Raw genomic sequence first — 144,179 nt, 5'->3', positions numbered from 1 at the left:
CTGAAATTGTAAGTAACAAATAGTTTTGTGATAATATAATTTGTAATGGGTAACAAGCAATGAAAGTAAATAAAGTGCAGCAAGATGTCCCAATCCTTTTTGTAGCAAAGGACAAGCCTGGACAATTTCTTATAATGAGAAAAGCACTCCCGACGACGCATGGGAATTATCGTCAAGCCAGTTTTCATCACGCTCTTATGATTCGTGTTCGATACTTTGATAATTTGATATGTGGGTGAACCGGTGCTTGGGTACTGCCCTTACTTGGACAAGTATCCCACTTATGATTAACCCCTATTGCAAGCATCCGCAACTACAAAAGAAGTATTCCATTAAACGTAACCACAACATTAGACATATGGATCCAAATCAGCCCCTTACGAAGCAACGCATAAACTAGGGTTTAAGCTTCTGTCACTCTAGCAACCCATCATCTACTTATTACTTCCCAATGCCTTCCTCTAGTCCCAAATAATGGTGAAGTGTCATGTAGTCGATGTTCACATAACACCACTAGAGGAGAGACAACATACATCTCATCAAAATATCGAATGAATACCAAATTCACATGACTACTAATAGCAAGACTTCACCCATGTCCTCAGGAACAAACGTAACTACTCACAAAGCACATTCATGTTCATGATCAGAGGAGTATTAATATGCATTAAGAATCTGAACATATGATCTTCCACCAAGTAAACCAATTAGCATCAACTACAAGGAGTAATCAACACTACTAGCAACCCACAGGTACCAATTTGTGGTTTGGATACAAGATTGGATACAAGAGATGAACTAGGGTTTTGAGAGGAGATCGTGCTGGTGAAGATGTTGATGGAGATTGACCCCCTCCCGATGAGAGGATGGTTGGTGATGACGATGGTGATGATTTCCCCATCCCGGAGGGAAGTTTCACAGGCAGAATAGCTCCGCCGGAGCCCTAGATTGGTTCCGCTAAGGTTCCTCCTCATGGCGGCGGAGTTTCGTCCCGTAAGCTAGATTATGATTTTTTTTCCAGGGTAAAAGCCTTCATATAGTAGAAGATGGGCACCGGAGGGCCACCAGGGGGCCCAGGAGATAGGGGGCATGCCCAGTATGGGTGGGCACGCCCCCCACCCTCCTGGCCAGGGTGTGGGCCCCCTTTGGTGTTTTCTTTGCTCAATAATTCTTATTAATTCCAAAAATAACTTCCGTGGAGTTTCAGGATTTTGGGAGCTGTGCAGAATAGGTTTCCAATATTTTCACCATTTCCAGCGAGAATTCCAGCTGTCGTCATTTCCCCTCTTCATGGTAAACCTTGTAAAATAAGAGAAAATAGCCATTAGTATTGAGACATAATGTGTAATAACAGCCCATAATGCAATAAATATTGATATAAAAGCATGATGCAAAATGGACGTATCAACTCCCCCAAGCTTAGACCTCGCTTGTCCTCAAGCGGAAGCCGAAATCGAAAAATATGTCCACATGTTTAGAGATAGAGGTGTTCATAAAAATAAAATACGGACATGAGGGCATCATGATCATTCTTATAACAGCAACATATATAGATTTTGTCATATGATTTCTTATGCTCAAGTAACAATCAATTCACAATGTCAAGTATGGTTCAAAAACTTCATTGAGAACTAACAAACTATAATTTCAGTCATTGAAGCAACTGCAATTTATCATAACATCAGAAATAGTCAAGAATAGAGCTTTTCAGCAAGTCCACATACTCAACTATCATATAGTTTTCTAGAATTGCTAACACTCACGCAATACTTATGGTTATGGAGTTTCAATCAGACACAGAGAAATATAGGGGCTTATTGTTTCGCCTCCCAAAGTATTCACCTTTGGGTGATGTCAACCATAATAGTTCATGCTAACTTACATCCAATTAGATATATGTATGAGGATCTTACAAACATGAGGTGCTTGACAAAGGATAAAATGAAAAAGGGAAAGGTGAGGATCACCTTGACTCTTGCAAAAAGTAAAGACATAAAGTAAAAGATAGGCCCTTCATAGAGGGAAGCAGAGGTTGTCATGTGCTTTTAGGGTTGGATGCACAAAATCTTAATGCAAAAGAACGTCACTTTATATTGCCACTTGTGATATGAACCTTTATTATGCAGTAAGTCGCTTTTATTACTTCCATATCACACGATCATATAAAGCTTATTTTCTTCGCACTAATAAGTCATACATATTTAGAGAGCAAGTTTTATTGCTTGCAACATGACAACTTACTTGAAGGATCTTACTAAATCCATAGGTAGGTATGGTGGACTCTCATGTCAAAACTGGGTTTAAGGATATTTGGAAGCACAAGTAGTATCTCTACTTGGTGCAAGGAATTTCTGGCTAGCATGAGGGGGAAAGGCAAGCTCAACATGTTGGGAAGATAAATGACAATATACTTTAACTGAGATGTGAGAGAACATAAACCATTACGTTGTCTTCCTTGTCCAACATCAACTCTTTTAGCATGTCATACTTAATGAGTGCTCACAATCATAAAAGATGTCCAAGATAGTGTATTTATATGTGAAAACCTCTCTTTCCATATTACCTCCTATTAATTGCAACGATGACCAAAACTATGTTTGTCAACTCTCAACAACTTTTATGCCTCATACTTTTTATATGTGAAGTCATTACTATCCATAAGATCAATATGAACTCTTTTATTCTTTTTATTCTTTCTACTTACTCAAGATCATAGCAAGATAGCAAAGCCCTTGACTCAACACTAATCTTTATTATACAGCTCACGGACTCGATTACATAAAGAGATCACAAAGCAAAACTCAAAACTACTTCATACCAAAGCTTTATTCTACTAGATCAAGATATTACTAAAAGGATCGAACTAAGTAAAGGGGTAAAGATAGGAGTGTGATGGTGATACGATACCGGGGCACCTTCCCCAAGCTTAGTAGTTGCCAAGGGGAGTGCCCATACCCATGTGATTATGTCCTCAGAGGTGGTGAAGTAGGATTTGTTGATGATGTAGGCTTGTTGTCCGTATTCCAAGGCACAGGCTCACCATCATAGAAGGATGATCAAGTCTCTGGAATCTTCAAATCTGCAGCCAAACTCATCCTCTTGAACCTATATTCATACTCACAGTTTTGGTTTTGCAAGTCATAGATCTGGGCTTGGAGGTGCTCAATTTTCTCTTGAAGCTTAAAGATGGTCTCCCCAATGATCTTGGCATCCAGCTTGTGGTTGTTGGTGAACTCCGTGATCATCATCTGGTTGGAGTTGAGTCCACGCTCCACCATCCCTTGGCACTTGAAAACTTGTTGCTCCATGGCTTCGAGCTTTGTCTCCATGCTTCCGGTATCCCTTGGTCCCTCCACATCGCGGATGTGCAACACCCCCTCACGCATCTCAATGGTTTGCGGGTGTTGCAGCACCTCCGCAAGATAGGGGTTGATAACCCTCTCGAAAAACTTGTCCTTGGGAGCGCTTGGAGACATCATGGTGCTCTAGATCTGTCAGAAAAATAGCTCAAAACGAAAACAGAGGATATTTGCATGATACGGTGGTCAAAACCTTCGGGAGGTTATATAATGAATTTTTACCGACCAAAATACGTAACATGCAAGAAAACAGAGTCCGGGAGGCACACAAGGTGCCCACGAGACAGGGGGCGCCCAGGAAGGGTGGGCGCGCCCTCCACCCTCGTGGAGGCCTCGTGTCCTCCCCGGATTACTACTTGCTTTCAAAAATTCTTAAATATTCCAAAACAGAGAAAATTGCCATTAGAACTGCTTTGGAGTCGGTTTACTTACCGTACCACATACCTATTACTTTTCGGAGTATGAAACGTTCTGGAAAGTGTCCCTTATGTATTCCTCCAGAGTTACGGTGTCAATAATATTATTTTCAACATTGATAGGATTACCTGAGATATAATTTTTGATTCTTTGACCCTTCACCACCCTCGGACTTGTGCCTTCAAAGTTGTTGATTTTTATGGCACCGGAACGATAGACCTCGTCGATAACGTAAGGACCTTCCCATTTAGAGAGAAGTTTTCTTGCAAAAAATCTTAAACGAGAGTTGAATAGCAATACATAATCACCTACGTTAAACTAACACTTTTGTATTCTTTTGTCATGCCATCTTTTAACTTTTTTTTAACAGCTTGGCATTCTCATAGGCCTGGGTTCTCCATTCATCAAGTGAGCTAATATCAAATAACTTCTTCTCACCGGCAAGTTTGAAGTCATAGTTGAGCTCTTTAATATCCCAATATGCTTTATGTTCAAGTTCAAGAGGTAAGTGACATGCTTTTCCATAAACCATCTTATACGGAGACATACCCATAGGATTTTTATATGCAGTTCTATAGGCCCATAATGCATCATCAAGTTTCCTGGACCAATTCTTTCTAGATCTATTCACAGTCTTTTGCAAAATCAATTTGAGTTCTCTATTGCTCAACTCTACTTGACCGCTAGACTACAGGTGATAAGGAGATGCAATTCTATGATTAACATCATACTTAGCGAGCATCTTACGGAAAGCACCATGAATAAAATGTGAACCACCATCAGTCACTTGATATCTAGGGACTCCAAACCTCGGAAAAATAACTTCTTTAAGCATCTCAATTGAGGTGTTATGATCAGCACTACTAGTTGGAATAGCTTCTACCAACTTAGTAACGTAATCAACAACAACTAAAATATGTGTGTATCCACTAGAGGCAGGAAAAGGTCCCATATAATCAAAGCCCCAAACATCAAATGGTTCAATAACAAGAGAATAATTCATAGGCATTTCTTGACGTCTACTAATATTACCTATTCTTTGACATTCATCACAAGACAAGACAAACTTACAAGCATCTTTGAAGAGAGTAGTCCAATAAAAACCGGATTGCAATACCTTATGTGCAGTTCTATCTCTAGCGTGGTGTCCTCCATATGGTTTAGAGTGACACTTGCATAGGATCTATTCATGTTCATGCTCAGGTACACAACGTCTATTAACACCATCTACTCCTTTATAAAGGTGTGGGTCTTCCCAGAAGTAATGTCTTAAATCATAAAAGAACTTTTTCTTTTGTTGGTATGTGAAACTAGGTGGTATAAATTTAGCAACAATGTAATTAGCATAATCAACATACCATGGAGCAGTACGAAAAGCATTAACGACCGCTAATTGTTTATCAGGAAAGCTATCATCAATAGGTAGTGGGTCATCAAGAACATTCTCTAACCTACACAAGTTGTCTGCAAAGGGGTTCTCAGCTCCCTTTCTATCAATAATATGCAAATCAAATTCTTGGAGCAAGAGAACCCATCTAATAAGTCTAGGCTTAGCATATTTCTTTTCCATAAGATATTTAATAGCAACATGATCAGTGTGAATAGTAACTTTGGAATCAACAATGTAAGGTCTGAACTTATCACAAGCAAATACAACTGCTAAGAACTCTTTTCAGTACTAGCATAATTTCTCTGGGCAGTATCAAGAGTTTTACTAGCATACTAGATAACATTCCATTTCTTATCAACACTTTGCCCTAGAACAGCACCTACAACATAATCACTAGCATCACACATAATTCCAAAGGGTAAATTCCAATCAGGTGGCTGAACAATAGGTGAAGTGATCAAAGCTTTCTTAAGTATTTCAAATGCTTCTACACAATCATCATCAAAGACAAAAGGAATATCTTTTTGCAATAAATTAGTCAGGGGCCTAGAGATTTTACAAAAGTCCTTAATGAACCTCCTATAAAAACCAGCGTGACCAAGGAAACTTCTTATACCTTTTATGTCCTTGGGACATGGCATATTTTCAATAGCATCAACTTTAGCTTTATCAACGTCAATATCTCTCTCGGAATTCTTATGCCCCAAGACAATGCCTTCATTAACCATAAAGTGGCACTTTTCCCAATTCAAGACGAGACTAGTGTCTTCACATCTCTGCAAAACTCGATCAAGGTTGCTCAAGAAATCATCAAAAGAGGATCCATAAACGGAGAAATCATCCATGAATACCTCACAAATCTTTTCACAAGAGTCAGAGAATATAGCCATCATGCGTCTTTGAAAGGTAGCGGGTGCATTGCAAAAACCAAAAGGCATACGTCTATAAGCAAAAGTACCAAAAGGGCAAGTAAAAGTAGTTTTTGACTGATCCTCCGCTGACACAGGTATTTGAGAGAAACCAGAATAACCATCTAGAAAGCAAAAATGTGTGTGTTTGGATAGTATTTCTAGCAGATCAATAAAAGGTAAAGGGTAATGATCTTTCTTAGTAGCTTTATTGATATTACGGAAATCAATTACAATCCTATAACCTGTAATAATTCTTTGCGGGATCAATTCATCTTTATCATTAGGAACGAAAGTAATACCTCCCTTTTTAGGAACACAATTGACAGGACTTACCCATTCACTATCAGCAATGGGATAAATTATACCTGCCTCAAGGAGCTTTAGTATCTCCTTTCTTACCACTTCTTTCATCTTAGGATTTAACCGTCGTTGAGGATCTCTAACTGGTTTGGCATCTTTCTCCACTTTTATTTTGTGTTGACATAGAGTGGGACTAATGCCCTTAAGATCATCCAAAGTATATCCAATAGCAGCACGGTGCTTCTTCAGAGTTTTCAATAATCTTTCTTCTTCTTGCTATGAAAGGTTAGCACTAATAATAATAGGATATATTTTCTTTTCATCAAGATAAACATACTTAAGATTATCAGGTAATGGTTTGAGCTCAAACACGGGATCACCCTTGGGTGGAGGGGGATCCCCTAGGATTTCAACAGTCAAGTTGTGTTTCAGAATAGGATCCTATTGAAGGAACACTTCATCTATTTCCCTTCTTTCATTCATAAACATATCATTTTCATGGTCTTGCAAATATTGTTCTAACGGATCAATAGGAGGCACGACAATAGAAGAAAGACCAATAATCTCATCCTTACTAGGTGATTCTTTATCACGGGGTTGTCTATGGAACTTAGCAAAATTAAACTCATGAGACATATCCCCTAAGCCAATTGTAACAACATCCTTTTTGCAATCAATCCTAGCATTAACAGTATTCAAGAAGGGTCTACCAAAAATAATGGGACAAAAGTCATCTTGTGGGGAACCAAGAACAAGGAAATCAGCAGGGTATTTAACCTTCCCACACAAGACTTCAACATCTCTAACAATCCCTACTGGCTTAATGGTGTCCCTATTGGCAAGCTTAATAGTAACATCAATATCTTCTATTTCAGCAGGTGCAATATCACACATAATTTCTTTTTATAAGTCAAAGGGTATTGCACTAGCACTAGCACCCATATCACATAAGCCATGATAACAATGATCTCCTATTTTAATAGAAATAACAGGCATGCCTACAACAGGTCTATGTATCTTAGAATCTGGTCTAGCAATATTAGCAACCTGTTCACAGAAGTAAATAACATGCCCATCTAAATTATGATCTAAGAGATCTTTAACCATAGCAATACTAGGTTCAACTTTGATTCGCTCAGGAGGTGTATAAGTTCTATTATTAATCTTATGAACAACAGTTGAAGTTTTAGCATGATCCTTCATCCTAATAGGAAAAGGTGGGTTCTCAACATAACTAGTAGGGACAATAGGATCATTATAAGTGATAGGCTTTTCTTCAATTGTAATAGGTGCAACTACTTTTACTTCAACAGGAGGATTATATTTGAACCACTTCTCCTTAGGGAGATCAACATGAGTAGCAAAGGATTCACAAAAAGCAACTACTATCTCAGAGTCAAGTCCATACTTAGCACTAAATCCACGAAAAGCATCGGTGTCCATTAAAGATTTAACACAATCAAACTTTGGTGTTATACCTGACTCCTTACCATCGTCGGAACCCCAATCTTCAGATTTATGTTTAATTCTTTCCAATAAATCCCACTTGAATTCAGTAGTCTTCAGCATATAAGAACTAGCACAGGAAGTATCGAGCATGGTGCGATCATTGAGAGAAAGCCGAGCATAAATTTTTTGAATAATCATTTCTCTTGAGAGATCATGACTCGGGCATGAATATAACATTTACTTAAGCCTCCCCCAAGCTTGAGCGATGCTTTCTCCTTTGCGAGGCCAGAAATTATATATGTAATTACGATCACGATGAACAAGATGCATAGGATATAACTTCTGGTGAAATTCCAACTTCAATCGTTTATAATTCCAAGATCCCGTATCATCACATAGCCTATACCATGTCAATGCATCTCCCTTCAAAGATAAAGGGAAGACCTTCCTTTTGACGACATCATCAGGAATACCTGCAAGCTTAAATAATCCACAAACTTCATCCAGGAAGATAAGGTGTAAATCGGGATGCAATGTTCCATCTCCTGCAAAGGGATTAGCTAGGAGTTTCTCTATCATACCCGAAGGAATCTCAAAGTAAATATTTTCAGTAGGTTCAGTAGGTTGAGGAGCAACTCTTTGCTCTACTGGTCGGGGTGAAGATACCCCGAACAAGCCCCTCAAAGGATTAGTTTCCATAGTAACAAGTGACAGAAACTTTCAGCACACTATATAAATGTTTCCTTACCAAGTTCCACTCATCAAAGGTGCTACACTCCCTGGAAACGACGCCAGAAAAGAGTCTTGATGACCCACAAGTATAGGGGATCTATTGTAGTCCTTTCGATAAGTAAGAGTGTCGAACCCAACGAGGAGCATAAGGAAATGATAAGCAGTTTTCAGTAAGGTATTCTCTGCAAGCACTGAAATTGTAGGTAACAGATAGTTTTGTGATAAGATAATTTGTAACGGGTAACTAGCAATGAAAGTAAATAAAGTGCAGCAAGGTGGCCCAATCCATTTTGTAGCAAAGGACAAGCCTGGACAATTTCTTATAATGAGAAAATCGCTCCCGAGGACACATGGGAATTATCGTCAAGCCAGTTTTCATCACGCTCATATGATTCGTGTTCGGTACTTTGATAATTTGATATGTGGGTGAACCGGTGCTTGGTACTGCCCTTACTTCGACAAGTATCCCACTTATGATTAACCCCTATTGCAAGCATCCGCAACTACAAAAGAAGTATTAAGGTAAACCTAACCACAACATTAGACATATGGATCCAAATCAGCCCCTTACGAAACAACGCATAAACTAGGGTTTAAGCTTCTGTCACTCTAGCAACCCATCATCTACTTATTACTTCCCAACGCCTTCCTCTAGGCCCAAATAATGGTGAAATGTCATGTAGTCGACGTTCACATAACACCACTAGAGGAGAGAGAACATACATCTCATCAAAATATCGAACGAATATCAAATTCACATGACTACTAATAGCAAGACTTCACCCATGTCCTCAGGAACAAAATTAACTACTCACAAAGCATATTCATGTTCATGATCAGAGGAGTATTAATATGCATTAAGGATCTGAACATATGATTTTCCACCAAGTAAACCAATTAGCATCAACTACAAGGAGTAATCCACACTACTAGTAACCCACAGGTACCAATTTATGGTTTGGATACAAGATTGGATACAAGAGATGAAGTATGGTTTTGAGAGGAGATGGTGCTGGTGAAGATGTTGATGGAGATTGACCCCCTCCCGATGATAGGATCGTTGGTGATGACGATGGTCATGATTTCCCCCTCCCAGAGGGAAGTTTCCCTGGTAGAACAGCTCTGCCGGAGCCCTAGATTGGTTCCGCCAAGGTTCCGCCTCGTGGCGGCGGAGTTTCGTCCCGTAAGCTTGCCTCTGATTTTTTCCAAGGTAAAAGCCCTCATATAGCAGAAGATGGGCACCGGAGGGACAATAGGGGGCCTAGGAGACAAGGGTGTGCCCAGTAGGGGTGGGTGCGCCCCCACCCTCCTGGCCTGGGTGTGGGCCCCTTCTAGTAGTTTCTTCCTCAATAATTCTTACTAATTCCAAAAATAATTTCCATGGAGTTTCAGGATTTTTGGAGCTGTGCAGAATAGGTTTCCAATATTTGCTCCTTTTCCAGCGAGGATTCCAGCTGCTGGCATCCCCCCTCTTCATGGTAAACCTTGTAAAACAAGAGAGAATAGCCATAAGTATTTAGATATAATGTGTAATAATAGCCCATAATTCAATAAATATTGATATAAAAGCATGATGCAAAATGGACGTATCATTCTTTATGCCACATATTATGATCCAATGATGTGTTGCCATCCTATGATGTTTTGAGTAGATATCCTTTGTCTTTGGGTTGATTGATGATCTAGATTTGTATGATTTGTATGTTTTATTTTGGTGTTCTACTATTGTGCCCTCCGCGTCGTGCAAGCGCGAGGGATTCCCATTGTAGGGTGTTGCAATACATTCATGATTCGCTTATAGTGGGTTGCTTGAGTGACAGGAGCATAAACCCAAGTAAGGGGGTTGTTGCGTATGGGATAAAGGGGACTTGATATGTTAATGCTATGGTTGGGTTTTACCTTAATGATCTCTAGTAGTTGCGGATGCTTGCTAGAGTTCCACTCGTAAGTGCATATGATCCAAGAAGAGAAAGTAGGTTAGCTTATGCCTCTCCCTCATATGAAATTGCAATAGTGATTACTGGTATTGTTAACAATTTCCTAGGATAATTCCGCACACCGACCCATCATTATTCCACACTCGCTATTTATAATATTTAGTAATATATTCTAACTTTATGATAATAGCACCTACTTTTGTATTTTAGCTCTCTGATGTCATGCAAAGTTATCCTCTTCATACCCGCAACATAGTTTTATTTCTTGTTTCTAGTTGCAAGCAAACGTTCAGTGGAAGATAGGACATGAGAGAATATTGATCTTACCTTTAGCTCCTTGTGGGTTCGACACTCCATACTTATCACTTCCACCTTTGGGAATTGCTACGATGATTCCCTGCACTTGGGGATTATCAGACACCTTGCTAGATCAAGAGGGCGAGGAATGTCATCAAGCTAAATGTGTGTAGAACTCGGAGGTGCCATACGTTCGGTACTTGATCGGTCGGATCTAGAAGAAGTTCGACTACATCAACCGCATTGTCAAATGCTTCCTCTTTCGGTCTACGAGGGTATGTAGACACACTCTCCCCCTCTCGTTCCAATGCATCTCCTAGATAGATCTTGGGTGAGCGTAGGATTTTTTTAGAAATTGCATGCTACGTTCCCCAACATGGATATATATACCACGGGTTGAAATTTTAGAAATTTTTCAAACACTCGACCGTACCTCCTAGCTCTGCCACCCCTGGTCTCCGGATCATCGTCGTCGTCACCAGTGACCCCCTGCTGCTGGTCTTCGCCTCCATCAATGGGATTCTCACCGCCGTTGCCGCCGTAGCAAATCCTTCGCCAAGTTAGGGTATGGATTTGACCCTTTGTGCTCTCTATTATTCCGATTCTTGCACAAAGATCAGTTCCATTGTTCCTCCCACGTATGAGACCGATCTATCCACAAAAAGAATTCATGAGAATCGATTTGATGCAAAAACTTAGGGTTAGGTTTCCGCCGAACTCATCTCGGACCGATGATCTAAGGATCTCGGTCACACTGATTGGCCCTTGCCATTGCACAAGTACAACTCAATCTGACCGAAGTGTACTAATCGATGCGACCGAAATCACTTTCTTTGTGAAACCGTAGCATCTCGGAGTCACCGAACTGCATTCTGGTCTGACCGAAACTGTGTGTTTAGACTTTGTTAGTGCTTCGGTGTCAGCGAGTTTGTCTAATCGGTAGCTCCAAAATGCTTTCTGCAGAAAACTAAAATTAAGTTTTTGTCTCAATATTTTTTGCAAAACAAGATGTACTTTGTGATGCTCATCCACTCTATCTATAACCAACAATTCAGAGGGTCAGTGTCAGCAATGTCTGAGGGTAGTGATAGACAGAATAGGTTAGAAGAGCAAGCAAGTCTCAGTGCAGGCACTAGTCCTGAAAGTAGCTATGATGAGGGTAGTAGAAGCACTCCAAGCAACTTACTAAGGCTGCTACCAAAACAAAGAAGAAAAGAACATCTGACAGTGAGGATTAGGACCTCATTGCTAATGAGGCTACTTCCAATAAGAAGGTGATGAAGAAAGAGTGTGTTGCTGCTGCCACAAAGCCTGATGCTTAGAAGGTGTAAGCTCCTGCTAAGAGAGTCCCAATGTCAAAGGCCAGAGCCTCAACTCAAACTGCTGCAGCTGCACCAAGTGGTGCTTGAGAGAAGAAGGAGAGAAAAATAGGAAGATAGTGCAAGCTAGTTGATCCAATGGCTGAATTTGAAAAGCACACATTACATGAAGAAGAAGAGGAGGAGGAAGAGCCAGTTGCACCTCATGCAAAGACTAAAAAGCTTATGGGGGACGCCATAAGGACTGGGGCTGCTCCATCAAAGCCCAAGTCAGGCACCAAGCCTTCAACTCAAGCTCAAGCTCAGCACCAAAGATATCAACAAGAAACATCCCTGCCGCTGAGAAGAATAAGGCCCCAGTGCCTGAAACTCTAGAAGATGATGAGCCACTAGTGCTCAGAAAGCTGAAGCCCAAGATTTGAGATCATAGTGATGATCATCATGTGGCAGAAAATATGAAAGAAAGGAAGGATGCGGGTATGAGACTTTGGAGACAGACTGATCCCTATGCTACTAGGAGGAGAACTGCTGTGGACTATCGCTTTCACACAAAGGAACAACATGATTTCTATGAGACAGTCTTGTTGGACAAGAAGCGCATAGTTTGTGACATGAGATGGGTTGACTGGAACTACATTGATGAAAATGAGGTATTTTCCACACTACTAGAAAAACCCCTACTAATGGCGCACCTAATATGGGAATTAATGGCGCATCCGTGGTGCGCCATTAACAGCACGCCATTAGTAATTTTTACTAATGGCGCACCACCTGGTGCACCATTAGTATCTGGTATACTAACGGCGCACCGCGGGTGCGCCATTAGTATAGGCCAGCGTGCGCCATTAGTATGCCTCCCAGGGGCCATGTATACCCAGGTGCTTTGGCATACTAATGGCGCACCACCACTGGATGCGCCATTAGTAACCGCGGCATACTAATGGCGCACTACCCAGTGATGCGCCATTAGTATGCACTGTCATACTAATGGCGCACTGTCCTGTGATGCGCCATTAGTATGAATATTAGGTTTTTTTTATCTTTTTATTTTCTGTTTTTTGCACAGGTTACAAAATGTATAGTTTGACAAAATATAGACAGCACACATCAACAACAGATTCATCGAATACAATAGAAGATTAGTCTTTGAATACAATTCATCATATTAGTCTCCGAATACAATTCATCATATTAGTCTCCGAATTAAAAAGACCGAACAAAGATAGAACATTATATTACAAGTCTCGAGACCGCGAGTAGCGAGTTTGTCTTCACATTACAAGTCGATATCGATCATCTAAACTACCATCACATAGAAGAGAGCTGCGGTCATCACGATGAGCATCATCACGATGAAACTCGTCTTCATCCGGTTCCTCCAACGCTCCCTCCCCTCTCCCGCTAGATAGCGGGCGTATCTAGATTCGGCCTCGGCCCTAGTGGTGTACCCTTTGTAACTGTTACCGCTGAATCGGTGAACCTGTCTCCGACACTCCTCCCAGTCATCGTAGACTCCGGGAACCTTACCCTTGTACACGACATACGTCGGCATCGCTATGCACTAGCCAAACGAAACGTTAGTACCAATTCACAGACAATACATAAGCAATATATAATTATGCAACAGAACGATCGGAAGAGAAAAGGAAGACATTAATAGCATCGATTACATCTAAGTTGAACGACTCTCGAAACCAAAGAGACATACTACAAGTTCATTAAAGTTTAATTACAACATGAGCCAATCGATGTTTCAGAACTAGACAACTCGACTCAAGGGACCGGAGCGTGGATGAAGCCGCCGTCTATCGTGGGAGTCATGAAAGAACGGGCGTTGTCATCCTGCATTTGTAGCATTGTGTCGATGTCACTGTTGGACGGTTGATTTCTGAGGTAGAACTGCCCCGAGGTACGAAGGACATCTTGATGGATGATTTCCGCAAACTCCGACTGGATGCGAAAGAATTCTTGTCGGAGGTCCGCGTCCTGGATTGCCGACACGCTCGCGGCCCAATCTTTGAGTTTACTCGGTAGCAGAAGTTGATGATGGTCCCGTACGATCGCCCGCATGTGATGGATGGCGTAGTAGGCACCCTTCTGACCGCCAGGCGGCTGCTTGACGCAGCAGAACGTCGTATTGTGGGAGAACACGTGCTTGCCGTACTTACGAATAGGCCTGGTGAAGGTGCCTCCAGATTGGGCGTAGCCGGGGAGAACATCATCAAGAACCTTCTTGACATTTGTGTAGTCTACGTTCGACTGACGGTCCGGGTCGAAATACGTGGCCATGGAATATTTGGGGCTTAGGAGGATGAGCGTGCAACGTGTGTCACTGCAGAAAACACGGAATGTTAAAAGAAAAACGATCGAAAAGTAAGAATTCATATGTTACGGGCCGGTTGAGGGGAGGACTTACTCGGGAAAGTAAGGCACGAGGAAGTTATCCTTATCTTGGTTTGCCAGAATGACGCCTTCGAGGTAAGAACTCGCGACTTGCCGGTCCCCAGCGCTGCCCAAGATCTTGGCACGCATGTAGAAGGGGTCGACTATCACGATGTCCGGGGTCTTGTCGCGAATGATCCGCATCTCCATACTCAGCGAAAATAGCCGAACGAAGGTGTAGTGCAGCGGATGAAGGTTCAACATAGCGTGGATGTCATCAAAACGCAGGACGATCGTACGCCCGATGGAGTTATCCACAAAGCCCTTGCCCTCTGGCACCTTGGCCGCGAAAACCGGGTATGCCACATCCTTCTCCCTGAGACGCCGCTTCTCCAAAGCAAGAACACTGTCATGCAGACTCCGCATAGCACCGGTTGCAGCATTGAGCATATTTGTCGGTAGCATCGCCCTACCCGCCACATGCACCCTCCTCGAGATATCCTGCGGTGAAGGTGGCCCGTCCTGAGCACGGATCGTACTCGGTGCCGGCTGGCTCGCACCCTTCTTAGTCTTTCTTTTGCGTGCCTTCTTCTTCTCCTGTAATGGGACCGAGTTCTGCTCACAGACCGCCTTCTTGAGTGTGTTGGGGCTGATAATATTTCGCACCTCGCCTATCTGAGGCTCGGTGAAGTCGGCAGCTGGAGGCGTCTCCTGAGAGCTGAACGCCAGACGGCGCCTGTTGCAACTTGGCTTCTCCGCGGTACGAGCTAGATCGCACACGTCTTTTGTTGGGTTTGGTTCTTGAGAAGGAGGCCCCATGAAGTCGCCATCGTACCCATGCTCGGCAAAGTACTGATCGACGTTGCCAAATGTATCATCGTCGTCGTCGTCGTCGTTCTGATCCTGTGCCATATGCATGTTTGGATCCAGTGGCATAGGGATGTCCGGCACCGTTACGGCGGTCTTGCCATGGGGCCGACTTGGCGCCGGCACGACTGGCGGTGTTGTCTTTGGGGTGGTGTCCCCCGCCCCCAAACGAATCTGGCTCTTCGGCCAAAGCAGGGGCCAGCTCAGGCAGGCGCTGAGGGTCATCACGTCTTCATCGTCGGCCCCGATGGGTCGAATCGGAGGTAACAAGTCGTCGCAGCCTGGCAGCACCCGAACCAGTTGAACCCTAAACAAGTTGGGTGGCATCTGGGTACCGTGGAACAAGGGGTTGCCCGGTTGAACGATTTTGCCCTTGGCGACATCGACCAACTCGTTGTTCACGAAGTGGAGGAGAGTGCACGGAACGTCGGCGGCGCCCTGCGAAAACATGTAGGGCGTCAGGGATGCCCAGTCAAAGGCAAGGAGATGAAGTCCTCGGCCGAGAGAGGCTTAATTAGTTACCGTGATGATGGCGTCGAGCTCGGCTAATGTCGAGGCACCGCCAACGGCGGGCGTGCAGTTGACGGAGCGGCCGCTTGCTGAAGAGGTGCCGGCCGGCGTACACCCGGGTGCATTAAGCTCCCGTGCCGGCGTCGGAGACACCAATGCCGCCTCCGCCGGAGGCACCAATGGCCCCGCCATCGCATTATGCGAGTTGCTGGCCGTGAAGCTAGGAATCGGGGGCGGCCCCTGTTGGCCGCCCGCAATCCACGCACTCAACCCCGAGATCAAGGTAGGCACAAGGGCGGTGATCGTCGCTCCGAGTCGTTGTTCCACTTGCTCTTGGACAATCTCCGGAATCCGCGCCACCTGTGCCTTGAGTTCTTGAACCTCTCGCGCCTGGCTTTCCGAGCTGGTCTTTTTCTCCTTCCGCACACCAGCGGTATAGTATGACCCCCATTTTGTCGACAAGCCTTTGCCGGCCACACGACCAGCTGACGTCGGCTTACTGAGCTTATCCTTGTTCTTCATTACATTCAACCCCCTATTTAGAGTGGTGTCCCAAGGGTTGCTCTTAGTCGACCCCGCGCTACTGCTTTCAGTCGCCTGCGGAAGGAATGTGAACCATTTAGAAATTTGGCTTCATTAATTAGAATGCAACCATATGGAGCTAATTACGCGGGGGTGTATTCCTTACCAGAACAAGCTCAAGCTGCCTGGTCTTCGGATCCGTGGTAAGCTCCTTTGTTTTCGGGTCCTTCTTGTACCGGGCCCTAACAAAGTTCCTGGTCTGCTTGTCACCGTATTTATCGAAGAGGGGCGGTAGGCCTTGCTCGGCACGGTCCGCCTCCTCCTTGTCCCATATAGGCTCCGCCACTCTGTAACCGCCGGGACCGAGTGTGTGTTCCCCTATGTTCAGCTCCCGCATTTGTTTCCCCCACTCACTTGATTGGGAGCTTGCGGTGCTCGAGCAATTGATCTTGAAGTCGTTGTAGTCATCTTCGGTGATCGAAGGATTTTTCTCCTTGATCTTCTGATAACTCTCACCTTTCTCGATCATTCTCTTCACATTGCTTTTCCAAGTAGACAGGGCCTTGCTCATCTTCGTGAGGGCAGCATTGTTCACTTTATTCCCTTTGAGGCTTGTGTTTTCAAATTCAGCGGGGAACTTGTATCGTTCGTGCAGCTTCGTGAAGAGGAGGTGGCGCAAATTCCCTCGGTCAGGATGCCTCAGGTTCTCGGTGTTGATCGAGACGGTGCTCCGGACAATGCACCCGAGCTGAAGCGAGTACCCCTTGACTATTCGTTCGGGCGCCGTTGGATTCCCGTTGGAGTCCACTTCAGTAACTTCCTCCTTGAGGGTGCGGAGCACGATCGGGCGCCGGTCCTTCCGTTGCCTCTTCGGTTGGCTGCCATCTGTGCGTGCGCCGCCATCATCAGTGGTGGCATCCTCGGCGGCACCATCAGTGGTGGCATCAGTGTGGTCATCCTCGGCGGCACCATCTGTGGTATTAGGATCGGTGGGGAAGGCGGCGTCCTCATAGAAGTGAGGTTGTTCCTCCATCTCCTGGGACAGCTCCCAGAATGCCTTGCCGCCCGAACCCCCGGCCTCATCGTTGTGGGCCATGTTTCTCTCTAAATAGAAACAAAGTTTGGTCAAAAAGTTGGTTATTGTCAAGGAACAAGATCTCTAAGTTGACCAAATAACCTAATTCTCGAGGAATGTCGCCAAAAAGTTGGTTATTGTCAAGGAACAATTGAGAGATGTTTGTGATATTGCCTAGGTGTTTTGGGATAGAACCTGTTAGTGTGTTGTTGCTAAGGTCCAAGTCCACGTTCTCAGGGTAACCTAGTTCTTGAGGGGTGTGTCTAGAAAGTTGGTTGCTGCAAAGATACAAGGTTGTGAGTTTGGTCAAATTGCCTATGATGTTTGTGATATTGCCTTGGATCTTGAAGGCACTGTTGCATGATAATCCAACCACTAAAGAATAAGAATACTATTTTTGTTCATAGGCAACACTTTTTGTTCTTGTTTTTGTGGTCGAATTGATGTTGAGCTAAAGGGTCAGGACAACTGGAAAAGGGGGTCGACGGGTCGAGAGGACACACCGCATGCTCGTATTCAGCCGCCCGGTACGTTATTTCTTGACTCAACACCACGTGAAATGACGAGGCATTTGCTATGAGTATACTACTAAAGTTTAGCTCGATATGACCCCAAGACACATTATCGAGACAAGAAAGAGCATAATACATTTGTCAAACCATTCCGCGGTTATTGGTTGCGAGCTGAATAAGATGTATACAACCAAGGATATCCATCAGTCCGCTACCCGCACAGACATGTCTATCCGATCCATTTTCATGTAACAATTTTTTGTGTCGCTTCCCTTTGTTGCAATTGTGACCGGGCAAACTGTTACTTGTCGATCAATGCCACACGAGAAACATTATCAAGACCAAAAGCAGCACGATATATACTATTCTCAATTATTGTTTGCCCGCCGAATACAAGGTCCTATACTACAACCAAAGTCCAAAGACAACCAGAAGGCGTTTTTAATGGTAAATAGCATCATTAACAGTTTTATTATAACATTACTAGTTGCAACAAGTGACGGTTAAATAAATAGAAAAAGTATGAGTATTCTCAAACCAGTTGCTTGCCGGCGCAAGTATGCTCTACGCGTTTGCAACAGAGCAGAGTAATCAACGTTGTAGACTAGGCTCAAAGACATCTTGGCCATTAATTAATTAATCACATATGTAAGCAAGCAAGCAATCAACATTGTACTCCTTCGTAGGAGTAATTCTTATTCTACTGTACACTAACAGCAGGAGCAGTACAAGTATGAAGCAACAAAATAGTATTATATGGACAAAAAATACTAAACTAATCCAACCACTAAAGCAAATTAATTTTTATTTCGGTTGAGAATCGGGCACCTTCTAGGTCAAGAAAATTGGGCATGACCTTTGCTAATTTTCTTGACCTTGGAGTGCCCCATTTCTCAACCGAAACGGAAATTAATCAACGTTTCAGGAGAAAGGGGTCATTTTAGAAGATCACAAGTAGCAGCAGCATCACTTGACAAAATCACAACTAGCAGCAGCTCGCAGATAGCAGCAGCAGCATCACTTGACAAGTAGTACAGCAGCAGCAGCAGCATGCATGCACTGGTCCATGGCACAAAGTCCATGACCCAGAACAGAGCACTTTACTAAAAATGAAGAAGAAAAAAGGCATGCATGCACTGGTTGTAGCAAATCATCATTTCTGAATCAAAACAACAATTAGGACAGGGAAATTATGACACACTTCTGAAGAAAAAATGATTTGTGTAATCTGGTTGGTACTCTTACAGTTGCATAAATGATTTTTGCATGCCTACACATCATGGTGCATGGTCTAGCACTGCAAACTCAGTCCTCAGGATTACTGCCTTTGTAAACATGATGTTTTGCTCTTGCCCTAGCTTTGTTATGTCTAGTGGAATGGAGATGAAAATGATGAAATGTGACAGGTACTTATGATGAGGCTTTTACATGGGTACTCATGGTGCAGCTTTGTTTAGTTGTGCCGAGAAGCTGGTCTAGGCCTCTGTGAATATTACATATACTTTGTTCTGATTCACTCCATTCTGTTCAAACAAGTAGAGATCATGGCTAGTGTCTTGTGAAATAACTATTGAGCTTCATTGTTTATTTCTGTTTCTTTAAGATCTATGCATAGCATCTTGTCAGTTCCCTTTTGGTGGTTTCTGTTAATTTTGCCTTGCTTTTGGTTTGATTTGGGAGTTTGGGACCATGAAGATAAATACATCCGATCCCTTGGTTGACAGATGTTGCCTGGTCTTCCACCATGGCAGCTCTGTCAAGATTATCTCCCCAGGAATATGATATGTACCTTACTCATCTGAGTTGTCCCTTAGCCTACAATGAAGCAGATTTTTGACCTAGGTCTGGCATGTCTGGGCCCAGTGCACGCAGGAACGAAATTTTGTACTAATCAAAATATAGCTCCATAATTTTGTTAAGATGGATTGATTTTTTTTCTTTTATTTGTATTGTTCTGTGTGTGAAGATGACCGAGTCGCATTTTCAAATTTCACATGAAGCAATATAAGGTAAAATACAAGAAAATAGGCAATTTGCGTAGGCATAATTTGTGGAATATTATGATGTGAGGACTGAACCAAATAGTTCCTTTGAAATGAAATATGAAAACATATGTGATCTCTACTTACAAAGTACCAAACAGAATGGCAGAAATACTGCACTTTCTTTTGCAAGGCAGGGAGTTCCTTTCATTTTTAGACAGATACATCATATATGTTTGATATTTGCTGGAACATGATATATCATATATCTATGATATTTGCTGGAATTTTGTATGCACACACTATACTAAATAACACTTATGAAGTAGCCTAAAGCCCTAAACAGCATTCCATCAAGCCCTAAGCTAACTCTTGTCTGCAGAAGTAATAAGTTGTTTGCTTGGTATTTCACGTAATTTACTTCTTCAGAGAGAATCAAACAGTAGCATTTTACTTAAGCCTTAGGCTAGTTCAGCTATAAATTGGTAGAAACCGATCAAATCTAACAGCAGAATATTCTAACTCCCCTTAACTTCTCTAATGCAGAACAGTAGCTTACCTTGGAGGAGCGGGCCGGGGTGGAGGAGGCGGTCGGAGAGGATAAGGATGCTCCGGCGACGGGTGGTGGTGGTGGTGCTCCGGCGACGGTGGTGTGGACGGGGCGGCGTCCGGGCGGCGGGGTCGCGTCGAGGCGGCGGGGCAGCGTCGAGGTGGCGGGGCAGCGGCGTCGGGGCGGGGTCGAGGCGGCGTCGGGGCGGCGTCGGGGTGGCGGGGCGGCGTCGAGGCGGCATCGGGGCGGCGGGGCAGCGTCGAGGCGGCGTGGCCGCGGCGTCGGGAGAGGAGAGGGGAAGGGGATCTAGGGCGAGGGAGAGGGCGAGGGAGAGGGAAGGCGAGGAGAGGGCGAGGGAGGGAGAGGGCGAGGGCGGGGGCGAGGGGGAGGGTCAGGGCAGCGGCGGCGGCGGCGGTGGATCGAGAGGGAGAGGGAACTGGCGAGGGGGAGAGGGAAAGGGGGGATCGGGCGAAGGGGGAGAGGGAAGGGGGATCGGGCGAAAGGGGCACCAATACTAATGGCGCACCTCACCGTGGTGCGCCATTAGTTTTTTTTTATTTCAACTCGAGCCAACAGGTTATGTACCACCAGAACTGATCCACATCAAGTCCCCTCTATTAGCTCGACTGGTCAGCAGCCAGTTCTCACACCAGGAGGTCCTGGGTTCGACTCCCAGGCTCCACAATTTTTTTTAGCATTTAAAAAGCTGTTTCATACTTATTTGTGTTTAAATATGTTCAAACTTGTTTAAATAATAACAGTAATATTTTTTTATAAGACAGTAGCATTTAAAAAGCTGTTTGATACTTATTTTTTTATAAGACGGTGCGCGGGGTGCGGGGGGTCGGCGGCGGCGGTTGAGTAGGGGAATCGAGGGTGCGGGGGGTCGGCGGCGGCGGCCGGTGGACTGGGGGGGTGCTCGGCGGCGAGGGGGACCGGATCTGGCGAGGTGGGATAGCAATCGAGATGGAGGGGGCCGGGATCGAGATCGAGTGTCCATGAAATTTAAAAATATTCATGATAGTTCAAAAAGTACCCATGAAATACAATCGAGAAATGAAGGCTACGATTTAAATACAATCGATCTTAGCTAGCTATCTGTTCACAATCTTCTTGCCCTTCTTTTTCGCATATGGAGTTCTTCTGTGGAACGGACGTCCTTTAGGTAGGGTGGTCCTGCTTCTTCTTGTGGTGTATGCTGCTACTTCATCATCGTCGTCATGTTCGATCCTCGGGTCGCCGTACTTGTCGAAGTCTTGCTCATTGGCTACTCCATCCATTCCGATGATCTTCCTTTTGCCTCTCCTCACGACAACACGACTGGGCTTTGGCGGGTCGGTAATGAAGAAGCATTGGTCCACTTGGGAAGCCAGTACCCATGGCTCATTTTTCGCGGTGACGTTTGCGCCCGCGGTCTTGGATTTGGCTTCGGGTATAACCATGGTGGTGAAATACCGGTCTTCTTTTATGACGTTCTTGGCCCATCTAACACGGAACATCGGGACCTTCTCTCCAGCGTAGCTCAGCTCCCAGATCTCCTCGATCCTTCCGTAGTATCTGTCCTTGTCGTTACCGGTGTAGGATTCCATCGTTACCCCGGAGTTCTGATAACCATCGCTCTTCATGTCCTTGGCCTCGGTGTAGAATGTGTAGCCGTTGATATCGTACGCCTCATAGGTCATCAGGTTGTGCTCGGCGCCCTGTGACAAGGCGAATATGAGTTGTTCTTCCGCGGAAGAATCCTCATGTAAAGGGTACGACAGAAGCTTCTGCTTGAACCAACGCGTGAAACATGAGTTGTGCTCTTTGAGTATATCTCCGTCCGTCCTCTGTTGGCCTCGGTCATCGTACGTCTTCTTAATAAAGGTTTTGTGCTCTACCACCCAAGGATCGACCACGTCTATGTGTTGTAGCGCGACTAGGTTTGCTCTTTCAAAGTCGGTGAGTCGACCCTCGAAGTCGACATGCATTTCGCGGCGACCCTCACGGTGACCCCATCCAGCGAGCCTGCCGAGGTGCCTGTTGACAGGCAGACCAACGGGGTTCTCGATGCCTAGATAATTCGTGCAGTAGGAGATGCACTCTTCGGTCAGAAAGCCCCTGGCTATGCTTCCTTCTGGACGTGACATGTTGCGAACGTATCGTTTGATGACACCATTCATCCTTTCGAACGGCATCATGTTGTGCAGGAACGTCGGCCCGAGTTGGATGATATCCTCCACTATATGGACCAGCAGATGCACCATAACGTCGAAGAATGCGGGCGGGAAGTACATCTCAAGCTCACATAGTATCACCACGATCTCTTCCTGTAGCCTTCTGAGTTGCCTCACGCCAATCGACTTCCGAGAGATGACGTCGAAGAAGTTGCATAGGCCAAATAGCGTTTCACGGACGTGCGCGTCCATGATCCCACGGATTGCAACTGGAAGTATCTGCGTCATCAGCACGTGACAGTCGTGAGACTTCATCCCGTTGAACTTCTGCTTCGCTGGGTCTAGGTATCTGCTTATCTTCCCCGCGTAACCGTAAGGAAGTTTTACTCCTAGGAGGCAGGTGAAAAACTGCTCGATCTCCTCCTGACTTAGAGTGAAGCACGCGGGAGGGTAGTCATTTCCGGTCTTCTTGGCCTTTTTGCCTTTGCGACGACTTTCTGTGTCCTGCTTCGCCTCATCATCATCATCATCATCATCATCATCATCATCATCATCATCATCATCATCATCATATATAGCGTGAAGCTCCTGCCTGATGCCCATTGATTTCAAGTCTGCCCTTGCTTTCGGCCCATCTTTGGTCCTCTCTGGCATGTTGAGCAGGGTACCAAGCAGACTCTCGCACACGTTCTTCGTGATATGCATGACATCAAGGCTGTGAGGCACACGGTGGATCTTCCAGTACGGCAAGTCCCAGAAAACAGACCTCGTTTTCCATACCTTCAGCAGCGGCTCTGGCGCCTTTCGCTTCTTTCCCGGCTCTGGCGCCTTTTGCTTCTTTCCCGGCAGTGGGCAGTCTTTCCAATTTTTCAACAGCTTGTCTATTTCCTCGCCGCTCCTCGTACACGGGCGTTTTCGGGGTTCGGTTTCACCATCGAACAGATCCTTGCGTTTCCTCCACGGGTCATCGTCGCGAAGCCACCTTCGATGTCCCATGAACACGGTTTTCGAAGACCCGGGATCTCTATCTAGCTGGCGATACGTTGTGTCATCCATGCACCTTACGCATCCAGAAAATCCGTGGACTACCTGCCCCGCAAGATATCCGTAACCGAGATAGTCGTGCACCGTCGTGAGCAGTGCGGCTCTCATAGGGAAATATTCTTTCTCTGCGGCGTCCCACGTATTGGCTGGCGTTTTCCACAGCGTGTCAAGCTCCTCTTTCAGCAGCCCCAGATACAGATTGATGTCGTTCCCTGGTTGTTTCGGCCCTTCAATTAGCATACTCATGTGAATGTACTTCCTCTTCATGCACAACCAGGGGGGAAGGTTGTACATCCACACAAACACAGGCCAGGTGCTATGTGTGCTTCTCTGGCTGCCAAACGGATTGACTCCATCGGTGCTCGCGCCCAGCACGATGTTCCTTGGATCGTTCCCAAATTCTGGGTATTCGAAGTTCAATGCTTGCCACTGGCTCGCATCCTTAGGGTGACTCAGCATCTTGTCTTTTTTATCTATCTCCGGATCATTTGCGTCATCTTCTCGCTTCTTCTCCTCCCTATCCGCGTGCCAACGCAGGAGCTTTGCTACCTTAGGATCCGCGAAATACCGCTGCAGACGAGGAGTGATCGGAAAGTACCACACCACTTTTCGAGGAGCTTTCTTCCTCTTCTTGTATCGAGTGACACCGCACACCGGACATATTGTAGACTCCGCGTGCTCGTCCCGATAAATGATGCAATTGTTCATGCACACATGGTATTTCACGTGCGGTAAATCCAGAGGACACACGATTTTCTTTGCCTCCTCCAAACTGGTCGGGCACTTGTTCCCCTTGGGAAGACGTTCGTGCCAGAATGACATGTTCTCGTCGAAGCATGCGTCGGTCATTTTGTGTTTTACCTTCATCTCCAGAGCCATGAGCGTTACTTTCAGGCGGGTATCCTCGGGCCTGCATCCTTCATACAACGGAGTAACCGCGTCTAACTCAAGTTGATCCATCTTGGCTTTCTCTCGGGCGGCAGCTCTTGCGTTATCCGTCTGCTTGAGAAGCAGCTCTTGAATATGAGGGTCCTGCACCCAGCCCATCGATGGTCCAACGTCGTCTGCTCCGCCGGCATCATCATCATGTCCTGCATCTTCTACATGATGACTGTGTACAGCATCACCGTCGTGATCATCTCCTGGGGATTCTTCGTCTTCTCGCCCCCCCGAGCCGCGGTGGTTGTCTTGCTGCCCTTCCTCATTTCTTGCCCGGCCCCCATGAACGACTTCGTAGTCATCTTCATCACCTTGCCACCGATAGCCATCCATGAAACCACGCAAGAGCAGGTGGTCCCGCACCTGCCCGGAATCCGGGTCCGCAATAAGGCTATTCAGCTTGCATCTTCGACACGGACATCTTATCTCCGTCTCGTTCTTTTGAAGCATCTCGGCCTTCGCGGACCTCAAAAACCTATTCACGATGCCTTCGGTCATCGTGCGGACCATGGTCGCCTGCGGGGTAGAGCAAAACGATATTTTAGAACCAAGAAAAAATTTGGCATGACTTTCCCTAAAAATAGGACCAAAAAGAATGCTTAATGCCAAAATTCTCGCCGAAACGGAAATGAATCAACATTCCGGCAAAATATTGGCAACTATCGCATTTCAAATACCGGTACACCTCCAAACACAAACACATATGCAACACCACAAACATATGCAACACCACGAACATACATAGATCTAGCTAGGCCATAAAAAGTGCATGTGCACATTGTTTGTAGGGAGAACAACATAAATATAGCTTCCCCCCTTACTTACCTAGCAAAACAAGGTAACTTAACCACTTAATTTGAATGAATCTATGGTGGAAATGAGGTGAAAAAGAGGAGGCACCCGAGACAAGGAGGAGGCGGTGGAGAGAATGAAGTGGGGAGAAAGTGAGTGTGGGAGGAGAGGCTGTCCAAAATATCTTGTTGCTGCCCACTTACTAATGGCGCACCAGCAACAAATGCGCCATTAGTAATCCAGGTTACTAATGGCGCACCCCCTGGCGGTGCGCCATTAGAACTTTTGCAAAAAAAGGAATAAAAGCAATAATAAAAAAATAACATTAGTGGCGCACCTCCTGGATGGTGCGCCATTACTAGTTACAACTAGTAATGGCGCACCACCAGGGGATGCGCCATTAGTATGTTTGGACAGGCGCACTAGTTCAAAAAAAATTGGTACTAATGGCGCACCGTGGTCAGGGTGCGCCATTAGTAGTTTCAACACTAATGGCGCATCAGAGGGTGGTGCGCCATTAGTATATACTAATGGCGCACCACTTGTCTGGTGCGCCATTAGTGTCATTTCCATCTATAGCCCTTTTTCTAGTAGTGCCAAGTGTACATGAGAGCTTCAGAATGAATGAAGTTGACAAGTTTGTTGGTCAGCAGTTGACTAAGTAGAACGATGAGATGATCATGCAATTCTACTCCATTGCTCACTTCTATCCTGATGGAAAGATTGTTTGGATGACTAAAGGTACAAGGTATCAATCAACAATATCAGAATGGGCCAAGCTGCTCAATGCCCCAAAGGAAGAGGAAAATGATACTGATGTATATCCTAAGCCTAGAATGGATCACAACTCCATGGCTCACATGTACAAGGAATTTCCTGATGATGCCCTGGAGACACACAAGTTTGGATCCATCGACTATCTGTTGTCTGGTTTGACCACTATCAACACTATATTGAGGCACACTCTTTTGCCCAAGTCAGGAGATCATAGGATGATCCATGGTCACTCAATCAACTTGCTTCACATGTTTGATGTACCTCAGAAGTTCAAGGTGATGAGTTTGATAGTTGAGACCGTGAAGCGAACAACTGCTGATCAGAAAAGATCTTGTGGATATGCTGTCGGTGTCAAAACTGGCGGATATCGGGTACGGGGGCCCAAGCTGTGCGTCAAGAGATCGATGGTAATAGGGAGTCAGGGGACACAATGTTTACCCAGGTTGGGGACCTCTTAATGGAGGTAAAACCCTACTCTTGCTTGATTATATTCAATGAGTATGAAGATTACAAGAGTTGATCTACCTCGAGATTGTAATGGCTAACCCTAGATGTCTAGCCTATGAGGATTCTGATGATGATGATAGTTTCCCTCTACAGACTAACCCCTCCAGTTTATATACACACTGGAGGGAGGTCTAGGGTTTGTACAAGATCGGTTTATCAGATAGGGAAACCTTCGAACTCTATTCTTGCCTTCCACGCATTGAGAAGCCTCCGAACATGGTAGATGATCTTTAGCTTGATCTTGCATGGCACATGCAACCCGACCCATACTCCTAGGCCGGACACATGAGGACCCCCGAATCCAGGACTCCCTCAGTAGCCCCCGAACTTGCATTCAATGATGATGTAGTATGCAGGCGTAAGTCTTCGGCTTTGCAAGGCGGGTTCTCCATTGTATTCCGAATTGAAGATAGTCCGACATCGGCCCCTGGGACCCTAGAAGCTTCAGGGGAGGACCTAAAGACAGATAAGGAGACATCAAGACAATAGGGAATGCCCAGGGGGTAGATGTGCCTTGACATCTTGTGGGCCCCTCGTGGCTCCGTCTGACCTAATTTTAGCACTATAAAGTCCCAAATATACCAAAAACCCTAGAGCGTGATCCAAAACAATTATTGTGCCACCGCAAGCCTATGTTCTTCGCGATCCCATCGGAGACATCCGTCAGAATTCCGCCATAGGGGGAATCGATCACAGAGGGCTTCTACATCAACCTGCTTCAGCTCTGATGATGTGTGAGTAGTTCCCACAGGACCTATGGGTCCATAGCAGTAGCTAGATTTCTCTCTCTCTCTCTCTCTCTCTCTCTCTCTCTGATATTCAATACAATGTTCTCTTCGAAGATTGAATCGATGTAATTTTTTTGCGGTGCTTTTGTTGGGATCCGATGAATGGTTGGTTTATGATCACATTGTTCATTGAAATTAATTAAGTTATTTTTTAACTTTATTATGTGTGATTGTTATGATAGGAGGGGTAGCGAGGTACGCATTGTATTGTTGTTTTTAAGAATAAAACGATGGGGTTTGATCATATTGATTAGTTTATTCTGTCTACATTATGTCATCATGCTTCATGCATTATTCTATTTTTCATGAACTTAATACCTAGAGAGGCAAGCATAAAAGCACTCTGAAAGTGGAGTAACAGTAGTAGATACAGAACCGTTTCGGTCTACTTATAATGGACGTAATTCCTATGTACTAATCATGCCATGAATAACACCATAATTATGCGCTATTCTATCAATTGTCCAACAGTAATTTGTTTACTCGCCGTTGGTGTTCATTATATGCCAAATAGCATCTTGCACGATTGTGTTTATTCACCTATGTTCGGATGACTTAATGATGAGAAATACACAAATATGTGCATCACTTATAGGTGCAAATTAAGTTGTAATGCTTCATGTTGGTATATTTGTTGTCATAATTATTTGAATTTTCATCTCACGAGATTTTATCACTACTCATGTATCAAGACATTCGTATTGCAATAATGGAGAGATACTAAAATGGATGACTTATACATATATCATGTAGACACCTTGTCTCCTTGGTTAGTCTATTTTCAGGTTATCGAAAGCCGAGGACGACTTTGTTTTCAAGAAAGGGAGGATGATGTTGGCATGGCCTATATAGATATGATCAAAAATATTTTTCGCATATACAATAACCAGGATACTTATTAATAATTATATGAATTGTTACATTCTTGATTTGAATGGAAATATGACACGATCTTTTATTTTGTGTAGAATTAATAGAGAGTTGTACAAGTCACGTGTGAAGATGCGAGATGGAGACATTGAAAATATGTGCATGCAAGATGAGGAGGACATACCTTCTGCAATTACACTCGGAGTGACTCCTACATCAGTTATTTCATCTGGACATGTAGCTTAAGCACATGCATGACAAATAAATGGTCTGGTACTATGGTTTCTTCATATGCATGATATGGACAAAAGTATGATATTACCGTAGCATCCCAATTTTCAATTTGGATGTTATACATAGATCATTCATATGCATTTCATATTTTATTCCATTTTGGTGTTTATTTGGTTGAGATCCTAGAAACCTTAAGCAACTCAAGGACCCAAGGAGAGAGTTGGAGGTTTCATAAATTTTCATTTTTGAATTTATTTCACATTTGAAAAGTGGATCAATTTGATTTCAACAAATTCTTTCCAACTATTTCAAATAACAAATATAAAAGAGAGAAGATAAAATGGCTTCTTCAAAATAGAGGGGAATATTGGAAAAGAAATTTAGAAGTCAAATTATTTTTTATTTGCAATCTATTTGTTATTTTATTCAGTTGAAATTAGAGAAAAACATGCATTTTTAAAAATTGCATTTAGTTCGGAAAAATGTACACTTTGTCCCAAATATTAGGTAGGGATGGTGAAAATTGTTTCTGGAGTTTTTAGAATTTTTATTTTTTTTGTTAGGATTTTTGTCGCAGCACTGTTTTAAAAAAAATCGGGCACCGACTAGGCCGGCCGAGCTGAGCCAGGCCGAAGCCCACTCATCGGCGTAACCCCGCCGGACTCCGGTGGAGTCCGGATCGCAGCCGCGCCCCGGTCGCCACCTTCCCCAAGTCAGGCGCCCCCCCCCCCCAATTTATAAGTTGCTGCCACCATCCCCTCTCCTCCCCAATTCACCTAGACGCCGCTGCCCTCTGCCCCGCGCCGCCGCCGAGCCCGCACGTCGCTGCCCCGCACTGCTGCTCACCGTCGCCGCTGCTGCTGCAGCCGCACGCCGCTGCTGCCATTGTCTCGCCTCACCGGAGTTGCCAAGCCCCGCCGGAGCCATGCCCGCCTAGCCATTGACCGCCCTAGACCGATCCACTATAAAACCTGCCGGTTCGCCGGTTTATTTTTATTAGTTCTATTTAGTTAGATCGACTAGTTTATTTATTTTTCGATCGGTTAAATAGCGGACGTTCACTAGATTAGTTCTGTTAACGAATGAGTTCGTTCGTTAGTCTATGTTAGCGGACGTTCGTCTGATAGATTTTTCTTTTTCTGTTTATTTTCGCTCAGGGGCCTATCCACGAATAATTTTATCACGATTTAGCCCCTGATTTTCAAACTACCGTGACTTTTAGCTCGCTTATCCAAATTAGATGAAACCAACACCTAATTCTTTGTAATGATCCCCTCTTTCCAGTAAACCAAGTTGAACATGATTTTGAAAATTTAAAATTTGAGTTAGTTCAGTTTAGTATTCGATCTTGTTTCGTTTGTATCTTGAGTTTCATAGCTCCGTTTGAGTTGATTCTTTTTGAAAATCGTAGCTAATCACATATACCTACTGTTAAGATCTAATCCACATGAAAATAATGTGTTAGAATTTGTTTTCTGTTTAAATTAGTTATTTGCTTGTTTTTGAGTTTTATTTGGATCTTTTCTCGGTTTCTCTTTGCATCGTTTGATTGATAGCTATTGTTTGTCTACGGTAGATTTTCCGGAGTGCAAAGCTTGTTACTACGAATCTCTAGAGTTTTCCAATCGTCAGCAAGGCAAGTTACACTTTGATCATAGTCTTCTATACCTAGTTTTTACTATGCATTAGTTTTGCCCCTCAAATATTTGCATGAGTAGGATTGGGAACATGTGGTTTACTTGTAGTACTTGAGGTAGGAACCCATTACCTTTGATCACCCCAGGAATATATGTTATGCTCTTTTATTGCTTAGTCATGCTCGTAGACGGGGATTGGATCGTGATACACATGGAAGTTGTGAGAGATATTAGTTGTTGGATAACATTAAGGTGGAAACTTTCATACACATCTGGGTGGATTGGTTGGGGCACCTAGAGAAACCACTGCTAGCCCGTTTGGGAAATACCAAAGTACCTGTGTGATTTTTCTTTGGTTCGCCACCCAGGCTCAAAGGGATCATATGATATTTCATGCCTAGAAACTTTTTTGTGCAGCCACAAGCCATTATGGGCTCTGGCATAGTTGAGTAAGTTGTGTGAGTTCTTGAAGAGGTGGACTAGCAGATGTAGGGGAAATTAGGTGTACCGGTCTACCCGGAGTAGAGAGTTAATGCTTTAGAAAGACTATGTCTCGATCTTCCGATCATGGATGCGGTCGAGTCTTGTGGGGAAAAGTGCGCAACCTCTGTAGAGTGTATAAACTAATCATGGTTAGCCGTGTCCCCAGTTATGGACATCTTGAGTATCTAGAAGTGGATATTATTGTTGATCTCATCATTCTTTAATTAATGGATTGGGTTTAATGATGATACTTGATTAATGTTGGGATTTGAGTTGGAGGAACCTTCTCAAATATTGGTAATAACTTTGTAGTAAATAAAATTTATTCCTTTGTTGTAGAAAAAAATTAGCCTTATGCAAAACATTAAACTTCGAGCCTCCACTAGCCAAATATGCATGTAGATATAGTTCTTGCATTCATTGCTTTACAGTGTAACTATGCCAGCATATTCAATGTGTCGACCTACACGGCTGCAACGTCTCATGTTGCAGACTTTTTCGATGAGAAATAAGGTGTGATAGGTCATTGTCGTGCACTCAGCTATGCCGTTGGAGTTGATGGACTCATTTATCTTCGAAGCTTTCGCGGTTATTTAGTTTAGATGGCCTTCAACCATTTTATTTGTGTAACAGAAACTCTTTATGAGGATCTAAATGTAATAAGTGTGTGATTGAACTCTGTTATAATTACTCGAGTACTATGTGTGTCAGCATACCGATCCAGGGATGACACTTAAGCACAAAGACTTTGGTCCATTGGGATCATGGTCGCTACAAGATGGTATCAGAGCACATGCTGACTGTAGGACGCAACCACTAGGAAAAGCCATAGGATTTCTCTTCTTTGCTCATTGCTAATTCTCCTCTATTTCTACTCTATAGATGGCGGACCCCAGGAACAAGTTCACTCAGCCGGATGATGACACCCCTTTTGGACGACACTTGAAGGAAGTCACGAAGTACCTATACATCGGACTACCAAGTTTCAGCGGAACTTTCTCTGTAACTTTACTGGAAGAGGAGCACTGGAGGATCAAAGTTCATGTACTTGGGAGGACATTTGCGCCAACAACGGAGCCCATCGATTTTACTTTGGATGCACCAAGTTGGAACTTGGGAAAGAGCATGGCAGACCACATCACTTTCGGACGCATTTGTGAGGTGTACCACAAGGAGCTTGAAGACACCGTCTATCAGATATGTGGACGCCGAGACGAGGAATGGGAGATGATTCATACCAGGAAGGATGGATCAATTGCAACATACATTCAGGAGATGGATCAGCACATTCGTTGATATGAGAACCAGATGTGCTCTATCATGAAGAAGACCATGAAGCTGATGAAGAGGAATACTGAGCTAGAAGAGGAACTCAAGTATACACGAGATGTATATGAAGAAGAAATTGTTGTACTACTAGAGAAGCATGAAGACCTGAAGAGGAAGCTAGGAATACCTGTGGAGAACCAGAGGCAAGAGCCTAAGGTGGAGATCCGTTTGAAAGATTACATCATCTTGGACGACATCGACACGGAAAGTGATGTAGATGATGACAGTGATGATGGCTACATAGACGAAGCTGGAGCAGATATTATGGAGTCTTCCACCGATCAAAATTTCTAGATGACCACCATGTTACTAGTAGTATTCTTCCAACTAGTTAGCATCGATCAATTTGTAATCGAAGTTTAGATCATTTGTGTGAACCTTGTTTGATATTGAATGAAGTGAATTGATTGTATTTGCCTCATATGCATATGGGTAGTGAAATCTCTCTTAGACCTTATTCTATTCTGTTTTCTCACCCCCTCTAACCCTGTCGGCGTTCTGGGAACGAGGGTATCCAGACTTGCCTGCCTGCGGCCTGCGGCATGGCTCAGGGAGTGGCCCAGTACGGCCCATCTTCATCAACACATGCTCAAGACCCTCGCGAGGGGCCGAGCCTCGCAGGGCGGAAGACAGGAAGCTTCCTCGGGCACAGCCTCGTCAGGCTGGCTTGCGAGGAGGCAGAGAGATCAAGGCAGGGTACCTCACGAGGTGCTCATAACACAAGCAATGACGACTGGAGCCAGGCGGGCGCCGGCCTGCGCAGAGTCCTTGTTTCCTCTTTGGTGCAAAGGGAGCAAGTGTAGGAAAGAGTATCAAGTAAAGGTAACCATTTCGGTGCAACAAGACCAAGACCAGCAGAATGGCAGGATGGAGGTCATCGTTGAGCCCAAGCCGGCGTCACCGTCAGAGTCTTTGGCAGGCGAAGACCGACTTTAGCCAGGATAAGTGTACTAGAAGTTCCCCTTTAAAATGACCAATTGTTGGCGCCCTTCCCGCTTAATATTTGGGAAGAGGACCAAGGCCTCGCTCTATAAATAGGACTAGCCACCACAGAGTAGCGGGGGCATCATCGAAAGGGAGAGAGCATCATCATAGAGATCGAAAGGGATCCGGATTCAATCCTTCCCAAGAGGCATCATCTCCACAAGAACTCTTCCCCTCGCGAGGCAGTTCTTCCCTTGTATTATTCATCATCAGCCCCTGAGGCAATCCACCACACCACAAACTAGAGTAGGGTATTACACCACAATGGTGGCCTGAACTAGTATAAACCTCGTGTCCCTTGTGTTGTTCTTCATGTAGTTTAGATCCTTGCGAGGCGACGAGACGTACGTAGGTAGGAGGTGTGATCTCCGCGCGCACCCTAGAGTTCGAACCTTGAGGGTCTGCCAGAATCCGAAATCCGACATTTGGCGCGCCAGGTAGGGGTGCACCGGAATCCGCCTTTCGCCACCCTGTGTTTCGCCGTCCCTCGCATCCATGTCAAATGCTCGTCGGGCCTGCACCGAGCACCGGGTTGCTATCGCCACTCACGTTGCCCAGACGGCCCCCGTCAGCGAATGCCGCCTGTCGGGGGGGATGCTGATTCCACCAACACCTATGGGGACAGGGCCCCTTTCGGTTCGGTGGGGGGTGGAGAGCGCACAAAGAGCGGATCGAGGCAGTACACGCGGGCGATTTTACCCAGCTTTGGGCCACACGGATGCGTAAAACCCTACTGCTGCTTGTTTGTGTGTATTGGATTCTTGCTCAGGAGCGATGGACGCTGCCAGACTGAGCGTGGGAGTGTTCCTGGTGTTGAATGAGCCGAACTGGCCAAACCTCCTCTACGTTGCGCCTGGGCCTCCTTTTATACTTTCAAGGGGTCACCGACAGGTGGCAACGTAGACTAGAAGGGTCAAAATGGAAAAGGATGCGGTAGGTGCAGCTACCGCTACTGTGGATACAGTGCGCCCTACCTAACTCTGACGGCAGGGGACAAGGGCATTAAATGCCTGTCTGAGTCTCCTAAACAGTGCAAAAGGTGGCCGTTAGGAGCGCCACCATTTGCCACGATGGGCTTCTCTTCATCTCCACTTGCCACCACGTACCCCTAGCTGCACGGCCTCCTGCCACGTGTGCTTGGGAGAGTCCTAGAGCGACACGTTAGCAGGTGTGCTGGAGCGCGGGCACGAAGTGGGGGTTTCCCGCGGCAAGCTCCTTGCCGCGGCCGTCATCTTGTCGCGTCCGGAAGCTTGTCGCTCGCCGGATCTTGCCGGGACGCAGGGCGCGTCGCGGCAAGCTTTCTTGGTATGCCTTGAGTGGCCTTCCCGGCAGGCTCCTCATTCCGGGGTCTTGTCTCTTCCCGGCAAGATCCTCTTGCCGGGGCCTTGGTTGGCCTTCCCGTCAAGCTCCTCTTGCCGGGGCCTTGGTTGGCCTTCCCGGCAAGCTCCTCTTGCCGGGGCCTTGGTTTGAGTACTTTGCTGCAACTGCCCGTGCACGAGTTCGGGGTAATAGGGTACCCCTACTCTAGTACACCGACAGGAGCCCCCGGGCCTGGGCCACACACGGTGCCGAGCGCTGTTGGGCCAGGCCCAAAACAGTGCACGGGCACGCGCGGCCTAGGTCACGCCGAATCTAACTCCGCTCCCACCGCGCCCCCCCGTAACGGCACGCGTCAATCGCGGCGTCGTGGGATAGATCGTGGGTGGTTGTTTACTTGGAAGGTCGAAACATCCGCCCCGTCCCTCTTTATAAGCAGGTGAAACAGGGGCATTTCCCCTATCTTCATCATTTGCTGCTGCAATCTCAGAAACCTCCGCCGCCCTCCTCCGCTTCTAAAGTCGAAAGAGAGCAGCGCTCCGCTCCCGTCGCTGCCGCCACCACCAGCGTCGTCGATCGTTGACGCGCCGGGAAGCAGCAGTGAAGAGCCTGAGGAGGAGCGGCTGCTGCGGAGGCTGCTGGCGCTCTATCGCGCCCGCCAAGTCAAGTTGGAGTCCTGGGAAGCGCTTTCCGCGAGGGCGAGCGTGGACATAGAGAAGCATGCGGAGGAACTCCGGGGTCTTCGCCAAGAAACTCTCCGGGCCTTGGCGGAGGAGCGGGAGCAGCTTGCTGAGGAGTGGAAGGCCTTCCTCCTCGAGAAGGCCGAAGCTGAAGAGCAGCAGCGGCTCACCGGCGAGAAGCTGTACGCGCGAGAAGGCGAGCTGACTCAGCGGAAAGTGAACCTCGACAACCATGAAGAGGAGCTTGCCGCACGCGAACGGGCACTTGGCGGGACGCTCCAAGAGGCAAAGGATACGGCGGCGGCTGCCGAGGCCGCCAAGAAAGAATTGGAGGCAAAGGTGGCGCAGCTAGAAACTGATCTGAAGGTTGGTGGCAAAGAGCTTGCTGCCCTCAAGCTAGAGCGCGAGAAGGACGCCCTTGCCCACGGTGAGCTGCAGGGCCGACTCGCCGAGAGGGGCAAAGAATTGAGCGCCGCCAAGGATTCCAATGCCGATCTGACGCTGAAGCTGGCCACCTTGATGGAGACGTTGGACAGCGCCAGGAAACGGGAGGCAGACTTGAAGAAGGACATCGAGGCCAACGAGGCGCTGCTAGCGAGGGCCGCCAAAACCCAGAATCTTCTCAGAGATACTGTGGATCTCTGGACGGAGGGCCTCGTGAATATTGCTGCAGTTATCGAAGAGGAGCTGGTGCAATTGGGGGTGGAAGGCTTCGGGTACTCCTCCGACGAGAACCTCCAACCCAGCGCCAAGCTCACTCTGTTCTTCAAAGGCATGGCGGTGGCGCTCCAGCAACTCCGGGAATGGATCCCAAAGCAGTTGGCCGACGAGTCACGCTCGATTTGTGCCGAAGTTCTGGAGAAGGTGCTGGTGAAGGTGGCCTACCGCAATCCGGGCCTCAACCTGGCCAACGTCCTCAAGAAGCTGCCGGTGGACGCTGATCTTGACGCACTTAAGGCCCTCATCGCACCCATTGTGGACAGGGTGAACGAGGTCAAAAGGGTTGACGGCGGTCGCGTAGATTAGGCCGTCCGTTTTCTTCTTTTCTTGTCGCTGCCAGTCATGTCATGGGAACACTTTATTAGAGGCGCGACAAGTTATTTTAGTAATATAACTCTATCTTAGGCAAAAAATTGTTGTGTTACTTCCTTTACTCGACTCTTGGCTTTGTATGGTCCTACCCTACGCTTTCTAGGGAAACTTGCCGGTGCAGGCACCCTTGCCGCGAGCGCCGAGTGCGAAACTTCAGTAGCCTGTTGGCGGGGTCGCTACCGACAAGCAACCTTGTCGCAACTAGTTGCAGCTCACTTAAGTTGTTGAGCGGACTCGAAACAAAGTAAGGGCGCTAGCGGCTCACTTAAGTTGCTGAGCGGACTCGAAGCAAAGTAAGGGCGCTAGCAGCTCACTTAAGTTGTTGAGCGGACTCGAAACAAAGTAAGGGCGCAGCTAGCTGCGAATTGGTTCCTCCGCGCACAGGTTTTCCATACAAAGCACGGTCGTTCAAGGAAAATAACTCAAAAACTTAAAAAACTGATTGCTCAAGCTTTAGCAACTTAGCTTTTCTGTCGTCTGCTTCCCGGCAAGGAGAAACTTTTTTGAACGGCCTGGTCCACACCATTATCTTCTCCTTCCCCCCCCGGTAAACCTTGTGGGCGAGGGAACCTTCCTTCTTTTGAGAAAGAGACAGAGAAATAAAGTAATGATATGGAGCCTTGGGCTCGTTATCGCTTACCGGGGTCTGGTGCTGCACAAAGTGTCAGATAATATATGCGAAAAAGGATTATAGCATAAGGAAACTGACAAGATGTGCGGGGCACATGAACTTTACTAGTGCACGGGGTCTGCGCCCGGCTCTGTACAAAGGATTACATGCAACAGCGGCAAGACTTGTACAGAAAGGTGGTTGCCGGACAGGGTCCGACAACCGCGCCTTACGGGTAAAACTTACGAAGATGCTCGATGTTCCAGGAGTTGCTCACCGGAATGCCATCTTCGGTCTCAAGGCGGACAGCGCCGGGCCTAGTGACTCGTTTCACCCGATAAGGGCCTTCCCACTTCGGCGTCAACTTGTTGGAATTCTTGGCCGACTGAACGCGCCGAAGAACAAGGTCGCCTTCCTCGAGACTCCTGGCATTGACTCTGCGGCTATGGTAGCGGCGCAGAGCTTGCTGGTAGCGAGCGGCTCGCACAGCAGCCTGGAGACGGTCTTCCTCAAGGAGCAGCGCGTCATCTTGCCGCAGCTGCTCTTGCTCGAGCTCATCATAAGCGAGCACTCGAGGTGACCCGTATACGAGTTCCGTGGGGAGAACTGCCTCCGCTCCATAGACTAGAGCGAAGGGTGTCTGGCCAGTGGCTCGATTTGGCGTCGTCCTGATCGACCAAAGAACCACCGGCAGCTCCTCGATCCAGTTTCTTCCGCACTTGTGCAGCCTGTCGAAAGTTCTGGTCTTGAGGCCTCGCAGCACTTCAGCGTTTGCCCTCTCCGCTTGACCGTTGCTTCTCGGATGAGCAACAGAAGCGAAGCAGACCTTGGCGCCAAGATCTTGGACGTACTGCATGAAGGTGCGGCTCGTAAATTGCGTGCCGTTGTCGGTGATGATCCTGTTCGGGATCCCGAAACGGCAAACAATCGACCTGAAGAACTTGACTGCTGACTGTGCTGTCACCTTCCTCACTGGTTCCACTTCCGGCCACTTTGTGAACTTGTCGATTGCAACGTACAAGAACTCAAAGCCCCCGACAGCTCGGGGGAAGGGGCCGAGGATGTCGAGCCCCCAGACCGAAAATGGCCAGGATAAAGGGATCGTCTGGAGAGCTTGAGCTGGCTGGTGTATCTGTTTGGAATGGAACTGGCACGCTTCACACTTGGTTACTTGTGCAGTTGCATCCTGGAGGGCTGTCGGCCAGAAGAAGCCTTGTCGGAATGCTTTGCCGACAAGTGCTCTTGCGCCAATGTGGTGACCACATATGCCTCCATGTATCTCTGCCAACAGCTGTTGTCCATCTTCCCGGCGAATGCACTTCAATTTCACACCGTTGAGTCTTATTCTGTACAGTGTGCTGTCGACAAACTTGTACATACTTGACTGCCGGGCTACTTTTTCAGCTTCTTCTTGCTCTTCGGGAAGCTCTCCTGTCTGAAGGAAACGGACAATCTGCTGCGCCCATGCTGGAGCTTGCGGCTCGACAACAAGGACTAAAGGCATATCTGTTGCTGCGGGAACATCCGCTTCTACGGCAAGAACCTGCGGCTCTGTCGGAGCGTGATATTCCCCGGCAAGCTTGCCGGAGCAGAACTTGTCGGGAGCGTTTGCTTCGACGGAACAAACCATAAGGTTTGCCGGAGCAGACTGCCCCTCAGCATCCTTGGTGTTGATCTTGGGGACTTTCTTGGCGGCGGCTTCGGGGAGCTCTGCCGGAAAGTAGTCACCAGAAACCAACTTCCTCTTCTTATTCTGTCCAGTTGATGGTGTCACGGATGGTTGAGTCAGCTTGAGCACAAAGATCCCTGGTTCCACAGGCAACTTTAGTGCAGCGCATTTTGACAGGCCATCAGCAATGTCATTCTGAGCTCTTGGGATATGCTCCATTTGTAGGCCGTCAAAGCGCTCTTCTAGCTTCCTCACTTCATCAACATATGCTTCCATCAACGGACTCTGGTAGTTCTTGTTCACTTGGCGGATGACAAGCTGTGAGTCACCCCTGATAATGAGCTTCTTGATCCCAAGGTCGGCTGCGATTCTGAGACCGGCAAGCAATCCTTCATACTCTGCAGTATTGTTGGTTGCTTGCTCTTTGGGAAAGTGCATCTGGACTACGTACTTGAGGTGCTCTCCGGTGGGTGCGATAAGCAGCACGCCAGCACCGGCGCCTTGCAGCGAGAAGGCACCATCAAAGTACATCAGCCACTCTTTGCTTGTCTCCTTGACGGGGATGCTCGTCTCTGGAATTTCTTCATCTGGGGTTGGCGTCCACTCTGCTATGAACTCTGCCAATGCCCTGCTTTGGATAGTTGCAGTGCTCTCAAACTTGAGGCCAAAGCTTGACAGTTCCAATGCCCACTCGACAATCCTGCCTGTTGCTTCTGGATTCTGCAGTATCCTCTTCAGCGGAAAGCGAGTGACGACTGTGATCTCGTGTGCCTGGAAGTAATGGCGCAGCTTTCTCGAGGCCATGAGAAGGCCGAAAAGCAATTTTTGCACACCAGAGTACCTCGACCTAGCCCCCTGGAGAAGGGAGCTGACAAAGTAAACTGGGCGCTGCACCATCTTCTTCTGCACGTCCTTGCACATCTGCGCAGATCCATCTTTGTCGGGACCAGAGCTTGCCGGACCAGAGCTTGCCGGACCAGAGCTTGTCGGAGAAGCCCCCTGCTTGTCGCTGGATTCACTTGCCGCGGTTGCTGGCTCATCGTCCGCCTCCCTCTCCGCTACTAACGCAGCACTAACCACTTGATTGGTTGCCGCTAGGTACAGCAGCAACTTCTCTTGTGGCTTAGGTGCGACAAGTATTGGAGTGGAGGACAGGTACCTCTTCAAGTCCTGCAGCGCAGCCTCCGCTTCCGGAGTCCATTTCATTGGACCTGCCTTTTTCAATATTTTGAAAAACGGCAGGGCGCGCTCAGCAGACTTAGAGATAAACCTGCTGAGAGCAGCCACGCAACCGGCAAGCCTTCGCACATCCTTGACGCGCTTCGGTGCTTCAATCTGCTCGATGGCCTTAATCTTGTCGGGGTTGGCTTCAATTCCCCGCTGAGACACAAAGAACCCGAGAAGCTTGCCGGAAGGGACTCCAAACACGCACTTCTCGGGGTTGAGCTTGAGGTTGATCTTGCGCAGATTTGCAAAAGTTTCTTCTAAATCTTGGATCAGGGTAGCCTTGTCCTTGCTCTTGACCACTATATCATCCATGTAGGCTTCCACATTTCTGTGTATCTGTGGCTCAAAAGCGACATGGACTACTCTTGCAAATGTTGAACCAGCATTCTTCAACCCAAAGGGCATCCGTACAAAACAGTATGTGCCACAAGGGGTGATAAATGCGGTTTTCTCCTCATCCTCTTCTGCCATGAAGATTTGATGGTATCCTGAATACGCATCAAGAAATGAAAGCAAATCACATCCAGCTGTGGAGTCAACAATCTGGTCAATGCGCGGCAAGGGAAATGGATCTTTGGGACAAGCTTTATTGACATCAGTGAAGTCTATACAAAGCCTCCATTTCCCGTTCGCCTTGCGCACGACTACAGGATTGGCCAACCACGTGGGATGGAGCACTCCTCTGACAAGGCCTGCTGCTTCCAATTTCCTGATCTCTTCTGCAATGAACTCTTGGCGCTCCACTGCCTGCTTCCTGACTCTCTGCTTGACGGGCCGCGCATGAGGACAGACGGCAAGGTGGTGCTCGATTACTTTCCTGGGAACACCGGGGATATCTGACGGTTGCCATGCAAACACGTCGACATTCGCCCGCAGGAAAGCAATGAGCGCGCTTTCCTATTTGGGGTCAAGCGTGGCACTGATGGTGAAGGTACCACCAGTGCCGTCCTCCTTGGCGGACACCTTCTTGGTCTCGGGTGGAGCTGCCATCGTCTTCTTGCACTTGCCGGTGGAGCTCGATGGTGCGTCCTCGACGGTAGCGCAGCACTCCGAAGAGGTGCGCTTGCCGGAGTGGGCATCAGAGCTCTTGCCGGACTTGGCCTTCTTCTTCCCCCCGGGAGCTTCAGCGGCAAGTGTGTGGTGATCAGCTGCGGCTGCTGCTTCCCGGTAGATCTTGTCGGCGCAGATAAGGGCATCCTTCTTGTCGCCGGGGACAGAGATGACACTTATCGGGCCTGGCATTTTGAGCACGTTGTATGCATAGTGAGAGGCTGCCATAAACTTGGCGAGCGCTGGACGGCCAAGGATCCCATTGTAGGGCAATGGAAAATCGGCAACGTCAAATGTGACCCTCTCAGTTCTGAAATTCAGCTCGCTGCCAAATGTGACCGGCAGCGTGATCTTCCCTTTCGGCTTGCTCCTTCCCGGGTTGATTCCTTGGAATGTGCCGGTCTCTTCGAGCTCGCTGTCAGGGATCTGGAGTTTGTGAAGGACCGCGGAGGAGATGAGATTCAAGCCGGCCCCGCCGTCAACTAGCATCTTTGTGACCTTGAGGTTGCGGATAGTTGGTGAAACCAACATCGGCAAGCACCCGACCGCAGTTACGCGATCAGGGTGATCCCCAATGTCGAAGATGATAGGCGTGCTGGACCATTTCAGGGGCTTGCGTGACTCTATGGATGGCTCCGCTGCATTCACTTCCCGCATCCACTGCTTGAGCTGGCGGTGCGAAGTATGCAGAGAGGCGCCACCGTCAACGCACAGGACCTCTGTGGCTTTCTGAAATTCCTGCTCATCGGCCTCATCATCATCCACGTCTTCGTCATCGTCGTCATCTTCATCCTTGTCGCGGCCGCGGGGAGGTCTGTCTCCTTGCCGCTGCTTGGCCTTGCCGCGGCGTCCTCCCCGGCCGGGGCGTTTCTTGCCGGATCCACCAGTTCCTTCCTGGGCCTTCTCTTTGTCGCGTCGCTCGTATTCAGCTTTCTGCTGCTCAGCAAGCTGTTCGACCTTCTTGCAGTTCTGGAGATCGTGACCCTTGGTGCGGTGAATCTTGCAATACTGCCTGCCGGAGCTGTCCTGCTTGTCGGCGGCCGCCACAGGATGGGCCTCCTTGTCGGAGCCACCAGCCTTAGCTTCCTTGGCGCCACCTCCGTTGCCGGTCTGCTCGACAGCTAGCACTTCCTTACCCTTATTCCTTCTGTTGTTCCGCCGCCGGCCTTTCCTTGCCGGGGCGGCATCCTCACTGTCAGATCCTCCTGCTCCTGTACTCTCTCCGGGGAGCCTCCTCCCCTCTTCAGCGCGTGCACACTTGTCAGCCAGGGCGTAAAGCTCGCTGACGTCTCTGATCTTACACATCGCCATCTCCTCCCTCATCCTTCGGTTTCGCACGTTCTGATGGAACGCGCTGATGATCGCGGCGGGGTGGACGTCTGGGATGTTGTGCTGTACACGGCTGAATCTCTGAATGTACTTGCGCAATGGCTCTCCTTCCTTCTGGGCGAGCAGATGAAGATCGCTCTCTTGGCCATGTGGCTTGTGGCCGCCTGTAAAGGCGCCGACAAACTGATGGCACAAATCAGCCCAGGAGGATATGGAGTTGTCCGGCAAGTGCATGAGCCAGGATCTGACATTGGGCTTGAGCACCAGCGGGAAGTAGTTGGCAAGGATCTTGTCATCTCGCCCCCCGGCAGCCTGCACCGCAATGGTGTAGATGCTGAGGAACTCCGACGGATGCGTCTTGCCGTCGTACTTCTCCGGCACGTCTGGCTTGAAATTCTTTGTGCTGGGCCACTGGACTTGCCGCAGCTCACGGGTGAACGCAGGACAACCTACCGCGTACGGCAGATCGCCTGGTTCCCCTGGCGCATGCATGTCAACAGAGAGCCCAGCGCGCTTGTCGGATTGACGTCGCGCTTCTCTTCGGCGCTCGATGCGGGTTCGAGCGTCTTCTTGTTGTCGTTCATGGAGAACTTGGCGCTGGTCGCGACGAGCTCGTGGGTCCGACGACGCGGTGGAGCCGCTGTTGGGGTGGACCCGGCGAGTCGGCGATTTTGGCTTTCGTAGTGGAAAGTGCATGGAAGTCGCACCTTCCTCAGTCTTGTTGCCATCGGCTCGCGTCCGGCTGTCCTGCCGCGGCAGCGAGGTGCTTGGTCGCCGCGCAGTGTCGCCGTTGGCAAAGCCGATGAGGCTCTGGATAGTGGCCCTCCACTCGTCGGTCTTGTCCGCCATCGGAGGATAGTCCAGGAGCAGCTGGGCCCGCGCCAAGGCTTCTGCTGGGGTGGTGGGCGGCGGAGATGAATGGTGCGAGGAGAGGGGCGTGCTCGAACTCCTAACCAAGTTAGAAGGAGCAACATCCCGTCCCGGCGACCGCACCTCGCTGGGGCCATCATGCTGGCGTGCATGCTGGTCTTGAACGCCACGCGAACCACCAGCTTGATCTTGGGTCAGCGGACGTATGGCACTATGAACGCTATGACGCTGCTGGTCCCGCGCCTCCTGAGAGGGGCGCGGTGCTCGCATGGACGCCGAGGTCTGTGTCGCCTTGTCCTTGGACTTGGCAGCGCTGTGGGCACCCTCATCGACGCCCATTCCTCCGCCGGTGTCCACTCCACCACCCATTTGCTCCGGAGGCGGTGGAAGCGACGCAGACGGAACAACTGCCTCCGAATCCTTCTTCTTCGGTGGCATGTCGATGAAGACGATGAAGATTTAGCTTGCGTGCACGCCGGATCGGGTTCGCACAATCTCGACGCCCCCTACCTGGCGCGCCAGAGATGTCGGGGGGGATGCTGATTCCACCAACACCTATGGGGACAGGGCCCCTTTCGGTTCGGTGGGGGGCGGAGAGCGCACAAAGAGCGGATCGAGGCAGTACACGCGGGCGATTTTACCCAGCTTCGGGCCGCACGGATGCGTAAAACCCTACTACTGCTTGTTTGTGTGTATTGGATTCTTGCTCAGGAGCGATGGACGCTGCCAGACTGAGCGTGGGAGTGTTCCTGGTGTTGAATGAGCCGAACTGGCCGAACCTCCTCTATGTTGCGCCTGGGCCTCCTTTTATACTTTCAAGGGGTCACCGACAGGTGGCAACGTAGACTAGAAGGGTGAAAATGGAAAAGGATACGGTAGGTGCAGCTACCGCTACTGTGGATACAGTGCGCCCTACCTAACTCTGACGCCAGGGGACAAGGGCATTAAATGCCTGTCTGAGTCTCCTAAACAGTGCAAAAGGTGACCGTTAGGAGCGCCACCGTTTTCCACGATGGGCTTCTCTTCATCTCCGCTTGCCACCACGTACCCCTAGCTGCACGGCCTCCTGCCACGTGTGCTTGGGAGAGTCCTAGAGCGACACGTTAGCAGGTGTGCTGGAGCGCAGGCACGAAGTGGGGGTTTCCCGCGGCAAGCTCCTTGCCGCGGCCGTCGTCTTGTCGCGTCCGGAAGCTTGTCGCTCGCCGGATCTTGCCGGGACGCAGGGCGCGTCGCGGCAAGCTTTCTTGGTATGCCTTGAGTGGCCTTCCCGGCAAGCTCCTCTTGCCGGGGTCTTGTCTCTTCCCGGCAAGATCCTCTTGCCGGGGCCTTGGTTGGCCTTCCCGGCAAGCTCCTCTTGCCGGGGCCTTGGTTGGCCTTCCCGGCAAGCTCCTCTTGCCGGGGCCTTGGTTTGAGTACTTTGTTCTTGAATGGTCTTCAAGGGAACCACAGAGGGTCTTGGAGGTCACCCGGCAAGCCTTGCCGCGGGGCGCTGCAACTGCCCGTGCATGAGTTCGGGGTAATAGGGTACCCCTACTCTAGTACACCGACACCGCCGCCATTCCCCGTCGCCTGCTGTCAACGCCGCCACCGGCCTGGCGGGGAACGAGTAGCAGGCATAGTCCCTGCATCCTTCGGTGCGGCGAGAAGGCCGCACCGCCACCCCGTCACTGACTCCAGCCGGTTCCTCGTCCCACGCCCGTCGCGCTCCTGCGGACGCGCACGCCGCGCTGCTCCTGGCGCGGGAGCTCCTGCACTACCGTCCGGTCGACGACCTCTACGACGAGTGGCTCGCCCGCATCACCGAGCTCATCAGCGCTACTGGGGGCTCCCCTATGCCATCCCTCTCGCTGCATCGCGCCCCACCCTGCGCGGGCAATGAAGCTTTGGGGGCGCCTCACCTGCCTCCCCCTCAAGAAGGCGCCTTGGCCCCAAGGCACGTGGCCCCTGGACGGGACCCGCTCCGTCCGACGCCAGCACAGCAAGAGAAGAGTTGCCAAGAGATCCCTCGTCCCCAAGAAGCTGCCCGTGTGCTCCCCGCACCGACCCGTCACGACCGCGCTCCTGCTCCAGCGCGTCAAGACCCCACGCTGCTCCTGGCGGCAGCGCACAGAGACTTCCAAGATCAAGCTCTCCGTCACCAAAGGCCTCCCGTGGCCACTGAAGGCTGCCGTGCCTTCACCGCCGAGCTGCACAGCGTGGCCTGGCCGGGCAAGTTCAAGCCAGACCTGCCATCGCGCTACGATGGCACGGGTGACCCTGCGGAGTTCCTCCAGCTCTATGAGCTGGGCATTGAAGCCGCCAACGGGGACGAGAAGGTCATGGCGAACTGGTTTCCCATGGCGCTCAAGGACAGTGCCCGCACCTGGCTCCTGAACCTGGCTCCTGGCACGATTTCCTCCTGGGACGAGATGCGCACGTGATTCATTGCTAACTTCCAAGGCACCCGCGACCGGCCCCCGGCCATGAGCGACTTGCGCCGCATCAAGCAGCAGCAAGGAGAGACCCTACAAAAGTTCATCCAGCTTTCAACAACGCTCGCCTTAAGATCTACTGGGTGTCTGAGGAGGCCATCATCTCAGCCTTCTCCGACGGCGTGCGTGACATCAAGATGAAAGAGGAGCTTGCGATCCATTAAGACCTGTGCACCTTCCTGGAGCTGTTCAACTTGGCGACCAAGTGCGCCAGGGCTGAGGAAGGACGCCTTTCCCTCCTTGAGCTGCCGGTAGCCGACCCAGAGGAGAAGAATCCCAAGGTCAAGGACGTGAAGCGCAAGGGGGCTGTCGTGCTTGCAGTAGAGCTGGACACCAAGCGAGGCAGGGATCAGCCTAAGTCATTCATGGGCAGCCGGTACTGCGTGTACCACGACCTCCACACCCACAACACCAATGAATGCCAAGAGCTCAGGGCCGTGCGGGACGTGCGTGCCGGCCGACGCCCCGAGCACAGCAACCGGGGCTATGGCTGAGGAGGAGGAAGAGGTGGAGGACGATGGGAAGACCGTGGCCCTTGCCAAGGGTGGCGTGATCGACCTCGTGAGAACCGCTGGCAGGACTAGCCTCACGAGGGAGATTGGAGGGATCAGCCTCGTGAGGATCGCCCACAAGGCAACGTGGGCCTCCCTCCTCTACCACCACAGCCAAGGAGGAATGAAGACCATCATCAGGACGAGGGGGCTGGAGGCATCCAGGAACCGCGCGCAATCGCTTGCATCTTGGGCGGCGCTCAGGCCCCGGCCTCTCAGCGCATCTTCAAGCGGTTTGCTCGTGAAGTGAATGCAGTCCTCCCCAAGCTCGAGGCCACACACCCTCTCAGGTGGTCAGCGTGCGCCATCACATTCAGCTCAGCGGATCAGCTCAAGTGCGCGGCGACAGCCGGAGTCCTCCCGATGCTTTGTTCCCCAATCATCAGCAATGTGCAAGTCACCAGTACCCTCATTGATGGCGGAGCAGGGCTCTATGTCTTGTCCGTCAAGACATTCAACAATCTCCAAGTGCCATACAATCAGCTTCAGCCAACCAAGCCTTTCTCAGGAGTCATCGACGGTTCCACTATCCCGATAGGGCAGGTCCGCCTTCCTATTACCTTCGGGAAGCGCGACAACTACCGCAATCAGCTCATTGACTTTGACGTCGCGCACATCCACCTACCGTACAATGCCATCCTCGGGTACCCATCTCTGGCCAAGTTCATGGTCGTGACTCATCACGGCTACAATGTCCTCAAGATGCCAGGAAGTGGTGGAGTCATCACGGTGCCTTGTGAAGAGAGGGATGCTGTGTGTTCTCTAGAGCGTGCCTTTCAAGCCGCATCAATCGAAGACCTAGATCACAGGAGCAGAAGGCTTCCCGAGGCAGTCCCTAAGAAGATGAAGACATCGACTGGTTCAAACCCTCGGGAGGCAGGCCCCTCAGGATCCGCGCCCATTCCGGGGGCGCCTCCTTCTGTCGCATAGGAAGGCGCGCCCGATGCTCTCCTCGAGCAAGGCTCGGGAGCTCTCTCTTGGAGGGCCATCAACTTTGCTAAGATCATGACGGAGGCGCTCAGGCAGCACTTGGAGGCGTGTTTGAAAGCACATTTCTCTCAGGAAGGAGAAAGGCAAGGAGGGCCAAACCCTCAGGAGTTCGTCAGCGAGATCATTCAGGAGCTGCAGGAGTCAAGAGTCATGAGTGGCAGCCACCGCTTACCCGAGGTAGCTCCCCATCCGGGCGAGGATGGTGGGCTGCGCGTGTGCATCGACATACCAGGACTCAACCGAGCCACCTATCGGCAGCGCCTCTGGCCCTCACGCGCGGGACGCTGCGAAGGTCCACCCCACAGCTATGTTGGCATGCCTTACGGCTTGCCGAACGCTGCTGCTGTGCGTCAGCGCCTCATGAGGAGCATCTTGGAGGCTCAAGCGGCCAGGCATTCCACAGTCCTGGCAGAGATGGAGATGGTCCGCGAGGAGCTGCTAGCGCCTCCGGAGCCTCCCGAGGCTCCTGGCCCTGGGGGCTCGTAAAGATCGGCTTCCGCAGCGTACGCCGTCCACTACTTCAGCATCCCTTCATCTCCAGCATCATTAGGTGACATCTTTCGAGTTTCATTTTCAGCTGGGAGCGCCCCCAGGGCTGCATCATTCCCAGGCCGCGTGGGTCCGTCCCTGCGGCAGGTATCCCTTTCGTTCATGTTTTTAGCTTACTTTGTTGGGGGCTCCCCTCGGGCTGCATTATCCCCAAGTCGCTCGGGCCCGACCCAAGGGTGTTCGCCTTTTCCTACATCTATCTAAATGGATTTGCTCCTTAATGCTTAACATGCTTGACTTAATCGCCCGCTCGATTGACACCAACTTATGGAGCTGCACCCTAGCGGCATGATGCTTGCGCATGGCTCCGTCCCTGCAACATCGATAAACCTGAGTGGACGAGGCCTGGCCGCGGCAACCCCGCAAGGCGCCACCTCACCAAGCCCTCAGTGCCCTCATCACCCTTCCAGAGCAACCAACAGCTGGCTGGCAATTGTAACGGCAACGCTCGTTTTCCTTGTGGTGAGCTCGCAGGATATCTTTAAGGAGCAGCGTCGAGCGAGGGCATCGCGGCGTCTCCTTCACTCTTGCCCGCGCGAATCGCTTGCACGTTAAAGGGGGGTACCTGAGCATCGCGACTCATGGACTCTTACTAGCTCTCCAGCCCTCACCTCCCGGCCTTGTCCACGGCATCGCGACTTGGCATACCAGCCACGGCTGAGCTCGCTCGAGGGCCGGGACCTGAGGACGTAGAGCACGAAGGGGAGTAAAGGAGAGAGGGAAGAGGCATGTGGGGACCTCGCCAGGCAACTCCTCAGCTGCCGATGCACGGGCCTGGCGTCGCGCCAAGGAGTGGCTTCTGACTCCCGAGATAAGTCATCCTTCGGAAATACTAACTATCGCAACACCGGCCTTGCACCTAATGCAGCTCCGTGTTGGCAACGTTTGCGCTCCTTTCTCACCAAACGATGGCTGCTTGAGTGCTAAAGGGGACCTCCTGAGCATCGCGACCCAGGGGCTCTTACTGGACCTCGGGCTGCTCACCTCCTGGCCTTGACCACGGCATCACGACCTGGCATACCAGCGACGGCTGAAGCTTGCCTTGGGACCGGGACCTGTCGGCGCAGAGCATCGAGCCCTCGCGAGGTTCGAAAGGAATAACTACACTAAGACGGGACGAGCATCTCACACCACTTCACGAAAAGGATCATATTAACAAATGGAACTACAGGCACCTTACAAACCCCCACGGGGTGTGTTCATGGCTCCTCGCAGGAACAAAAGACGCGAAACCTAAGCAAGTCTAACTACAGGGACCCTGACAGCAGACGCCATCATCAACAGTGGGTCGCGCAAGGCCGGCGCCAACCTCATCCAGATCAGCTGCGTCGACCACCGGACGAGCCGGCCCTGCTTCGGGCACAGCGCGAGCTCGGAGGCTCGTAGGTGTCGTCGCTCGTCGCCGGGGTCAGGAAGAGTCCGGAAGAGTCGCTAGACCCTCCGAAGCGTCCGCCGTCGTCAGAGGAGCTGCTGGATGAGCAGGCGACGATAGGCCTGGTCCCTGTCACTCCGGAACTTCGGCCGCTGCCTCTGGGACAACACTCCAGCCGGCGCCCATCTTCGTCGAAGACCTTGAAGAGCATCAAGGAGGCGCCATCATACTCCAGATGGATCATGAGGGCCCCCTCCGATCGGCAGAACCGGGCGATCTCGCCCCAGCCCCTGGTCATGAAGACCTTACCTGGAGCGACGACCTTGACATCCGCTTCGGTCGCAGGAGTACGGCAGTCGGCGTGCTGCAGCCAGAGTTTGAATGGCCCCCTTGGCGGAATCTCGAAGGTGAAGGAGGGAGGAAGACGAATCCAAGATCGAGGAGGCATGGCGGCGTGAAGCACAAGCTCGCGAGAGGAACCTTTGGCGTGAAATCCGAGAGGAACGATGCGCACCGCCGTAATCCGCCGGCGGCGACGGCGCCTCTAGCGGTGCCGCTCGGCGCATGCGCCTTCAGGACCCTCGATCCGGGCGTACAAGGCAATGGGAATCCAGGCGGCGACCGCTCAAGCCATGGCCTCGACACCTCCTACCAAGCACCCCCTTCTCCGCGGCAAGAGGCGAGCCACTTCTTCGGCGGAAGCGGGACAGGACCCTCCTGTGGGGCCTTCCCCTTCTCGTCGGTAGAAAACCGACGGATTGGTGCCATTGGCGTATGGTGGAGCAAGGGCAAAGAAGAAGACGGAGAGTAGCGGGACATGATGGACTGGAAGGGCTCGTGCTGTTCCGTACATATAGCCGGGGGAGGCCCACCACCGACCTCCACGATCACAGGTAATCATGACCCGCTTTGCATGCAGGGACTTGTCATTCCGTGCATTTGCCGAGGCATCGTGGGGGAGAAGGGACTCCCACTTCCAATCAACCGCCACGCGGCACCAAAGGCCGCGGGCTGTTGGGGCCCGCGGCGCTTCGCCCTTGCCCCTTCGCTTCTCTGCTAAGCCAAGTCCAGGCGCGCCTTGGGCCCGGGGGCTACTGTTGGCTTTCTGGGAACGGGGGTACCCAGACTTGCCTGCCTGCAGCCTGTGGCATGGCTCAGGGAGTGGCCCAGTACGGACCATCTTCATCAACACATGCTCAAGACCCCCGCGAGGGGCCGAGCCTCGCGGGGCGGATGACAAGAAGCTTCCTCGGGCACAACCTCATCAGGCTGGCTCGCAAGGAGGCGGAGAGATCAAGGCAGGGTACCTCATGAGGTGCTCATGACGCAAGCCATGACGACCGGAGCCAGGCGGGCGCCAGGCGGGCGCTGGCGTGTGCAGAGTCCTTGTTTCCTCTTTGGTGCAAAGGGAGCAAGCACAGGCAAGAGTATCAAGCAACGGCAACCATTTCGGTGCAACAAGACCAAGACTAGCAGAACGGCAGGATGGAGGTCAACGTGGAGCCCAAGCCGGCGTCACTGTCAGAGTCTTTGGCAGGCGAAGACCGACTTTAGCCAGGATAAGTGTACTAGATGTTCCCCTTCAAAATGGCCAATTGTTGGCGCCCTTCCCGCTCAATATTTGGGAAGAGGACCAAGGCCTCGCTCTATAAATAGGACTAGCCACCATAGAGTAGCGGGGGCATCATCGAAGGGGAGAGAGCATCCTCATAGAGATCGAAAGGGATCTGGATTCAATCCTTCCCAAGAGGCAGCATCTCCACAAGAACTCCTCCCCTCGTGAGGCAGTTCTTCCCTTGTATTATTCATCATCAGCCCCTGAGGCAATCCACCACACCACAAACTAGAGTAGGGTATTACACCACAATGGTGGCCCGAACTAGTAAAAACCTTGTGTCCCTTGTGTTTTCTTCGTGTAGTTTAGATCCTTGCGAGGCGACGAGACGTAGGTAGGTAGGAGGTGCGATCTCCGCGCGCATCCCAGAGTTCGAACCTTGAGGGTCTGCCGGAACCCGAAATCTGACAAACCCATCAGATGCCTCTGAGACATGACACCGGATTCGTGTTCTTACCCAGTTGATCCAACAGCAGAATGCCTTGATGCAGATGTTAGTCCAGAATCAGAACCAAGGCAACAACAACAACAACAACAACAACAACCCACCGCCACCACCCCCTGTTGACAACCTAGCCCGTTTTGTTAGGTTGAATCCGCTGGTTTTCTCTAGCACCATCGAGCCGATTGTTGCAAATGATTGGCTCAGCAAGATTGGGAGAGAGCTGACCACTGCAGGATGCACAGATACGGAGAGAGTGCGATTTGCCGCACATCAGCTTGATGGACCCGCAACATCTTGGTGGGAGAATTTCACCACCACTTACCCCATTACTACAGTTACATGGGATTAGTTTTAGCAGGCCTTCTGCGCCCCACATGTTTCAGCTGGAGCTATGAGTTTGAAGAAGCGTGAGTTTTGCAACTTGCGCCAAGGGAGTCATACAGTGGGACAGTATGTGGATGAGTTCAGCAAGTTAGCATGCTATGCCCCAGATGATGTGGCCGCAGATGCCGCAAAGCAGAAGAAGTTTCTTGAGGGACTCAATGATGAGCTAAGCATGCAGTTGATGGTGGCAACCTTCAACAACTACCAGGAGTTGGTAGACAGGGCCCTCATGATAGAAGGCAAGCAACAGCAGATTGACAATTGCAAGAGGAAGTATGGACAGGGGAGGTACACTTCTGGAGCTCAACAGAAGCCCCGCTATTCCCCGTACTCGGCAGGACATACTCATAAACATGGAGGTCATAACCATGGGGGACACACGCACAATGGAGGAAGTTCACACAACCACAGTGGCCCTAAGAATTGGCAATGGGAATGGAGGAAGCAACAGTCATAACAGTTCCAACCCTGCGACACCCGCCAAGAAGGATCTGAGTCACATTACTTGTTTCAAGTGTGGGAAGACCGCACATTACACCACTGAATGTTCTGAAGCAAAGAATTGAAATGGCAACAGAAGTTCTGGAAAGAAGCCCAACCCCTTCACCAGAGGTCAGGTGAACCACGTCAGTGTGGAGGAGATTGAGGAGCAGCCCAACGCTGTTGTCGGTAAGTTTTTGATTAATGCATTTACAACACTTGTTCTTTTCGATACCGGTGCATCTCATTCATTCATATCAAGGGGATTTCTGGATAAGTATAAGTTGCCAACAATAGACCTTAAGTCACCTATGTTAGTAAGTTCCCCAGGAGTGGAGTATATGGCTAGCAGGGGATGTTATCAGTTGCTAGTAACCATAGGTAGACATGTTTTCCCCACCGACCTGATTGTAATGGAGTCACAAGGATTGGCTGTGATACTAGGCATGGATTGTCTATCCAAGTTTTAAGGAAACAGCGATTGCGCCAGTAAATCAATTCTTCTCACCACCCCGGAAGGAAAGAGGATCAAGTATGTGTCTAGGCATGCGCCGAGGAGGACACAGGTGAATTCCTATGACACTCCAAAAAAAAATTGGTGGTTTGTTTTTTTTCAAAAGAGCCTTGCTTGGTTTGAAAGGGGGTCATTTAAACCCTTCCTAAAAACCATCTTCTAAGTTTGCCCTCTCAAAAATCCTTTTCTTGGATTTCGTTTCTTTTAAAAAGAAAACCCTTTTAGTTTTGGGCTTTTATTTGGTTTTGATCCCTTCAAAAGTTTCACCATGCCACCTATGGTAAAAATTTCCCAAAACCTCTCCTCCCACTTTGGTACAACCCTAACATTCTGTCCAAACTAATAAAATCCATTTTTGGATTTTATTCCAACTATTTCTCCTCCCAAAATAAATCTATCTATCCTTTTGAGCCTAGGTGGATTGCAAAGCAAGTGCCCTAATGCTTTTGATTTTTGACCTCAACTCAACACCCTTGGATAGTCCTTTGTACCCACAACCCAGAACCATCTTGATCCACTCTTCTCTTGTTCAAATATTTCAAATTTCACTCACTGCAAGTTTGGACCAGATTTGCCAAATTTGGTGAAATTCATATCTACACCTCTCCAAAAATTACACAAATATTCAGGCAGCCTCTAGATGCAATGAGAGGCCCCTCCACCAAAAACTAGCTCAAGGAAAAATCCCTACATGCCTGGATCATTTTGTCAAACACCTTGCATGCACTGTTGTGTTCATATTCAGTTAAGTTCAGAATTTCAGTGTCGATCTTCAGTCACATGCTCACAGTGCGCTTGGCACTTTGCTCACGGCCTGGCTTGCTTGTCCGGAGCCTCACACGCGCGCTTGGCACCTTCCTGGCGTCGGTGGCGCCCTGGCCCGCCTGCGCCGGCGTGCTTTGCGGCGGCCGGATCACCCTAGCGGCCGACAGGAAGCTGAACGGCAGCATAACACCGTTCGGCACCGCCCAAACCCCCTGGTGGCTCCGCATGGCCATTTCCTCGCCAGCGCATGCATGCAGCACCGTCGTCGTGGCGTGCAGAGCGTGCTCCCTGCCACCGACAGGCCCGCACCGCCCCGTTCCATCGAGCTCCCCCTAAACCACCAAATCCCGACGCGGTTAGCACCTAAACGGAACCAGGGAACACCCACGACGACGTTCAGCCTCTGAACCCTCCCGTGCAACCACAGCGCCGCCGTAATCACCTCGCCGGAGAACCCCGTTCTCGGCAACCGCCTCGGGGCGGCTATATATAGTACCCCGAGCTTGCTCTCGCCCCGCACACCTTCACTACCTCATCAGACCCCGCCCAGCCACTGAACGAGCCACGAGGAGATCTCCTTCCCCGACTCCGGCCACTCCGTTCCGCCTTGGCCCCCACTGTGATTCACTCCGGTAAGGCCATCTCCGGCGCCCTAACCTCGTCAGATACCTTCTCATACTATCGCAAGTCTAACCCCCTCACCAATTCCACCTCCGTAGCTCTCTCCGGCGAAATCCACGACCACCCGAATCACCGTCCGCCGGAGCAAGCATCGCCGCCGACGTGGTACTCGCCGGCGACCACCACCACCTCCCACAGACGCGGAATGGTGCCCTGAGCACGGAGGTACACTCCAATCTCCCTGCATTGCCATGGATCGCCGCCGGCGACCACCGCGGCTCTTGGGCGCCGACGAGCCCCGACTCCCCTGTTTGAACTTTCAAACCTGACGGGTGGGACCCGCCCGTTAGCCTCTCTTTTGTTTTTGTAAAATCGTTTGCAGAAGGCGTACTCTGGCAAATACGCTTCCTCTCTGAACCGTTTTTCTGGATTCTTCTGCAAAGCCCCCTGGAAGTTTTCTGTTTCATTACAGATGGGTCCTTGGACCAAAACTCTTATAACTTTTGATCAGAAAAGTATTTTTGATTAATTCTTTTTCTGTTCTCTTTAGAATTTTGTCTGGTTTTTTATCATATTTATTTGAAAAATATTTGGAACACTTTTCTGTACACTCACGGTATTTACATTGCGTACGTTTTTTTCTTATACCGTAGATACCGGAGGAGGTGACGGAGCTGCAAACTTCGCACAGTTAGACTCCGGCTACTCCGAACCAGGCAAGCATGTTTGAACTCTTGATATGATGAGTGGTGTTGCATGTTTTCATTTTAGTATAGTCATGGCATGTTTATGAACATCACTTTGCATGATATATCACATGCACATAATCGGAAAGTAGGTTTCGGAAAGCATTATGTTGTTGGATACATATTTGCAAAGCCATGTGTTGGTATGAGGATGGGTAAGATGGCAGTGTTGTGACATGCCAGTCTTATGCCAGATTATTTGACTTCCGTGTCGTCATGACACAATTCACATTCCCATTCATTCCATCCTATACTGTCACATGTTTTCTGAAAGGAATATGGCATAGTAACTTGCAAATCGTTTTCCTGGTACACACCAAGTGGAGAGGCCGGGATGAGGGTTCCATGGCCCTGGATTAAAGCCCGTCATCCTGTCAGGGGGCATGGGTGTTTCCGGTTCGAACCGAGAGGGGGGCACCCCTTAGAGCGCGCGTATAGAAATTCGATCCCATGCTATTCGAGGTTGTGGCCTCCCTATCTCAAAGTTTTTCTTGGACGTTGTCCAGGGTGATTCCTGGCAACATGAGGTGAAATGGGTGTGTACTAGTTAAATGTATTTCTATTGAAATACCGTAAACAGAACTAGTCCTTCGTGACTACGGAAATCCGTTGGTTGTGTTCAGTTCTTCCAAACTCTGCAGAGTCTCAATCTTTCAATTATCTTGGACTTTGTTCAAGTACTATAATTATTTTATCTTGTCAGGTATCAGCCTCAGTGACAAAAACTCCGGTGGGATTTATGGGTAATAAATCCGGATAAAAGATTATTCTTGTGGATGGACTAATCTCGTTATTTACATTTATTACTAAGCCCTGTCTGTGATGTCGCTCAGACGTCCGACGGTGGCATACATGTTGTTTGCTTTTGTTAAAGCCCTGTCTGAGATGTCGCTCAGACGTCCGATGGGGTATTTCTTTTAAAACCATGTCTGTGATGTCGCTCAGACGTCCGACGGTGGTATTTCTTTTAAAAGCCCTGTCTGTGATGTCGCTCAGACGTCCGACTGTGGTATTTCTTTTAAAGCCCTTTATGTGATGTCGCCCAAACGTCCGACTGTGGCATTTCTTTTAAAGCCCTGTGTGTGATGTCGCTCAGACGTCCGACGGTGGCATACCTGTTATTTGCTTTTGTTGAAGCCCTGTCTGAGATGTCGCTCAGACGTCCGATGGGGTATTTCTTTTAAAGCCCTGTCTGTGATGTCGCTCAGACATCCGACGGTGGTATTTCTTTTAAAGCCCTGTCTGTGATGTTGCTCAGACGTCCGACGGTGGTATTTCTTTTAAAGCCCTGTCTGTGATGTCGCTCAGACGTCCAACTGTGGTATTTCTTTTGAAGCCCTTTATGTGATGTCGCCTAGATGTCCGACTGTGGCATTTCTTTTAAAGCCCTGTCAGTGATGTCGCTCAGACGTCCGACTGTGGTATTTCTTTTAAAGCCCTTTATGTGATGTCGCTCAGACGTCCGACTGTGGCATTTCTTTTAAAGCCCTTTATGTGATGTCGCCCAGACATCCGACTGTGGCATTTCTTTTAAAGCCCTTTATGTGGTGTCGCTAAGACGCCCGACTGCGGCATGCCTTTTTTTTATTTATTTACCTTTCGAGGCGTCACTCCAGACACCCGATCGGTTTTCAGTTATTAAATTTTGATACATCAAGTTCTGCAATATTACCGTTGTTATTTGAGTATCATACTTTGTTCGTGACGCATTCATGCATTCATTGATTATATCTTTTGTCCGAACTGTCTTGCGAGTACTTTCAAGTACTCACCTGGCTTGTTGATTTGGCCAGATGTTGATGAAGGCGATCTCATGGATGAAGAGTTTGATAGCGAGTCCGACACCTAGAGGAGTCCAAGTCAGTCCCGTGCAATCCTGTCTTGGTCATTGTATTATCCGCTTCCCCAACCCCGAATAAATTCATCGAGCCTCACCTCGACGCTCGATGTACTGCCAGTAGAAGTCAAGTTATCCACCACCACTTTTCCCTCGAGCTAGTAGCATGCCACCCCACCCTTGTGTCAAAACCGCGCATATGTAATATATTGGCGAGTCTGTAATAAATTGTTGAGCAGCGTCAGCTCAACCCTGTAATATATTTGATGCTACTAGTTCTCTGTTTATCAAGCTTTTGTCTACCAGAAAGGATGACTTTTCCTATACTGGGATTTAAAGATTGGTTTTCTCAATAAACATTTTATTGAAAAACTGGTCGTGACAGACTTGGTATTCAGAGCCAGGCTGACTGTAGGAAGCCACTAGGTGCGATTGCTAATTGGTTATTAGCATGATAGAGTTATTCATGTTTTTACAAATGTAGTCATTTTCTGACAGTCAGCATAAAATTTATGATCTGACCACTCAGAATTTTTGCCTAATTTTGTAGATGGCCGGCAACAACTGCGAGTCTCAGATGTTCGCCAACGTGCCCGAAGGGTTCGTCAAACTCCTTTCCTTCATCGTTCAGGTCGTGATGGGGCCATCCGTGCACCCAGTCTTCACGCTTTATCCACACAAGATCAACGACAGTCTGACTATGCACCAGGCCGCGGTGCAATTCAGGGGAGGCCATGCTGAAATACGTCGCCTCCTATTCGTGGGGAGAGCCATGCCTACAGAAAGGCATGCTATGCAGATGGCTGCCCGCGAGACGATAGCCCGTCTTTGGGATGTTCTTCCTACAATGAAGACCCGTCGCTACCACTACCTTCCATGCCATGTGCCTTACACCTGTCACTACTCTTTCTCTTGCCCCAAAGGAGAGCGAGACAAAGCCTTTGAGATGCTTGTCGAGTACCTCCGAGCCCTGGAGGCAGCATTCGACTGCATGGTGGACGACCTCGTGGCTGCACACATGGACTCAGTTCATGGCTGTGTTGCTAACAGGAGGGAACTCCTGCACACAGCTCCACCACTGACTTTTGTGTCATCCACAGCCTCTCACTCACCTACCATACTTGCCTCTGCTCGTCGTCTGCCTACCACAGAGGAATTTAACCAGGCTATTGCACCCACTCGCGTCCGCTCTGCGCCACTTGTTGCACCCACTCCCGTCCGCTCTGCACCACTTGTTGCACCCACTCCCATACGAGCTACCCCACCTATTCCACCTACTCGTATTCGTGTTATTCCGCCTACGACACCTGCTCCATCAGCTCAGCACAACGTTTCTCGTCTAGAACCTATTAGCGAGGAGGAGGTTGATTCCCCTGCGTCTCTGCGTCTCACCCTCGGCGGGCCAAGGGAGATCCTCACCATCTCCGACTAAGTACGCATAGACGCCATGCGATGTATCAACTTGTGTAATATGTTTTTATGTACATAGGTTGTGAGAAGTAGCCTGTTTGCGCACCATGCAGGATCTGGAGGAGTGCACTAGTTTAAATAACATGTCAGGATTATGTACGCATATCCTGAGTGATGTAATGTATAATTATGCCCGCGTGTGAGATATGCACTAGTCCTTCTCCGCGCGCAATCGTGTGTTTCCAAAAAAAATACCATGGACTTTAAAAAAATGTCCTTTGGGTGTGATTTTATTGACTTTTGCGACTCTCTTTCTTATCTTACGAGTTCACAAAAAATTATCCCCAGAGTGAAGGATGTCTCGTCCTTGGACGCGCTCCATGCCAACTCAGCCAGAAGAAAATTATGGCACACCTCAGAACCAGAATTTCACTCAGGGTCAGACAAGTCAACAGGACAGTGAAACAGCTTTTACACAAGTTTGTCGTTTGTATGAACAGAGTCAACAGCAACACCAGGAAATGATGAACCAATTCATCAATATGGGAAGTAACACTGGTCAGTATCAACCGCAATCCAAATTATCTGAGTTACAAAAGACGCGTCCTCCAACATTTTCTCATACTGACAAGCCTCTTGAGGCCGAGGACTGGCTTCGAGACATGGAGAGAAAATTAATTATCGCATAGTGTTCAGACCGTGAAAAAGTACTGTATGCACCACATTATCTCACAGGTGCAGCTGCATCGTGGTGGGAAAACTTCCTGCACATGCACCCCACCGAAAATGAAATCACCTGGGAAAATTTCAAAGAAGGTTTTCGTGGGGCACATATTCCTAAGAGCGTCATGAAAATCAAGAAGAAGGAATTTGATGAACTCAAGCAAAGAGCCATGACAGTGTCAGAATACAACAGCCAATTCACACTGTTATCTCACTACGCCAATGAAGAACGCATGACCGAGAGCAAGAAGATGGAAAAATTCTTGGAAGGCTTGGCACCCGCCCTTAAGTGCCAGCTAGTTGTGCACACCTTTCCAGATTTTAAAACACTGGTGGATAAGGCCATTACCCTGGAAAATGAGCGACGTAGCCTGGAAGATATCCGCAAACGGAAAAGGGACCAGACTATTTTTTCTCGCAATCACAGAAGCAAGAAGGAATTTCAGAAGGGGCATTCACACAAAACCCCGGCGAATAATTCACGTCCAACCAAGAATTTCCATGCAAGAGAAAAGAGTTCACCTATCGCCCAGGCGTTACCTGTTATGCTTGTGGAGAACAAGGGCACTATGCCAAGTAGTGTCCCAAGCCAAGGAACTCAAACCCGAAGCTCAATAATGGTGGAAATAATTCAGCACCAAAGCGAAGCAATTTCAACCCCAACAACAACCACCGGAAAGGTCACTTGAACCACGTGACCCGAGAGGAAGCACAGAATGCCCCAGATATCGTACTCGGTACGTACCCCGTCAACACAATACCTGCCATGGTTTTGTTTGATTCTGGAGCTTCTCACTCATTCATTTCGAAAAGTTTTGCTTTGCAAAATAATTTTTCGATGCTTCCCTTGGAAAAATCAATGATCGTCAAGTCCCCTGGGATTAAGCAAGTGACCCAGAGTTACTGTCAAGGTGTGGTTATTGAATTTGAAGGATTGAAATTTTACACCAACCTTATTGTACTGGAAAGCAAATGACTGGATGTCATCCTAGGAATGGATTGGTTGACCACCAACAAAGGTTTTATTGACTGCTTCAACCGTACCGTGATTCTCACCCACCATCAAGGGAAGAAAATAAAAGTTTCAGCCAGAGAGAGACAAATACCTCGGCAACCTAGATTAAACAAGGTGGACGTTTCTGAGCTGAACAAGGTTCCAGTGGTATGCGAATTTCCAGATGTATTTCCAGAAGAACTACCAGGCATGCCACCAGACCGAGAGATAGAATTCAGCATTGAGCTAGCACCCTGAACCACTCCTATTTACAAGAAACCTTACAGAATGGCACCATCCTAATTGGTAGAGTTGAAGAAGCAAATAAAAGAATTATTGGAGAAAGGATACATATGAGCCAGCTCCTCACCTTGGGGTTCTCCAATTTTATTTGCCAAGAAGAAGGATGGAACAATGAGGTTGTGTATTGATTATCGAGCTCTCAACATGGTCACAATCAAGAACAAATACCCAATGCCCCGAATAAATGATTTATTCGATCAGCTCGCACAGGCCAAACTCTTCTCAAAAATTGATTTGAGATCAGGATACCACCAATTAAAAGTACGAATAGAAGATATTCCCAAGACTGCTTTCACCTCTACATATGGGTTGTATGAGTTCACAGTAATGCCAGTTGGGCTAACCAACACCCCTGCATATTTTGTTCACCTCATGAACAAAGTGTTTATGAAGTTTATGGACAAGTTTGTTGTGGTATTCATTGATGATATTCTGATATATTCCAAAACACCAGAAGAGCACACCGAACATCTCAGGATTGTACTCGGAGAACTCAGGAAACATCAACTATATGCTAAATTCAGCAAATGTGAATTTTTGCTAAGGCAGGTGGGTTTTCTGGGCCACGTGCTAACCCAAGAAGGTATTGCAGTAGATCCGGAAAAGGTCAAGGCCGTACTTGGCTGGAAACCACCAGCTAACGTAACGGACGTATGGAGTTTCTTGGGAATGGCAGGCTATTATCAGAGATTTATTGAAGGATTCTCCACTATAGCAAAGCCCATGACACAATTGCTCAAGAAAGGCAAGAAATTTTAATGGACAGAAGCATGTGAGAAAAGCTTCCAAGAGCTAAAAAGAAAATTAACAACGGCACCAGTACTAATTGTGCCATATATATACAAGAACTTTGAGGTATATTGTGACGCATCCCGGAAAGGCCTCGGATGCGTATTGATGCAAGAAGGCAAGGTAGTTGCGTATGTCTCCAAACAACTACGCAAGCATGAGGAAAATTATCCCACTCATGACTTGGAATTAGCAGCGGTCATCCATGCACTCAACGAATGGAGACACTTCCTACTTGGGAATCGTTGTGAGATATACACAGACCATAAGAGTCTTAAGTATATTTTCACACAGCCAGAGTTAAATTTACGGCAACGACGCTGGTTAGAGTTGGTGAAGGATTATGATGTGGGAATCCACTACCATCCCGGAAAAGCAAATGTTGTGGCAGATGCACTTAGTCGAAATCCCAGCATGGACGACGACAATATACCAAAGTTGAGGCTAGAATTTCAACAAGAATTTGCCCGAATCAATCTAATAATGGTTACCGAAGGCAGTGTGTCGAATATAGAAATACAGCCTACCCTAATGGAAAGTATCAAGGAAGCCCAGCACGGACACCCTAGCATTGAGGGCATAAAAAGAAAAGTGAGTTTGGGGAGAGCCTCAGAATTCAACCTAGATGAGCAAGGAATATTGTGGTACGGAGAAAGGCTATGCATACCAAATGTCAAGGACCTCAAACAGCAGATATTAACTGAAAGTCACACAGCTCCGTATTCAATCCATCCTGGAGGGACAAAAATGTACAAAGACCTTCAGGAAATTTTTTGGTGGCACGGTATGAAGAGAGATATAGCCACGTTCATTGCATGCTGTGACTCTTGTCAACGTATCAAGGCCGAGCACCAGAGACCAGCCGGACTATTCCAGCCAAATAAGATACCCGAGTGGAAATGGGACGAGATTGGAATGGACTTTATCGTTGGACTGCCACGGTCACAACACGGAAACGATGCCATATGGGTCATAACCGACAGATTAACCAAGGTGGCACATTCTATTCCGGTAAAAATAACTTACACCACTCAGAGACTAGCCAGACTTTATCTTGCCCGTATCGTTTGCCTACATGGAGTCCCTAAGATTATTATCTCCGATAGAGGCACACAGTTCGTCTCTACATTCTGGGATCACCTACAACAGGCACTGGGAACCCAACTAGCCTTCAGTACCGCATACCATCCCCAGACTGATGGACAAACGGAATGCGTAAACCAAATCTTAGAAGACATGCTAAGAGCCTGTGTCCTCACCTACGAGAACAGTTGGGAAGAAAGTTTGCCATATGCAGAGTTCGCATACAACAACAGCTATCAAGCCAGCTTGCAAATGGCACCCTTTGAAGCTCTATATGGGAGAAGATGTCGTACCCCGCTAAATTGGTCAGAGACTGGAGACAGCCATATCTTTGGCCCAGATATGCTCAAGGAGGCCGAGGAGAAAGTTAAGACGATTAGAGAACGACTCAAAACAGCTCAAAGTCGGCAAAAGAGTTATTACGACCGAAAGCATCGGGAAATCAGTTTTGAACCCGGAGAATTGGTATACCTGAGAGTTTCTCCTATGAAGGGTCTGCAACGATTCAAGATTAAGGGGAAACTAGCACCAAGATTCATCGGACCATTTCATATAGTGGCCCGACGAGGCAAGGTAGCCTACCGGCTGGACCTGCCCGGAGACTTATCCGGTATCCACAACCTGTTTCACATCTCGCAGTTGAGAAAATACATAAGCAACCCAGAGAAGCAAGTTTCACATGAGTATATTGACGTGCAACCGGACCTCACTTACCGGGACCACCCAATAAAAATATTAGAAGAGTCTGAGAGGAGGACCCGACAGAAAACCATTAAGTTTTTCAAAATTCAATGGAGTAATCACACCGAGAATGAAGCAACTTGGGAGAGCGAGGATTTTCTTCGGACAGAGCACCCACACTTGTTTAAGGATCAGCTGAAATCTCGGGGACGAGATTTTTCCTAAGGGGGTAGGTGCTGTGACACTCCAAAAAAATTTTTAGTGGTTTTTTTTAAAAGAGCCTTGCTTGGTTTGAAAGGAGGTCATTTAAACCCTTTTTTAAAACCATCTTCTAAGTTTGCCCTCTCAAAAATCCTTTTCTTGGATTTAGTTTCTTTTAAAAAGAAAACCCTTTTAGTTTTGGGCTTTTATTTGGTTTTGATCCCTTCAAAAATTTCACCATGCCACCTATGGTAAAATTTTCCCAAAACCTCTCCTCCCACTTTGGTACAACCCTAACATTCTGTCCAAACTAATAAAATCCAGCTATTTCTCCTCCCAAAATAAATCTGTCTATCCTTTTGAGCCTAGGTGGATTGCAAAGCAAGTGCCCTAATGCTTTTGATTTTTGACCTCAACTCAACACCCTTGGATAGTTCTTTGTACCCACACCCCAGAACCACCTTGATCCACTCTTCTCTTGTTCAAATATTTCAAATCTCACTCACTGCAAGTTTGGACCAGATTTGCCAAATTTGGTGAAATTCATATCTACACCTCTCAAAAAATTCCACAAATATTCAGGCAGCCTCTAGATGCAATGAGAGGCCCCTCCACCAAAAACCAGCTCAAGGAAAAATCCCTACATGCCTGGATCGTTCTTTCGAACACCTTGCATGCACTGTTCTGTTCATATTCAGTTAAGTTCAGAATTTCAGTGTCGATCTTCAGTCACATGCTCACAGTGCGCTTGGCACTTTGCTCACGGCCTGGCTTGCTTGTCCGGAGCCTCACACTCGCGCTTGGCACCTCCCTGGCATCGGTGGCGCCCTGGCCCGCCTGCGCCGGCGTGCTTTGCGGCGGCCGGATCAACCTAGCGGCCGACAGGAAGCAGAACGGCGGCATAACGCAGTTCGGAACCGCCCAAACCCCTTGGTGGCTCCGCGTGGCCATTTCCTCGCCAGCACACGCATGCAGCACCATCGCCGGGCGCGGCACGCACAGAGCGCGCTCCCTGCCGCCGACGGGCCCGCGCCGCCCCGTTCCATCGAGCTCCCCCTAAACCACCAAATCCCGTCGCGGTTAGCACCTAAACGGAACCAGGGAACACCCATGACGACGTTCAGCCTCTGAACCCTCCCGTGCAACCACAGCGCCGCCGTAATCACCTCGCCGGAGAACCCCGTTCTCGGCAACCGCCTCGGGGCGGCTATATATAGCACCCCGAGCTTGCTCTCGCCCCGCACACCTTCACGACCTCATCAGACCCCACCCAGCCACTGAACGAGCCATGAGGAGCTCTCCTTCCCCGACTCCGGCCACTCCGTTCCGCCTCGGCCCCCACCGTGATTCACTCCGGTAAGGCCATCTCCGGTGCCCTAACCTCGTCAGATGCCTTGTCATACTATCGCGAGTCTAACCCCCTCACCAATTCCACCTCCGCAGCTCTCTCCGGCGAAATCCATGACCACCCGAATCACCGTCCGCCGGAGCAAGCATCGCCGCCGACGTGGTACTCGCCGGCGACCACCACCACCTCCCACAGACGAGGAATGGCGCCCTGATCATGGAGGTACACTTCGATCTCCCTGCCTTGCCGTGGATCGCCGCCGGCGACCACCGCGGCTCTCGGGCGCCGACGAGCCCCGACTCCCCTGTTTGAACTTTCAAACCTGACGGGTGGGACCCGCCCGTCAGCCTCTCTTTTGTTTTTTTAAATCGTTTGCAGAAGGCGTACTCTGGCAAATACGCTTCCTCTCTGAACCGTTTTTCTGGATTCTTCTGCAAAGCCCCCTGGAAGTTTTCTGTTTCATTACAGATGGGTCCTTGGACCAAAACTCTTATAACTTTTGATCCGAAAAGTATTTTTGATTAATTATTTTTCTATTCTCCTTAGACTTTTGTCTAGCTTTTTATCATATTTATTTGAAAAATATTTGGAACACTTTTCTGTACACTCACGGTATTTACGTTGCATATGTATTTTTCTTATACCGTAGATACCGGAGGAGGTAACGGAGCTCCAAACTTCGCACAGTTAGACTCTGACTACTCTGAACCAGGCAAGCATGTTTGAACTCTTGATATGATGAGTGTTGTTGCATGTTTGCATTTTAGTATAGTCATGGCATGTTTATGAACATCACTTTGCATGATATATCACATGCACATAATCGGAAAGTAGGTTTCGGAAAGCATTATGTTGCTGGATACATATTTGCAAAGCCATGTGTTGGTATGAGGATGGGTAAGATGGCACTGTTGTGACATGCCAGTCTTATGCCAGATTATTTGACTTCCGTGTCGTCATGACACAATTCACATTCCCATTCATTCCATCCTATACTGTCACATGTTTTCCGAAAGGAATATGGCATAGTAAGTTGCAAATCGTTTTCCTGGTACACACCAAGTGGAGAGGCCGGGATGAGGGTACCATGGCCCTAGATTAAAGCCCGTCATCCGGTCAGGGGGCATGGGTGTTTCCGGTTGGGACCGAGAGGGGGGCACCCCTTAGAGCGCGCGTATAGAAATTCGATCCCATGCTATTCGAGGTTGTGGCCTCCCCGTCTCAAAGTTTTTCTTGGACGTTGTCCAGGGTGATTCCTGGCAACGTGAGGTGAAATGGGTGTGTACTAGTTAAATGTATTTCTACTGAAATACCGTAAACGGAACTAGTCCTTCGTGACTACGGAAATCCGTTGGCTGTGTTCAGTTCTTCCAAACTCTGCAGAGTCTCAATCTTTCAATTATCTTGTACTTTGTTCAAGTACTATAATTATCTTATCTTGTCAGGTATCAGCCTTAGTGACAATAACTCCGGTGGTATTTATGTGTAATAAATCCGGATAAAAGATTATTCTTGTGGATGGACTAATCTCGTTATTTACATTTATCACAAAGCCTTGTCTGTGATGTCGCTCAGACGTCCAACGGTGGCATACCTGTTATTTGGTTTTGTTAAAGCCCTGTCTGAGATGTCGCTCAGACGTCCAATGGGGTATTTCTTTTAAAGCCCTGTCTGTGATGTCGCTCAGACGTCCGACGGTGGTATTTCATTTAAAAGCCCTATCTGTGATGTCGCTCAGACATCCGACTGTGGTATTTCTTTTAAAGCCCTTTATGTGATGTCGCCCAGACGTCCGACTGTGGCATTTCTTTTAAAGCCCTGTCTGTGATGTCGCTCAGACGTCCGACGGTGGCATACCTGTTATGTGCTTTTGTTGAAGCCCTGTCTGGGATGTCGCTCAAACGTCTGATGGGGTATTTCTTTTAAAGCCCTGTCTTTGATGTCGCTCAGACGTCCGACGGTGGTATTTCTTTTAAAGCCCTGTATGTGATGTCGCACAGACGTCCAACGGTGGTATTTCTTTTAAAGCCCTGTCTGTGATGTCGCTCAGACGTCCGACTGTGGTATTTCTTTTAAAGCCCTTTATGTGATATCGCCCAGACGTCCGACTGTGGCATTTCTTTTAAAGCCCTGTCTGTGATGTCGCTCAGATGTCCGATTGTGGTATTTCTTTTAAAGCCCTTTATGTGATGTCGCTCAGACGTCCGACTGTGGCATTTCTTTTAAAGCCCTTTATGTGATGTCGCCCAGACATCCGACTGTGGCATTTCTTTTAAAGCAGTTTATGTGGTGTTGCTAAGATGCCCGACTGCGGCATGCCTTTTTTTATTTATTTACCTTTCGAGGCGTCACTCCAGACACCCGATCGGTTTTCAGTTATTAAATTTTGATACATCAAGTTCTGTAATATTACCGTTGTTATTTGAGTATCGTACTTTGTTCATGACGCATTCATGCATTCATTGATTATATCTTTTGTCCAAACTGTCTTGTGAGTACTTTCAAGTACTCACCTGGCTTGTTGATTTGGCCAGATGCTGATGAAGGCGATCTCATGGATGAAGAGTTTGATAGCGAGTCCGACGCCTAGAGGAGTCCCAGTCAGTCCCGTGCGATCCTGTCTTGGTCATTTTATTATCCGCTTCCGCACCCCCGAATAAATTCATCGAGCCTCACCTCGACGCTCGATGTACTGCCAGTAGAAGTCAAGTTATCCACCACCACTTTTCCCTTGAGCTAGTAGCATGCCACCCCACCCTTGTCTCAAAACCGCCCATATGTAATATATTGGCGAGTCTGTAATAAACTGTTGAGCAGCCTCAGCTCAACCCTATAATATATTTGATGCTACTAGTTCTCTGTTGATCAAGCTTTTGTCTACCAGAAAAGATGACTTTTCCTATATTGGGATTTAAAGATTTGTTTTCTCAATAAACATTTTATTGAAAAACCGGTCGTGACAATTCCCTATCTGGAGTTGTTCAGGAGGAAGTATCAGTGGTGAAGGATTATCCCGATGTATTTCGGAGGAGTTACCAAGCATGCCACCAGATCGAGATATTGAGTTTTTGATTGAGTTATTCCCAGGCACCGTGCCAATATCAAAGAGATCGTATCGAATGCCCCCAAATGATCTAGAGGAAATTAAGAAGCAGATTAAGGAGTTAGTGGCGAAATGTTATATTCGACCAAGCTCATCATCGTGGGGAGCCCCAATGCTTCTAGTTGAGAAGAAGGATGGATATTTAAGGATGGTTGTTGATTATCATGCGCTGAATGAGGTGACGATCAAGAACAAATACCCTCTGCCGATGCTCAATGATTTGTTTGACCAGCTGCAGTGAGCTAAGGTTTTCTCCAAGATCGATCTTCGATCAGGTTATCACCAGTTGAAGATCTGAGAGCAGGATATACCTAAGACAACTTTTACTACAAGGTATGGGCTATATGAGTATAAAGTGATGTCGTTTGGTTTGACTAATGCCCCTTCCTATTTCATGAGTATGATGAACAAGGTGTTCATGGAGTTTTTAGACAAGTTTGTCATGGTGCTCATTGATGATATATTGGTCTACTAAAAGAATGTAGAAGAGCACAAGGAACATTTGCGCTTAGTTCTTGAGAAGCTTAGGGAACATCAGTTGTATGCCAAGTTCAGCAAATGTGAGTTTTGGTTGAAGGAAGTTGGATTTCTCGGACATGTTATATCCGGTGAAGCAATAGTAGTAGACCCTACCAAGGTTGCATCTATTACTAAATGGTTGGCACCCACCTCAGTGGGAGAGATCAGGAGTTTTCTTGGACTCGCAGGTTATTATAGAAGGTTTACTGAGAATTTTTCTAAGATTGTGAAGCCCATGACGGAGTTATTTAAGAAGGACACCAAGTTTAAATGGACTGATGATTATGAAGCCGGTTTTCAGGAGTTGAAGAAATGTTTGGTTACAGCCCCAGTGCTGATTCTCCCAAACATACGCAAGAATTTCCAAGTGTATTGCGATGCTTCACGTCGAGGACTTGTTGGTGTGCTTATGCAGGACAAAAGAGTTGTTTCATATGCCTCACGACAGCTTCGACCCCATGAGTTGAATTATGCTACGCATGATTTGGAGTTAGTATCCGTAGTGCATGCGCTCAAGACCTGGAGACATTTTCTTATCAGTAATCGCTGCAATGTTTACACGGATCATAAGAGTTTGAAGGATATCTTCACGCAGAAGGAGTTGAACCTCAGGCAAAGGAGATGGTTGAAGCTTATAACGGATTATAACATGAGATTGCGTTATCATCACGGAAAGGCCAATGTCGTAGCAGATGCGTTGGGCCGCAAGAGTTATGTTAACACGCTCATAACCGGAGGATTAACGCAAGAGTTAGCCGATGATCTCCGAGAGCAATGCTTGGAGATAGTTCTTAGAGGTTATCTTGCAGCAATGGAAATTCAGTCCACTTTATTGGGAAAGATCAGAGAAGCCTAGAAGACTGATAAGGAGATTGCAGAGATAAAGGAAAGGATGGGTAAAGGAAAGGCTAAAGGTTTTCATGAGGATGAGCACGTCTCATTATGGTTTGAGGATTGTATCTATGTGCCCAATGACCCTGAGATCAGGAAGTTGATTCTTCAGGAGGCTCATGATTCGCCTTATTCGATTCACCCAGGCAACACCAAGATGTATCTGGATTTGAAGGAAAGTTTTTGGTGGACATAAATGAAGAAGGATATTGCAGAATATGTAGCAGTATGCGATGTATGTTGGAGAGTTAAGGCAGATCATCGGAAACCAGCAGGGTTACTTCAACCTTTGCCGATACCCTAATGGAAGTGGGATAAACTTGGCATGCAATTATCACGGGATTGCCCAGGACTCATTCAGGCTATGACTCTATCTGGGTTGTATTTGATCGCTTGACGAAAGTAGCCCATTTCATCCCTGTGAAGACAACTTACACTAGTGCTAAGTTGGCAAAGATTTACATGACCAGGATCGTATGTCTGCATGGAGTTCCGAGGACCATTGTATCAGATAGACAAACCCAGTTTACCTCAAAGTTATGGAATCAGTTGCATGAGACTTTGGGTACCAGGCTAGAGTTCAATACAACCTTTCATCCACAGACAAATGGACAGACCAAGAGAGTCAATCAGATTCTGGAGGACATGTTGAGAGCTTGTGCGCTAGATTATGGATCTAGTTGGGATGAAAATTTTCCCTATGCAGAGTTCTCTTATAACAATAGTTATCAAGCCAGTTTGAAGATGGACCCTTTCGAAGCATTGTACGGAAGGAGGTGCAAGACACAGTTATCATGGGATGAAGTTGGGGATAGACAATTGTTCGGACCAGACTTAATCAGAGATTCTGAGGAGAAGGTTAAGTTGATTCGAGATAGACTCAATATAGCCCAGTCCAGGCAGAAGAGTTATGCCGATACTAAATGCAAGGAGGTAGCCTATGAAGTCGGATACAGAGCATATCTTCGTGTATCTCCACTTCAAGGAGTTAAGCGTTTTGGAGTGAAAGGGAAGCTAGCACCACTATTTGTAGGACCATATAGAGTTTTGGAACGCATGGGAGAAGTTGCCTACAAGTTGGAATTACCCAAAGGACTGTCAGGAGTTCATGATGTGTTTCACGTTTCCCAGTTCAAGAAGTGCCACGCAGAGATGGATGACATTCCTCCAAATGATATAGTGCCACTGCAAGCAATTCAGTTGGATAGTGATCTGACCTATGAACAGAAGCCAGTTAAGATTCTCGAGCTTTCCAGCCGAGTTACTCGCAGCAAAGTCATTAAGTTTTGCAAACTTCAGTGGAGCCTTCATACCGAGGAGGAAGCCACCTGGGAGCGAGTAGAAGACCTCCGCAAGGACCACCCACACCTTTTTGCTGACCAACCCGAATCTGGAGGGCGAGATTCGTCTTAAGGGGGCTAGGTTTGTAACATCCCAATTTTCAATTTGGATGTTATACATAGATCATTCATATGCATTTCATATTTTATTGCATTTCGGTTTTTATTTGGTTGAGATCCAAGAAATGTTAAGCAACTCAAGGACCCAAGGAGAGAGTTGGAGGTTTCATAAATTTTCATTTTTGAATTTATTTCAAATTTGAAAAGTGGATCAATTTGATTTCAACAAATTCTTTCCAATTATTTCAAATAACAAAAATAAAAGAGAGAAGATAAAATGACTTCTTTAAAACAAAGGGAAATAATGGAAAAGAAATTTAGAAGACAAATTATTTTTTATTATTTTTTATTTGTTATTTTATTTGGTTGAAATTAGAGAAAACATGCATTTTCAAAAATTGCATTTAGTCCACAAAAATGTTCACTTTGTCCCAAATATTAGGTAGGGATGGTGAAAATTGTTTCTGGAAATTTCAGGATTTTTATTTTATATTATTAGGATTTTTGTCGCGGCACTGTTTTAAAAAAATCGCGCGCCGACTGGGCCGACCCAGCTGAGTCAGGCCGAAGCCCACTCGCGCCGAACCGCCTCGCCGCCGTAACCCCGCCTTACTCCGGTAGAATCCGGATCGGAGTTGCGCCCCGGCCGCCTCCTTTCCCAAGTCGGGCACCCCCCCTCTTTCTAAGCTGCCGCCGCCGCCCCCTCTCCTCCCCAACTCGCCTAGCCGCCGCCGCCCTCTGCCCCGTGCCGCGCCACTGCGGAGCCCGCACGCCGCCGCCCGCGATGCCGCAAGCCGCCAACGCTGCTGCTGCTGCCGCACGCCGCAGTCATCACCTCACCCCACCGGAGTCGCCAAGCCCAGCCAGAGCCACGCCTGCCTCGCCGTTGACCGCCATGGACTGATCTGGTATAAAACCGCCCGGTTTGCCAGTTTATTTTTAGTTTATTTTTATTAGTTCGGTTTAGTTAGATCGGCCGGTTTATTTATTTTTAGATCGGTTAAATAGCGGACGTTCATTAGATTAGTTCTGTTAACGAATGAGTTCGTTCGTCAGTCTCTGTTAGCGGACGTTCGTCCGATAGATTTTTCTTCTGTTTATTTTCGCTCAAGGACCTATCCATGAATAGTTTTATCGTGATTTAACCCCTGATTTTCAAACTAGCGTGACTTTTAGCTCGTTTATCCAAATTAGATGAAACCAACGCCTAATTCTTCGTAATGATCCCCTCTTTCCAGTAAACCAACTTGAATATGATTTTGACAATTTAAAATTTGAGTTTAGTTCAGTTTAGTATTCGATCTTGTTTCATTTGTATCTTGAGTTTCGTAGCTCCGTTTGAGTTGATTCTTTTTGAAAATCGCGGCTAATCACATATACCGACTGTTAATATCGAATCCACATGAAAATAATGTGTTAGAATTTGTTTTCTGTTTAAATTAGTTATTTGCTTGTTTTCGAGTTTTATTTGGATCTTTTCTCGGTTTCTCTTTGCATCGTTTGATTGATAGCTATTGTTTATCTATGATAGATTTTCCGGAGTGCAAAGCTTGTTACTATGAATCTCTAGAGTTTTCTGATCATCAGCAAGGCAAGTAACACTTTGATCATAGTCTTCTATACCTAGTTTTTACTATGCATTAGTTTTGCCCCTCAAATATTTGCATGGGTAGGATTGGGAACATGTGGTTTAGTTGTAGTACTTGAGGTAGGAACCCATTACCTTTGATCACCCCAGGAATATACGTTATGCTCTTTTATTGCTTAGCCATCCTCGTAGACGGGGATTGGATCATGATACACATGGAAGTTGTGAGAGATATTAGTTGTTGGATAACATTAAGGTGGCAACTTTAATGCACATCTGGGTGGATTGGTTGGGGCACCTGGACAAACCAGTGCTAGCCCGTTTGAGAAATCCCAGAGTACCCGTGTGACTTTTCCTCAATTCGCCACCCAGTCTCAAAGGGATCATATGATATTTCATGCCTAGAAACTTCTGTGTGCAGCCACAAGCCATTATGGGCTCTGGCATAATTGAGTAAGTTGTGTGAGTTCTTGAAGAGGTGAACTAGCAGATGTAGGGGAAATTAGGTGTACCAGTCTACCTGGAGTAGAGAGTTAATGCTTCAGAAAGACCATGTCTCGATCTTCCGATCATGGATGCGGTCGAGTCTTGTGGGGAAAAGTGCGCAACCTCTATAGAGTGTATAAACTAATCATGGTTAGCCGTGTCCCTAGTTATGGACATCTTGAGTATCTAGAAGTGGATATTATTGTTGATATCATCACTCTTTAATTAATGGATTGGGTTTAATTATGATACTTGATTAATGTTGGGATTTGCGTTGGAGGAACCTTCTCAAATATTGGTAATAACTTTGTAGTAAAAAAATTTAATTCTTTGTTGTAGGGAAAAATTAGCTTTATGCAAAACATTAAACTTATAGCCTCCACTAGCCAAATATGCATGTAGATATAGTTCTTGCATTCATTGCTTTAAAGTGTAAATGTGCCAACATAGTCAATGTGTTGACCTACACGGCTGCAACATCTCATGTTGCAGACTTTTTCGACGATGAATAAGGTGCGATAGGTCGTTGTCATGCACTCGGCTATGCCATTGGAGTTGATGGACTCATTTCTCTTCAAAGCTTCCGCAGTTATTTAGTTTAGATGGCCTTCAACCATTTTTTGTGTAACAGATACTCTTTATGATGACCTCGATGTAATAAGTGTGTGATTGAACTCTGTTATAATTCCTCGAGTAAAGTGTGTGTCAGCATACCAATCCAGGGATTACACTTAAGCACGGAGAGTTCAGTCCATTGGGATCGTGGTCGCTACAATTACACTCATGTTGTGATTTTCTTGTACCGAGAAATAAAGGGATTGATCATTTTATAGTAAAACCGGTAGAATTATAACTTGTTGCATGCATGGCTTCTACTAGACCAAAGATACCATCCATGCATGCTACGTGCAAGAAGAAAAGGACACAAGGCCTACACAGTTTGGTTTCGGACCAAGAGAAGCAACGATGTTTGGTCAAAGGACTTTTGATGTGCTAGTATACTGCAGGCTGGTCCAACACATTCAACCAAAACAAATAGCCATGCAGTGTCAGCTCTCCGTACGGCTCAATGACCCGTGACACCAGCCAGTCATCGGCCTTAATAAATAACTAGCTTAGCTTAGGGTTTAGACTTGAGTCTTATTATATTGTCTAGCCATCGCTACAATTTTGCATCTACGAGATATGTGGGACTACCGCATTGTCAGTTCCACAATGGAAACACAACATGTTCATCTATTTCGTGTGCTCAATTTATTATCCGCAATTTTAGATTGTAATTCACCCTAGTTCTTGTCGGTTCTTCGATTTCTTGTAGGAACTCGAACCTCATTGTTCAGGTTGGTCGTGCCTACACAAGGTTAATAACCATCGGAGATTGGTTTACTGATTGTCGAGGCGTATAGTGTAACACCCACGATGCGGCTATATCTCCCACGTATCGAAGCACGACTGAGAGGCATAACCGCATTGTGGTTTTGTCGCAACAAGGGTCATCTTCACACAATCCCATGTAATGAACAAGAATGGGATAAAGAGTTGGCTTACAATCGCCACTTCACACAATGAACATATAATAAATCATACATCATTCAGAGTACACACATAGTCCGACTACGGACGAAGCCAAAAGAAAAGAAGATAACCCAACTGCTAGATCCCCGATCGTCCCAACTTGGCTCCACTACTGATCAACATGAAATGAAACATAGCAACAACTAAGATCTTCGTTGAGCTCCCATCTGAGCTTGGTTGCATCATCTGCACTGGTATCATCGGCACCTGCAACTGTTGTGATAGTATCTGGTGAGTCACCAGGACTCAGCAATCTCAAAACCCGCGAGATCAAGATTATTTAAGCTTAAGGGTAGGAAGTGGTATTGAGGTGGAGTTGCAGCAAGCACTAAGCAAATATGGTGGCTAACATACGCAAATAAGAGCGAGAAGAGAGCAAACGGAACGGTCATGAACTAGCAATGATCAAGAAGTGATCCTGAACTCCTACTTACGTCAAACATAACCCAGAACCGTGTTCACTTCCCGGACTCTGCCGAAAAGAGACCATCACGGCTACACACTCGGTTGATGCGTTTTAATTAAGTCAAGTGTCAAGTTATCTACAACCGGACATTAACAAATTCCCATCTGCTTATAACCGCAGGCACGGCTTTCGAAAGTTTATACCCTGCAGGGGTGTCCCAATTGAGCCCATGATAAGCTCTCGCGATCAACGAAGGATATACCTTCTCCCAGGAAGACCAGATCAGACTCAGAATCCCGGTTTACAAGACATTTCGACAATGGTAAAACAAAACCAGCAAAGCCTCCCGTTGTGCCGACAAATCCCGATAGGAGCTACACATATCTCATTCTTAGGGCACACCGGATTGTCCAAACTTCCGGTAGGCCAGCCCAGAGTTGCCCCTGGTGGCCACCGGCGGTTGACAGGTTGGACCAACACTCACGACGAGCACTGGCCCGGGGGGGGTAAAATAAAGATGACCCTTGAGTCTGCAGAACCCAAGGGAAAAAGGCTTAGGCAGGAAAATGGTAGAACCAAGGTTGGGCCTTGCTGGAGGAGTTTTATTCAAAGCGAACTGTCAAGGGGGTCCCAGAAATCACCCAACCGCGTAAGGAACGCAAAATCCGGGAACATAACACCGGTATGACGGAAACTAGGGCGGCAAGAGTGGAACAAAACACCAGGCATATGGCCGAGTCTTCCACCCTTTACCAAATATATAGATGCATTAATAATATAAGAGATATTGTGATATCCCAAAATAATCCTGTCCATCATGGAGCAATCTTCAACTTCACCTGCAACTAACAATGCTATAAGAGGGGCTGAGCAAAGCGGTAACATGGCCAAGCAACGGTTTGCTAGGAAGGGTGAAAAGGTTAGAGGCTGACATGGCAATATGGGAGGCATGGTAAACAAGTGATAGGTAGCGCAGCATAGCGATAGAACGAAGCAACTAGCAAGCAAAGATAGAAGTGATATCAAGGGTAATGGTCATCTTGCCTGAGATTCCGCTAGGAAGCAGAACGAGTCCATGAAGAAGACAAACAGACGTAGTCGAATGAATCCTCACAACTCCGGAACGAAACCGAAGCTAACGAGAGAAGCAAACCGGAAAGAAGCAAACAACATAGTAAACACACAAGCATAAACATGCATGATGCACAGACAAGTATGATGCATGTCCGGTTTAATGAGGCATGGCATGGCGAAGTGCACAAACAATACTACAAGTTAAGTGGAGCTCAATATTCAACGAGTTGCATATTGACGGAACACCACATCAATTATTTAGTTCACTCTCGTTTAGGCTAACCAACAATATTAAATGTTGTCAAACATGGCAAGAGGTGAAACATAATTAAACTACCTATCTAGGCAAGTTTAAATGAGGCCGGAAATAACAAACAACAATTCCGAAAATCCCCATATGACATTTAGCAATTTAATGCAAACACAATTTAAGCATTTAAATGTTGTTATCATGATGCGGATGACATATGCAAGTTTATGCAATTTTTATGAAAATGTTAACATGAGCATGTTATGAAGCATTTGGTCACCATGGCGGAAGGAGAAAGGTGCCACGGCGGTGAAACGGAAATGGTGCCACGGCAACATTCCGGTCCCTATAACTCATGGAGGTACCGGTGCAAAAGGAAGTGTGACGTGAGCGTGTCATGCAAGGATGGTGGGGTGCTCCCGGATTCCGGGTTCCCACGGGACGGCGGCATGGCAACGAGGAAGGAACGTGTAAGGAACTCTCTCGGACATGGTGCAAACACGAGCATCTCATACAACACACAAACATTCGTTCACAGGCGGTCGTCTCGGGGTTATACCTTCGAAGTGTGCACTTCGGGGTGGTTCAAAAACGTCGAGGGAAGTAGTCGTTCACGGGTCGTAGGGGAAGTAGTCGTTCACGGCGGCGATGGTAGTGCTACACGTTTTTGTTGATGTCCGGGGTCGTCGGGTCGTCATGTAGCCGTACATGTTCGTCGTGGTACACGGGTCTTCGGGCGACGGTAGATGTACACGGCAACCATAGTCGAACTTGAAGGGTCGTCAACATCGTTAGACTTGGCGCATCACCGGGTGTAGTCGTACACGAGGTCCTGCCCGGGGATGGTCTTGGCCTTAGTAGTGATTCGAAATGGAGCCTTGCGGAGACAACCCAACGAAGCATGCTCCGGTTGAAGGGCATGGGTCTTCTTCCCGCAAGGAACAAAAAAATGGAGGCGGCTGCGGCTGATGCGAACGCAGGATGCAGGGGCACGGTCAACGCAAGGCGAGGCGCTCGTTGACAAGAGGAAGCAGGCGGCAGAGACGCAACAGCAGGTCGACGCCGCGGGGGCGAGGCGGCGCTGCACTTGGCGCAATCTTCGGTGAAGGCGGCGCCGCTTGAGGCGGGGTCGGGCTGCGGGTGAGGCAGTGGTGCCGTGGACGAAGGGAGCATGAGCTCGGGGAGGAGGCCGAGCGGTATGGAACAGGAGAGGAAGGGAGGTGGCAGCAGGGATGGCTGCGGGGGAGCTCGATGCGATGGGTGGCGATGGGGACACGGGGGAGAAGGAAGGGCGAGGCCTTGGGCGGAGGCGGAGGCACGAGGAGCTCCTCCCTGGAGCGATGCGGGCGTGCGTGAGGGAAGGAGGAGGAGGGATCGAGCGAGTGAGGGGATCAGGCACGATGCGGGATCGAGAAGAGGGACGCTCGCGTGCGAGTGTGCGTGGGTGCTGGCGGCGCAAGGGAATTGAGATGAGGAGTGTTGGGGTTTGAGGCTAGCTAGGGTTAGATAGGCGGGTCCGGCTGGGCCTGAAGAGGTGGGCTGGGTCGGCCCAGGTGGAGAAAGAAGTGGCCAGAGGCCTGGCTGGGCTCTCTTCTCCTCTCTCTCTTTTATTTACCAAAAGTAGTAAATAGCAAAGAAAGAAAAAGGAGATAAAGAAAGGGTTGGAGAAATAATTTGAGCATGGGGGTAATTTTCCCGGACTCGCAAAAATATGCTCGTTCCAAGAAAAATAGGAAGACCATGATTGAAAGATTTAAATTCAAACACATTTGAATTTAATTCAAATGGGTTTGAACTAGGACTTGATAAAAGGAAGGTCCAAAAATGTTCGGATTTTTGGTGGAGCTCCGGAAAATGATGAAAGAAATTATGGGCAAGGTTGGAGACCAAGAATTGAGATAACAATTGCATGGGATATTTTGCAAGTGGGTTGTGGTTAATTCCAAATAAATGGAATAACTTTATTATAGCTCCCTAAATATCGGGAGGGTATGTTATAAAGAGAAGTCACCCTTCCCTATTTAAATGGATTGAAGATCCATACAATTTATTTAGATGAGTTATAAAAATTAAATGGCATGATGGCATGATGACATGATGCAATGCAAAAATAAAAGAGCAAGCACAAAAGAAACACACGACGAAACTTGGAATAGCTGGAAGTGTTCTGGAGCGTCGGTCTCGGGGCGTTACAACACTCCACCACTACAAGAGGATCTCGTCCCGAGATCTAGGATGGCACCGGAGGGAAGCGGAAGAGCAAGAGAGGAGGTAAAACTAAGTTGCTTCTTCGACAAATGAGTGAAACCAAAGAACCTTGAGAGGTTGAAAAGTTGAAAGAAAGAACACAACGGAGTTGAACACAATTGAGAGCACTGCGGTAGAAAAATAGAGACAAGGAACACCATTTGAACCTTGGAGGTTGCAAAGCTATCAATGACGAGTACAATGGACAAGAAGGAATTGAAATCACTCTGGTTGAAATGAGATAAACAAGGAACAAGGAAGATCAAAATCGGACAGCACTCCGATTGAAAAGAGATGCAAGACTTGATAAGATGAAAAGAACTTGAAGAGATGACACAACACTCCGGTTAAATGGATAAGCACGAAAAAAACACGATCCTCAATACAAGAAGATGAGTGAAGAGAGCAACATCACAATGCCCCCGGAAGAAAGAATAGAAGATAGATCATTGGAAATAACAGAATGGAGAAGAAAATGCCAACTTCTGCCACAAATGAGCTTGGAAAGCACCCTTCCAAGAAGGTTAGAACGGAGTTGTTGGAAAACCAACAACGAAACAAATAAGCTTGTAGTGGGCTTATGGAAAACATTTCAAAATTATGAGGTGACAACCGGCCACTAACGGAAACAATTACTTGCTTGAGATCAATGAAGATACGAAAACTGCTTTCGCCGAGAGGATAGGAGAAAACTTGGATCATTGATAAGCACCACAATAGCAACATTCCTTAGGGAAGGCTTTAGGTGAAGTAGGACACAAGATAACTCCAACAAAGATATTGATGGATTTAAAATACATCGTTCTTGACAACATGTGAATCACGAAGCATGAATGCAAATTGTCAAGAGTGATATAACACCATCTCAAAAGATAAGGTAGAGATAATTGCACTTCGGAATGCAAGATGAAGAATGGTTGAATGCCTCACAACAAAACATGTGTTGAGCACCATGTTTAATTTTGAGTATAGCTTGGCGGATGTTAACTTCAAGAGAAATCTTGAAGAACAATTAAAGAATGAAAAGAATCCTTGACAAACCACCATGTAGAGCCTCCATGAAGAACTTCGGTAATAAAAGGATGATAGAAAGAACGGGAAGTGAAGTTGAAAACACAAGGTGAAGCCTTGCAATGATTTAGATGGAGCTTCACGATGATATAACCAAGAAAACTTGGAACTCCAGAAAGAAAAGATGAACAACAAGAAGCCACGAATTTATTCCTCCTAAACAAACTCCGAAGGAAGGGATTAATCACTTGGATGAAACAAAAATAAGAATTATGTTATGCATATCCTTTAGCAATTTAAATTGATGACAAGCAACGGATTTGGCATACTACTTATTCTCGTAGAAAGGATTAAGAGAGATATAGCATAAACTTGGGAAGGTCTTCAATGAACCACCGATAGGATTGAAACAACGAATAAATTGATATGATAACGAAGGAAGAGAAATCTTGAACGAACCACCGTAAGAATTGAAAATGAAAGTAGCAAAGGCACAATTCACCGGGGAGAATTGGAAAATGAATGAAGACACTTGAGGGGATTTAGATACATGATAACAAAGAGATCATGAACTGATTAGAGAATACTTGAATGATGCACTGGAAGAATTTGAGAACGAGAGCTGAAAGCTGAGAATGAAGAATTATGACATGATGGCCTTCGGAGGAAAGAAACGGAAACAACTCAAGAAATGCTCCGGATGGTAAGAAAAGAATTGTCACAATCAAAAACAATTATGAGGATGGCATAAAGCTAGAACCATGAATCTTCAAGAGAATGGACAAGATTTTAGAGAAATCTTTCTTCGGTCTTCAAAATCCGAGAATGACAACGAGAAACACCATCATGAATTATTGAGATACTCCGAATGAAGAGCAGAAAGGTTGAACCAGCGATGAAAAGAATATGAAAGCGAACTTGGAGGATACATTTGACTGTTGAGAAATCATTCTTATGTCAAACTTTGAAAGAATTTGAGAATCGCTCCGGATAAATTAGAAGAGTCAGGTAAAATCCTGGGAAAAGATCTGTGGGTTAGGGCCCACTCAAAAGAAAACACCGTTGAACGATTGATTGAAAGGAGGGAATTGCGTCGGTTGAATTAAATGACTTGAATGAGATAATAATCTCCAAATAGCTTGAACGGATTGAGAATGGAAAACACAAGTCTTGTGAGATATCTTCAGCACTCCAGAACAAATGAATGGCGAGAAGTGAATGATTAAGAGGTGCACCGGCATGAGAAAACATTTGAAACGAGGAAAGGAATATGATCAACACTAAAAGCTTGAATTAAATACACGGGAGAAGAAAAGAGATGAAGAATAATAAAATTGAAGCTCCGTTAGTATCTTCGTGAGAATCACCGGATAAGAACATTGATGGAAAAGAATGGAGAGACTTCCCATCAATAAAATGGATACTCGAATAAGAAATCTGAGTCCTTGAAGTTTAGGGTGGGAGGGCGGGGAAAACAAAGACAACTTGGAACGGATGAAACAAACACCGTTGAGAAAAACTTGGAAATGATCTTGCGGATGGGGAGAATGATCGGATCATCTCGAAGAGAAGCGCACCGGTTGGAAAAGAATTAACATGACAACCTCAATGATCAAAAGGATTAGTATTCACATAGCAATATGAGAACACCGTTTAGGAAAGGTATGGATCAACACTTGACTTCGAAGCAACTCGAATACCACATATAACACAAAACAAAGGATTTGGCTTGCAGAATAAGCCGGAAACAAACATATGATAGAGATTTCGTCCAAAGTTTTCGTGGTGGGGCCCACACGGGCTCGAGTGTACAGCACCATCATGTACAAGGCAGTGCACATGACATACGAAGTTCCCCCGAACCAGCATAGCCAAGGGTTCTTTAAGACACAACGAGACCACTGTAAAAACGACCGTGGAAAGGCGGACCACTAGACGTCGAACCCCAATCTCATATCATGCATCTGTCGAAAAGATATTCTAGGAGCTACTTGAATTCCCACCTATAAAACTCCCTAAACTTTCTGGTTATGCAATCTGGTGTTGGGATGTCGGTGTACTAGAGTAGGGGTACCCTAGTATCCCTAACTTGTGCACGGGCAGTTGTAGCACCCCGCGGCAAAGCTTGCCGGGTGACCGCCAAGGTCCTCCATGGTTCCTTTGGAGCCATTCAAGAACAAAGTATTTGAGCTCAGGAGACAAGGCCCCGGCAAGAGGAGCTTGCCGGGAAGGCCAATCAAGGCATTTCAAGGAACTTGCCGCGACACACCGCGCGTCCCGGGAATGCCCGGTGAGCTACAAGCTTCCGGACGCGACAAGGCAACGGCCGCGGCAAGGCGCTTGCCGCAGCAGGCTACCACTCTGTACCCACGCTCCAGCACATCCACCAACATGTCGCTCTGGGGGCCTTTCCAGGCGCGCGCGGCGGGAGGTTGTGCAGCCAGCGGTGCGCGGTGGCATGCGAAGCTGACAAGACTGCCATCGTGGCGAGCGGTGGCGCCCCTGACGATCCCTTTTTACACTGTTTGGGCGACGCAGACGTGCATTTAATGCCTTTGTCCCCTGCCGTCAGGGTTAGGTAGGATGCATTGTGCAGGTGGTTGTACCAACCGCAACCCCTTTTTCCATTTTTACCCTTCTCTGCGTTGCCACCTGTCGGTGACCCCTTTGAACATAAAGGAGGCCCATGCGCAACATAGAGGGGGTTCGCTTCGGTTGGGAACCAGAGAACACTCACGCTCGGTCTCGTGTGTACTGTAGCACTCAGCGCACTCGAGCAAGAACACAATACAATTAGACAAGCAGGAGTAGGAGTGTTATCTCTCCGGAGAGCTCCGAAGCTGGGTAAACTGCTCGTGTGCTTCGCCTCGATCCGCTCTTCGTGCGACCTTCGCCCCCCCCCCCCCCCCCCGCCGAACCGAAAGGGGCCCGGTCCGCCGGCCCCATAGGTGATTCATGGATCAGTTTCCCCGACATCTTTGGCGCGCCAGGTAGGGGGGCGTCGAGGTTGTGTGAACCTGATCCGGCATTCACATGAGCTAGATCTTCATTTTCTCCATCGACATGCCACCGAAGAAGAAAACTTCGGCGGCAGCTGCTCCGTCCACGTCACTTCCACCACCACCGGAGCAAACGGGTGGTGGGGTAGATGCCGGCGGAAGAACGGACGTCGACGAGGAAGCTCACGACGCTGCCAGGTCCAAGGACAAGGCTGCGCAGACCTCGGCGTCCGTACACGTTCCGCGCCCATCTCAGGAGGCGCAGGGCCGACAACGTCATGGTGCTCGCAGTACCATACATTTGTTGGGCCAAGATCGAGCTGGTGGATCTCGGGGTGCTCAAGACCAGCATGCACGCCAACATGCTGGCACGAGCCAGGCACGGTCGCCTAGACGGGATACTGCTCCTTCTAACATAGTTAGAAGTCCGAGCATATCCCGCTCCTCGCACCGTTCGCCACTGCCACCCACCACTCCAGCAGAAGCTTTGGCGTGAGCCCAACTGCCCCTGGATTACCCTCCAGCGGAAGACAAGATCGACCAATGGAGGGCCGCCATTCAGAGTCTCATCGGCTTTGCCAACGGTGACACTCCGCGGCAGCCAAGCGCATCGCGGCCGCGGCAGGACTGCCAGGCACGAGCCGGTGGCGACGAAACCGGTGGGGGTGCAACCACCATGCACTCTCCATCCCGAAGGCCAAGATTGCCGACTCGTCGGATCCACCTCGACAGCGACTCCACTGCACCATCAGATCCACGAGCTCGTCGCGATCAGCGCCAAGTTCTTCACGAACGATAGCAAGAAGACGCTCGTACTCGCATCGAGCGCCGAAGAGAAGCGCAACGTCAATCCGACAAGCGCGCTGGGCCCTCTGTTGACATGCATGCGCCAGGGGAACCAGGAGACTTGCCGTACGCGGTAGGTTGCCCTGCGTTCACTCGTGAGCTGCGGCAAGTCCAGTGGCCCAACACGAAGAATTTCAAGCCAGATGTACCAGAGAAGTACGACGGCAAGTCGCATCCGTCGGAGTTCCTCAGCATCTACACCATCACGGTGCAAGCTGCTGGGCGACGGGACGACAAGATCCTTGCCAACTACTTCCCGCTGGTGCTCAAGCCCAATGTCAGATCCTGGCTCATGCACTTGCCGAACAACTCCATATCCTCCTGGGCAGATCTATGCCATCAGTTTGTCGGCGCCTTTACAGGCGGCCACAAGCCTCATGGCCCAGAGAGCGACCTTCATCTGCTCACCCAGAAGGAAGGAGAGCCCCTGCGCAAGTACATTTAAAGATTCAGCCATGTACAGCACAACATCCCAGATGTCCACCCTGCCGCGGTAATCAGCGTGTTCCACCAGAACGTGCGGAACCGCAGGATGCGGAAGGAGATGGTGATGTGCAAGATCAGAGACATCAGTGAGCTATATGCCCTGGCCGACAAGTGTGCATGTGCTGAGGAAGGGAGGAAACTCCCGAGAGAGAACACAGGAGCAGGAGGATCTGATAGTGAGGAGACTGCCCCAGCAAGGAAGAAGCGGCGGCGGAACAACAGGAAGAAGAAAGGCAAAGAGGTGCTGGTCGTTGAGCAGTCCGGCAAGAAACCCAAAGCTGGTAGCTCCGGCAAGGAGGTTGCTGCAGATGTGGCGATCACCGACAAGCAGGACGGCACCAACAAGCAATACTGCAAGATCCACCGCACCAAGGGCCATGACCTCCAGAGCTGCAAGAAGGTCGAGCAGCTTGTTGAGCAGCAAAAGGCTGAATACGAGCGGCGCAACAAGGAGAAAGCCCAGGAAGGTGCTGAAGGAGCTAGCAAGAAACGTCCCGGCCGAGGAGGACGCCGCGGCAAGGCTAAGCAGCGGCAAGGAGACAGACCTCCCCACGGCCGCGACAAGGATGAAGATGATGACGACGATGAAGATATGGATGAAGATGAGACCGATGAGCAGGAGTTCCAAAAAGCCACCGAGGTCCTGTGCGTTGATGGTGGTGCTTCTCTGCATACTTCACACCGCCAGCTCAAGCAGTGGGTGCGGGAAGTCAATGCAGCAGGACCACCCATCGAGTCACGCAAGCCTCTGAAATGGTCCAGCACGCCTATCATCTTTGATATTGAGGACCACCCTGATCGCATAACTGCGGTCGGGTGCTTGCCGATGTTGGTTTCACCAACTATCCGCAACCTCAAGGACACTAAAATGCTAGTTGACGGCGGGGCCGGCTTGAACCTGATCTCCTCCGCGGTGCTCCAGAAACTTCAGATCCCTGATAGCGAGCTCGAAGGGAAAGATCATGTTGCCAGTAATGTTTGGCAGCGAGTTGAACTTCAGGACTGAGAGGGTCACTTTTCACGTTGCTGACTTTCCATTGCCTTACAATGGGATACTTGGCCGTCCAGCACTCGCCAAGTTCATGGCAGCCTCTCACTATGCATACAACGTACTGAAGATGCCAGGCCCGATAAGTGTCATCTCTGTCCCTGGCGACAAGAAGGTTGCTCTTATCTGCGCCGACAAGATCTACCGGGAAGCAGCAGCCGCAACATATCGCAAGTCACTTGCCGCTGAAGCTCCTGGGGCGAAGAAGAAGACCAAGTCCGGCAAGAGTTCTGATTCCCACTCCGGCAAGCGCACCTCTTCGGAGTGCTGCGCTACCGTCGAGGACGCACCATCGAGCTCCATCGGCAAGTGTAAGAAGACAATGGCAGCTCCACCAGAGACCAAGAAGGTGTCCACCAAGGAGGACGACACTGGTGGTACCTTCACCATCAGTGCCACTCTCGACCCTAAATAGGAAAGCGCGCTCGTTGCTTTCCTGAGGGCGAACGTCGACGTGTTTGCATGGCAACCGTCTGACATCCCTGGTGTTCCCAGGAAAGTAATCGAGCACCATCTTGCCGTCTGTCCTCATGCGCGGCCCGTCAAGCAGAAAGTCAGGAAACAGGCATCGGAGCGCCAAGAATTCATTGCAGAAGAGATCAAGAAATTGGAAGCAGCAGGCCTTGTCAGAGGAGTGCTCCATCCTACGTGGTTGGCCAATCCTGTATTCGTGCGTAAGGCAAACGTGAAATGGAGGCTTTGTATTGACTTTACCAATGTTAATAAAGCTTGCCCCAAAGACCAATTCCCCTTGCCATGCATCGACCAGATTGTTGACTCCACAGCCGGATGTGACTTGCTTTCATTTCTTGATGCATACTCAGGATATCATCAGATCTTCATGGCAGAAGAGGATGAGGAGAAGACTGCATTCATTACCCCATGTGGCACATATTGTTTTGTACGGATGCCTTTCGGTTTGAAGAATGCTGGTTCAACATTTGCAAGGGTAGTCCATGACGCTTTTGAACCGCAAATGCATAGAAATGTGGAAGCCTACATGGATGACATAGTGGTCAAGAGCAAGGACAAAGCAACTCTGATTCAAGATTTGGACGAAACCTTTGCAAATCTGCGCAAGATCAACCTCAAGCTTAACCCCGAGAAGTGCGTGTTTGGAGTCCCCTCTGGCAAGCTTCTCGGGTTCTTTGTGTCTCAACGCGGAATTGAGGCCAGTCCCGACAAGATCAAGGCCATTGAGCGGATTGAAGCACCAAAGCGCATCAAGGATGTACGAAGACTTGCCGGTTGCGTGGCTGCTCTCAGCAGGTTTATCTTTAGGTCTGCTGAGCGCGCCCTGCCATTTTTCAAAATATTGAAAAAGGCAGGTCCAATGAAATGGACTCCGGAAGAGGAGGCCGCGCTGCAGGACTTAAAGAGATACCTGTCCTCCACTCCAACACTTGTCACACCTAAGCCACAAGAGAAGTTGCTGCTATATATAGCGGCGACCAATCAAGTGGTTAGTGCTGCGCTAATAGCAGAGAGGGAGGCGGATGATGAGCCAGCAACCACGTCAGATGCATCCAGCGAAAAGCAGAGGACTTCACCGGCAAGCTCTGGTCCCGACAAGGATGGATCTGCGCAGGGGCATGAGAAGATGCAGAAGAGAATGGTGCAGCGCCCAGTTTACTTTGTCAGTTCCCTTTTGCAGGGGGCTAGGTCAAGGTACTCTGGTGTGCAGAAGTTGCTTTTTGGCCTTCTCATGGCCTCGAGAAAGCTGTGCCATTACTTTCAAGCACACGAGATCACAGTCGTCACTCATTTTCCGCTGAAGAAGATACTGCAAAATCCAGAAGAGACAGGCAGGATTGTTGAGTGAGCGCTGGAACTGTCAAGCTTTGGCCTCAAGTTTGAAAGCACTTCAACTATCCAAAGCAGGGCACTGGCAGAGTTCATAGCAGAGTGGACGCCAACACCATATGAAGAAATTCCAAAGACGAGCATCCCCGTCAAGGAAGCAAGCAAAGAGTGGCTCATGTACTTTGATGGTGCCTTCTCGCTGCAAGGCGCCGGTGCAGGTGTGCTACTTGTTGCACCCACCGGAGAGCACCTCAAGTACGTAGTCTAGATGCACTTTCCCAAGGAGCAAGCAACGAACAATATTGCAGAGTATGAAGGATTGCTTGCCGGTCTCAAGATCACAGCAGACCTTGGGATCAAGAAGCTCGTTGTCAGGGGTGACTCACAGCTTGTTGTCCACCAAGTGAACAAGAATTATCAGAGTCCGTTGATGGAAGCTTACGTTGATGAAGTGAGGAAGCTCGAAGAACACTTTGACGGCCTGCAGATGGAACATGTTCCAAGAGCTCAGAACTATATTGCCGATGGCCTGTCAAAGTGCGCCGCGCTGAAGTTACCTGTGGAACCAGGGATCTTCGTGCTCAAGCTGACTCAACCGTTTGTAACACCATCAACTGGACAAATCAAGAAGAGGAAGTTGATTTCTGGTGACTACTTTCCGGCAGAGCTCCCCGAAGCCGCCGCCAAGAAGGTCCCCAAGATCAACACCAAGGGTGCTGAGGAGCAGTCTGCTCCGGCAGGCCCTAGGGTTTGTTCCGTTGAAGCAGACGCTCCCGACAAGTTTTGCTCCGGCAAGCTTGCTGGGGAACATCAAGCTCCGGCTAAGCCGCAAGTTCTTGCCGTGGAAGTGGATGTTCCCGCAGCAGCAGATGTGCCTTTAGTCCTTGTTGTCGAGCCGCAAGCTCCAACATGGTGCAATCGACAAGTTCACAAAGTGGCCGGAAGTGGAACCAGTGAGGAAGGTGACAGCACAGTCAGCAGTCAAGTTCTTCAGGTCGATTGTTTGCCATTTCGGGATCCCTAACAGGATCATCACCGACAACGGCACGCAATTCACAAGCCGCACCTTCATGCAGTACGTCCAAGACCTTGGCGCCAAGGTCTGCTTTGCTTCTGTTGCTCATCCGAGAAGCAACGGTCAAGCAGAGAGGGCAAATGCTGAAGTGCTACGCGGGCTCAAGACCAGAACTTTCGACAGGTTGTGCAAGTGCGGAAGGAACTAGATCGAGGAGCTGCCGGTGGTTCTTTGGTCGATCAGGACGACGCAAAATCGAGCCACTGGCCAGACACCTTTCGCTCTAGTCTATGGAGCAGAGGCAGTTCTCCCCACGGAACTCGTATACGGATCACCTCGAGTGCTCGCTTATGATGAGCTTGAGCAAGAGCAGTTGCGACAAGATGACGCGCTGCTCCTTGAGGAGGACCATCTTCAGGCTGCTGTACGAGCTGCTCGATACCAGCAAACTTTGCGCCGCTACCATAGCCGCAAAGTTAATGCCAGAAGCTTCGAGGAAGGCGACCTTGTTCTTCGGCGTGTTCAGTCCGCCAAGAATTCCAACAAGTTGACGCCAAAGTGGGAAGGCCCTTACCGGCTGAAACGAGTCACTAGGCCTGGCGCAGTCCGCCTTGAGACCGAAGATGGCACTCCGATGAGCAACTCCTGGAACATTGAGAAGCTTCGTAAGTTTTACCCGTAGGACGCGGTTGCCAGAACCCGTTCCGGCAACCACCTTTTGTACAAGTCTTGCCGATGTTGCATGTAATCCTTTGTACAAAGCCGGGCGCAGATCCCGTGCATAAGTAAAGCTCATGTGCTCCGCACATCTTGTCAATTTCATGCTTTCTACCTTATATTTGCATGCATTATCTGACACTTTGTGCAGCGCAACCCCCGGTAAGCAATAAACGAGCCGGAAGGCACCATATCTTTATTTTCTCTTCTTTCTTTTTCTAATAAAGGAAAGCAAGATTCCCTCGCACACAAGTTTGCCGGGGGGAAAGGAGAAGATTATGATGTGGACCAGGCATCGTTCAAGCAAGTTTCGCCTTGCCGGAAAGCAAACGACAGAAAAGATAAGTTGCCAAAGTTTGAGCAATCAGTTTTTAAATTTTTAAGTTATATTCCTTGAACGACCGTACTTTTTATGGAAAACCTGTGCGCGGAGGAACCAACTCGTAGCTAGTTGCGCCCTTACTTTGTTTCGAGTCTGCTCAACAACTTAAGTGAGCTGCGACTAGTTGCGACAAGGTTTCTTGTCGGTAGTGGCACCGCCGGCAGGCTGCTGACGTCCCGCACTCAGCGCTCGCGGCTAAGGTGCCTGCACCGGCAAGTTCCCTAAAAGCGTAGGGCAAAAACATACAAAGGAAGGAATCAAGTAAAGGGAATAACATAGCAATCTCTACCCAAAATAGAGTTATATTACAAGATAGCTTGTCGCAGCTCTAATAGATTGTTCTCGTGACATGACCAGCAGCGACAAAGAGAAAAAGAAAACGGGCGGCCTAATCTACGCGATCACCCTCAACCCTCTTGATCTCGCTCACCTTGTCCACAATGGGTGCGACAAGGGCCTTGAGCGCATCCAGATCAGCATCCGGCGGCAAGGATTTGAGGACATTGGTGAGGTTGAGGCCTGGATTGCGGAAGGCCACCTTCACCAGCACCTTCTGAAGAACCCCCGCGCAGATCCTGCGCGACTCGTCGGCCAGCTACTTTGGGATCTTCTCCCGGAGTCGCTGGAGGGCCGTCGCCACGCCTTTGAAGAACAAGCTGAGCTTGGCGCTGGGTTGGAGATGCTCGTCGGAGGAGTACCCGAGATCCTCCACCCCCAGCTGCGCCAACTCCCCGTCGATGGCGGCGGCAATATTCACCAGACCCTCAGTCCAGTGCTCCACAGTCTCCCTGAAGGAGTCGTGGGCGGCAGCAGCATTCGCTAGCAGCGCCTCGTCGGCCTTGATCTTCTCCGACAAGGCCACCTCCCGCTCCCTGGCGCCGTCCAGCATCTGAGTCAAAGTAGCCAACTTCAACTCAAGATCCGCATTGGAGTCCTTGGCGGCGCTAAGCTCCTTGCTCCTCTCTGCGAGGAGGCCTTGCAGCTCACCATGAGCGGCAGCATCCTTCTCGTGCTCACGCTTGAGAGCGGCAAGCTCCTCGCCGCTCGCCCGGAGATCGGCTTCCAGCTGCGCCACCTTTATCTCCAGCTCCTTCTTGGCAGCCTCGGCAGCTGCGGCAGCATCCTTTGCCTCCTTGAGAGCCCCGCCAATCGCTTGCTCACGCGCGGCAAGCTCCTCCTCGTGGCTGTCAAGATTGACCTTGCGCTGCGCCAACTCTCCTTCCTGCGCGAATAAGTTTTCGGCGACAAGCCGTTCCTTCTCTTCAGCTTCAGCCTTCTCGAGGAGGAAGGCTTTCCGCTCCTCAAGAAGTTGCTCCCGCTCCTCCGCCAAGGACCGGAGAGCTTCCTGCCTGAGGCCTCGGAGCTCCTCCGCGCGCTTCTCAATATCAACTCCCGCCTTCGCGACAAGCGCTTCTCGGGAGGCCAGCTTGGCTTGTCGGGCACGGTAGAGCGACGTCAGCTTCCGCAGCAGCCGCTCCTCTTCAGGCTCGTCGCTGCTGCTGCTTGGCGTGTCAACCAGCGTCAGCCCGGCGGAGGCAAGCACCTCTCCGTCCAGGATTTCTCCCTCGACCGGCGCCCTGGAGCTTGACGCCCAGGGAAGCTTGATGAAGATACCATCGCCGGCCTTTAGGTAGGCGCCGGGCTGTGGCTCTTCGGAGCCTGGCTCTGCAGCAGCGGCGGGGGGATTGGCGGTTGGTGTAGCGCCAGGCGCTCCTGCGGCCATAGGACCGTCAGTGCGATCGCCGGGTCCCTCGCCGGCTTCTGCGGCGGCAGCTTCGGCGGCCTCTTCGCCGGCAGGCTCATCAGCACCGGCTTCTCCTTCGGTGGCGACGGCGTCGTCGGCACCGCCACGCGCGCCCTCCTCGCCGGCGTCCTCGGCCTCCATCGGCTCCGTGGCAGGGGGATCTGACGAACGGAAAGGGGAGAGAAGTCAAGCAAAGATACAAGAAGAAAATCAGAAGAAGAAGATCCCAAGGGAAGTTTTCAGGCAAGAAAATTACCTGTGCTAGGATCTGCGGTCACGGTCTCAACCACCGGAGGATCACTGGTGCCGTCTCTTGCCGGAGAACTGTCCCTTGCCGGAGAGTTCTCCCTTGCCGAAGAGCGCTCCCTTGCCGGGGACTCCTCCCTTGGGGGCATAGTCGAAGCAGATGGCACTTCGGGAGCAGCTTCCGGGCATTCCTGGTGAGGCTGTTCTTCTCCTACACAAATCCAACATTCAAGATATCAGTAGAGAAAAGAGCACCCATGCGTGCCTGACGGCAGGAAGTAAACTATAAACTTATGCTGGGGGCTGCGCTAGGGGCTGCTTTGGGGAGTAGTTGCCGGGTCCGTCAAGGTGGTCTCAGACACACCCCCTGCTGACACGGTGGGATCATCTTCGATGACAATCACCGGGGCCTTGGCTCTCTTCGCCGCTCTCTGGGCCAGCGTCCTGAAAAGGAATGGATTCAGATCGAAGCAAGTCAGATACAAGACGAAAGCAACAAGATTGAAGAACAACAAGAACAGCAAAGGATCTCACTCTTCTTCTTCCTCGTCGGAGCTGAGCGCGGAGAGATTGAAGTCCGGCTCGCCTCCGGTGCGACGAGGCGGAGGAGTAGGCTCCCTCGCCCGCTTGGCAGGAGCAGTGGCGGTGGACCGGGAAGACCCCGCTCCAGTTGCCGCAGCGGCGTGAGGCGCTCCCGCGGCAACGGTGCTTGCCGCGGTAGAGCGTGTCGCGCGGCTCGGCGGCTGTTGACCCATCTACTGCCCCGCTACGTCCGCGGCCTTGCGGAGACGCCTTCTTGGCGGGGCCGGGGGCTCCGCCTGCGGTAAGCTGTCTGAAGGCTCGGGCCCGACAAGCTCTTCCTCGCCGGGCCCGCTCGGCTCAACTTCAGGCCCGGCGAGCTCTTCCTCGCCAGCGAACTCCTCTCGCTCGGCAAGGCTTGCCGCCTCTGCTGCCTCTGCCTCCTCCACGGTGAACCCAAACTCGCCCACGGCAACTACTGCCGCCACCTCTTCCAGCCTGGTGGTGATGCGCTGCATCTCGTCATCAGTGGTGTCGCGGGTGAGGCTCTTCTGCTCATCAGCGCGGACCGGCACTTCTACCAAGTCGTCGAAGAACGCCCGCACAACGTCATCCGCAGGTTCTTGCCAAGTTGGGGCAATTCCGTGCGAATCGCACAACGGCATCATTATGCGGATCCGGTCGAGCGAAGAATTGTTGCACAACGGAACAACATTCCTCAGCAACGTGAATGGATGTTGAGGATCGCGTTTGAACAGCTCCAGGAGCATCGCATCCAGCTCCAGGACGGTGAAGTTGAAGTTGAGGCCCGGGCGCAGCCTCATGATATCCACCGAGTTCTTAAACTCCCAGGCGGGTCTCCCCCTCTCCTGCAGGGGGCGATGCGGCAGCGAAGAAAATCTGCGCCGACAGCGCCTACGGTGAGCCCGGCAAGCCTGAGGCGAAGGATCCGGGTGATGGCAATTTTCAGCCTGCCGTCTTCCGGGGCCACGTTGCTCCAATCGTTGCCGCGCGCTATTGGGGCTTGTCGCAGGGTAGTGAATGGCTGCGGGTTCTCCTTGATGATCCAGCACCACTCTGCTCTCCACTCCTCCCACTTGCTGCGGAGCTCACCCTCCAGATATGCTTCCTTCTTGTCGACTCTCGATATCCAAGCGATCCCGCCGGCAAGAGGCTCTCCTCTCTCAACCCGAGGCATGAAGAAGTGGCGGAAAAGGGCTACGTTTGGGTGGACTCCGACAAAGTTTTCGCACAGATGTGCGAAAACTGCCATGGTCAGAACGGCGTTGGGGGTGAAGTCAAGGAGGCGGAACCCGTAGGTGTTCATGATGTCGCAAAAGAATTCAGAGAAAGGCGGGCAGAGCCCGCAGTAGAAGAACAGCGCAAAAAGGGATACCCATTTGGGGACAGTCTCGAAGCGGTGGCCGGGAGTACCCTCGTGCGCGGATGCGCTCGCGTCTCCGTCGACCAGAAGAGGTAGTAGTACTCCCTCAGCTCCTTCGCACCGAGCTGAGGGGAGAAGAGGGCCCGCTCCTTCCGCAGCGCCGCGAGCCGCTGCGCCTCGGCCGACTTCACGCCCTTCCCCTTGTCGGCTTTTGGAGCCATGGCGGAGGTGGTGGGGGAGATCGGCGGCGTTGGTGATGCTCGTGGCAATGGGGGGCGGAGCGCTGCTCTCCTTCAGCTTCGGGAAGAAGGGGGGAGCGGCGGAGACTTGTGAAATGGAGTAGCAACCGGCGAAGTGGGCGAACTGCCCCTGTTTCCCCTGCTTATAAAGAGGGAGGGGGCGGACGTTTCGCCCTTCCGAATAAAGAAACCACCCACGATCTCTCCCACGATGCCGCATTCAACGCGTGCCGTTCGGGGAGGGCGCGGTGGATACAGAGCAGGATACGGCGTGACCCAGGCCGCGGATGCCCGTGCCCTGCTTTGGGCCTAGCCCAACAGCGCTCGGCAACGTGTGTGGCCCAGGCCCGGGGGCTCCTATCGGTGTACTAGAGTAGGGGTACCCTAGTATCCCTAACTTGTGCACGGGCAGTTGCAGCACCCCGCGGCAAGGCTTGCCGGGTGACCGCCAAGGTCCTCCATGGTTCCTTTGGAGCCATTCAAGAACAAAGTATTTGAGCTCAGGAGACAAGGCCCCGGCAAGAGGAGCTTGCCGGGAAGGCCAATCAAGGCATTTCAAGGAACTTTCCGCGACGCGCCGCGCGTCCCGGCAAGGCCTGGTGAGCGACAAGCTTCCGGACGCGACAAGGCAACGGCCGCGGCAAGGCGCTTGCCGCGGCAGGCTACCACTCTGTACCCACGCTCCAGCACATCCACCAACGTGTCGCTCTGGGGGCCTTTCCAGGCGCGCGTGGCGGGAGGCTGTGCAGCCAGCGGTGCGCGGTGGCATGCGAAGCTGACAAGACTGCCATCGTGGCGAGCGGTGGCGCCCCTGACGGTCCCTTTTTACACTGTTTGGGCGACGCAGACGGGCATTTAATGCCTTTGTCCCCTGCCGTCAGGGTTAGGTAGGATGCACTGTGCAGGTGGTTGTACCAATTGCAACCCCTTTTTCCATTTTTACCCTTCTCTGCGTTGCCACCTGTCGGTGACCCCTTTGAACATATAAATGGAGGCCCATGCACAACGTAGAAGGGGTTCGCTTCGGTTGGGAACCAGAGAACACTCACGCTCGGTCTCGTGTGTACTGTAGCACTCAGCACACCCGAGCAAGAACACAATACAATCAGACAAGCAGCAGTAGGAGTGTTATCTCTTCGGAGAGATCCGAAGCTGGGTAAACTGCTCGTGTGCTTCGCCTCGATCCGCTCTTCGTGCGACCTCCGCCCCCCCGCCGAACCGAAAGGGGCCCGGTCCACCGGCCCCATAGGTGATTCGTGGACCAGTTTCCCCGACATGGGGATGCAAGGGAAGCAATATATATCTCACCCAAAACTAACAATTCCTACATCCAAGCTATATCCATCCGTCAACACATAACCAAGAAACCTTCGGAAATCGTGTACCTCAACCTTCGAAAAGCATCCGTTATACGAGTTATGGCAATACTCCCAAACTCCCCAGTACTGGGTGACGTCGAGGTTATCTCACCAACAACTGCATAAAAGAGGTTTTCGATGTCGGCAAAACTCAGGTATTCCAGAACTGCAACGATAAAATTGTGACGACAATACCTCGGAGCTCAACTCCCCGGGTCAATGCCACATAATAGACAGGAGGCACTAAGAACAATGTTCTCGTCACAAAACCATCGGAACGATTCCAAGATACCCGCGTGATCCTAAAATTTTTTTTAGTGAAATTTGAGGAGAGAAAAGTCAAAACATCTACGTCAGGAGACCTCACCAGAGCGACGAAGGGACTGAGGAGTAAAAAGAATCCTACTCTCCGATATATATAATCCTAAGACTCAAAACATTTTTGATCTAGACTCAACAACGCCAGCAAACAATCAAGCAGGGGGCTCCTAAGTCGGGGCTGGCTCTGATTACCAACTTGTAACACCCACGATGCGGCTATATCTCCCACGTGTCGAAGCACGACTTAGAGGCGTAACCGCATTATGGTTTTGTCGCAAGAAGGGTCATCTTCACACAATCTCATGTAATAAACAAGAATGGGATAAAGAGTTGGCTTACAATCGCCACTTCACAAAATGAACATATAATAAATCATACATCATTCAGAGTACACACATAGTCCGACTACGGACGAAGCCAAAAGAAAAGAAGATAACCCAACTGCTAGATCCCCGATCGTCCCAACTGGGCTCCACTACTGATCAACATGAAATGAAACATAGCAACAACTAAGATCTTCGTTGAGCTCCCATCTGAGCTCGGTTGCATCATCTGCACTGGTATCATCGGCACCTGCAACTGTTGTGATAGTATCTGGTGAGACACGAGGACTCAGCAATCTCAAAACCCGCGAGATCAAGACTATTTAAGCTTAAGGGTAGGAAGTGGTAATGAGGTGGAGTTGCAGCAAGCACTAAGCAAATATGGTGGCTAACATACGCAAATAAGAGCGAGAAGAGAGCAAACGGAACGGTCATGAACTAGCAATGATCAAGAAGTGATCCTGAACTCCTACTTACGTCAAACATAACCCAGAACCGTGTTCACTTCCCGGACTCTGCCGAAAAGAGACCATCACGGCTACACACTCGGTTGATGCGTTTTAATTAAGTCAAGCGTCAAGTTATCTACAACCGGACATTAACAAATTCCCATCTGCTTATAACCGCAGGCACGACTTTCGAAAGTTTATACCCTGCAGGGGTGTCCCAACTGAGCCCATGATAAGCTCTCGCGATCAACGAAGGATATACCTTCTCCCAGGAAGACCCGATCAGACTCGGAATCCCGGTTTACAAGACATTTCGACAATGGTAAAACAAGACCAGCAAAGCCTCCCGCTGTGCCGACAAATCCCGATAGGAGCTGCACATATCTCGTTCTCAAGGCACACCGGATTGTCCAAACTTCCGGTAGGCCAGCCCAGAGTTTCCCCTGGTGGCCACCGACGGTTGACAGGTTGGACCAACACTCACGACGAGCACTGGCCCGGGGGGCGGGCAAAATAAAGATGACCCTTGAGTCTGCAGAACCCAAGGGAAAAAGGCTTAGGCAGGCAAATGGTAAAACCAAGGTTGGGCCTTGCTGGAGGAGTTTTATTCAAAGCGAACTGTCAAGGGGGTCCCATAAATCACCAAACCGCGAAAGGAACGCAAAATCCGGGAACATAACACCGGTATGACAGAAACTAGGGCGGCAAGAGTGGAACAAAACACCAGGCATAAGGCCGAGTCTTCCACCCTTTACCAAATATATAGATGCATTAATAATATAAGAGATATTGTGATATCCCAAAATAATCCTGTCCATCATGGAGCAATCTTCAACTTCACCTGCAACTAACAATGCTATAAGAGGGGCTGAGCAAAGCGGTAACATGGCCAAGCAACGGTTTGTTAGGAAGGGTGAAAAGGTTAGAGGCTGACATGGCAATATGGGAGGCATGGTAAACAAGTGATAGGTAGCGCAGCATAGCGATAGAATGAAGCAACTAGCAAGCAAAGATAGAAGTGATATCAAGGGTAATGGTCATCTTGCCTGAGATTCCGCTAGGAAGCAGAACGAGTCCATGAAGAAGACAAACAGACGTAGTCAAACGAATCCTCACAACTCCGGAACGAAACCGAAGCTAACGAGAGAAGCAAACCGGAAAGAAGCAAACAACATAGTAAACACACAAGCATAAACATGGCATGATGCACAGACAAGTATGATGCATGTCCGGTTTAATGAGGCATGGCATGGCGAAGTGCTCAAACAATACTACAAGTTAAGTGGAGCTCAATATGCAACGAGTTGCATATTGATGGAACACCACATCAATTATTTAGTTCACTCTCGTTTAGGCTAACCAACAATATTAAATGTTGTCAAACATGGCAAGAGGTGAAACATAATTAAACTACCTATCTAGGCAAGTTTAAATGAGGTCGGAAATAACAAACAACAATTCCGAAAATCCCCATATGACATTTAGCAATTTAATGCAAACACAATTTAAGCATTTAAATGTTGTTATCATGATGCGGATGACATATGCAAGTTTATGCAATTTTTATGAAAATGTTAACATAAGCATGTTATGAAGCATTTGGTCACCATGGCGGAAGGAGAAAGGTGCCACGGCGGTGAAACGGAAATGGTGCCACGGCAACATTCCGGTCCTGATAACTCATGGAGGTACCGGTGCAAAAGGAAGTGTGACGTGAGCGTATCATGCAAGGATGGTGGGGTGCTCCCGGATTCCGGGTTCCCACGGGACGGTGGCATGGAAAACGAGGAAGGAACGTGTAAGGAACTCTCTCGGACATGGTGCAAACACGAGCATCTCATACAACACACAAACATTCGTTCACGGGCGGTCGTCTCGGGGTTATACCTTCAAAGCGTGCATTTTGAGGCGGTTCAAAAACGTCGAGGGAAGTAGTCGTTCATGGGTCGTAGGGGAAGTTGTCGTTCACGGCGGCGGCGGTAGTGGTACATGTTTTCGTTGATGTCCGGGGTCGTCGGGTCGTCATGTAGCCGTACATGTTCGTCGTGGTACACGGGTCTTCGGGCGACGGTAGATGTACACGGCAACCGTAGTCGAACTTGAAGGGTCGTCAACGTCGTTAGACTTGGCGCATCACCGGGTGTAGTCGTACACGAGGTCCTGCCCGGGGATGGTCTTGGCCTTGGTAGTGATTCGAGACGGAGCCTTGCGGAGACAACCCAACGAAGCATGCTACGGTTGAAGGGCATGGGTCTTCTTCCCGCAAGGAACAAAAAAATGGAGGCGGCTGCGGCTGATGCGGACGCAGGATGCAGGGGCACGGTTAACGCAAGGCGAGGCGCTCGTTGACGAGAGGAAGCAGGCGGCAGAGGCGCAACAGCAGGTCGACGCCGCGGGGGCGAGGCGGCGCTGCACTTGGTGCGATCTCCGGTGAAGGCGGCGCCGCTTGAGGTGGGGTCGGGCTGCGGGTGAGGCAGTGGCGCCATGGACGAAGGGAGCATGAGCTCGGGGAGGAGGCCGAGCGGTATGGAACAGGAGAGGAAGGGAGGCGGCAGCGGGGATGGCTGCGGGGGAGCTCGATGCGATGGGTGGCGATGAGGATGCGGGGGAGAAGGAAGGGCGAGGCCTTGGGCGGAGGCGGAGGAGCGAGGAGCTCCTCCCTGGAGCGATGCGGGCGTGCGTGAGGGAAGGAGGAGGAGGGATCGAGCGAGTGAGGGGATCAGGCACGATGCGGGATCGAGAAGAGGGACGCTTGCGTGCGAGTGTGTGTGGGTGCTGGCGGCGCAAGGGAATTGAGAGGAGGAGTGTTGGGGTTTGAGGCTGGCTAGGGTTAGATAGGCGGGTCCGGCTGGGCCTGAAGAGGTGGGCTGGGTCGGCCCAGGTGGAGAAAGAAGTGGCCAGAGGCCTGGCTGGGCTCTCTTCTCCTCTCTCTCTTTTATTTACCAAAAGCAGTAAATAGCAAAGAAAGAAAAAGGAGATAAAGAAAAGGTTGGAGAAATAATTTGAGCATGGGGGTAATTTTCCCGGACTCGCAAAAATATGCTCGTTCCAAGAAAAATAGGAAGACCATGATTGAAAGATTTAAATTCAAACACATTTGAATTTAATTCAGATGGGTTTGAACTAGGACTTGATAAAAGGAAGGTCCAAAAATGTTCGGATTTTTGGTGGAGCTCCGAAAAATGATGAAAGAAATTATGGGCAAGGTTGGAGACCAAGAATTGAGATAACAACGGCATGGGATATTTTGCAAGTGGGTTGCGGTTAATTCCAAATAAATGGAATAATTTTATTATAGCTCTAAATATCGGGAAGGTATGTTATAAAGAGAAGTCACCCTTCCCTCGATTTAAATGGATCGAAGATCCATACAATTTATTTAGATGAGTTATAAAAATTAAATGGCATGATGGCATAATGAAATGATACAATGCAAAAATAAAAGAGCAAGCACAAAAGAAACACACGACAAAACTCGGAGTAGCTGGAAGTCTTCTGGAGCGTCGGTCTCGGGGCGTTACATATAGTCAGATACGATATAGCTGGATCCTCAAGGTCAAAATCCACCAAATCAATATTTATCCCCACTCTCATAAAAAGATCAGGCCGCCGTCACATCAAGTGGTATCAGTTTTTATGATTATCGGTGAGAAATTTATAATTTATTAGATTAGTTTTTGCCTGTCGTATAACCCATGAAAAACTTCAAAAGATGTATATTAGTTCACCCTTTGCACCTATCTTTTTAGCCTTTAGCAAATTTTGCATCTAGTATTTGCATCATTAAGTTCTTGGTTGCATTCATCTTAATATTAGTGATGGTTTAGATTAGTTTTAGATAATTTTTCTACCACGTCAATCTTGTTTTTCTCCATCCTCAGAATCTTTATCGCAGCGCTAGTCGTCGGTTTGGCAAAAAGAGGAGAAGATTGTGTTGGTTGGTTTCTAATTTAACAGAAAAGACCGTGTCTCTTGGTATCCAAATTAAATTCTGGCTCTGGACGTGTTTGCGTTCCTTGTTACCTACTTTTGGGACGTTCAAAAAATCATCATATCAGCAGATACCTTTCTGTCCCGGATTATGACATGTTTTTTATCCCTGAGCTGCCTCTTTTCCTGGACACTCGAAAATGTCATAATATCGGCACATATCTCGGTCAAGGATTCTCACACAGCTTGTATGACATACCCTTGCACCCAAACTTCTCCACCCGCGGATTATGCGTCATACTAATCACAATATGCTAACCTCCACGTCTAGCTAGCTTTCCTAACCTCCTCGTCTAGCTAGTTCTAGCCATGTGTTATCCCTAACTTCAGTAGCAGTCGGTCTAACTTTTTTTTTCCTCCTTTGTCTTGTTTGCCTACAAGCCTATCTTTTGTATGTATCCTCTGCTAGCAGCCGGTTTGATAAAAAAAGAGGAGAAAAATAGAGAAAGAAAAAAGTTTAAAAAAATAGGCAGGCTAGCATCTGTTTTGGGGTGAAATAAATAAATTATATTCTGGACACCCTTTTTGTTGCTACCAGCTTGATCATACCATCTGTTTTGAGCTACTTCAAACTACTATATGTTTTCCTCGACATGTTTCACTCATTTGATTCAATATCCGGGCTTAGATTGTGTTATGTCTTACTAGTCGACTGTCAGCACTAGTTACGAGTTTGAGCTATTATTCAAGTTGCATTACCTTTTGCTTAAGTGTGCCACTGATATTATGAGTTGAGAAAAGAGGCAAATACACCAGTGGTGATTGAACTTGCCACCAATGTTCGCTTTAGTGCCTGAACTTAAAAAATACGTCGAACTGGTTCTAAAATTTGGCACGAACGTGCAAATACGGTGTTAATCCTTACTGTAGACATAACGTGCGTTGACGTGGCATTTTTTATGGTTGACATGGCATGGGGCCCACTTGTAGCTACGAAACATAATTACTTGATACTACATGACTCTATGACTAGTGGACCCACTTGTCAATAATTAGTAAGAAAATTAACATAAAAATATACCAGACAGACATCAAACCTGCGACCTAACGCTTGGGAGATACTTGAGCTCACCACTCCACTACACATACTTAGATAATAACGGCATCCCTCATACTTAATGTATCTGAATTTAAAAACTCTTGTATACATAAATAGGTTGCAGGTTGTGGCCTATTTTTTACATGTTATTTTTTAGAATGTAAAAGTATTAAAAAATAAGGGGGTTGCTACGCGTCGGCCGGCGGATCTTTTTAAAAGATTCGCCGCCTTGCGAGCGGTCAGATTTGAGAAAATCAAGCGGCTAAATGGGTTCCTCTGCTTTGCAACAAAACTCTCGTTGCGGAAACATTTGTAACAGAGATTGTGATGTGGATTTTTTTGCAACATAGGTTGTGTTGCAGTTTTTTTTTGCAACATAGGCCGTTATAGATTTTTTTTGTCTTCATTTTTTTTGGAAATAGAGGTATTGTTGCAAAAAAAAATGCAATTGAGGTGATGTTGCATAATTTTTTATCTTTGTCTTCACCTCCATATGGTGTTACGGAAGAAAGTTTTGCAACATGACTGATGTTGCAGACATCTTTCTTGTAACAAATTGGATGTTGCAAAATAAAACATCACCGTCGTTTGCCGCAACCCGTTGGACGATGGTGAGGGAGGAGCGGTGCCGCCCTTTCCCGTCATGGCGCTACCGCCGGCGAGTGCCAGACCTATGACAAGGCAGCCTCATCGGGAGGTGGCGCACCGCGCACAACCAGCCATCATGGTGGAGGCAGGAGGCAACGGCAATGACCGTGCGAGACCCCGGCTGCAACGACAGACCACGATGGTGACCAATTTCAGATTTTATTTTTTGCAACAGAGCACCAAGGTCACCCAGCGCATGGAGCAGGAGGAGTCACAGGCCATAGTGGATTGGTGTTGGAGGATGGGAGTTGGGTACGGTGTTGGATCTGCTCGAAGGAAGCCTCCTCTAAGGATAAGGTGGAGAAGAATTAGCAACGTCTGTGGCCCACTGCCACGTGTTATTCATACGAAAGGAATCATTTCCCCAAAAATAATCTTAATAATAAAAGCTAGATTCAAATATTCATTTGTTATTAATAATTACCTCACGCTATACAAATATCCGTGTGCACACAAAATAAATATATAGAGGGACGTAATAAAATAAGTTGCTTAAAAATGTTACAGGAAGTTTTAGAAATATTAACTTATTATTTCAAAAATAATATTTAAAGTATAATCCATGAGTGTTTAAGAATGTTTGTGAATACAAACTTTTAAAATAGTTTTTATAAACAATTATTAATTCTAAAAATTACAAGAATGTATTTTTAGTAAGTTATTTTATTGTATTCAGTATTACTCTATATATTTACTTTGTGTGCACACGGATATTTGGGTGGCATGAAGTAATTTCTAAGAACAAATGAATATTTAAATCTTACTTGTATTATTATGATTATTATTTACGTATTTTTTACATTTTTTCAAAAAAAGGTGTGCAAAAGGGGACACTGGTTGCAACTATTTGTGGACACGTGGGTTTAGCGTTGAATAGATTAACAATAAGGGGTCATTTCTGACATCAAAATGTGTTAGTTGTAGTGGCTAGCGCGAGCAGCGCGCAAGCGTCAAGCTGCTGGTTCGTTTCCCTTTAGCCGCATTTTTCTTGTGATTTTTTCTAAGGTACTGACAGGCTAGCCCACTAGTCATAAATGCGTATAAGTGTTGCAGTAATTATGTTTCATGTTCAAAAAAAGTAATTTCATTCCTTACAGCCATATAAGTGGGCTAAGGTACTGACAAGCGAGCCCACTTGTCATAGAGACATATAAGTATTCAAGTAATTCTGTTTCTTATCGCTATAAGTGGGCCTCATGCCATGTTAGTGCCACATCAGCCATATATGGTGCCACATCGACACACACATCTACGGATGTGATTAGCACTGTATTTGCACGTTCATGTGAAGTTTTAGAACCAGCTCGGCGTATTTTTCAAGTTCAGGCACTAAAGTGAACATCCGTGGCAAATTGAAGCACCACAGGAGTATTTACCTCTTGAGAAAACGATCACCAAGCTCCACTTCCTATAATGTTCCTTATTCGGTCACTTGGTAATTGCTATATCAATCTTTTGATAACTTTTGACCACGCCAAAGGCCGACAACCACTACAGCATTGTAGGAATTGGTAAGAGCTTGGTAATTACATGAGTGTTGACAGAATGTTTCCCACCACATCCGAATAGCACTATAGGAACATTATACGTGTGATTTTGTTCTTGTTTGGTACTAACCATGACAGATTCTAGAGCGACTAATAGTTGGGCTACATCTATTTCCAACGATGATTCACCATATGTTGATATGAGTCATTATGTCCCACCACGGAAGGTACGTCGACAGCCACAAAATGTATATCAAGGTAGAAACGCACATGATAATATTCCCTCTTTGCCACATTTCGAGGGTAAATATGACCCAGATGTGTATATTGATTGGGAAATGGAGGTAGAAGAAATCTTTGCTCGCCATGAACTTCCCAAGCATCAGAAATAAATGTTGTCACTAGAGTATTTGTCGATTTTGGTTCAGTTTGGTGGGGAAATTATTGCAGTGATAATATTTGTATTCTACCTACTACCTGGAAAGCTTTAAAACTTGTTATGCGAAACCGATTTGTTCCTTCATACCATGCTAGTGATCTGCTTAGAAAATTGCAACATTTAGCACAAGGACATAACACCGTTGAAGAATATTATGATAATTTGTGCATTGCTTTATTTAGTTGTGAATTAGAAGAATGTGAAGAAGCTACGATGAATAGATTTTTGAGGGGACTAAACTGTGATATTTATGATATACTTTTGCATAAAGAATATTATTCCATGAATGGTTTGTTTCATGTGGCTTGTAAACTTGAACAAAAAAATTAATAGACATGTACATACAAAAAACAAACACACGGTGCAAGCCCTACACGACGTTCTGTTCCAGTTACTTCTCATGCGAAAACTACTATCGTTGTTGGACCCACTTCTTTGAGAACCACAACACTCTTGGCTTGTGACAAAGAAATTTATTGAATCTACCCTTCCACATGAGATTGTTCCAAGTCATGTTGAATTAAAAGCTTCCTATGTTGAGTTGAATGAAAAGCCATCCGTTTTAATCACACCAGTTGTTATGGATATTTTTGTTGCTAACTTGGATAAATTGTGTGATCAAACAATCGAAACATCTATTTTTTGTCAGGACCCCGACTCAATGTCACATCGATCTAGCCTGTAACACCTCATATCACTTTGCGGCCTCACGCACGGTATTCCCACGGGTGTCGCCTTACCTTTGCCCGGGACCGTTTGAGCCTTTCGGCTCACGTATATGATGATGTCGCTAGCATCCATATGATAAGGAACCCGGGCTGACATGACTAGTCGTAAACCCAAAGTGGCACAGACTTACAGCGATAGGCATCCATGACCCAACATCGAACGTGTCGGTCATCAGCAAGTGGGTCCGGGCTGTAGCACTGGGCTAGCAGGACTCCGGTAAACCGGGCTGTAGCGGGCTAACAGGGCTCCGGTACTCAATGCGTGACATTTTCCCGAAGGGACAGACACAGGAACGAAAAAAGACACATGCCGGCCAGCCTAAGTGATCCGGAGCAGTAGCAAGCTACCATGGCTCAATGGAAAACACTAGGACACATTTCCCGGTAAGAGAGGCTACTAAAGATATACAACTAGATAGTCAGATCCCACACATACGAAGCATTTCAATCATACACACAATATGCTCGATATGTGCAAATACAACAAGGCATCACAACATGACTCTACGACACACGTACTTTATTTAAAGGCTCAGAGTGCCATACATAACATACATACAGGTACGGGTCACACGACCCACATTCAAATCATACAGTTATACAAACCAGCAGCGGAAGTAACTTGTCTGAGTAAAGACAACTAGTAAAATAAAAGAGGCTTGGAAAGCCTAGCTATACTACGTGGACCTTCACAAGCTCAGGATTACCACCTGGGCCTTAGTCTAACCCGCTGATGTCAACGTCTAGGAAGAACCCATCAGAAGGGGTTGCAGCGCCTTCTGTAAAATGTAAATTATAGCAACATGAGTACAAAGGTACCCAGCAAGACTTACGTCAGATCCTACATACATGCACATTATCAAGAAGGGTTGGTGGAGTTATTGCAGCAAGCCAGCTTTGACTCTTGGCTAAACTATCCTACGAGACTCCAACTTGAAATGGTTTTGCGCACACGAGTCCACTACTCACCACTTCAATACACTACCGAGAATCCACCTCCGTCTTCCTACGAAGGGGCCATCCTCGGCACTCACGCTTATCTTGAAGCTTTTAGTAGTTTCCAGTTTACTTGTCTATGAACTGTATAGGCAACCAAGTAGTCCTTCACCGCGGACGCGGCTATTCGAATAGATTAGGTTAACTCTGCAGGGGTGTACTTCTTCATACACGCTCTCACCACTTACCGTCGTTTACACGACATGTACTCGGCAACCTTCAAGCAGAAGCCAAAACGTGGGTGTCGGCCACGACCTACCTAATCACCTAAGTCTCCAATCCAGGTTTATCGCCTATCCAGGTTCCATCCGCAGGGAGTCCGGCCGAGGTTTCCCATACGGCCCCGAACGATGTGTACAGGGTTCCGTGAGACCTAACGAGTGCCCGGTATTTCCGGCCACGTACCTACCGCATCATAGCCCACCCCTACGGTCAGCGCTGTCCACGGCCTCCAGTAGGCTACAAACACCAGAAACTACTTGCAACTCCTGGACAAAGAACTAGGGTGAATAAGAAGCCGAGAGGGTCCATTGGTTTCGGGCCCAATGCATGGTAGTAGCTGATTCTTAAATCACACATACAGATCTCAGTGCTTAAGGTCGGCTTCAATGAAACAACCCACCATGTACTCCTACATGGCCTCTCATCGATACCTTTACCAAATCGTGTTCACCACATCACTCTCAATACCGGTATGATCATTTCACTCTAGCCCATCACCCAGACGAACCAGACCTGACACGACTCTAAGCATAGCAGGCATAGCAAGGTAGGAACAACACATACATATGGCTCAATCAACTCCTACACATGCTAGTGGGTTTCATCTAGTTACTGTGGCAATGACAGGTCATGCAGAGGAAATGGGTTCAACTACCGTAGCACACAGCAGTTTGAAACGCGTTGTCTTAATGCAGTAAAAGAGAGCAGAAGCGAGAACATGGGATTGTATCGATATGATCAACTGGTTGGTTGCTTGCCTGATGGATCGATGCACGGATACGGTTCTTCGCTAGGGTAGTCACGGTACTCCTCGGAGGCAGAACCTGCCGCAAAGAACACCGATACACAACTATCACCAAACAATGTGCGACAATATGATGCATGCATGAAACATGGCAACATGAGTGTGTTGGGCTAATGCAACTAGAACCAGATGGGTTTGAATCAATTTGAACCAAAGATTCAAATTTCAAACTCATAAATGGCCCTTAAAAGTGTTTTATCTTGTTCTGCACTAAACCTCAAGTTAGCTTGTTTAAACATGCATGAAACTAGTACATATGGATAGATTGGATTTTTCTGATCATTTTTGATATATAATTTGTTTGATTTGGAGCTACGATTGAATTTATATGAATTTTTAAAGTTTGGGCTATTTTTTGGAATTTATTAATCATTTTAGATTTGTTTTAATTCCAGAAAAAGGTTTATTGCGTCAGCATGAGGTCATGCTAACCTCAGCAAGTCAACAGACCCGGTCCAGGTCAAACCTGACGCGTGGGTCCAGGGTGTCAGTGGCTAATTAACTAATTTAATTTAGTTTAAACTAATCTGGATAATTAGCAGAAGGGGGCCCCACCTGTCATTGACTCAACAAAGTCAACCGGGGCCCACCCGTGGTCAAAGTCAACACGGCTGCACCGGCATTTAGCCGCCGGCGAGCCCGACGCGGCGGCGGAAGTGGTTTTGGCCGTTCCAGGCACCAAATGGGTCGCGGAGGTCATCGGGGTGGAGCTGAGGACGAGCCGCGGCTCTTCGTGGAGTCAGTTGGGGTCGGGGTGGCCGGAGTTGGCGCCGGCGACGACCTAGGCGGCCACCGGAGTTCGGGTGAAGACGAACTCGAGGCTAGGGTGTGCGGTGAGGTGCGAGGAGTGCACGGTTGGACCCAACGCAGCATGGTGAGTGCGATGGACACCGAGAGGTGGCCAGAGGATGGCCGGGAGCATGTCGGTGACGAGATCCATGGCGGTGCGTGCGGGTGATCTTCGTGCGGTGGCTACACGGCTCGGGGGCGAGAGAGGAAGGGTAGAAGGGGTAGCTAGGCTCACAGAGCACCCGTAGAGGCCACCGGCGGGGTCGGGGACGAGCTGATGCGGCGACGGCGTTGAAGGGGATCTCCGGCGACGGCGGTTCGGTCGAGGTCCGTGCGGTGGCTTCGGGGCATGCGAGCGCTCGGGGCTCGGCTTGCTCGAAGGAGAGGAGGGTGGCGGAGCTCCTGGACACGCTGGCGCGGCGTGGGGTTGACGGAGAGCGTGGCTACGGCGAGGGGGTGGCGGCGATGGCGTCGGCCATGGCGTGGGAGAGCGAGGGAGAGGAGTTGGGGGAGAATGGAGGTGTCCTGGGGGTTCACGGCTCGACGTGGAGTTCATCCAAGCCAGCAACGAGGCGAGGAGGTGAAGCAGGGCGACGGCCAGCTACGTGGCGCACGCTGCGGCCGCCGTCGGGCACCTGCCTGCCTGCCTGGCCGGCAAGCAGCTCGCTGGCGCGGCGCTGGGCTGGGCCAGCAGGTGGGCCGAGTTGCAGGCGCCAGGTAAGTTTCCTTTCTGTTTTTTTTATTCTGCAACTTTGTTGAATTATTAAAAATACCTAGGCAACTCCTAAAATCACCAAACTGCTTCTGGTTCATAGTTGGATTATTTCCAACATGAAACACTTTAGTTTGGAGATATTTGAGCATTTGAAATATTTTATAAATTTAAAGTGCCCAAATTCAAATAATTATGAATTAACTCAAAGACCTTAGGAAGACCTAGAATAATGTGCATCACTTTTGGCAGAGGTTCTGAACCAGGACAAAAATGATGGACATTTTAGAAGGGCATTTCAGGTTCATTGGAATTATTTTTAGTAAACCCTAGTTGTTTTCAGAGGGGGCTGGGGGTTCTGGCATCCCCACTTCAAGTTTCTGATGAAATGATAGACATGATGCAACACTCTAATGCATGAACTAGCTAGGGTGTGACAACTCACCCCCACTCAAAAGAATCTCGTCCCGAGATTTGGGTTCCTCCGGGAAGAAGGCGGGATACTCGAGTCGAAGACGATCCTCCCTTTCCCAAGTTGCTTCATTCTCAGAATGGTGCGACCATTGAACCTTGAGAAACTTGATATTATGACGTCGAGTGGTACGCTCAGCTTGATCGAGGATACGAACGGGGTACTCTCGATACGTGAGATTATCTTGGAGATCAAGCATTTCGTGGTCCACTCCACGGATAGGATCCGAGAAGCAACGCCTGAGTTGGGAAACGTGGAAGACATCATGGACTCTGGAGAGATGCGGAGGTAGTTCCAATTGGTAGGAAACTTCTCCTCGTTTTGCGAGAATGCGAAAGGGTCCAATGTAACGAGGAGCCAGTTTGCCCTTGATACCGAAGCGATCGGTTCCCTTCAGAGGAGTAACCCAAAGGTAAGCCTTCTCGTCAACCTCAAAAGTCATAGCCTTATGTTTTCGGTCATATTGACTCTTTTGACGAGATTGGGCTGTTTTCAACTTTTCACGAATGATGCGAACTTGCTCTTCTGCTTCCTGAATCATATCCGGGCCAAAGAATTGTCTTTCCCCGGTTTCTGACCAGTTAAGAGGCGTTCGACACCTTCGTCCATAGAGAACTTCAAAAGGGGCTTTGCCCAAGCTGGATTGATAACTGTTGTTATAAGCAAATTCGGCAAATGGAAGGCATTTCTCCCACTCCATTCCGAATGAGATAACAGAAGCTCGAAGCATGTCTTCTAGAATCTGGTTGATGCATTCCACTTGACCACTTGATTGAGGGTGGAAAGCGGTACTAAAAGAGAGGCGGGTTCCCATAGCATTTTGGAAACTTTCCCAAAATCGAGAGGTGAAAAGACTTCCTCGATCCGAGTTAATTTCCAAAGGAACACCATGGAGAGACACTATTCGGGAGATGTACAAGTCTGCTAACTGACTAGCAGTTATACTCTCGCGAACAGGTAAGAAATAGGCCACTTAGACGATCGACAACGACGAAGATAGCTGTCACACCCTAGCTAGTCATGCATTAGAGTGTTGCATCATGTTTACTCTTTCATCAGAAACTTGAAATGGGGATGACAGAACCCCCAGTCCCCTCTGAAACCAACTAGGGTTACTAAAATAATTTTTCAATGAACCTGAAATGCCCTTCTAAAATGCCCATCATTTTTGTCTTGGTTCAGAACCTCTGCCAAAAATGGTGCACATTTTCCTAGGCCATCCTAGGGTTTTTGATTTAAATCATAAATATTTGAATTTGGGCATTTAAAATAATATAAAATATTTAAATGCTCAAATATCTCCAAACTAAAATGTTTCATGTTGGAAATAATCCAACTATGGGCCAGGAATAGTTTGGTGATTTTTGAAGTTGCCTAGGTATTTTATTAAATTCAACAAAGTTGAAGATATATATTAAATAAAACAGAAACAGAAGAAAAGGGGAAAACTTACCTGGGCTCCTCCCTGTGCGGCCCAGCCAGCTGGCGGCCCAGCAAGCCAGCCCAGCCCACCACCGCCGTCGTCCTCCTGGCGCCAGTCGGCCAGGCGTGTGGCCGGCGCGCGCGCACGGCCGGAGCGCCACGCCACCAGCTCGTCTGCCTGCCTCCCCCGCCAGCGCGACGCCGCGGCGCTTCTTCTCGGTGCCGCCCCGATCCCCTGGCCTTATCCCTCTCTCTCTCCCGTGCTGCTCCCTCTCTCTCTCTCACGGCCGAACACCACCGTCGCCGCCGTTCGCCGTAGCAGCCATCTCCGGCCACCCCTCGCTCCCCCGACTAGCTCAGAAGCTCCGCCACAACCCCCTCTTCCTCCCCACCGCTCCACAGCTCCCCGGAAGCCCGGCATCGCCGCCACGTCGCCGTTCCCCTCTTCGGGCTCCGATCATCGTCGCCGTCGAATTCGTCGTCTCCGGCGCGTCCCCGAGCCCGCTTCGACGCCCACTGCAACCGCGGTGAGCCCCCGGATCGTTTCCCCCTTCTCCCCTGGTCTCTCCCGACCTCTAGGCCCTAGCCCCACCTTAGCCGAGAGCTCCACGCCGCCGGCGATGTCGCCGTCGTGGCCACGGTCACCGTAGCACCCAACCGAGCACACTATCGTGCTCTACACCTCACTAGGATCACGCAGCACACACTAACGCCTCCCCAAACCCTCTGCAACATCGATCCCGACCGCACCCGAACTCCGGCCGCCGCAGCCGAGCTCGCCGCCGTCAACTCCGGCCACCCCGAGCCCAACCACCACCACCAATAGTCGCGGCTCAACCTCAGCAACACGTAGATGCCTTCCGCCGTCCATTTGGTTGCCGGAATGGCAAAAAGCACTTTCGCCGCCGTCTCGGACCTCGCCGGCGTCATGTCGCCGGTGGGGTTTGACTTGTCCGACCTGGGGTTTGACCCCCCAGGGTCACTGACGCGTGGGCCCTGTCGGCCAGGTGGTTAGATTAGCGCTAACTACTGTTAGTCAACCCCCCTGACACTGACAGTGGGCCCCAGCGCCACTAATCCCCAATTAGGATTAATTTAAACCTGTTTAACCCCCCCTGTCACTGACGTGTGGCCCCACACGTCAGGTTTGACTTCAGCCAGCCGCAGTTGACCACTGACGTCATGCTGACGTCATGCTGGCGCAATAATTATATTTCTGGATTTAAATTAAATCAGGAAATTCCAGAATATTATTTAAACTTCAAAAATTCATAACTTTTATTCTGTAACTCCAAATTGGACAAATTATATATGAAAAATGATCAGAAAAATCCAATCTATCCATCTGTACTATTTTCATGCATGATCAAACAAGTTAAATTGATGTTTTAAGCAGAACAAGGAAAAGCACTTTAAAAGGCCATGTTTGAGTTTGAAATTTGAATCTTTGATTCAAATTTGTTCAAACCCTTCTGGTTTTAGTTGCATTAGCCCAACACACTCATCTTGCCATGTCTCATGCATGCATCATATTGTTGCACATTGTTTGGTGATGTTTGCGTATCGATGTCCTTTGCGACAGGTTCTGCCCCGAGGAGTACCGTGATTACCCTAACGAAGAATCATATCCGAGCATCGAACCATCAGGCAAGCAACCAACCATTTGATCATATCGATACAATCCCATGTTCTCGCTCCTGCTCTCGTTTACTACATTAAGACAACGCGATTCAAACTGCTGTGTGCTACGGTAGTTGAACCCATTTCCTCTGCATGACCTGTCATTGCCACAGTAACTAGATGAAACCCACTAGCATGTGTAGGAGTTGATTGAGCCATGTGTATGTGTTGTTCCTACCTTGCTATGCCTGCTATGCTTAGAGTCGTGTCAGGTCTGGTTCATCTGGGTGATGGGCTAGAGTGAAATGTTATGTCGGTAATGAGAGTGGTGTGGTGAACACGATTTGGTAAAGGTATCGATGAGAGGCCATGTAGGAGTACATGGTGGGTTGTTTCATTGAAGCCGACCTTAAGCACTGAGATCTGTATATGTGATTTAAGATACAGCTACGACCATGCATTGGGCCCTGAAATATGACCCCGCTCGACTTCTTATTCACCCTAGCTCTCTGTCCAGGAGTTGCAAGTAGTTTCTGGTGTTTGTAGCCTACTGGAGGCCGTGGACAGCGCTGACCGTAGGGGTGGGCTGTGATGCGGTAGGTATGTGGCCGGGTGTACCGAATACCCGTTAGGTATCTCGGGAACCCTGTTCACATCGTTCGGGGCCGTATGGGAAACCTCGGCCGGACTCCCTGCGGATGGAACCTGAATAGGCGATAAACCTGGACTAGAGGCTTAAGTGTTTAGGTAGGTCGTGGTCTACACCCACGTCGGCTTTCGCTTGAAGTCTGCCGAGCACATATCGTGTGCAGACGCTAAGTGGTGGAAACATGTATGAAGAAGTACACCCCTGCAGGGTTATCATGATCTATTCGAATAGCCGCGTCCGCGGTAAAGGACTACTTGGTTGCCTATACAGTTCATAGACAAGTAAATGGAAACTACTAAAAGCCTCAAGATAAGTGTGAGTGCCGAGGATGGCTCTTCCGTAGGAAGACGGAGGTGGATCCTCGGTAGGGTATTGAAGTGGTGAGTAGTGGACTCGTGTGCGCAAAACATTTCAAGTTGGGGTATCGTAGGATAGCCTAGCCAAGAGTCAAAGCTGGCTTGCTGCAATAACTCCACCAACCCTTCTTGATACTATGCATGTATGTAGGGTCTGATGTAAGTCTTGCTGAGTACCTTTGTACTCATGTTGCTATAATCTACATTTTACAGAAGACGCTGCAACCCCTTCTGATGGGTTCTATGTAGACGTTGACATCAACGAGTAGGCTAAAGACCCAGGTGGTGACCCTGAGCTTGTGATGGACCACGTAGTATAGCTAGGCTTTCCAAGCCTCTTTTATTTTACTAGTTGTCTGTACCCAGACAATGTACTTCCGCTGCTGGCTTGTATGACTGTATGACTTGTATGTTGGGTCGTAAGACCCGTACCTTTGTGAATGTTATGTATGGCTCCCTGAGCCTTAAATAAAGTACTTGTGTCATAGAGTCATGTTGTGATGCTTCGTTGTATTTGCACATATCGAGCATATTGTGTGTATGATTGAAATGCTTGGTATGTGTGGGATCTGACTATCTAGTTGTTTATCTTTAGTAGCCTCTCTTACCGGGAAATGTCTCCTAGTGTTACCGCTGAGCCATGGTAGCTTGCTACTGCTCTGGAACACTTAGGCTGGCCGGCATGTGTCCTTCTTCATTCCTGTGTCTGTCCCTTCGGGGAAATGTCACGCTTTGAGTACCGGAGTCCTGTTAGCCCGCTACAGCCCGGTTTACCGGAGTCCTGCTAGCCCAGTGCTACAGCCCGGACCCACTTGCTGATGACCAACACGTTCGAAGCTGGGTCATGGATGCCTGTCCCTGTAAGTCTGTGCCACTTTGGGTTTACGACTAGTCATGTCAGCCCGGGCTCCTTATCATATGGATGCTAGCGACACTATCATATACGTGAGCCAAAAGGCGCAAACGGTCCCGGGAAAAGGTAAGACGACACCCGTGGGGATACCGTGCGTGAGGCCGCAAAGTGATATGAGGTGTTACCAGCTAGATCGATGTGACATCGAGTCGGGGTCCTGACAGCGTTGGTATCAGAGCCGGACTGCCTGTAGGTTCTCCAAGCCAAACTGGTCGATGTTGAGTCTAGAAATTCTTTAGTTATATGTAGGGGAATTGTTTGTGGGATGGAACGTAAGGCTCTTTTTACTCCTTATACCTTATGACTTCTGATCTGAGTCAGTCCATTCTTCCACCGGGGGTTAAGGAATTAGGATCTATTCTCTCTATCAGGATCACGTGTTACTAATCAGTAGTACCTTATAAGTTTGATGGATACAAGCCTAGTTCAGTTCTACTACCACATTATGTTGCCAGAATGGTTTCAGAACTTTGATATGATGATGTTGAGTGTGTACGAAATCCTTTGTCAAATGTCTCAAAATCCTTTTTGAGCATTTACAGCTGTTATGCTGCCGAAATTTTGCTAGAAATTCTAATGCCTTTGCATTATGATTATGCTTTCAGATGGCCACTCGCGACCTTAATCAAGTGGTTCGCCTGACTCGATGCCTAGATGTACCCGGCCATACTGCTAAGTTGGTCAGGGTAATGACTGAGGCTGGATACCGCTGGTATCCTGAGTACACGGTCGAAGAGCAATTCCGGGACTTCAATCAAAGCCAGTATCTCTGCACTGTCAGGATATTTCCATCTTATCCTGGATCCACCGAGCCTCTTCACTGTTCCTATGGACTCGGGGTTACTATTGAGATGGCTGTGCAGGACGCCACCTACTCTATGATGACCATTATGCGAGTCAGGTCTGGTTTATTTCGGGACTCTGATTTCCGGTATATGCCAGGATCACTTCCGGGAGCACAAGGATATCTCCAGGCTATCTATGCTGACTCCACTCAGGAGGATTCACGGACTCGCACCACTGCTGAGATGCTCGAGGATAAGGACCGTGAAAATCGGGCCTTGAGGTTAGAGCTCTTCAATACCCGTGCTGACCACTGGGCCACTTTGACTCGGTTCGCACCGGCGGTGCAAGCTGGATATTCAGATATGCGCGATCTCTATCCTGTGAGATCTGCTCTGCCAGACGTGATGGTTTGGCGTGATGTAGGAGGCATCACCCCACCTCGCGGTCCCCGCAGGCCACCGTCTGTTGGTCCAAGGCCTCATCCTAGCCCCTATGGTCCACAAGCTCCGCGAGACCGTCTGTTTCCGGATGATCATGTTGAGCTTCCAGGCTATGGAGGTGACTTCTACGAGGACTACTACGGATCGGTCTGAGTTAGTGATAGTATCACTAGTTCGCACTAGCTGTGTCATCTATCGTCCCGCGTGACCCGTGGGGATACCGTGCGTGAGGCCGCAAAGTGATATGAGGTGTTACCAGCTAGATCGATGTGACATCGAGTCGGGGTCCTGACAGCGTTGCTTCTCGGATCCTATCCGTGAAGTGGACCACGAAACGCTTGATCTCCAAGATGATCTTACATATCAAGAGTACCCCATTCGTATCCTCGATCAAGCCGAACGTACCACGCGACGTCATAATATCAAGTTTCTCAAGGTTCAATGGTCGCACCATTCTGAGGATGAAGCAACTTGGGAAAGGGAGGATCGTCTTCGACTCGAGTATCCCGCCTTCTTCCCAGAGGAACCCAAATCTCGGGACGAGATTCTTTTGAGTGGGGGTGAGTTGTCACACCCTAGCTAGTCATGCATTAGAGTGTTGCATCATGTTTACTCTTTCATCAGAAACTTGAAATGGGGATGACAGAACCCCCAGTCCCCTCTGAAACCAACTAGGGTTACTAAAATAATTTTTCAATGAACCTGAAATTCCCTTCTAAAATGCCCATCATTTTTGTCTTGGTTCAGAACCTCTGCCAAAAATGGTGCACATTTTCCTAGGCCATCCTAGGGTTTTTGATTTAAATCATAAATATTTGAATTTGGGCATTTAAAATAATATAAAATATTTAAATGCTCAAATATCTCCAAACTAAAATGTTTCATGTTGGAAATAATCCAACTATGGGCCAGGAATAGTTTGGTGATTTTTGAAGTTGCCTAGGTATTTTATTAAATTCAACAAAGTTGAAGATATATATTAAATAAAACAGAAACAGAAGAAAAGGGGAAAACTTACCTGGGCTCCTCCCTGTGCGGCCCAGCCAGCTGGCGGCCCAGCAAGCCAGCCCAGCCCACCACCGCCGTCGTCCTCCTGGCGCCAGTCGGCCAGGCGTGTGGCCGGCGCGCGCGCACGGCCGGAGCGCCACGCCACCAGCTCGTCTGCCTGCCTCCCCCGCCAGCGCGACGCCGCGGCGCTTCTTCTCGGTGCCGCCCCGATCCCCTGGCCTTATCCCTCTCTCTCTCCCGTGCTGCTCCCTCTCTCTCTCTCACGGCCGAACACCACCGTCGCCGCCATTCGCCGTAGCAGCCATCTCCGGCCACCCCTCGCTCCCCCGACTAGCTCAGAAGCTCCGCCACAACCCCCTCTTCCTCCCCACCGCTCCACAGCTCCCCGGAAGCCCGGCATCGCCGCCACGTCGCCGTTCCCCTCTTCGGGCTCCGATCATCGTTGCCGTCGAATTCGTCGTCTCCGGCGCGTCCCCGAGCCCGCTTCGACGCCCACTGCAACCGCGGTGAGCCCCCGGATCGTTTCCCCCTTCTCCCCTGGTCTCTCCCGACCTCTAGGCCCTAGCCCCACCTTAGCCGAGAGCTCCACGCCGCCGGCGATGTCGCCGTCGTGGCCACGGTCACCGTAGCACCCAACCGAGCACACTATCGTGCTCTACACCTCACTAGGATCACGCAGCACACACTAACGCCTCCCCAAACCCTCTGCAACATCGATCCCGACCGCACCCGAACTCCGGCCGCCACAGCCGAGCTCGCCGCCGTCAACTCCGGCCACCCCGAGCCCAACCACCACCACCAATAGTCGCGGCTCAACCTCAGCAACACGTAGATGCCTTCCGCCGTCCATTTGGTTGCCGGAATGGCAAAAAGCACTTTCGCCGCCGTCTCGGACCTCGCCGGCGTCATGTCGCCGGTGGGGTTTGACTTGTCCGACCTGGGGTTTGACCCCCCAGGGTCACTGACGCGTGGGCCCTGTCGGCCAGGTGGTTAGATTAGCGCTAACTACTGTTAGTCAACCCCCCCTGACACTGACAGTGGGCCCCAGCGCCACTAATCCCCAATTAGGATTAATTTAAACCTGTTTAACCCCCCCTGTCACTGACGTGTGGCCCCACACGTCAGGTTTGACTTCAGCCAGCCACAGTTGACCACTGACGTCATGCTGACGTCATGCTGGCGCAATAATTATATTTCTGGATTTAAATTAAATCAGGAAAATCCAGAATATTATTTAAACTTCAAAAATTCATAACTTTTATTCTGTAACTCCAAATTGGACAAATTATATATGAAAAATGATCAGAAAAATCCAATCTATCCATCTGTACTATTTTCATGCATGATCAAACAAGTTAAATTGATGTTTTAAGCAGAACAAGGAAAAGCACTTTAAAAGGCCATGTTTGAGTTTGAAATTTGAATCTTTGATTCAAATTTGTTCAAACCCTTCTGGTTTTAGTTGCATTAGCCCAACACACTCATCTTGCCATGTCTCATGCATGCATCATATTGTTGCACATTGTTTGGTGATGTTTGCGTATCGATGTCCTTTGCGACAGGTTCTGCCCCCGAGGAGTACCGTGATTACCCTAACGAAGAATCATATCCGAGCATCGAACCATCAGGCAAGCAACCAACCATTTGATCATATCGATACAATCCCATGTTCTCGCTCCTGCTCTCGTTTACTGCATTAAGACAACGCGATTCAAACTGCTGTGTGCTACGGTAGTTGAACCCATTTCCTCTGCATGACCTGTCATTGCCACAGTAACTAGATGAAACCCACTAGCATGTGTAGGAGTTGATTGAGCCATGTGTATGTGTTGTTCCTACCTTGCTATGCCTGCTATGCTTAGAGTCGTGTCAGGTCTGGTTCATCTGGGTGATGGGCTAGAGTGAAATGTTATGTCGGTAATGAGAGTGGTGTGGTGAACACGATTTGGTAAAGGTATCGATGAGAGGCCATGTAGGAGTACATGGTGGGTTGTTTCATTGAAGCCGACCTTAAGCACTGAGATCTGTATATGTGATTTAAGATACAGCTACGACCATGCATTGGGCCCTGAAATATGACCCCGCTCGACTTCTTATTCACCCTAGCTCTCTGTCCAGGAGTTGCAAGTAGTTTCTGGTGTTTGTAGCCTACTGGAGGCCGTGGACAGCGCTGACCGTAGGGGTGGGCTGTGATGCGGTAGGTATGTGGCCGGGTGTACCGAATACCCGTTAGGTATCTCGGGAACCCTGTTCACATCGTTCGGGGCCGTATGGGAAACCTCGGCCGGACTCCCTGCGGATGGAACCTGAATAGGCGATAAACCTGGACTAGAGGCTTAAGTGTTTAGGTAGGTCGTGGTCTACACCCACGTCGGCTTTCGCTTGAAGTCTGCCGAGCACATATCGTGTGCAGACGCTAAGTGGTGGAAACATGTATGAAGAAGTACACCCCTGCAGGGTTATCATGATCTATTCGAATAGCCGCGTCCGCGGTAAAGGACTACTTGGTTGCCTATACAGTTCATAGACAAGTAAATGGAAACTACTAAAAGCCTCAAGATAAGTGTGAGTGCCGAGGATGGCTCTTCCGTAGGAAGACGGAGGTGGATCCTCGGTAGGGTATTGAAGTGGTGAGTAGTGGACTCGTGTGCGCAAAACATTTCAAGTTGGGGTATCGTAGGATAGCCTAGCCAAGAGTCAAAGCTGGCTTGCTGCAATAACTCCACCAACCCTTCTTGATACTATGCATGTATGTAGGGTCTGATGTAAGTCTTGCTGAGTACCTTTGTACTCATGTTGCTATAATCTACATTTTACAGAAGACGCTGCAACCCCTTCTGATGGGTTCTATGTAGACGTTGACATCAACGAGTAGGCTAAAGACCCAGGTGGTGACCCTGAGCTTGTGATGGACCACGTAGTATAGCTAGGCTTTCCAAGCCTCTTTTATTTTACTAGTTGTCTGTACCCAGACAATGTACTTCCGCTGCTGGCTTGTATGACTGTATGACTTGTATGTTGGGTCGTAAGACCCGTACCTTTGTGAATGTTATGTATGGCTCCCTGAGCCTTAAATAAAGTACTTGTGTCATAGAGTCATGTTGTGATGCTTCGTTGTATTTGCACATATCGAGCATATTGTGTGTATGATTGAAATGCTTGGTATGTGTGGGATCTGACTATCTAGTTGTTTATCTTTAGTAGCCTCTCTTACCGGGAAATGTCTCCTAGTGTTACCGCTGAGCCATGGTAGCTTGCTACTGCTCTGGAACACTTAGGCTGGCCGGCATGTGTCCTTCTTCGTTCCTGTGTCTGTCCCTTCGGGGAAATGTCACGCTTTGAGTACCGGAGTCCTGTTAGCCCGCTACAGCCCGGTTTACCGGAGTCCTGCTAGCCCAGTGCTACAGCCCGGACCCACTTGCTGATGACCGACACGTTCGAAGCTGGGTCATGGATGCCTGTCCCTGTAAGTCTGTGCCACTTTGGGTTTACGACTAGTCATGTCAGCCCGGGCTCCTTATCATATGGATGCTAGCGACACTATCATATACGTGAGCCAAAAGGCGCAAACGGTCCCGGGAAAAGGTAAGACGACACCCGTGGGGATACCGTGCGTGAGGCCGCAAAGTGATATGAGGTGTTACCAGCTAGATCGATGTGACATCGAGTCGGGGTCCTGACAGCGTTGGTATCAGAGCCGGACTGCCTGTAGGTTCTCCAAGCCAAACTGGTCGATGTTGAGTCTAGAAATTCTTTAGTTATATGTAGGGGAATTGTTTGTGGGATGGAACGTAAGGCTCTTTTTACTCCTTATACCTTATGACTTCTGATCTGAGTCAGTCCATTCTTCCACCGGGGGTTAAGGAATTAGGATCTATTCTCTCTATCAGGATCACGTGTTACTAATCAGTAGTACCTTATAAGTTTGATGGATACAAGCCTAGTTCAGTTCTACTACCACATTATGTTGCCAGAATGGTTTCAGAACTTTGATATGATGATGTTGAGTGTGTACGAAATCCTTTGTCAAATGTCTCAAAATCCTTTTTGAGCATTTACAGCTGTTATGCTGCCGAAATTTTGCTAGAAATTCTAATGCCTTTGCATTATGATTATGCTTTCAGATGGCCACTCGCGACCTTAATCAAGTGGTTCGCCTGACTCGATGCCTAGATGTACCCGGCCATACTGCTAAGTTGGTCAGGGTAATGACTGAGGCTGGATACCGCTGGTATCCTGAGTACACGGTCGAAGAGCAATTCCGGGACTTCAATCAAAGCCAGTATCTCTGCACTGTCAGGATATTTCCATCTTATCCTGGATCCACCGAGCCTCTTCACTGTTCCTATGGACTCGGGGTTACTATTGAGATGGCTGTGCAGGACGCCGCCTACTCTATGATGACCATTATGCGAGTCAGGTCTGGTTTATTTCGGGACTCTGATTTCCGGTATATGCCAGGATCACTTCCGGGAGCACAAGGATATCTCCAGGCTATCTATGCTGACTCCACTCAGGAGGATTCACGGACTCGCACCACTGCTGAGATGCTCGAGGATAAGGACCGTGAAAATCGGGCCTTGAGGTTAGAGCTCTTCAATACCCGTGCTGACCACTGGGCCACTTTGACTCGGTTCGCACCGGCGGTGCAAGCTGGATATTCAGATATGCGCGATCTCTATCCTGTGAGATCTGCTCTGCCAGACGTGATGGTTTGGCGTGATGTAGGAGGCATCACCCCACCTCGCGGTCCCCGCAGGCCACCGTCTGTTGGTCCAAGGCCTCATCCTAGCCCCTATGGTCCACAAGCTCCGCGAGACCGTCTGTTTCCGGATGATCATGTTGAGCTTCCAGGCTATGGAGGTGACTTCTACGAGGACTACTACGGATCGGTCTGAGTTAGTGATAGTATCACTAGTTCGCACTAGCTGTGTCATCTATCGTCCCGCGTGACCCGTGGGGATACCGTGCGTGAGGCCGCAAAGTGATATGAGGTGTTACCAGCTAGATCGATGTGACATCGAGTCAGGGTCCTGACAGCGTTGCTTCTCGGATCCTATCCGTGAAGTGGACCACAAAACGCTTGATCTCCAAGATGATCTTACATATCGAGAGTACCCCATTCGTATCCTCGATCAAGCCGAACGTACCACGCGACGTCATAATATCAAGTTTCTCAAGGTTCAATGGTCGCACCATTCTGAGGATGAAGCAACTTGGGAAATGGAGGATCGTCTTCGACTCGAGTATCCCGCCTTCTTCCCGGAGGAACCCAAATCTCGGGACGAGATTCTTTTGAGTGGGGGTGAGTTGTCACACCCTAGCTAGTCATGCATTAGAGTGTTGCATCATGTTTACTCTTTCATCAGAAACTTGAAATGGGGATGACAGAACCCTCAGTCCCCTCTGAAACCAACTAGGGTTACTAAAATAATTTTTCAATGAACCTGAAATGCCCTTCTCAAATGCCCATCATTTTTGTCTTGGTTCAGAACCTCTGCCAAAAATGGTGCACATTTTCCTAGGCCATCCTAGGGTTTTTGATTTAAATCATAAATATTTGAATTTGGGCATTTAAAATAATATAAAATATTTAAATGCTCAAATATCTCCAAACTAAAATGTTTCATGTTGGAAATAATCCAACTATGGGCCAGGAATAGTTTGGTGATTTTTGAAGTTGCCTAGGTATTTTATTAAATTCAACAAAGTTGAAGATATATATTAAATAAAACAGAAACAGAAGAAAAGGGGAAAACTTACCTGGGCTCCTCCCTGTGCGGCCCAGCCAGCTGGCGGCCCAGCAAGCCAGCCCAGCCCACCACCGCCGTCGTCCTCCTGGCGCCAGTCGGCCAGGCGTGTGGCCGGCGCGCGCGCACGGCCGGAGCGCCACGCCACCAGCTCGTCTGCCTGCCTCCCCCGCCAGCGCGACGCCGCGGCGCTTCTTCTCGGTGCCGCCCCGATCCCCTGGCCTTATCCCTCTCTCTCTCCCGTGCTGCTCCCTCTCTCTCTCTCACGGCCGAACACCACCGTCGCCGCCGTTCGCCGTAGCAGCCATCTCCGGCCACCCCTCGCTCCCCCGACTAGCTCAGAAGCTCCGCCACAACCCCCTCTTCCTCCCCACCGCTCCACAGCTCCCCGGAAGCCCGGCATCGCCGCCACGTCGCCGTTCCCCTCTTCGGGCTCCGATCATCGTCGCCGTCGAATTCGTCGTCTCCGGCGCGTCCCCGAGCCCGCTTCGACGCCCACTGCAACCGCGGTGAGCCCCCGGATCGTTTCCCCCTTCTCCCCTGGTCTCTCCCGACCTCTAGGCCCTAGCCCCACCTTAGCCAAGAGCTCCACGCCGCCGGCGATGTCGCCGTCGTGGCCACGGTCACCGTAGCACCCAACCGAGCACACTATCGTGCTCTACACCTCACTAGGATCACGCAGCACACACTAACGCCTCCCCAAACCCTCTGCAACATCGATCCCGACCGCACCCGAACTCCGGCCGCCGCCGCCGAGCTCGCCGCCGTCAACTCCGGCCACCCCGAGCCCAACCACCACCACCAATAGTCGCGGCTCAACCTCAGCAACACGTAGATGCCTTCCGCCGTCCATTTGGTTGCCGGAATGGCAAAAAGCACTTTCGCCGCCGTCTCGGACCTCGCCGGCGTCATGTCGCCGGTGGGGTTTGACTTGTCCGACCTGGGGTTTGACCCCCCAGGGTCACTGACGCGTGGGCCCTGTCGGCCAGGTGGTTAGATTAGCGCTAACTACTGTTAGTCAACCCCCCCTGACACTGACAGTGGGCCCCAGCGCCACTAATCCCCAATTAGGATTAATTTAAACCTGTTTAACCCCCCCTGTCACTGACGTGTGGCCCCACACGTCAGGTTTGACTTCAGCCAGCCGCAGTTGACCACTGACGTCATGCTGACGTCATGCTGGCGCAATAATTATATTTCTGGATTTAAATTAAATCAGGAAATTCCAGAATATTATTTAAACTTCAAAAATTCATAACTTTTATTCTGTAACTCCAAATTGGACAAATTATATATGAAAAATGATCAGAAAAATCCAATCTATCCATCTGTACTATTTTCATGCATGATCAAACAAGTTAAATTGATGTTTTAAGCAGAACAAGGAAAAGCACTTTAAAAGGCCATGTTTGAGTTTGAAATTTGAATCTTTGATTCAAATTTGTTCAAACCCTTCTGGTTTTAGTTGCATTAGCCCAACACACTCATCTTGCCATGTCTCATGCATGCATCATATTGTTGCACATTGTTTGGTGATGTTTGCGTATCGATGTCCTTTGCGACAGGTTCTGCCCCCGAGGAGTACCGTGATTACCCTAACGAAGAATCATATCCGAGCATCGAACCATCAGGCAAGCAACCAACCATTTGATCATATCGATAAAATCCCATGTTCTTGCTCCTGCTCTCGTTTACTGCATTAAGACAACGCGATTCAAACTGCTGTGTGTTACGGTAGTTGAACCCATTTCCTCTGCATGACCTGTCATTGGCACAGTAACTAGATGAAACCCACTAGCATGTGTAGGAGTTGATTGAGCCATGTGTATGTGTTGTTCCTACCTTGCTATGCCTGCTATGCTTAGAGTCGTGTCAGGTCTGGTTCATCTGGGTGATGGGCTAGAGTGAAATGTTATGTCGGTAATGAGAGTGGTGTGGTGAACACGATTTGGTAAAGGTATCGATGAGAGGCCATGTAGGAGTACATGGTGGGTTGTTTCATTGAAGCCGACCTTAAGCACTGAGATCTGTATATGTGATTTAAGATACAGCTACTACCATGCATTGGGCCCTGAAATATGACCCCGCTCGACTTCTTATTCACCCTAGCTCTCTGTCCAGGAGTTGCAAGTAGTTTCTGGTGTTTGTAGCCTATTGGAGGCCGTGGACAGCGCTGACCGTAGGGGTGGGCTGTGATGCGGTAGGTACGTGGCCGGGTGTACCGAATACCCGTTAGGTATCTCGGGAACCCTGTTCACATCGTTCGGGGCCGTATGGGAAACCTCGGCCGGACTCCCTGCGGATGGAACCTGAATAGGCGATAAACCTGGACTAGAGGCTTAAGTGTTTAGGTAGGTCGTGGTCTACACCCACGTCGGCTTTCGCTTGAAGTCTGCCGAGCACATATCGTGTGCAGACGCTAAGTGGTGGAAACATGTATGAAGAAGTACACCCCTGCAGGGTTATCATGATCTATTCGAATAGCCGCGTCCGCGGTAAAGGACTACTTGGTTGCCTATACAGTTCATAGACAAGTAAATGGAAACTACTAAAAGCCTCAAGATAAGTGTGAGTGCCGAGGATGGCTCTTCCGTAGGAAGACGGAGGTGGATCCTCGGTAGGGTATTGAAGTGGTGAGTAGTGGACTCGTGTGCGCAAAACATTTCAAGTTGGGGCATCGTAGGATAGCCTAGCCAAGAGTCAAAGCTGGCTTGCTGCAATAACTCCACCAACCCTTCTTGATACTATGCATGTATGTAGGGTCTGATGTAAGTCTTGCTGAGTACCTTTGTACTCATGTTGCTATAATCTACATTTTACAGAAGACGCTGCAACCCCTTCTGATGGGTTCTATGTAGACGTTGACATCAACGAGTAGGCTAAAGACCCAGGTGGTGACCCTGAGCTTGTGATGGACCACGTAGTATAGCTAGGCTTTCCAAGCCTCTTTTATTTTACTAGTTGTCTGTACCCAGACAATGTACTTCTGCTGCTGGCTTGTATGACTGTATGACTTGTATGTTGGGTCGTAAGACCCGTACCTTTGTGAATGTTATGTATGGCTCCCTGAGCCTTAAATAAAGTACTTGTGTCATAGAGTCATGTTGTGATGCTTCGTTGTATTTGCACATATCGAGCATATTGTGTGTATGATTGAAATGCTTGGTATGTGTGGGATCTGACTATCTAGTTGTTTATCTTTAGTAGCCTCTCTTACCGGGAAATGTCTCCTAGTGTTACCGCTGAGCCATGGTAGCTTGCTACTGCTCTGGAACACTTAGGCTGGCCGGCATGTGTCCTTCTTCGTTCCTGTGTCTGTCCCTTCGGGGAAATGTCACGCTTTGAGTACCGGAGTCCTGTTAGCCCGCTACAGCCCGGTTTACCGGAGTCCTGCTAGCCCAGTGCTACAGCCCGGACCCACTTGCTGATGACCGACATGTTCGAAGCTGGGTCATGGATGCCTGTCCCTGTAAGTCTGTGCCACTTTGGGTTTACGACTAGTCATGTCAGCCCGGGCTCCTTATCATATGGATGCTAGCGACACTATCATATACGTGAGCCAAAAGGCGCAAACGGTCCCGGGAAAAGGTAAGACGACACCCGTGGGGATACCGTGCGTGAGGCCGCAAAGTGATATGAGGTGTTACCAGCTAGATCGATGTGACATCGAGTCGGGGTCCTGACAATAGCATTATTCCCTCTCTTGGTCCTGGGAAAACCGGTAATGAAGTCCATACCAATTTTATCCCATTTCCATTCAGGAATAGCTAGGGGTTGAAGGGTGCCAGCAGGCCGTTGATGCTCTGCTTTTACACGACGGCAGATGTCGCAATTAGCAATATACTGAGCAATTTCTCTCTTCATCCTAGTCCACCAGAACCTCTGGCGTAGGTCCTGATACATCTTAGTGCTACCTAGATGAATAGTGAGAGGAGATTCATGAGCTTCCTTAAGGATCAATCGCCTTAGGTTTCGCACCTTGGGGACCACTAGCCGATTCCCGAAGTATACGACTCCTTGATCATCAATGGAGAAACAATTCGCAACTCCTTTCTTGATGTTTCTCTTGATGCGGGAAATTCCGGGATCTACTTTCTGTGCTTTGATGATCTGATCCGTAAGGGTAGGTTTCGCCACCAAGGTGGAAAGAAATCCTTGAGGAACAATGTGAAGGTTAAGCTTCCGAAATTCCTCATGGAGAAGCGGTTGACTTTGTTGTAACATCAGGTTGTTACAATAAGATTTACGACTTAGCGCATCAGCCATGACGTTGGCTTTCCCTGGGGTGTAAGTTATTCCTAAGTCGAATTCTGTGATCAACTCGACCCAACGTCTTTGCCTGAGATTTAAATCCGGTTGGGTGAATATATACTTCAAACTTTGGTGATCAGTGTAGATTTCGCAACGATTACCGAGAAGATAATGTCGCCATGTTTTGAGTGCATGGACTACGGCTGCAAGCTCTAGATCATGAGTGGGGTAGTTTTCCTCATGTGGGTGTAGTTGCCGTGAAGCATAAGCAATTACGTGTCGATCTTGCATGAGAATACAACCTAGTCCTTGTCGCGAGGCGTCGCAGTAGATAACAAAGTCCTTAGAGAAATCTGGCGGTACCAATACGGGAGCAGAGGTTAAACGTCTTTTCAGTTCCTGAAAACTGTGCTCACATTGTGGAGACCACTCGAACTTTTTATCTTTCTTGAGAAGTTCCGTGAGGGGTTTGGCTACTTTGGAGAAATTTTCAACAAAGCGGCGACAATAGCTGGCTAGACCAAGGAAACTCCTAACTTGTTTAACGGTCTCAAGTGGAGTCCAATCGAGAACGGCCTTGACTCTCTCGGGATTGACAGCAATGCCCTTACCAGAAATTACGTGGCCTAGGTAGGTCACTTCTGACAACCAGAATTCACATTTAGAAAATTTGGCATAAAGGCGATGCTCTCGAAGTTTCTTCAACACTAGCCTTAGGTGTTCGGCATGTTCTTCCTCGTTCTTGGAGTAGATGAGTATATCATCGAGGTAAACCATGACGAATTTATCCAAATACTCCATGAAGAATGAGTTCATCAGCCGAGAGAAGGTGGCTGGAGCGTTGGTTAAACCGAAGGACATGACGGTGTACTCGTATTGGCCATAACTAGTAACAAAGGCCGTTTTCGGAATGTCCCCGTTCCTGATTTTGATTTGATGGTAGCCCAACCTCATATCCATTTTAGAGAAGTCTGAGGATCTAGCGAGCTGATCATACAGGTCGTTGATCCTGGGGAGCGGATACTTGTTCTTTATCGTGACCAAATTAACAGGACGATAATCTACAACCATCCGGTCCGTACCATCCTTCTTCTTAACAAAGAGGACGGGGCAAGCCCAAGGAGATGAACTAGGTCGGATGAAACCCTTTTTCAAGGACTCATCGAGTTGTTTCTTAAGCTCGGCTAGTTCAAAAGGTGCCATCTTGTAGGGTCTTCTGGAAATCGGGACAGTTCCTGGAATGAGATCTATCACGAATTCGACATCTCTGTCAGGTGGAACACCTGGCAATTCCTCTGGGAGGACATCCGGAAAATCACGGACTACCGGAACGTCCTCAAGGTCTGGCAAAGGGCTGGCGTTAAGAGAATATAACTGTCGCTTTGTTATTCGGGTCAAGACATTGACTATCTTCCCCGAAGGATGGGTGAGTTGAACAGTCCTAGAAAAGCAATCAATTTTGGCATGATGGGCTGACATCCAATCCATACCCAAGATGATATTAATATCCGAAGATTTGAGAGCTATCAAAGATGCGTGAAAAACAAGTCTGTCGACTTGAATTTCATTTCCATGGCTTACTCTAGAGGTTTGCCATCTAGAACCAGGAGTAGAAATTTCCATAGTGGATGGCATGTCACAGAATGCGGTGTTATGCAAACGAGCATAATTTTCGGATATGAAAGAATGAGATGCTCCTGTATCGAAAAGAACAGATGTCGAGTGGCAATTAACAAGGAGCGTACCGAGAACGACGTTGGGATCCTCTTGAGCTTCCTCAGTAGAGATATAGTTGACATGGCCACGTGCAGCGGTGGCCGGCTTGGCGTGGAACACTTTCCCTGTCGGCTTGCCGCGGCCAACAGTTTTTGCTGTCTGGTTGGGGTTGGTTTGGGGACACTCGCGCATATAGTGGCCTGATTCCCCACACTTGAAACAAGTCACGGAACTGGTACGTGGAGGAGCATTGTTGGTTGGACCACCATAGGGCTTGGCTGGTGCATATGGCTGAGCTGGGCGAGGTGCCTGGAAGGATGGCCTCGGTGTGAACCTGGGTGGCAGGGCAGTATTAGGCACCCACACGCGGCGCTTCTGAGGACCAGCACCGGATGAGGAACCCAAGTCACGGCCATGCTTGCGTGTTGCTTCATAATCAGTCTGACCAGTCTCAGCACCGATGGCCTTGTTAACAAGCTTCTGAAAAGATGTGCACTCATGCAGACGGAGGTCGCGGCGAAGCTCAGGACTAAGTCCCTTATGGAACCTTGCTTGCTTCTTGGCATCAGTAGAAACTTCCTCAGTTGCATATCGTGCGAGGTTACCAAACTCCCTGCTGTAAGCATCCACAGAGAGTCGACCTTGAGTGAAACTGCAAAATTCCTCATGTTTACGGTCCATGAGACCCTCCGAAATGTGGTGTTCACGGAAAGCCTCGCTGAATTCAGCCCAAGTAGTGACATGGTCCGTTGGGCGCATAGCTCCATAATTCTCCCACCAGAGACTGGCGGGGCCTTCAAGATGATATGCAGCAAAGGTGACCTTGTCAGCCTCAACTACCAGCGCAGAACGCAGTTTGTGAGAAATACTGCGAAGCCAGTCATCAGCGTCGAGAGGCTCGACGAAGTGGTGGAACGTGGGTGGATGTAACTTGATGAAATCACTGAGTGACACCTAGTCCTCTGATGGTGTGATGTGTTCTGTTCAATACGCTCCAACAAACGGTTGGTCTCCCGCTTGTTTCTCTCAGCCTCTAGCATAACTTCTGCCAGAGAGGGAGGGTGAGGCAGATTTGTTTCCCCAACTCTGCTGCCTTCGGCCTGCTCTGGGGAAGCAGGGTTGTCGCGGGTGTTGACCATCCTAGGAAAACAAGACAATGGTTTAGTCCAACATGGCAAGATTCCGACATAGAATGTAGAATGTAATGGACAACTCGGAATGCAAGATGATCATCCGTATGACATGGTAGATACAGAAACTACTTCTTTTATTCCATCGTCATACACACCATACGAGGTTTAGTACAAGACCAACAAGTACTACTACGGTGAGAGGAGGATTACATCTCATCAGAGGCATCCCAAGCTCCTATACATTATTTTTTTACACCCCCGGAATTACTACATGCTAAGTCATATTCCACAAGTCACGCAGGACGGTGGAAATACAACTATTACAATACCTAGTGGAACTACTACTATCTCAGTCATCTCCGTAGTAGTTCTCATAGAAGTCACCTCCATAGCCTGGAAGTTCAACGTGAGCATCCGGAAACAAACGGTCCTGAGGAGCCTGTGGACCAAAAGGGCTAGGGTGAGGTCTTGGACCAACAAACGGTGGCCTGCGAGGACCACGAGGTGGGGTGATGCCTCCCACATCACGCCAATCCATCATGTCCGGCAGAGCAGACCTAACAGGATACAGGTCTCTCATATCCATGCATCCAGCTTGCACAGCCGGTGCAAACCGAGTCAAGGTGGCCCAATGATCAGCGCGGGTGTTGAAAAGCTCCATTCTCAAGGCCCGATTCTCTCGGTCCTTGTCCTCGAGCAACTCAGCAGTGGTGCGAGTTAGTGAGTCCTCCTGACTGGGGTCAGCATAGATAGCCCGGAGATATCCGTGCGCTCCAGGAAGTGAAGCCGGCATATACCGGAAGTCGGTGTTGCGAAGCAGGCCAGACCTGACTCGCATGATGGTCATCATAGAATAAGCCGCATCTTGCACAGCCATCTCAATAGTAACACCGAGCCCATAGGAACAGTGAAGAGCCTCGGTAGAACCAGGATAAGAGGGAAATATCCGGACGGTGCAAAGATACTGGCTTTGGTTAAAATCTCGAAACTGCTCTTCGACCGTGTATTCGGGATACCAACGGTAACCCGTCTCGATCATCACTCGGACTAACATAGACGTATGACCGGTCACACCAATGCATCGGGTCAGGCGAACCACTTGATTTTGGTCGCGAGTGGCCATCTGAAAGCACAACCATAATGCAAAGGCATTAGAATTTCTAGCAAAATTTCGACAGCATAACGGCTGTAAATGCTCAAGAAGGGTTTGAGACATTTATCAAAAAAAAATGCATATACACCCAACAATATCATATCAAGGTAGTAGAGCTGAACTAGGCTTGTAGTCATCAAACCTATAAGGTACTACTGATTCGTAACACGTGAACCTGATAGAGAGAGAAGATCCTAATCCTTAATCCCCGGTAGAAGAATGGACTGACTCAGATCAGAATGCCATGAGGTAAAGAAGTAAAAAGAGCCTTACGTACTATCCCACAATCAGTTCCCCTACATATAGCTAAAGCATTTCTAGACTCAACATCGACGAGTTTGGCTTGGAGAACCTACAGGCAGTCCGGCTCTGATACCAATGCTGTCAGGACCCCGACTCAATGTCACATCGATCTAGCCTGTAACACCTCATATCACTTTGCGGCCTCACGCACGGTATTCCCACGGGTGTCGCCTTACCTTTGCCCGGGACCGTTTGCGCCTTTTGGCTCACGTATATGATGATGTCGCTAGCATCCATATGATAAGGAGCCCGGGCTGACATGACTAGTCGTAAACCCAAAGTGGCACAGACTTACAGGGACAGGCATCCATGACCCAGCATCGAACGTGTCGGTCATCAGCAAGTGGGTCCGGGCTGTAGCACTGGGCTAGCAGGACTCCGGTAAACCGGGCTGTAGCGGGCTAACAGGGCTCCGGTACTCAATGCGTGACATTTCCCCGAAGGGACAGACACAGGAACGAAGAAGGACACATGCCGGCCAGCCTAAGTGATCCGGAGCAGTAGCAAGCTACCATGGCTCAATGGAAAACACTAGGAGACATTTCCCGGTAAGAGAGGCTACTAAAGATAAACAACTAGATAGTCAGATCCCACACATACCAAGCATTTCAATCATACACACAATATGCTCGATATGTGCAAATACAACAAGGCATCACAACATGACTCTACGACACAAGTACTTTATTTAAAGGCTCAGAGAGCCATACATAACATACATACAGGTACGGGTCACACGACCCACATTCAAATCATACAGTCATACAAACCAGCAGCGGAAGTAACTTGTCTGAGTACAGACAACTAGTAAAATAAAAGAGGCTTGGAAAGCCTAGCTATACTACGTGGACCTTCACAAGCTCAGGATTACCACCTGGGCCTTAGTCTAACCCGTCGATGTCAACGTCTACGAAGAACCCATCAGAAGGGGTTGCAGCGCCTTCTGTAAAATGTAAATTATAGCAACATGAGTACAAAGGTACCCAGCAAGACTTACGTCAGATCCTACATACATGCACATTATCAAGAAGGGTTGGTGGAGTTATTGCAGCAAGCCAGCTTTGACTCTTGGCTAAACTATCCTACGAGACTCCAACTTGAAATGGTTTTGCGCACACGAGTCCACTACTCACCACTTCAATACACTACCGAGAATCCACCTCCGTCTTCCTACGGAGGGGCCATCCTCGGCACTCACGCTGATCTTGAAGCTTTTAGTAGTTTCCAGTTTACTTTTCTATGAACTGTATAGGCAACCAAGTAGTCCTTCACCGCGGACGCGGCTATTCGAATAGATTAGGTTAACCCTGCAGGGGTGTACTTCTTCATACACGCTCTCACCACTTACCGTCGTTTACACGACATGTACTCGGCAACCTTCAAGCGGAAGCCCAACGTGGGTGTCGGCCACGACCTACCTAATCACCTAAGTCTCCAATCCAGGTTTATCGCCTATCCAGGTTCCATCCGCAGGGAGTCCGGCCGAGGTTTCCCATACGGCCCCGAACGATGTGTACAGGGTTCCGTGACACCTAACGGGTGCCCGGTATTCCCGGCCACGTACCTACCGCATCACAGCCCACCCCTACGGTCAGCGCTGTCCACGGCCTCCAGTAGGCTACAAACACCAGAAACTACTTGCAACTCCTGGACAGAGAACTAGGGTGAATAAGAAGCCGAGAGGGTCCATTGGTTTCGGGCCCAATGCATGGTAGTAGCTGATTCTTAAATCACACATACAGATCTCAGTGCTTAAGGTCGGCTTCAATGAAACAACCCACCATGTACTCCTACATGGCCTCTCATCGATACCTTTACCAAATCGTGTTCACCACATCACTCTCAATACCGGCATGATCATTTCACTCTAGCCCATCACCCAGATGAACCAGACCTGACACGACTCTAAGCATAGCAGGCATAGCAAGGTAGGAACAACACATACATATGGCTCAATCAACTCCTACACATGCTAGTGGGTTTCATCTAGTTACTGTGGCAATGACAGGTCATGCAGAGGAAATGGGTTCAACTACCGTAGCACACAGCAGTTTGAAACGCGTTGTCTTAATGCAGTAAAAGAGAGCAGAAGCGAGAACATGGGATTGTATCGATATGATCAACTGGTTGGTTGCTTGCCTGATGGATCGATGCACGGATACGGTTCTTCGCTAGGGTAGTCACGGTACTCCTCGGAGGCAGAACCTGCCGCAAAGAACACCGATACACAACTATCACCAAACAATGTGCGACAATATGATGCATGCATGAAACATGGCAACATGAGTGTGTTGGGCTAATGCAACTAGAACCAGATGGGTTTGAATCAATTTGAACCAAAGATTCAAATTTCAAACTCATAAATGGCCCTTTAAAGTGTTTTATCTTGTTCTGCACTAAACCTCAAGTTAGCTTGTTTAAACATGCATGAAACTAGTACAGATGGATAGATTGGATTTTTCTGATCATTTTTCATATATAATTTGTTTGATTTGGAGCTACGGTTGAATTTATATGAAGTTTTGAAGTTTGGGCTATTTTCTGGAATTTATAAATCATTTTAGATTTGTTTTAATTCCAGAAAAAGGTTTATTGCGTCAGCATGAGGTCATGCTGACCTCAGCAAGTCAACAGACCCGGTCCAGGTCAAACCTGACGCGTGGGTCCAGGGTGTCAGTGGCTAATTAACTAATTTAATTTAGTTTAAACTAATCTGGATAATTAGCAGAAGGGGGCCCCACCTGTCATTGACTCAACAGAGTCAACCGGGGCCCACCCGTGGTCAAAGTCAACACGGCTGCACCGGCGTTTAGCCGCCGGCGAGCCCGACGCGGCGGCGGAAGTGGTTTTGGCCGTTCCGGCCACCAAATGGGTCGCGGAGGGCATCGGGGTGGAGCTGAGGACGAGCCGCGGCTCTTGGTGGAGTCAGTTGGGGTCGGGGTGGCCGGAGTTGGCGACGGCGACGACCTAGGCGGCCACCGGAGTTCGGGTGAAGGCGAACTCGGGGCTAGGGGGTGCGGTGAGGTGCGGGAAGTGCACGGTTGGACTCAACGCAACATGGTGAGTGCGATGGACACCGAGAGGTGGCCGGAGGATGACCCGGAGCACGTCGGCGACGAGATCCACGGCGGTGCGTGCGGGTGATCTTCGTGCGGTGGCTACACGGCTCGGGGGCGAGAGAGGAAGGGTAGGAGGGGTAGCTAGGCTCACAGAGCACCCGTAGAGGCCACCGGCGGGGTCGGGGACGAGCTGATGCGGCGACGGCGTTGAAGGGGATCTCCGGCGACGGCGGTTCGGTCGAGGTCCGTGCGGTGGCTTCGGGGCATGCGAGCGCTCGGGGCTCGGCTTGCTCGAAGGAGAGGAGGGTGGCGGAGCTCCTGGACACGGTGGCGCGGCGTGGGGTTGACGGAGAGCGTGGCTACGGCGAGGGGGTGGCGGCGATGGCGTCGGCCATGGCGTGGGAGAGCGAGGGAGAGGAGTTGGGGGAGAATGGAGGTGTCCTGGGGGTTCACGGCTCGACGTGGAGTTCATCCAAGCCAGCAACGAGGCGAGGAGGCGAAGCAGGGCGACGGCCAGCTGCGTGGCGCACGCTGCGGCCGCCGTCGGGCACCTGCTTGCCTGACTGGCCGGCAAGCAGCTCGCTGGCGCGGCGCTGGGCTGGGCCGGCAGGTGGGCCGAGTTGTAGGCGCCAGGTAAGTTTCCTTTCTGTTTTTTTATTCTGCAACTTGTTGAATTATTAAAAATACCTAGGCAATTCCTAAAATCACCAAACTGCTTCTGGTTCATAGTTGGATTATTTCCAACATGAAACATTTTAGTTTGGAGATATTTGAGCATTTGAAATATTTTATAAATTTAAAATGCCCAAATTCAAATAATTATGAATTAACTCAAAGACCTTAGGAAGACCTAGAAAACTGTGCATCACTTTTGGCAGAGGTTCTGAACCAGGACAAAAATGATGGACATTTTAGAAGGGCATTTCAGATTCATTGAAATTATCTTTAGTAAACCCTAGTTGTTTTCAGAGGGGGCTGGGGGTTCTGGCATCCCCACTTCAAATTTCTGATGAAATGATAGACATGATGCAACACTCTAATGCATGAACTAGCTAGGGTGTGACATTTTTTGCGTGCACCAACTTCTAAAATTGATTCCCTCGTTGATTTGAGTGCACCCAATGAATTAAAGGCCACTAAGATTGCACCATGTGACTTAATAATTAAATATAGTTTGGATCACATGCAATTGGTTAAACATGATGAAGTAATTGCTAGAATTTTCCATGTTAATTCATTGTATTCTCTTTTGATGGATCCACCTATGAGTTTGTCACATGCGAGAACTAAAATGGCTGAATCACATGTTTGCGTTCTCTGAAAAGTGTTTATGCACCTAACCTTAATTTTAACTTGATTGGTGAGGACTGCATAGACAATGAATTTTAGGTTCAAAGAATTTGCATCACAGGTGATGCTCTTACTAGCTTGAAAGAGAATATTAATATGCCAATGCTTGACCATTCTGATATGACCTCCAACATGTGTGTTCATTATATACCAAATAACATCTTGCATGATTGCATTTATTCACCTGTGTTGCGATTGTTTAATGATGAGCAATACACAAATATGCACTTCACTTAGATGTGCAAATTAACTTGTAACATTTCATGTTGGTATATTTCTTATCATAATTATTTAAACTTTCATCTCACGAGATATTTTCACTACTCATGTATCAAGACATTCATAGTGCAACACTGGATAGATATTAAAATGGATGACTTATAAATATACCATCTATACACCTTGTCTCCTTGGTTAGTCTATTTTTAGATTATCCAAAGCCATGGACGGCTTTGTTTTTAAGAAAAGGAGGATGATGTGGGCATGGCCTTTACATATAATATCAAAATATTGTTTGCATATACAATAACCAGGTGATTCCTATTAATAATTATATGAATTGTTACATTCTTGCTTTGAATGGAAATACCACACAATCTTTTATTTTGTGCAGAATTAATAGAGTTGTACAAGTCACATGTCAAGATGCGAGAGGGAGACATCGAAAAAATGTGCATGCAGGATGAGGAGGACATCGCTTCCAAAATTACACCCTGAGTGACTCATACATCAGTTATTTCATCTGGATCTGTGACTAGAGCGCATGCGCGACAAATAACTGTCTAGCTAGTTTCATCTGGATCTGGATCTGATCTACATCAGTTATTTCATCTCGATCCTAACCTCCACATCTAGCTAGCTTTCCTAACCTCCACGTTTAGCTAGCTTTTCTAGCGTTGTGTTCTCCCTAGCTTTAGTAGCACTCGGTCTAACCTATATTTCCCCTCCTTTGTCATGTTTGCCTACAAGCCTACCTTCTGTACGTATCCTCTGCTAGCAGCCGGCTTGATAAAGAAAGAGAAGAAAAAAAAGAGAAGAAAAAAAAGAAAGAAAAGAGAGAAAAATCAGGTAGGCTAGCATCTGTTTTGTGGCGAAATGAATAAATTATATTCTGCGCATCCTTTTTGTTGCTACAAGCTTGATCATCGCATCATACCATCTGTTTTGAGCTTTGTTATATCTGGGCGCGCATGCGGAGCTCTCGAAAGGGCGAGAGTGGGCGCTCGCCCTACCTTGATTTTCTCCTATTTTTGTTTACCTATATGTATATAGTAGGTGATCGAGCGCTAAAATATATACGAAAAATAAAACCGGCTGAGGAAACTCGGTGTATCCCTTCTCATTGGGCCAAAACCCACCTTATTGGGTTGTAGTTGTACCCAAGTCATGCATGTGCCATGCTAGATCCTGTCCTCCCAAGTCGCTCGATCCAGTCGATCATGTCCTCTGAGTTGCTGGAAACCTATGCTGGCGGCCAGCAGGAGCGCGTGGAGACGACATCCAGAAGAAGCGGTGCGCAGGCCGAGACCAGCAGGAGCGGCCATCCACTCGGAGTGGCATGCGGCACTCATGGCGCTTGACGGCGAGCAAACCCGCGGGTGATGCGCCAGTGTTTTAGTTTTCATAGATAAGGGCTAGCGGAGATAAATGGTTTTGCATGTGTGTTTGCGCGCGCGCAATTTTAGTAAGAATGCCTTGAAAATCTGTGACAACATTCTCATGTCACCAATTATATATTTCACAAGACTTTTTGATGTAGTTGATATAGTTGTATTAGGTTCAATCCAAGTACCCATGAAAGAGATCACGTTACAGACAGTCTGCTCATGGAAAGAGGAAAATACATTGCAGATCTTCTGGACATCATTAAATTAAAATTTCATTATAGGTACTCTATTTTATGTTGCTTCTATTTAAATGTTTTTTGCACATCCATTTTATATGGCTATTATGTTTAGGATCATATAAAAGTAGGACTTGTGTGCATTTTAGTGTATATGGATTATGTTGGTTTTGCATAAAAAAATTAACGCTTTGCGACCGCCCCACCTTAATTTTTTTCCATCCTCCGCCACTATCCGTGCATGTCTTTTGCTACTTCGAACTACTATATATTTTCCCTCGACACATTTCACTCATTTGATTCAATATCTGGCTTAAATTGTTTTATCTTTTACTAGTCGACTGCCAGCACTAGTTATTGTTTGCTCGAACCCCAACTTTGTTTTATCTTTTACTAGTCGAACCCCATCTTGTTCATGTATTTCATGTGCTTGATTTATTATCCGAAATTTCAGATTGCAATTCACCCTTGTTCCTTGTCGGGGGAAACAAAACCTATGAGATCACAAGAATCTCTTCTATGGTTGGCGGGGAGAGGAGCTGCACGAAGAGCAGGTCTAGCGATCAGCGCGAGGGATTTTTACCCAGGTTCGGGCCACAAAGATGCGTAATACCCTAGTCCTTCTTGTGTGTATATTTTTGTTCTTGAGTTCTTGAACTAGCTGCAGTGCATGCCCAGTCCGAAAAGTCTGAATCCTCTCTCAGTATGCCTCGAGCCTCCTTTCATACATCGAAGGGGTTGCAACAGTGACACGCAGGAGGTGGAAAGTATCTACAGTGTACACACTTATCGCAGGCGTTGTAGGACAAACGCATTTATTGTGCTGCCTATGTGCCCTCTCACTTTATCGGGGACGGTAACAGAAGTCGTCCCGTCCGTCGTCGCCCTTCCTTGTCTTGACATGCGTCCAGGCTGACGAGGCATGCAGTGCCACGCTGGCTAGCTAACTGCTGTGTTGGCGCGATGGTAGAGTCTCCACGAAGATCTGCATGACGCCACGCAAGCGCCTGCTTAGTTGGCAACCTGGTCGTCGCACTGGAGTGGTGGTGAGGTGGCAAATCCTTGTCAGGCGCGGGCCTGGCCACGGCCCCGCATTCGTCGCCGGCAAGGCTTGCCAGGGGCCTTGCGGTCGTCCCTTGCAATGGCCTTGTCGGGGGTCTTTGTCTTCTGGTCCCACGTGGGTCCGCAGGCTATAAATCTTCACAAAGATCTGCATGCTACTTTGCACGCGCCCCTTGAGCCTTGGCCTTGACGTTGTTGATGGTGTCAAAGCTCTCAGGCCTCAAGGGTGATGGCCTTGCTGGTGCTTCGCAGGTCGTCCCGGCAAGGAGCTTGCTGGGGCTACGCAAGCCGCCCCGGCAAGGATGTTGCCGGGGGAGGTCCAGCTTGTCCTCTGCTCTTTGTTCACTGCATTGAGTATCTGTCTTGGTAGTTTCATGTTTTGCCTTCCGCTGCCCTGTCAAGCCTTGCCGCGGGCGCGGCTACAACTGCATGTGCCCAAGGAAGGGGTACAAAAAGAGCCCATACTTTTGTACACCGACAGGAGCCCCCGGGCCTGGACCACACATAACTGCAAGGCGTAGTTGGGCCAGTCCCACAGCAGTGCGTGGGCATGCGTGGCAGAGACTTAACTTCCACGATCTTCTCGTTAGTTGCACTCCCTCACGACCCACATTGAGTGCATGACGTGGGGGTCATGCGTGGGACGGTCGCAGCACGCCTGCGTCACTTTGTAGTAAATGGTAGAAGGGGCAGCCCGCGCCTTCCCCATAATAATAGGAATTTGCAAGGGCGCCGCTCATTTACCCTCTGTGCCTGTCCCAATCTAGGAACCGTCGTTCCCCTCTTCTTCCTTGAGCGAAAACTAGAGCCCCATGTTGGGGAACGTGATAATTTCAAAACAAATCCTACGATCACGCAAGATCTATCTAGGTGATGCATAACAACGAGAGGGGAGAGTGTGTCCACGTACCCTGACCGAAAGCGGAAGCGTTATGACAATGGGTTGATGTATTCGTACGTCTTCACGATCCGACCGATCTTAGCACCGAACGTACGACACCTTCACGATCAGCACACGTTTAGCTCGGGGACGTCCCTCGTACTCTTGATCCAGTTGAGGCCGAGGGAGAGTTTCATTAGCATGACGGCGTGGTGACGGTGATGATGAAGTTACCAGCGCAGGGCTTCGCCTAAGCACTATGACGATATGACCGAGGTGTGTAACTGTGAAGGGAGGCACCGCACACGGCTAAACAATGTCAACTTGTTTGTCCGAGGGTGCCCCCAACCCCCATGTATAAAGGAGAAAGGGGGAGGCCGGCCGGCCCTTGGGCGCGCCAAGGAGGGGAGGAGTCCTTCTCCTAGTAGGAGTAGGACTCCCCCTTTCCTAGTACAACTAGGAGGCGGAAGGGGGAAGGAAGGAGAGGGAGAGGGAGAGGGAAAGAGGGGTTGCGCCCCCTCCCCTAGTCCAATTCGGACTCCCCTTTGGGGGGAGCACCTCCTGGGCTGCTACCCTCTCTCTCCCCTAAGGCCCACTAAGGCCCAATACTTCCCCGAGGGGTTCCAGTAACCCCTCCGGCACTTCGGTTTTCTCCGAAATCACCCGGAGCACTTCCGATGTCCGAATATAGCCGTCCAGTATATCAATCTTTATGGCTTGACAATTTCGAGACTCCTTGTCATGTCCTTCATCACATACGGGACTCCGAACTATCTTTGGTACATCAAAACACATAAACTCATAATATCGATCGTCATCAAGCGTTAATTATGCGGACCCTACGGGTTCGAGAACTATGTAGACATGACCGACACACGTCTCCGGTCAGTAACCAATAGTGGAACCTGGATGCTCATATTGGTTCCTACATATTCTATGAAGATCTTTATCGGTTAAACCGCATAACAACATATGTTGTTCCCTTTGTCATCGGTATGTTACTTGCCCAAGATTCGATCGTCGGTATCTCAATACCTAGTTCAATCTCGTTACCGGCAAGTCTCTTTACTCGTTCTATAATACTTCATCCTGCAACCAACTCATTAGTTACAATGCTTGCAAGGCTTATAGTGATGAGTATTACCGAGAGGGCCCAGAGATACCTCTCCGAAACACAGAGTGACAAATCCTAATCTCGATCTATGCCAACCCAACAAACACCTTCGGAGACACATGTAGAGCACCTTTATAATCACCCTTTTGCATTGTGATGTTTGGAAGCACACAAAGTGTTCCTCCGGTATTCGGGAGTTGCATAATCTCATATTTTGAGGAACTTGTATAAGTCATGAAGAAAGCAGTAGCAGTGAAACTAACACGATCATAATGCTAAGCTAACGGATGGGTCATGTCCATCACATCATTCTCCTAATGATGTGATCCCGTTCATCAAATGACAACACATGTCTATGGTTAGGAAATATAACCATCTTTGATTAACGAGCTAGTCAAGTAGAGGCATACTAGGGACTATAAGTTTGTATATGTATTCACACATGTACTAAGTTTTTGGTTAATACAATTCTAGCATGAATAATAAACATTTATCATGAATTAAGGAAATAAATAATAACTTTATTATTGCCTCTAGGGCATATTTCCTTCAGTCTCCCACTTTCACTAGAGTCAATAATCTAGATTACATAGTAATGATTCTAACACCCATGAAGCTTTGGTGCTGATCATGTTTTGCTCGTGAGAGAGGGTTAGTCAATGGGTCTGCAACATTCATATCCGTGTGTATCTTGCAAATCTCTATGTCCCCTTTCGACACTTTATGACGGATGGAATTGAAGCGTCTCTTGATGTTCTTGGTTCTCTTGTGAAATCTGGATTCCTTTACCAAGGCAATTGCACCAGTATTGTCACAAAAGATTTTCATTGGACCCAATGCACTAGGTATGACACCTAGATCGGATATGAACTCCTTCATCCAAACTCCTTCGTTTGCTGCTTCTGAAGCAGCAATGTACTTCTCTTCACACGTAGATCCTGCCACGACGCTCTGCTTGGAACTGCACCAACTGACAGCTCCTCCATTCAATAAAAATACATATCCGGTTTGCGACTTAGAATCATCTGGATCAGTGTCAAAGCTTGCATCGACGTAACCATTTACGACGAGCTCTTTTTCACCTCCTTAAACGAGAAACATATCCTTCGTCCTTTTCAGGTATTTTAGGATGTTCTTGACTATTGTTCGGTGCTCCACTCCGGGATTACTTTGGTACCTCCCTGCTATGCTTATAGCAAGACACACATCAGGTCTGGTACACAGCATTGCATACATGATAGATGGCTAAAGCATAGGGAATGACTTTCATTTTCTCTCTATCTTCTACAGTGGTCGGGCTTTGAGTCTGACTCAACTTCACACCTTGTAACACAGGCAAGAACCCTTTCTTTGACTAATCCATTTTGAACTTCTTCAAAACTTTATCAAGGTATGTGCTTTGTGAAAGTCCAATTAAGCGTCTTGATCTATCTCTATAGATCTTGATGCCCAATATGTAAGCAGCTTCTCCAAGGTCTTTCATAGAAAAACTCTTATTTAGGTATCCCTTTATGTTATCCAGAAATTCTATATCATTTCCAATCAACAATATGTCATCTACATATAAGATCAGAAATGCTATAGAGCTCCCACTCACTTTTTTGTAAATACAGGCTTCTCCAAAAGTATGTATAAAACCATATGCTTTGATCACACTATCAAAGTGTTTATTCCAACTCCAAGATGCTTGCACCAGTCCATAAATGGATCACTGGAGCTTGAACACTTTGCAAGCACCCTTTGGATCGACAAAACCTTCTGGTTGCATCATATACAAATCTTCTTCCAGAAATCCATTCAGGAATGTAGCTTTGACATCCATTTGCCAAATTTCATAATCATAAAATGCAGCAATTGCTAACATGATTCGGACAGACTTAAGCATCGCTACGGGTGAGAAAGTCTCATCGTAGTCAACTACTTGAATTTGTCAAAAACCTTTTGCAACAAGTCGAGCTTTGTAAACAGTAACATTATCGTCTGCGTCGGTCTTCTTCTTAAAGATCTATTTATTTTATATGGCTTGCCGATCATCGGGCAAGTCCACCAAAGTCCACACTTTGTTCTCATACATGGATCCCATATGAGATTTCATGGCCTCAAGCCATTTCGTGGAACCTGGGCTCATCATTGCTTCCTCATAGTTCATAGGTTCATCATGGTCTGGTAACATGACTTCCAGAACAGGATTACCATACCGCTCTGGTGCGGATCTTACTTTGGAGGACCTACGAGGTTTGTAGTAACTTGATCTAAAGCTTCATGGTCATCATCATTAGCTTCCTCACTGATTGGTGTAGAAGTCACAGGAACTGATTTCTGTGATGAACTACTTTCCAATAAGGGAGCGGGTACAGTTACCTCATCAAATTCTACTTTCCTCCCACCCACTTATTTCGAGAGAAACTCCTTCTCTAGAAAGGATCCATTCTTAGCAACAAAGATTGTGCCTTCGGATCTGTGATAGAAGGTGTACCTAACAGTTTCCTTTGGGTATCCTATGAAGACGCACTTCTCCGATTTGGGTTCGAGCTTATCAGGTTGAAGCTTTTTCACATAAGCATCGCAGCCCCAAACTTTAAGAAATGACAACTTCACTTTCTTGCCAAACCACAATTCATAAGGCGTCGTCTCAACGGATTTAGATGTGCCCTATTTAAAGTGAATGCAGCCGTCTCTAAAGCATAGCCCCAAAATGATAGCGGTAAATTAGTAAGAGACATCATAGATCGCACCATATCTAATAAAGTACAGTTACGACATTCGGACACACCATTTCATTGTGGTGTTCCAGGTGGCGTTAATTGTGAAACTATCCCATGTTGTTTAAAATGAAGACCAAACTCCTAACTCAAATATTCTCCTCCACGATCAGATCGTAGAAACTTTATTTTCTTGTTACGATGATTCTCCACTTCACTCTGAAATTATTTGAACTTTTCAAATGTTTTAGACTTATGCTTCATTAAGTAGATATAACCATATCTGCTCAAATCATCTATGAAGGTAAGAAAATAGGGATACCCACCACGAGCATCAATACTCATTGGACCGCATACATCAGTATGTATTATTTCCAACAAGTCAGTAGCTCGTTCCATTGTTCCGGAGAATGGAGTTTTAGTCATCTTGCCCATAAGGAATGGTTCGCAAGCACCAAGTGATTGATAATCAAGTGATTTCAAAAGTCATTAGCTTGGAGTTTCTTCATGCGCTTTACACCGATATGACCCAAATGGCAGTGCCACAAATAAGTTGCACTATCATTATTAAACTTCAATCTTTTGGCTTCAACACTATGAATATGTGTATCACTACTATCGAGATTTAACAGAAATAGACCACTCAGCAGGGGATATTACTCATATTAATAGAACAACCATTATTCTCTGATTTAAATGAATAACCGTCTCGCACCAAACAAGATCCAGATATAATGTTCATGCTCAATGCTGGCACCAAATAACAATTATGCAGGTCTAAAACTAATCTCGATGGTAGATGTAGAGGTAGCATGCCACCTCGATCACATCGACTTTGGAACCATTTCCCACGCGCATCATCACCTCGTCCTTAGCCAATCTTTGCTTAATCCACAGCCCCTGTTTTGATTTGCAAATATGAGCAACAAAACCAGTATCAAATACCCAGGTGCTACTGCGAGCATTAGTTAAGTACACATCAATAACATGTATATCAAATATACCTTTCACTTTGCCATACTTCTTGTCCACCAAATACTTGGGGTAGTTCCGCTTCCAATGACTAGTCCCTTTGAAGTAGAAGCACTCAGTTTCAGGCTTAGGTCTAGACTTGGGTTTCTTCTCTTGAGCAACAACCTTTTTGTCGTTCTTCCTGAAGTTCCCTTTCTTCCCTTTGCCTTTTTTCTTGAAACTACTGGTCTTATTTACCATCAACACTTGATGCTCCTTTTTGATTTCTACCTCCGCGGACTTTAGCATCGCGAAGAGCTCGGGAATAGTCTTTTCCATCCCTTGAATATTATAGTTCATCATGAAGCCTTTATAGCTTGGTGGCAGTGATTGAAGAACTCTATCAATGACACAATCAACTGGAAGATCAACTCCCAACTGAGTCAAGTGATTATGATACTGTCGGCGTCCTGGGAACGGGGGTCCCTAGACTTGCCTGCCTGCGGCCTGCGACATGGCTCAAGCAATGGCCCAGTGCGGCCCATCTTCATCGACTCAAGCTCAAGACCCTCGCGAGGGACCGAGCCTCATGGGGCGGACGACAGGAGGCTTCCTCAGGCACAGCCTCATCAGGCAGGCTCGCGAGGAGGCGGAGAGATCAAGGCAGGGTACCTCGTGAGGTGCCCGTGACGCAAGCCATGATGATCGAAGCCAGGCGGGTGCTAGGCGGGCGCCGGCCTGTGCTGTGTCCTTGTTTCCCCTTTGGTGCAAAGGGAGCAAGCACAGGCCAAGGCATCAGGCAAAGTTTAGCATTTCGGTGCAGCAAGACCAAGACCAGAGGAACGGCAGGAAGGAGGTCACCGTGGAGCCCAGGACGGCATCATCGTCATAGTCTTTGACAGGCGAGGACCGACTTTAGTCAGGATAAGTGTACTAGATGTTCCCCTTCAAAATGGCCAATTCTTGGTGCCCTTGCCGCTCAATATTTGGGAAGAGGACCAGAGACTCTCGCTCTATATATAGGACTAGCCACCATAGTGTAGAGGCATCTGATCTCGCATCTGATCTCGCATCCTGATCTGGAATCAACCCCTCCAAAGGGACAACACCATCACAAGAACACCCCTCGCGAGGCTGTTCTTCCCTTGTACTGTTCATCATCAGCCCCAGAGGCAATCCACCACACCACAAACTAGAGTAGGGTATTACACCACAATGGTGGCCCGAACTAGTATAAACCTTGCATCTCTTGTGTTGCTCATCGTGTAGTCTAAATCCTTTGCAAGGCGACGAGACGCGAGTTGGTAGAGGAGAGATCTTCGGGCGCACCCCAGTGTTCGAACCTCAAGGGTATGCCGGAACCCAAATCCGACAGATACCTAGACATTTTGAGTATGTGTTCACTGACAGAACTATTCTCCTCCATTTTGCAGCTGTAGAACTTGTTGGAGATTTCATATCTCTCAACTCGGGCATTTGCTTGAAATATTAACTTCAACTCTTGGAACATCTCATATGCTCCATGACGTTCAAAACGTCTTTGAAGTCCCGATTCTAAGCCGTAAAGCATGGCACACTGAACTATCGAGTAGTCATCAGCTTTGCTCTGCTAGACGTTCTTAATGTCATCAGTAGCATCTGCAGCAGGCCTAGCACCCAGCGACGCTTCCAGGACGTAATTATTCTATGCAACAATGAGGATAATCCTCAAGTTATGGACCCAGTCCGTGTAATTGCTGCCATCATCTTTCAACTTAGCTTTCTCTAGGAACTCATTAAAATTCAAAGGAACGGTAGCACGGGCTATTGATCTACAACAACATAGACATGCAAAATTCTATCAGGTACTAAGTTCATGATAAATTAAAGTCCAATTAATCATATTACTTAAGAACTCCCACTTAGATAGACATCCCTCTAAGCATCTAAGTGATCATGTGATCCAAATCAACTAAACCATGTCTGATCATCACGTGAGATGGAGTAGTTTTCAATGGTGAACATCACTATGTTGATCATATCTACTATATGGTCCACACTCGACCTTTCGGTCTCAGTGTTCTGAGGCCATATCTTCATATGCTAGGCTCGTCAAGTTTAACCCGAGTATTCTGCGTGTTCAAAACTGGCTTGCACCCGTTGTATGTGAACGTAGAGCTTATCACACCCGATCATCACGTGGTGTCTCGGCACGATGAACTGTAGCAACGGTGCATACTCAGGGAAAACACTTGTACCTTGAAATTTAGTAAGGGATCATCTTATAATGCTACCAATGTTCTAAGCAAAATAAGATGCATAAAGGATAAACATCACATGCAATCAAAATATGTGACATGATATGGCCATCATCATCTTGTGCTCCTGATCTCCATCACCGAAGCATCATCATGATCTCCAACATCACCGGCGCGACACCTTGATCTCCATTGTAGCATCGTTGTCGTCTCGCCACCTATTGTTACTACGACTATCGCTACCGCTTAGTGATAAAGTAAAACAATTACATGGTGATTCCATTGCTTACAATAAAGCGACAACCATATGGCTCCTGCCAGTTGCCGATAACTTTGTTACAAAACATGATCATCTCATACAACAATTTATATCACATCATGCTTGACCATATCACATCATAGAAAGCCTTTCAAAAACAAGTTAGATGTCCTCTACTTTGTTGATGCAAGTTTTACGTGGCTGCTACGGGCTTCTAGCAAGAACCGTTATTACCTACGCATCAAAACCACACTGATTTTTCATCAAGTGTGCTGTTTTAACCTTCAACAAGGACCGGGCGTAGCCACACTAGATTCAACTAAAGTTGGAGAAACAGACACTCACCAGCCACCTTTGTGCAAAGCACGTCGGTAGAACCAGTCTCGCTTAAGCGTGCGTGTAATGTCGGTCTGAGCCGCTTCATCCAACAATGCCGCCGAATCAAAGTATGACATGCTGGTATGCAGTATGACTATTATCGCCCACAACACTTTGTGTTCTACTCGTGCATATAACATCTATGCATAGACATTCTGGTATGCAGTATCACTATTATCGCTCACATACTCAACTATCTCGTAGTCCCCCACAATTTTTAACACTCACACAATACTTATGGTTATAAAGTTTCAGCCGGACACTGAGAAACATAGGGGCTTCTTGTGTTGCCTCCCAACGTATTCACCTTTAGGTGATGTC

The sequence above is a fragment of the Triticum aestivum genome, chromosome 6B (genome assembly GCF_018294505.1).
Source record: "Triticum aestivum cultivar Chinese Spring chromosome 6B, IWGSC CS RefSeq v2.1, whole genome shotgun sequence".
In the NCBI taxonomy this organism is placed as follows: Eukaryota; Viridiplantae; Streptophyta; class Magnoliopsida; order Poales; family Poaceae; genus Triticum; species Triticum aestivum.
Note: the sequence above shows the minus strand (reverse complement) of the source record.